Source organism: Anolis sagrei, chromosome 5 (assembly GCF_037176765.1).
Source record: "Anolis sagrei isolate rAnoSag1 chromosome 5, rAnoSag1.mat, whole genome shotgun sequence".
In the NCBI taxonomy this organism is placed as follows: Eukaryota; Metazoa; Chordata; class Lepidosauria; order Squamata; family Dactyloidae; genus Anolis; species Anolis sagrei.
This window is the reverse complement of record NC_090025.1, coordinates 26,485,023-26,625,878: the sequence shown is the minus strand read 5'-3', so window position 1 is coordinate 26,625,878 and position 140,856 is coordinate 26,485,023. Positions and strand designations below refer to the sequence as shown.

At 40.4% G+C, this 140,856-nt stretch overlaps 4 protein-coding genes across 4 annotated transcripts; 3 read left to right on the top strand and 1 right to left on the bottom strand.

Moving 5' to 3' along the window:
• The first annotated feature begins 39,944 nt into the window (after nucleotides 1-39,944).
• On the top strand, nucleotides 39,945-46,607 carry H2AZ1 (H2A.Z variant histone 1). Its single transcript, XM_060779173.2, has 5 exons — nucleotides 39,945-40,089; nucleotides 40,538-40,615; nucleotides 44,620-44,733; nucleotides 45,791-45,920; nucleotides 46,048-46,607. Exons 1-5 carry the CDS (start codon nucleotides 40,087-40,089, stop codon nucleotides 46,107-46,109), a joined length of 387 nt encoding a protein of 128 aa, XP_060635156.1. The 5' UTR covers nucleotides 39,945-40,086; the 3' UTR covers nucleotides 46,110-46,607.
• Nucleotides 46,608-49,795: 3,188 nt separating this feature from the next.
• DNAJB14 (DnaJ heat shock protein family (Hsp40) member B14) lies at nucleotides 49,796-72,305 on the top strand. The gene is made up of 8 exons (XM_060779174.2): nucleotides 49,796-50,206; nucleotides 58,173-58,347; nucleotides 63,138-63,283; nucleotides 66,218-66,400; nucleotides 66,897-66,991; nucleotides 68,805-68,914; nucleotides 70,675-70,847; nucleotides 71,744-72,305. Exons 1-8 carry the CDS (start codon nucleotides 50,074-50,076, stop codon nucleotides 71,866-71,868), a joined length of 1,140 nt encoding a protein of 379 aa, XP_060635157.1. The 5' UTR covers nucleotides 49,796-50,073; the 3' UTR covers nucleotides 71,869-72,305.
• Nucleotides 72,306-77,172: 4,867 nt separating this feature from the next.
• On the top strand, nucleotides 77,173-88,207 carry LAMTOR3 (late endosomal/lysosomal adaptor, MAPK and MTOR activator 3). The gene is made up of 7 exons (XM_060779175.2): nucleotides 77,173-77,286; nucleotides 81,273-81,321; nucleotides 82,419-82,453; nucleotides 84,030-84,088; nucleotides 84,935-85,068; nucleotides 86,253-86,316; nucleotides 87,332-88,207. Exons 2-7 carry the CDS (start codon nucleotides 81,313-81,315, stop codon nucleotides 87,403-87,405), a joined length of 375 nt encoding a protein of 124 aa, XP_060635158.1. The 5' UTR covers nucleotides 77,173-77,286; nucleotides 81,273-81,312; the 3' UTR covers nucleotides 87,406-88,207.
• A 1,117-nt stretch (nucleotides 88,208-89,324) lies between these two features.
• DAPP1 (dual adaptor of phosphotyrosine and 3-phosphoinositides 1) lies at nucleotides 89,325-116,452 on the bottom strand. Its single transcript, XM_060779176.2, has 9 exons — nucleotides 116,087-116,452; nucleotides 104,228-104,350; nucleotides 103,053-103,186; nucleotides 96,458-96,588; nucleotides 94,928-94,975; nucleotides 93,202-93,264; nucleotides 92,742-92,827; nucleotides 91,647-91,734; nucleotides 89,325-90,773 (listed from the first exon to the last, which is right to left on the bottom strand). The coding sequence occupies exons 1-9, from the start codon at nucleotides 116,188-116,190 to the stop codon at nucleotides 90,723-90,725; spliced, it is 828 nt and encodes a 275-aa protein (XP_060635159.2). The 5' UTR covers nucleotides 116,191-116,452; the 3' UTR covers nucleotides 89,325-90,722.
• Between the last annotated feature and the right edge of the window lie 24,404 nt (nucleotides 116,453-140,856).

The following is a 140,856-nucleotide window of genomic DNA, read 5'->3' as shown; positions in this document are numbered from 1 at the left end:
CTGTTTATATATCTTCTTGTGCTCTTTGCAAAGCTTGCATAGTAACAGTGAGTTGGATTACATCATTGGCAGAGTGATTGGCTAGAGGTGAGCTCATCCTAAGGTGAGGTAGCCTGCAGCCCACTATCAGTCCCAGGTCATGATGCCCTCTGCATCTCCTAAGCCAGAAAGGTGTGAAGCGTAAGCGTCAGAGGACTGGAATGAGCTATGTCCATTCGAAGGTATGGCCTGCCAGTCCCCCCTAGTGGTACATAGCCGTTCCTGCACTCTGTGCTGGGGACACAATGGTGTCTCTCTTGCATAAGGGACATAATAATAATAATAATGTCCCTTCACAACCCCATTCATCACTCTGAGCCGTAGCATGCTGAGAGGTGTAAGATTCACTAAGGGGTATATGATAAATTGTCACAGCCTTCCATGTCTTCGCTCCAACCCCCACCCCTTGCAGTGTTCAAGTGAAAGTTGGTATTTAGTTGTGCAACATGGAATAGCTAACCATATCATTAAGCAGCACAGAGCTGCGATTGCTGAAGCAGCTGAACTGTTATGAAACAGCAGCAAATGGTTAATTTTATTTTCTCTCATTGGATTTTTTGTCCCAATTTTTGGCTGAATGGAACCATGTCTTGTTCTATTTCAGAGCTGCACACTATGTGGTATTCTGTGATCCTTTTTCTTTGTGCTTTCCCAAATCCTCAAGAAGGTACTTGTTAGAATTATAGCTGTCAGAACTCCAGAGCCACTGACCAAGCTGGCTGAAGATTTTGGGAATTGTAGTTCAAAAAGTATATTTTTCTCCCAATGCATTGTGTGTCTGTGTGTAGATGTAGGGATTTTTTCCTCCTGTACAAAACAGCTGGTCTGTTGGGATTCAAGCTTCATCAAGCTTTTCTGATTGTGCCATTGTACTGCCAAGGAATAAACAAACCCAGCTGCTTTTGCCCCTCTGGGAAAAACATGATGGGATTCCTGCATACACACAAACACACACATTCACACACACACACAGGGTACAAATAAATACAGTCTTGTCATTTCAAACAGCAGTCTCAGCAGCTGCATTGTATGCCAAAACACCAAAACTCTATAACCATCACAGAGCTTCTTATACAGAAAGTATAACAGCCTATGACAATAGTTGGATTGGTTACCATCAATATAAGAGTATTGGGGTGCATCTACCCTATGGAATTAATGCATTTTGACACCAATTTAACTGGTATGGCTCAAAGCTATAGATACATGGGTTTGTTATCCTATTCTCATGCTATTTTTGATGGCCTCTTCTCAATTAGGTTTAAGAAGTGCAAATTCTCAAATTTTATCTGCTCCTCACTACCTCTGAGGATGCTTGCCATAGATGCAGGCGAAACGTCAGGAGAGAATGCCTCTAGACCATGGCCATATAGCCTGAAAAAACCTACAACAACCCAGTGATTCTGGCCATGAAAGCCTTCGACAATACATTTTATCTGCTTCTCTTTGGGTGTTCTTTGTAGCAGTTTTTTTGCATCTACATTAAGGATCTTCCAATTTTTAAAACCTGGAATGCAGTTTGCTGGGGTAATTCTATAGTTTGAAGAATAAATTTGTCAGAAATATTAAAAACTAACCAGATATTTTTAATTACAAAAATGTGAGCCAAGCACTGAAAGCGTTAAATGGACGCAATGACTCAGCATAAGCTGCATTTCTATATAAGAAGGTGTGCCTGTAGCTTAGTAGCAGTCAATCTGAGGTAAACCTCAGTGGGAGAAAGAGCTCAGTATGTGAGAAGGCCTCACGGTGTGAGGTAGGCCTCAGTCTGTGAGAGAAGCCTCTGTGTGAGGTAGTCCTCGTGTATGAAGGCCCAGTGTGAAGGTTGAACTTTATTTTGTTATAGAAACCTTGTTATTGTAAATAGTGCAACCATATTATTTTACTACAAAGAAAAGTCTCCTATGAAAGATATAACATTGGTTTGTGTGTTTTTGTTCTTTTCATCACTTTGGGCTACTGGTGGTGGGTCACGCTGCTGCTGATAAGTTACTCTGCTGTACATTTATGAGGAGGGTCTTTCGTTAATAAGCACACTCTCCCAACAAAATGTTGTCTTTAAATTCTTTATTAAAAACCACAGTTTTAAAGGGCAGCATGTTCTTTCTCTGATGCTTTGAAGATCTTTTTCAGAAATACTTTTTCATTAAAAGGTGGAGAAGAGAAAGGGTAGATTTTGTTCTGTCTTGGAATTAAAAAGAAATGAACTCGAGGGTGGGAATAAAATGTTGCAACTGCTGCTAGAATTGCTAGAAAATATCTCATGACAACAGACATGTCATTATTTTAAAAAGAACGACAACAACAACAAATGCTACAACTTGCCGATACTTTGGAAGAGCGTTATGTGATTCTGCATTTTGCAGGAGATTGAGCTAGATGGCCTCTGTAGCACATTCCAACTCTATGACCAGTTTTTAAAATAATGTTTCCATAGGTTTTATAGGTTTTTTGGGGGGCTGTATGGCATGTTCTAGAAGCATTCTCTCCTGACGTTTCACCTGCATCTATGGCAGGCATCCTCAGAGGTTGTGAGGTCAGAACCTCTGAGGATGCCTGCCATAGATACAGGTGAAACGTCAGGAGAGAATACTTCTAGAACACAGCCATACAACCTGAAAAACCTACAACAACCCAGTGATTCCAGCCATGAAAGCCCTTCAACAATACAATGTTTCCATGCATTTTTCTCTGTGTGGTGATAGCAGTTTTGTGACCGAAAAAAGGTGAAAAAAAATGGCTGGTGGCAAAACAGAGAGGATATATTTCCGTAACAAGGATTTTGAAAGTCAAGTTGTTTGTGGTTTTTCCCATCACCACTTTTTAGTATTACCTGATTAAACATTCAGAGCAAAGTGCATAACGAGGAAGGATGCTGCTATTAATTGCCCTGAAACTACACACAGACTTTCGACAGTGACATGCAGAAAGTTTTGCAAGTGCCTCTGGTGTTGTACCTTAAGAATAAATCTGTTGTATTATTCACGTGGCATTTCTTGGTAGATCATTAAAAGAATTCCCAGAGTAATTAAAGTGCAAGACGTTGACAGGTTTTGGACACTTAGTCAATGTTTTGTTCATTAGCATCACCAGCCACAGCAGAAGATTTCTGACACCGGCAGCCATTGCTCCACATTAACTTTGCAGAGAAGGAAGTGTTTAGTTTGTTTGGTTACAGGCTTTGTCTGCCAATTGTGCTTTCTCTGGAGTCAGCAAGTTGGCAGGAAAAAAAAGAAATAATCTATATGTACAATAGCTTTGTTACAGCATGATACATCCAATGTACGGCCTAGATCCACTTACCTGAGAGTACGTGAATAGTACCATTTTCTGAGTAGATGTTTACATTTCAGCAGGAGAGATTTTAGCCTGCAGCCAACCCATAGCTTTGAATCATTGTGCTACTTACTACAGCTGTCCAATATATTGTAGCTTTATGAATCATTCATTACTACCATGTTAATATTATTGTTATTATTGCACCTTTCAAAAATAGAGGGAAATGTTACACTGGCTTACTGCGTTGACCCACACAGGTAAGTTATAGTGCAGTGTTTCTCAACTTCGAGATGAGACCACTGGGGGATGGCGAGGAAGTGTCAGAAGCATCACCAAAGACCATCAGAAAACACAGTATTTTCCGTTGGTCATGGGGGTTCTATATAGGAAGTTTGGCACAATTCTATCATTGGTGGGGTTCAGAATGTTCTTTGATTTTAGATGAATTATAAATCCCAGCAACTACAACTCCCAAATATCAAAATCTATTTTCTACAAACTCCAGCAGTGTTTGCATTTGGGCACATGGAGTATTCATGCCAATTCAGAAGACATTCAGTAATAAACGACAGGAGGATATTTAATGATGTTATTTTGAAAAGTAGTGAATTAGAGCCCTAGCCAATACAGGAAAACAGGGATAGCATTCTAACTAATTACTTCAAAATCTAATCAGTTGCCAAAGTAACTTCTTACTCGTGACATGTTGCATTAAACTCTGGAGTAACCATTCTGCTACAACAGTGAGACTTTTAAAAGACTGTCATACTATTTTGCATTTTTATGCATTTTTTCCCTGGAAAAGCAAATGTTAATGTGATTTTTATTGAAATACTGAGCAGTATCCTAGAGCAACCAGCTTCCTAATTTTAATCCCTGCTGAGCTCCCAGAGCTCTAATAGTAACAGTATTTTTATCCCTCTATTTAATTTTTTTTACCGATGGTCTTTCATGTAGTCACAAAACAAGGTAGCCCATATTTGCAAGATTAAACACTAGTTCCCAAACTTGCATCCTTGGACTTCAGCTGCCAGAAAGCCTAACTAGAATGGCCAAAGGTAGAAGATTCTGAAAGTTTAACTTCTAGGCACTCACAGTTTAATCTGAAAGGCACTGCACAGAATGAAAAATGAATGGAGGAGGAGGAGGAGGAGGATGACGACGACGATAAATTTATTTATATCCCACCACCATCTTCCAAAGGGACTCATGGCAACTTACAAAACAACACATATTAGTGCTATAAAACACATAGAATTTAAGTAAAATAAAACACAATATCAAAACATAAACGACACTTATCAAAAGGTAAAACCCAGGTCACATGAGATAAAATCTATATAAATAAAAATGTGATGTTCATTTGAGGGATTAACATAACTCAAAAACCACTGGACAAATTGACAGAAAATTTGGACAGTACACCCCTAACAGACCAACAATTGACCATCACTCATAAACCCCTCCTTAAAAACAGTGGAAAAGACTTATAACCCAAAAAAGCTAAATGACGATACAGCGCATGCATGAAAATGACAGCTCCCAGCATCCCCTAGACCAGGCCCTTTAGGAGAGGAGGATGCTCCAAATGTACTTCTTTCAAGCTGCAAGCTTGCTTCTCCTTTGATTTCTTTGAGAGCATCCCGGTCCATATATATTTCCTATTTCCTATTCCTGGACTGCAATCCCAGCAATCAAATAGATAATATATATAGATTAGATAGAGACAGATAGTAGGTAGACAGATCAATCAGGAGGACTGCTGGGAGTCACAGTCCAAGAATAGGTAGAGAAGGAAGAAAGGAGAGAAAGAAAAAGGGAGGGGAAGAAAGGCGAGAAAGAGGGCAGGAAGATTGGTCACAGCCATGCATGACGGATACAGCTAGTATTCCATAAAATGTGGTAATGGCAATTAAAATGGACAATGAACATGAGGAAGAGCTTCCTAACAGTGAGAGCTGTTCAGCAGTGCAACTTTGCCCCGGAGCATGGTGGAGGCTCCTTCGTTGGAGGCTTTTAAGCAAAGGCTGGATGGCCATCTGCCACGGGTGCTTTGAATGTGATTTTCCTGCTTCTTGGCAGGGGGTTGGACTGAATGGCCCATGAGGTCTCTTCCAACTCTATGATTCTATGATTCCATAATACTAATTTGAATGGACAATACTAATGAGAATGAGGAAAAGAAGAAGAGGAAAGGACACAATACACACCAATTCCACTATTTAAACAGACTGTTAAATTAAATGAGCTCCTGATAGGGCGACTTCAATGGAATGACTGAAGTCACTTTGGGTTCCTGACCTTGGCTTTCAGAATCCCACCACCTACCATAGCTTGGAGGCAGAACTTGGAAAAGTTCCATTTTGAGCAATGGAATTCCCTTTCCTATAGGGTTTCTCCCCACAACTATCAGATATTTTTTCCACTTACCAGAATGCTGAAAACTTTACTGAGATAATATGTGTAAAGTGTTTTGACTGCATACTCTATTGCTTTAAAAGCCGGGCGGATTCAGATAAATAAATGGAAGTTTAAAATAACAACGTTTACAAGGTATTTCCTGTATCAGAAACATGCCTTGCTGTCAGGAAACACAACTTAGAGTGAGCTGTTGTATTCACATCTTGCTTATGGTCTTTGTATAGTTATCTGGATGGCTAACATAATGCTGGACTAGATAGGATTTTGTCTGATCTAGAATGGCTCTTTTTGCATTTTTATGGTGATGACTATTTAGATGGTTTTCAATCAGGTTAGCTACATATTTCCTCCAAGTCCTGAGCTAGCTTGTGGCTTCCCCGTAGGTTGCAAGTTGGCTATGGTGAGAAACACAATGCTGCTATGTTTGAAGAGGAAACCTTTTTATGACTAATAGAGTCTCAGCATTCAGCCCACAGTTCTCCTGCTCTTCTCCATTGGCTGGCTGATATCAGTGCTACAGTTGTCACAGCTGTCATACAACTTGCACATATCAGCTGTTCTGAATCAATAAGAGCTCTGTATGTGTATGCTTGACATATTATTTTAGTGTATATTTGCCCGTGACAATCATTCCATACAGCATCCTCTGAATGCCAGATAATATACTCATGTTAGCCCATAACATTCAGTTGTTTTTCTGCTCTGTTTGCAAACGTAAAGTTGAACTCAGTTCAGATTCATTCTGAAGACAGGTTCTTATTGCTTTAGTCTGGGAGTTTGTTTGTTTGTGTGTTTGTGTGTGTTTTTTACCTTGTGTCATAGCATGAATGGCACACAATGATATCAAGGAAATAGACATCTAGATCATCCCTCCTTTGGACATAATAATCTTAAATATGGAATGTAACGAGTTGAGCCATCCTGTGTACCAGATGCTGTTGGACTGCAAGTCCCAGCAAGCAATAGCGAAGCATGCTAGGAGTTGCAGTTTAGGAGCATTACGAGGCCATATGCTTTCAACACTTGCATCACATCAGGGAAGGTGGGAGCGTAATCATGGGCTGCTTGGACTGCAGCTTCCAAAATACATCTGGAGGGCAAAACGAATGGGAAAGGAGAGATGAATCTAACTCTTTCTGGTGTCACACGAACACCATGGCTAGTACAACCTGCACATAAGTAAATATTCTAGAGCTGTTGTAATTTGCACAATGCTGAGTAAGGAACCTTTGAGATTTTCTGCCTGGGAAAGTAGTTACAATGAGAACCCATTCATCGATGACCAGTTCCTTCAGCTTAAAAGATTAGCAGCGCAATTTGGTCTGGCAGGTTTTCAGCTGGAATGGCACTATTTTCTAATATCATTAAAACGGCTCCATTTGTTCTTTGATTAAATAATTGAGAAATCAGGAAAACTATGAAAGATGGGCAAACATTGCAAAGAAATGGGGAGATATAATATAGCCCTCAGCTGAGCAAATGACAATTACTGAGGGAAGGAATGATAGAGTTTGTGCTCATGGACTTTTGCATTTGGGGAAGACCAATTGTAGTGGTTTGATGCTTCTTTTAACTTCCTTGGCTCCATTCTGTGAAATATTGGGAACTGTAGTTTGGTAAGGCAATAGAATTTCTTGCCAAGAACTATAATGGATCTCAAAATTACAGATCCTAGAATTCCAGAACCTGAAGCCGTTCCAGTTCAAGAGCTTTTGAACCACTTTAACAATGTAGTCTGACAGGGGCCCTTTTAATGGTATGTAGTATAGGAAGGGGAAACCATCTTGTCTTTTGCTTCAGGCAGCAAAATGTCTTTGTCTTGGCCTGATACCTGCTATGACAACTGAGATTGCTTCCACATGTATCCATCTGAACATGTGAAGCAAACAGAATATTTTGGAGAGGCAAGGCATAGTACATTATGCAGGCTGGAGAAGAAAACAGCTCAAGCACAACAGTGGTTCAGTTTACAAGTTTTATTTTTATCATAAATATTTACAGAGGGGAATAATTACTGAATAGCGTATCACCACCCAATTACATTGGCAAACTATCTTCAATGACAATCACAGAGCAGCAGAACACAGAAGTGGGAAGTTACAGATTGTCAGATAAGGAGGGTGCTATAGTATAGGCCAGGGGTCCTCAAACTAAGGCCTGGGGGCCAGATATGGCCCTTCAAGGTCATTTAACTGGCCCTCACTCAGGATCAACCTAACTCTGAAATGACTTGAAAGCACGCAACAACAACAATCCTATCTCATCAGCCAAAAGCAAACCCACACTTCCCATTGAAATACTAATAAGTTTATATTTGTTAAAATTGTTCATCATTTTAATTATTGTATTGTATTTAAGTGTTTGGTTTTTTGTTTTGTTTTGTTTTTTTGCATTACAAATAAGATATGTGCAGTGTGCATAGGAATTCACTCATGTTTTTAATTTTTTCAAATTATAATCTGGCCCTCCAACAGTTTGAGGGACTGTGACCTGGCCCTCTGTTTAAAAAGTTTGTGTACCCCTGGTATAGGCACTAAGGAATAAGGATATGAATTACCAGCTTATCTGAAGGACTGTATCTCTCTATGAACCTGGGAGAAATCTATGATCAACTGGGGAGGGCCTTCTTTCTATCCCACCACTCGCTCAAGTGCACTTGGTAGGAACACAGGTGAGGGCCTTTTCGGTGGCTGCTCCTAAGAGAGGCCAGGATGGCCCTATCTCTGCTGGTCTTCTGCAAGCAGGTCAAGATATTTCTGTGCCAGGAGGCACTTGGGGAAGGATAAGGACACACTGCTGGAGTTGGTGGGATTCTGGGAGGGATTGTGAGTTTTAAATGCTAATTTAATTTTTTTTCATGTCAGGAGTGACTTGAGAAACTGCAAGTCACTTCTGGTGTGAGAGAATTGGCCATCTGCAAGGACATTGCCCAGGGGATGCCCAGGTTTTTTTTATGTTTTACCATCCTTTTGGGAGACTTTCTCATGTCCCCACATGGGGAGCTGGAGCTGACAGAGGGAGCTCAACCCACTCTCCCTGGATTCAAACCACTGGCTTGTCAGTCAGCAGTCCTGCCAGCACAAAGATTTAACCCATTGCCCACCAGGGGGCTTAGCTAATTTAATTGTATTTATTATATTGTACCTGTATTTTAACGTAAACTGTATTTTATTGTAATTGTTTTTATTATTAATATTATTGTATTCATTTTGTTTTAAGTCGTGACCAAATAAAGAAAATAAATACATTTTCACATTCTTTGTCCCCACATGCAAGCTTAAAAGCTTTCACAATATTCTCCCCAATGGAAGAGCAGGTGGATATTTCTGTATACTTCCAGATATTGGTGTTTCATAAAGACTTTTAGGAAATTCTTCTACATAGAAATGCACATGTTTTTTTCAACACTGACAATGGAATGAGGTCTTCACTCAGACTGAGGATTTCCTGCATAGCCCACACAGGAACCTCCTTGAGGAAAGAATTGATAGACAGCAGAAGACCATTGATGCTCCCCAGCATCTGCTACCTATAGTTGCTTCTCAGCGTCCTCTCTGCAGACAGCATTAGTGGAGTTGGAGAACAGCATTTTTCTGCATTCAAAATATTGTTCTTTGAGTCCTGGGAAACACTATTTTAAGGGAAGATATGTGAATCCTGGGGAATCAAGTAACATTGAGTAGAGTTCCTAGAGCTCTGGGCCTGAGTCTACAGTCTTCAGGGCAAGGAGGAAGACTCTCAAAGCAAGTACACTGCCCTGAAAAGTAGGTCTGCATATATCAGAGGCGAGTAAAGTATGACTCAGGAGCTGCTTTCCTCCTCCCAAGCAAATGGTTTGTCCAAAATTGCCCCCCAAAGATTCTTTAGGGGGTATTTTTAATGCCACGTCTCTATAAATTTAGGTCCAGGAAAGTGAACAGAAGTGACTTCAACGTGCTTCTGGTTGTCAGGATCCCCTCCCATAGGTCTAAAGTGGCCTTGGTTGCAAGCTAAACACATGGCAAATCTCTCCATCTCAGGCAAGATTTATGTATTTTTTGCAGAAGTGTTGTAGTTTCCTGGGGGCTTCTTCGAGGTCACCTGAAATTGAATGCTGCTCTCTATCTTCCAAAGTTGTCCGTTCTGGGGATTTATGGTCCTCTCTTGTTAGATTTGGCATTTTTATGAGAATGTCACACTCTGTGCAATTGTAATTGATGCCAGCACCAGGACATCTTAAAAAGTTATTCCTGGGTCTCGGGTTTAAAGTCTGAAATCTGGGGGTCTGACCTAATCCTGATGTGCCAATCCTGATGACAATTATACATGTATTATATGAAATAGTGGGAAGTTCAGTCTTATTCAAAGAGTGATCCTTCCTTTCTGGTTAGAAGAGATAATATGGAGATTTTAGAAAATGAGCATATAAGAGGCATGGTGTAAAGTGGAGAGTGGGTAGCTGAGGTCTTCCCATTGTCTTGGGCAGGAACTCCATCATTCCGCACTATTGTCTATGCTAGTTAGGATGGATGTAGGCAAAAAAATAATAATAAATAAAAACAGCATCTGTAGGCCCATAGTTGCCCATTGGTAAGGATGCTAAGTAGTGAAAAATAAAAGCTATATGTACTGAGGTTTGCTTCCAGACTCACATCTCTTCAGGATTCACATTTGTCTTCACTCTTTACTTAAACTAATGGCATCAGTTGCTGATTGTTATTAGGAATTCAGCCAAAGATCTAGCCTCTGTCCTGTTCCATAATCCTGGATCAATCCACTATGATACACTTTTAATTGATCTCAATAACCCTGGAAGGAGAGGAAAAAGCACTCACAGAGGCCTAGAAGAAGCAAGAGTCTTTTCCTTACAGAATTATTGAACTCATCTTATCTGACCCATGCAGAAAATACTCAGGAGATTAATCTCATTAAAACAGAATTTCTCCAGCCTTGGACTTGATATAGCTGTATGTTTTCCAAGCCAAGATACTGTCACGATGAAACAACTGAGGCTGCAATCCTATACTCAATGACCTGGTAGTAAGCTCTGTTGAATCCAGTCCAATGCTGAGTAGACAGGCATGAGGAATGTGCTCTGAACAGGAGATTGTGCAGCCAGTCGGTGTAGATACCACTATTAAATTATGACAGATTCTCATTCATTATGCTTTTTCATTCAAGTGGGTAGTGGTTTGAGCATTGGAGTATGTCTCTGGAGACCAGGATTCGATTCTGCATTCAGCTATGGAAACCCACTAGGTGACCTTGAGTGAGTTATACACCTTTGCCTCCAGAAAAATCTGTGATAGCTTCACCTTAGGTCTCCATATGTCAGAAATGATGTGAAGGCACACAAGACATAACTTCTACTTTCACCAAAGGCCTTTAGCAGACCTTTAGACAAAGATGTCTTGGGTGGCTGAGAGAGCCCTTCTTGTGTATTTCCTTAGGTACAATTGCAGTGCTAAAAACACATTTTAAGAAAGCAAAAAATACTATGACAAATGAAAAGATTAAGATTGATTATCAGCATTTTAAAAGCTGCGAGTCTCATTAAACACAATGGAATTTGCTTCTGAATAGACATACATGAATAGTTATATTTGTCTGTGCTCATCTTCCTAATAGTTCCTAATTATATGCAAAGAAATGTGGTTTATTTTTATCATTACCCATGTCCTTTGTCTTTTAAGATACCGTTGGCATTTTCCCACACACCCTTTTTTTTATAGAAACACTTCTGCCTCTAATCTAATTTTTGCCTCTGCCCCCTCAATGAAAATGATCTCACTATACCCTCAAGGAAAGTGGTATTGGAGCATGAGCAACAACTCAACAACACAATCCTGCACTCTCGATACACTTTACCATGGGAAGTGGATCCATAGGATCCACTGCATATCAGTTTCCCTTTGCCTTGTGGCTTTGGTTATCATGACTACTAGATTCTGGAACTGCTGAGACCTTACTCCTGGGTAACTCCTTTATGTCTGTACAATACAGATTGCCTTGACATCTATAACTGTTTCTCCCTGCCTATAGCATGCCTCTCCTGGCGCTTGCTGCATATCAGCGAAAACAAAACTTCAGCATTTTGTAATACAGATTTTGTATACAGTACAACTCCCTTTACCTCAATGGTTCTCAACCTCCCCGAAATCTCAGCCAGTTTATCAGTTGTTAAGATTTCTGGGAGTTACAGGCCAAAAACATCTGGGGACCCCAGGTTGAGAACCACTGCTTACCTTGTCCTTCACCTCAGGCAGCAAAATGTCACAGCTCTCAGGCAATATTTAAACTGGTTTCCTTAGGGCTTTTAACAGATTTAAATTAAGAACTACATGACCTGAACCCTTGTGCATCCCCAAAAAATGGGGTCCCTAGTAAGCTATTTTAGAAATCATGCCAACAGCCAGTCTCAGAGAACCAAATAGGTGGAACCCTTGAAAGTCGTCACCATGTCATTTCTACCTTCTTCATCCCATCCCCATTTTTCTGGCAGATTCACTGTCATTGAAATCTATGAGGGCCCCTTCTACACTGTCATATAAAATCCAGATTATCTGATTTGAACTAGATTATATGGCAGTGTAGATTCATATATTCCATTTCAAAGCAGATCATGTGGATTATCTGCTTTGATAGGGAGCCCCCGGTGGTACAAAGAGTGAAACCCTTGTGCCGGCAGGATTGAAGACCAACAGGTTGGAGGTTGGAATCCGGGGAGAGTGTGGATGAGCTCCCTCTGTCAGCTCCAGCTCCCCATGTGAGGACATGAGAGAAGCCTCCCACAAGGATGGTAAAACATCAAAACATCTGGGCATCCCCTGGGCGACATCCTTGCAGACAGCCAATTCTCTCACACCAGAAGTGACTTGCAGTTTCTCAAGTTGCTTCTGACCTGGGGGGGAAAAACTGCTTTGATGATCTGGATTATATGGCAGTGTAGAAGGGCCCATAGTTTTGCTCTGCTGCATGTTCAGAAATCTAAAAGTGGTATTTTGGACAAATAAATGCAATAAACAAATAATAATGCTATAATAAACAAGTAATGAACGAAAAAGCGCACATGCAGGCCACATTACAGATGGAGATTTGTGAATACAAGAATAGCAAGGCATGTGGTACCATTGTGCAGTCGTATGTGGTGGGTATTTGTCTGTTTAAATCATCAACAAGTAATGCTGTTTTTACTTTTTGTTTAAAACAGAGGTGGCATGCAAGAAGGCTACAATGTTTGGCATGTAAACGTTCTCATCTACTGCTAGAATTCTGATCTTCAAAAGAAATGGCAGTATGCTGGAGACTCCTAGTGTTCATTACATGGAATGCCATCTCTTTCAACTCAAAGTAGTTAAGGGAGGGCCTGTATAAAGGAACCAAAGAAAAGGTCACAAAGAACTAAGCCCCCCCCCCCCCCCCCCAAATAGACTATATGTAACTTTGGCATTTGGGAGAATCATTAATCCTGTGTGTGTTGAATTCCAAGAGAAAATGCTAAAATCCATTATTAGCCCAACTTAAAGGTCACTAAATATAAAATATTACACCTCAATTTATTTTCTCAATACTTATATATTCTGACTAGCCAATATATTCTGTACTCTACTAACCTTTTTTTTTACAGCTTTATGTAGAACATATTCATTAGACGGTACAAATAAATTATTATTATTATTATTATTATTATTATTATGTTGTTGTTGTTGTTGTTGTTGCTGCTGCTGCTGCTGCTGTTGCTGTTGCTTCTGATGAAGTAGACGCAGGATGCATCTACAGTGCAGAATGAATGTACTTTGACCAGGCCTTTAGCCTGGTTTACTCATGAATTTTAACTGGTTAACCAAATCCCCATGCTAAGTCTACAGGACGCAAAAAATTAAAAGTCCCTCCAGAACTGCAAGCACTCTCAAGCAAATATTGACAATTTATTCACACTGTCTTTACTTGCAGCAATAGCCAATGTAGCGAAGCAACCAAGTTGGGGGGGGGGGGGTGTTTAATGCTCTCATTAAAGAGGCCAGACTTGGTGGAGGTGGTTGACAGGGGCGGAGCTGCAGGCTATTGAAGGCTGCTCTGCCCCCTGCTATGCTCTTGGCTTCAGTGTGAGCTAGGAGGCAGGTTTCACCCCCCCCCTCCCAAATTTTCACACCCCCCCCCCCCCCGAAATTATTTTCTGGCTACGGCCCTGACTTTGACATGACTTTAATGGCCATGACTCAATGCTGTGAAGTTATAGGAATTGTAGTTTTACACGGTCTTTTGCTTTCTCTGCCAAAGAGTAACTACAAATCAATCATTAGTGGGTTTTCTTCGCAAGATCTGTTCTGGTTGGGGTTTGCCTTTGCCTTTTTCTGAGGCTGAGGTGTGTCTGCCCCAAAAGTCACCCAAGGGTTTCCATGACATAGGGCCCTTCTACACTGCCATATAATCCAGATTATCATCACGGATGATCCAGATTATCTGCTTTGAACTGGATTATATGAGTCTACACTGCGATATAATCCAGTTCAGAGCAGATTATCTGGATTTTATATGGCAATGTAGAAAAGATCTGAGAGAGGATTCAAACTGGTCTCCAGATTCATAGTCCAACACTCAAACCACTACTGGCTATTGGGTCCATTCTATCTGAATCTAATCAGCAGAATTCTAACCATTTTATCTGTCTATGTATTCTGTATTCTATTTCTTCTGCTGATTTTTGTAGCACTTTTCTTGTGTAGTGTTACTGGACTGTTGTTTGGTTGTAGATCTGCTTTCAAAAACATATCTCATTTCTCTGGGTATCTTTAAAGGAGTGTACTATACATCCTCATACAACACAGAGTTAATTTTCAAATTTCTATAATTTTATTTGGAGTGCTTCTGTGAGCTGCCCTGAGTCCCTTTGGGGAGTTGGTGGCAGGGTACAAATAAAGACTATTATTATTATTATTATTCTGTAGAATTCACTGCTACAAAAAGTGAAACTGACCATTGTGTAGAACAGGGATATCAGTGACTACTAGTCATGACAGCTATAGGATATCTACAGGATCAGAACCAGGATGCTTATGAATACTAACTGCCAGCAAAAAACATTGGAAAGACCTCATAACACTTTTCTTCTGTAGTGTTACTGGACAGTCGTTGGGTTGTAGACCTGCTTTCAAAAACATATCTCATTTCTCTGGGTATTCTCTGTCCTTTGCATCCACCAGGAAGCTATTCACATTATATAACGATATCACTATGATTCCACTCTAACTACAGCATCCTATGGAAGCCTGGGATGAGGCAATGGAGCTCTGGTTGAGAAAGCTACATTTCCCTCCCTGACTAGAAATCCTACAATATCACATTTTATCATATTCCTTCATATGGTATGTGTATTTGCAGCCAGAAACACTAAAATAACTCTGTAAGATTTGGGGATGGTTTCAGAAGAGTTATACTTGACTCAAGGAGAACAAACCTCCTCAGGGACCTTAAATCCTAAGGGACAGTAAATAACTTAAGGGACAGTAAAGACTTCAAAACTGCTGCAATCAGGCCCGTAGCCTGATTCGGGGGGGGGGGGGGTTGAGTTTTTTTCAGGGGGGGTTTTGGGGGGCTGAGTTTCAGGGGGGGCGAGTCTGAGTGAAAGAGGGTCTACCCTAGCAAACCTTTTGTATCATTACCCCAATACCCCCATGCATATGGGATATATTGAGTATGGTGATCAGATCATGATATGAATAAACATAACAGTTTAAATAAATAATGCACCAGTAAGGCCTTTTTGCGAACCACCATGAGAATTTGGGGGGGGGGGTGAAGCCCCTCAAGCCCCCCCCCCCCCGGCTTCATGCCTGGCTGCAATTAAATATAGCAGTTTATTGGAATTTTGTGGTTTATTCAAGCTTTCCTAGCTATAATTCTCAAACAGGCAAGCACTTTGATGTTGCTCTTAGGGTTTCCAAAACCATAGTAGAACATGATCACAGACAAGTGAAAGGAAACAACAAAAAGTCCAGAGAGCTGGACTTTTCCAGGTTATGCTGCTTTATAGCTTTAATTTAAAGCCCCCATAAAATGGCATTTATTTGTAAATGGAATGTAGCAAATGCTTTGTGATTCTGTCCATATTCTAAAGCAGTGGTTCTCAACCTTCCTAATGCCATGACCCCTTAATACAGTTACTCATGTTATGGTGACCCCCAACCATAATATTGTTTTCATTGCTACTTGATATCTGTCATTTTACTACTGTTATAAGTTGTAAATATCCGATATGCAGGATGTATTTTCATTGGACCAAATTGAGCACAAATATCCAAAACGCCCAAATGTGAATGCTAGTGGGGCTGGGGAGGGGGGGGGGCATTAACTTTGTAATTTGGGAGTTGTAGTTGCTGGGATTTATAGTTTACTTATAATCAAAGAGCATGAATTTGAACCATACTTGCCACACAGAGCTCCCACGAGCAACAGAAAATCCTGGAAGGGTTTGGTGGGCATTGACCTTGAGATTGGGAGTTGTAGTTCACTTATATCCAGAGGAGCACTGTGGATTTATCCAATGGTGGATCTGGACCAAACTTGGCACGAATACTCAATATGCCCAAATGTGAACACTGGTGGAGTCTGGTGAAAATAGACCTTGACATTTGGGAGTTGTAGTTGCTGGGATTTATAGTTCACTTATAATCAAAGAGCATTCTGAACTCCTCCAGCAATGGATTTGAGCTGAACTTGGCACACAGAGCTCCCATGACCAACAGAAGACACTGGAAGGGTTTGGTGGGCATTGACCTTGAGATTGGGAGTTGTAGTTCACCTATATCCAGAGAAGCACTGTGGATTCATGCAATTATTGATCTAAACCAAACTTGGCACAAATACTCAATATGCCCAAACGTGAACACTGGTGGAGACTGAGAAAAATAGACCTTGACATTTGGGAGTTGTAGTTGCTGGCATTTATAGTTCACCTAAAATCAAAGAGCATTCTGAACTCGACCAACAATAGAATTGGGTCAAATTTCCCACACAGAATTCACATGGCCAACAGAAATACTGTGTTCTCTGATGGTCTTTGGCGACCCCTTTGACACCCCCTCATTACCCCCTCAGGGGTCCTGACCCCCAGGTTGAGAAACACTGTTCTAAGGTATTGCTGTATAGTGTCTCTGCAGCAACAACCATTCAGATCACTCTTGTAAAATATTGTGCAATAAATAACAAATAACTGGGGAAACACAAACCAGTGTGGCTTAGGAAATAAGCATGGGTTGCTCCCAAAATTTACAAATGTATATAGCTGGGAATTGTGCCTTCTGCTCAATATAATTATTCCCTTGGTAGCTTGAACATGAGGGGGAAATGGACACATCTCCTGTTTAACATAATTAATTTCTCCTGAAACTTGCATTGTGAAAGTGTGGTCAATAAACAAACATGAATGCAAAATGAAGATAATTTCGATTACAGATTACACGGTAAATATTGCATGGATTTGTTTACTTCTGTCACAGACAACTGTGGCAATCCATAAATAAATGTAATTTCTCAAACAATATTCTTGAATCTATTGTTAATTCAGGAGTCTGCCTGTAATATTTGGTGTTTAGTACATCATGTTATCACAAATGGATATAATTTATGTTCATCATGCACCATATGGAAAATCATGCCAACAGCACTGATTCCAAAAAGAAATACAGCAGAACAAAATCAAGACACCCTAAATAGTCCCTAAAGAGAGAAAAACAGAATATTAACAACATAAACACACAAAAAATAAGGAGCAAGCACATATAATTCAAAACTTTATCATGGAGGACGTCTGTTTCTGATATTCTCAAGAAGATTCTGAGCCTCTTGGAGTCCATGACCAGCAGCCATGTTCAGGAGTTTTTCCACATCCCTGAAAGATATGTAACTATTAGCAGATAACTCGGGTTGGTGCATTTCGCCATTATGCAGATGACATATTTACAGGTAACTTCTATCACTCTTTACCAGACTTTGCTCTATTCCTTACCCATATCTATTTTTATCCTGCTCTTTTCAGCCTGAAGACAACTCTTACATGGATATACTGTACTACAATAGTCCTGAGGTTACAGTTCCTTTCAAGAAGAAACTATATGATCCCATACCAAAATAATTCCTGACTGAGCAATGTGGGACGTCACTTGGTGTCCGGAGCATTTTGTTTTTTCGTTTGTTGCTTTTACACCTCACTTTTCTCCTGAGATCAAAGGCAGATTATCATCTTATCATTGCTCAGTTGTGGATGGCTTCAGCATATCATTATAATCATTCTTCTTCAAAGTAACTTTTCAAGCCCTGATTTGTGGTGAATCATTTGGCATTCAAAGAATGCAAACATCATCTAGGCAACTATGAAACAGTTTTAGCATTTTCAGAGTTGAGGTTTCATGCCCATATTACATGTTTTAGGCTAAAGTTCCCACCCCACCCCCCCACCCCCCAAAAAAGGAATTAACTTAACATTAACTTAACACAGCTTATTATTTGAGGACACAGAAATGCTGGACCACTCCAACAACCATCATGTCAGACTACACGGAGAAGCCATTGAAATCCACAAGCATGTGGATAATTTCAACAGAAAGGAGGAAACCATGAAAATGAACTAATTCTTTCTACCAGTATTTTTTTTTAAAAAAAAATCTGAAATCAGGACAGTAAATAAAGAACAACACTCAGAAAACAGAGGAATTCCAGACAGGAAACAATCAGGGCCAGCTAACACCTACCAACAAAGGATCCCCCCCCAGACAGGAAGCAGCTAGGCTTTGAAGCTGCAAGGCTATTCAATACTAAGCAAGGTGGCCATTTGCAACATTCACACTTGTCTCAAACAAACAAGAGTTCTTTCTCCCATCCTGGATATTTCACAGTTATATAAGCCTCACTTGCCTAGTTTCCAACAGACTTCACAACCTCTGAAGATGTGGGCAAAATGTCAGGAGAGAATGCTTCTGGAACATGCAACCCAGTGATGCAACCCAGTGATGCTGGCCATAAAAGCCTTCGACAGCACATTTTTTTAATACAGGTGGCCCTCCACATTTTCAGTTTTGAGTTTTGCTTATTGATTATTCATGAATTTGATTAAAATGTTCTCTCTAGAAATCTTTAGGTTCTCTCTGTATCTCTTAAACAATCTGCTAATTGTGACCAAGACAAATAGTGTGTTTAAAGATCATATGTACTTGACTTCTATACTATATTGTTTACACACTCAGATAGCCAAGCCGACTTCTATCTGTCTGCTCTTAATGGATGAAATCACATTTGAACCTCTTGTCCTATTTAAGCAGAACATCCGCTCAGAAGGGAGGCACTGGAGATGCAAATGAGCATTCTGGACAATGTAAATGTTATGTTGACATTACAGGACAATCAAATCAAGTGCTTGCATATGAGAAAACAACACCTTGTACCTGCAGGGAAAGCTGCTCATGTTGTTTTCCCAAAGCAAGCTAGTCTCTACGGCCTCTTTATGCTGTAGCAGGCTCAAATTCTTTCTGGGACAGTGAAAACATGATCACATGCAACGTTTGTAGCTTAGGGAAAAGGCACGTCATGCATTTGATGAAACAGACTCAATCTATGAAACCTTATGCTACAAAAGTCTTTCGTTCTGTCTCAAAGGTGATACAAGATCCCTTTGCATACTGATCCAGTCTAACGCAGCCATGTCTTTGAATTACTCTCAGATAGTCCCTAAAGAATTTCTTCCATAGTAAATCTTAGAGCTCTTGCAGCTTTTGCTTCCCTCCTCTTTATGATTCAGTTCAGTGACTGTGTTCAGATGATCAAGGTGCACTTTAAGAAGCCAAGAAAGAAAGAAAAAATATTCAACTCCCTCCTTCCTCTTTTCTTGTTTGTGCCTCCCAGTCACCTGATGACTTATGGTGACCTTATGAATTCCGTAGGGTTTTCTTAGGCAAGGATTACTCCGAGGTGATTTTACCATTTCCCTCTTCTGATACATATCCCAAAAGAACCTGGTATTCATTGGCAATCTGCTATGCAGGTGCCAATCAGGGATTACCCTGTTTGTTTCCAAAATTAGACAGGATCTTATGCTTTTAAGCCCTTCTTCTATACAAGCCAGGAAACATATCTTGTCTAATAAATTATTATTAATGGCTTCCAGACAAATTTAGTTAACCCTTTATTGATCTTGTTTGGTTAGTGACCATTTGGTTATCTTTTCACCTTGCCTAAAGTTCCTCTATCTGCTAAAGGTCTTAATATTAACAGAAAGTATCAGATAGCCCCCGAGTAAAGTCAGACAATATAGTTTTCTCAAAGGGTTCAGGCGTGCCATCACAGTGGACCTTGGGTTGCTGCATGGACCACATTTTGCCCAGATCGAATACACTGGCATATAGGGATAATACCTGATTATATAAAGATACCTGACTGCCAACTCTGGTATATTTCCTAGATTTATGAATGATAGTTTGCAAATGCATAGATATGTGATCCTCTTTTGTCCATTTACTCAGGAAACTAACTCTGCTTGAACTTTACACCCCATGAATAGAATTGATCATTTGTGACCAGGGGCGGCTCAACCCATTACACAAAGTAAGTATTTGCAGTATAGTTGATTTTGCCCAGGGGCACTCTTGAGGCGCTCTTGGGGGGAAATAGATCTTGACATATGCGAGTTGTAGTTACTGGGATGTATAGTTCACCTACAATCAAAGAGCATTCTGAACTCCACCAATGATGGAATAGAACCAAATATGGCACACAGAACTCCCACGACAAACAGAAAATATATATCAGTGATTGGGGGGGGGGGGGGGTGCCAAAATACTGTTTGCTAACCGTTGAAAATCACCTCTGTTTGTGACATCATTTTCCTTCAGCACTACGCATGGCATGAATAAAGAAACATTGCAACCATGCCTCATGTAGCACATTTGTGTCCCATTCATCTTTGAGCCACCTCAAGACTTGAATAAAACTGGAATCATCTCAGGTTATCCTCAGAATAACCTAATTATTTGGCCTAAATTCAACCAGTGAGCTTAATTTATTAGCAGGAAATTGGAGTCCTGGTGTCCTTCCAGACAGGCCCTATATCCCAGGATCTGTTCTCAGGTTTTCTGCTTTAAACTGGATTATATGAGTCCGCACTGTCAGATAATCTGGAATAAACAGAAAACCTGGGGTCAGATCCTGGGATATAGGGCCTGGAAGAGCCCTTAGTTTAGCTTCACTGTTACACTACTTTGGCTACCTATTTCTGAAATGAGACTTCCCCTTGGAATAGCAATAAGTAAACATACCCTTCATCAAGCATAGTGGTTAAATTCTTCAGCTTCCCCACTGCCAAGTTAAAAGAGGACTGGGGGTGTCCTTTCTCAGCTGCTTGCCTGAAAGAGAGAGGGAGGCAATGAGGAAGAATCCCAGTTTGAGCATTGGAAATGCGCACACATACACACACACACACATTGCTGTCACTGTTGCCCTCCATAAATTGCCAATCTGCTGCCTGGTTTTAGCTTTCCAAGTAAATATGCCTGGTTGTAGAGCAGCGGTTCTCAACCTGTGGGTCCCCAGGTATTTTGTCCTACAAATCCCAGAAATCCCTGCCAGTTTACTAGATGTTAGGATTTTTGGGAGTTGAAGGCCAAAACATCTGGGGACCCATAGGTTGAGAACCACTATTGTACCATTTTGGAAAGGAAAAGGAAAGCAAGCTTCATCAGATGTTTCAAAATTTCACAAATAAACTTCTGGCTTTGAACAGAACATATGCATCACCTCAAGAACTTTAGTCAGATGGATGACACTAAATGATTATTTGTAATAAATATTAAATAGATGAAATAATGATTAAATTAATCATTGCCCACTTCTCACCTGAACCAGTGCATGGCTTTCTCTTCACTCTTTTCCACACCAACTCCTGACAGCAAAACAAAACAACACAGCTCTTTACTGTTGTTTTTAATTTGAATTTGTTGAGCAGTAGAAAATAATCTTGCTGCATCTTCTGCATGACACCCTACCAGGTATGTGAATACAGCTATCATATCACCTCTCAGTAAAGTCTCACCTCTAAGGCCTCTTCTACACCGACATACAAAATCCAGATTATCTGCTTTGAATTGGATTATATGGCAGTGTAGATATTCCAGTTCAAAACAGATAATGTAGATTATCTGCTTTAATAATCTGGATTATATGGCAGTGTAGAAGAGGCCTGGATTAAACATATCCTGTTCCCTAAGCTATTCTTACAGGGCTTGGTTTCCACACCTCTATTTACCTTGGCTGAATTTCTCTCAACACATTCCAGCTTGTCTATAACCTTCTAGAATTGTGGTGCTCAGAAATGCTAAGTGATTCAAAGACCAAAGCAGAATAGACTAACACTATTACATTTCTTGATCTGGACAGTATTCTGCCATTGGTGCTTTCTAGAATCAAATTGTGTCATTTGGCTTTACATAAAATGCACAGACATCCTTTTCACAAGTGCAAAGGCTGAAATCTTAACCAGAGCTGGACTGCCTAAACAGGAAGAACTAGTAACCATTGCATACCTATCGTAATTGCTAGGTTGCATGTCTGCTGACTTCCTGTTTGCTTTCTCTTCCTCTATTTCTCTAATCTGCCATCCTTTTTCTCTTCTCCCTCTCTCTCATTTACAAATGAAGAGCACGTACATCAACTGATCACAGGTAAAGGAGGATATTACCTTTCAGGTATCTCTGTCCCACAATATGCTGAGCACTGGGATACCCTAGATGAGCATACATGTGGGCCACATGGAAATGGAAATTCTCATAACACAGCATGATGTACAGTAGAAGAAAGATGGAGCCAATGATAGCCAGAAACTGTAAAAGAAGAAGAAAAAGAGCCAATAAACCCCTGCCCCACTCACATTAACTAGACACATAAACTGGCATTCTGTTAAGCAGTTACAATGTCCTAAGATAAGCAGAAAACTTCATAACTGTTTGGTAATCACATTTACGCTTGCAATGCCATTGTCATGACTGCAAATGCACCCAAAACTCACCATGAAATCTAGGTGGTCATAATGAGGAATGAGGTTCCATGGTGCTGGCAAGACATCTTCTGGAAGATGACATATCCAATTTCCCTCCGCCAGGAGACTGTATGGCCCTTTCCACACAACTGCATAAAATCCACATTGAACTGGAATATATGGCAGTGTGGACTCAGATAACCCAGTTCAAAGCAGATATTGTGGATTATCAGCCTTGATATTCTGGGTTATATGGCTGTGTTGAAGGGCCTTATGTGTCATCTTTCAGTGCCATATTTGCCAGCACCATAAAACTCAATCCCCTAGTTTGGCTGCCCAAATGTTAATGCGTGTTTTGGAGCCTGGATCAGTAGACATATTTTATAACATAATAGCTGCATGTCCAATGCAGGATCATCTAATTTTTCCCTTTTTCCTCTGTCTTGGGGTCCTTCTACACAACCATACTTACTTAGGCGATCCCTCATTTTCCAAGTAGGACTGTCTTCCAAGATGGGTGTACTGGTGATGGGTAGGTAGGTGACTATGGAGCCCTATTCTTGTTCTGCATCTTCTCCCGCAGTGAGGGCATTGGTTTCCAGGTGAAAGCCGGTCCCAGTCGGGGTTGGCTTGGCACACCTTCCTCTTGGCAAGTTTCTCTCTTTCACCCTCCATTCATGCTTCTTCAAATTCTACAGCACTGCTGGTCACAACTGACCTCCATCTAGAGCGCTCAAGGGCCAGGGCTTCCCAGTTCTCAGTGTCTATGCCAGAGTTTTTAAGGTTGACTTTGAGTCCATCTTTAAATCTCTTTTCCTGCCCACCAACATTCTGTTTTCCATTCCTGAGTTCAGAGTAGAGCAAATGCTTTGGGAGACGGTGGTCGGGCATCCAGACAACGTGGCTGGTCCAGCGGAGTTGATAGCAGAGGACCATCACTTCAATGCTGGTGGTCTTTGCTTCTTCCAGCACGCTGACATTTGTCCACTTGTCTTCCCAAGAGATTTGCAGGATTTTCCGGAGGCAGCGCTGATGGAATCGTTCCAGGAGTTGCATGTGATGTCTCGCAGGTGCGAAGCAGGATTGATACCTTTATAAACAAGCAACTTGGTATCCCTACAGATGTCCTGGTCCTCAAACACTCTCTGCTTCATTTGGAAAAAGGCTGCACTCGCAGAGCTCAGGCGGTGTTGTAGTTCAGTGTAAGTGTTGACTTTTGTGGAGAGGTGGCTGCCAAGGTAGCAGAAATGATCAACATTTGCAATTTGACTATGGAATGGCCTCAGACTTTATCCCTAGATGGCGTGATTACATTGAAATGTATTTTAATCATGTTATTATGTATTAATTTAACTCAAGTTATTTTAAATTACCATTGTATTTTTTAGGGCCTATGAAGGTGCCATTTGTAAGCTGCTTTGAGTTCCCTTTGGGGTAGAGAAAAGTAGGATATAAAAAGGTAAATAAATAAATAAAATTATCTTCTGATATGTTAATAACCTCTGGGTGGGTGGAGCTGCACAGTCCGCATAAAAACAGTAAGAAATCAGTGCAAGAAAGAATTTAGCAGCAGAGGGGTGAAAGTTAAGTGCACTACTGAAAGGCCACATTTGAGAAGGGGGACACAACACAACCTGATCTATTTGCAGAGTTCCTGTCTGGTTATAGATAAAGTTTCATAATAACAAAGAGCAGGGGATCTCAAAGTTCTCAATCAGTATGCCTGGCAAGCAGGTATTCCATACTATAATGTATTCCACATTATGATAAAGTATGCTGTTTTTCTATTTATAGTCATTATTTTCTAAAGGTAAAGCCATCCATATAAGTAGTGTAGGAATATTTTATGCTAATTTCTATTTTGTTTTGTTTTTTAAAGCTAGATTTCTCTCTCTTTTTTGACATTGCTTGCAAGAGAATCCTTCGGAGATGCAACTGAAAAGGGATTTCTCAAAATCTATCATCTATCAAGAGTATTTCTGAACATTTTGGGCAAGTTCATAGAGAACAGAAGGAGTGTTCTCTACTTTCAAGATATTTAGGGTTTTAAAGGATATGCTCTACCCTGAGACAGCCATTGCACATCTGTGTATACATTGGGATCAGCTATGGGCATAAAATCCTCCATCGTGTTAACTGACTATGTCTTTTGATCTTCATTGAGAGCTACTCTATGTTGCATGTGACAAGAGCTGAATTGTGGCCCTAGAATTTGCCACAATTCACAAATTGAAGAGATTATTTCAAATCTCAGGAGGTGAATACGGCTTAGATGACACTACTGGAAATGAGATTAACAGGAAGACATTAGTTATATATTTTTAATTGTTTTTGTATGGATTTTATAATGTTTTAAATGTTTTAATTGTATATTATGGATTGTTCTGGCATCGAATTGCTGCCAATTTGTAAGCCGTCTTGAGTCGCCTTTGGGCTTGAGAAAGGTGGGATAGAAATACCATAAATAAATAAATATGGGATCCCTGAGATATTGCTGGACGCCAGCTCACAGTATCCCTGACAGTCAGTCATGTTGACTAACTGCAATCCATAACCCTATCTAGAAGGGAAATAATGGAATCATAGGATCATAGAATTGAAATAGACCTCATGGACCATCCAGTCCAACCCACTTCCAAGAAGCAGGGAAATTGCATTCAAAGCACCCCCAGAAATGTTCCCTATCTTCCCTTAAATTATTAGGTTGGCTTAAAATATTAATTATTATATATTTGTTTAGTTTTAGTTATGTTTAAAGGTTCTCTAATATGGTAAGACAGATGGAGGAACCAATGAATGGACAATTCTCATGTCAAGGCTGAGTTATTGCAAACTCTTTTCTCTACAAGATAAATGTATGACTTCTTTTGTATGCGCTTGCTTATCAGCATATTTGCAGGCAGTTGTTGACAATTTATACAAAGCAGACAGTATCGCACCTAGGAAATCTTCACCTTCTACAATGGATTCAAGTATTCACCAGACAGTTTTCCTCTAAATAAAGCCTATCTAAGTCATGTAAGCATGACAAATTGCAGTTTTATCGCAGGACACATGGGCATTTCAACAGCAAGAGAAATTGATTATTCTGTGCTAAATAATAGGCACCACCATGAAAAAGGCTTTTGAGGGGAAGGGTGGGGGACAGAACCTTTGGCCTGCTAGGTAAAATAAGTATCGTTCTTCCCTAGATGTTGATTTACGCTCTAGAACTGCTTGACGTCTTCATATAGCCATTCATTCCAGATGTAGCTGAAAGGAAGTTAATATATTCCATCTTTACTGAAAGATTCCAATGATTGAAAAGATATTAATATAAAATTATATTATGAAATATGGGTGGGTCTCAGTTCTGTTGCTTAGTCCTCTTTCAACACTCTCTTACAATTTCTGTAGGTTGAGCAATCATAAGGTGAAATTGCTTAATACAGGCTCAATATCCCATATCTGAAATACTTGGGAAAGAAGTGTTTCTGATATTGGATTTTTAATAGCTATATTTGTATATATACATACATAGGGCTCTTCAAACAGACCTTTGACCATGATTAGAATCTGAATTGTCAAATTCGAGCTGATTCATCTCACTTTGATTGCACTTTATGGGATTGATACTTGAATACAGCCTATTTTATATCCGCAGCCACTGCTGCATTTTACTGAATTTTTAAATAAAGGTTTTTATGATGTTCTATGTAAAATTATTATGCAATTTTACATTGTCTTTGTTTTGTATGTTCATGTACTGTTGTATTTTTTATATGTTGCACTTTCGAGTACTTTTGTGAGCTGCCCTGAGTCCCTTCAGGGAAATGGTGGCAGGATATAAAGATATTATTATTATTTGAAACACAACAAGATGAGTCCACAGCAGACACTCTGCTGGTTGTTGAATTGTTGTTGTTGTTGTTGTTGTTGTTGTTGTTGTTGTTGTTATATTGGAGATGGGACTCAAATCTAAACACAAAAATAATTTATGTTTCATATACATCTTATACATATAGTCTGAACATAATTTTATACACCACATTTTAAAATAGCTGTGCATGAATCGAAGTTTGCATATACTGAGTCATCAGAAAGCAACAATGTCACTATCTCATAACTATAACTATAAACTTTGAAGTTGGGGTTGTTGTAAGTTTTTCAAGTAGTATGGCCATGTTCCAGAAGCATTCTTTCCCGATGTTTCGCCTGCATCTATGGCAGACATCCTCAGAAGTTGTGAGGACCTCACAACCTCTGAGGATGCCTGCCATAGATGCAAATAAAACGTCAGGAGGGAATGCTTCTGGAACATGGCCATACAGCCCGAAAAACTTACAACAACCACAGATTTTGGCCATTAAAGCCTGTGACAAGAAATTTTGAAGTTTTTTTTTAGATTTTGGAATTCCACAAACAACAACAATACTACCGGTATTTCCTTATCTACCTATCCCCATTGAGCTTTAACACAAGTATGGGAATAGTCTGACTTACAGGCCTTATGCATGACCCCATACCTGTTCTTGTGGGTCCTTAAAAAATGGAAGGGAAAAAGCAGAATTGCAACCTTGTAGCTTCCAAGGAGCACTAAAACAATGCACAATCATCTGGGCATATTAGTTAGCCTTTAAAGCACTTTTTACAAAAACAAAAGTGACGTCCTGCTCCTTTCAGTTCTTTCAGAACCTGCAAATATGGCTTATAATGTTTGAGCAAAAGATGGGAAATGGGGGGGGGGGGTAGCTCCCAGATTCTCCATGGCTTCCCATCCCAGCTTAAACAGCAGACAAGACATAACCAGTAGCCCAGTGTTTCAATAGGAGCCCAGTTGGCTCCAGAAGTCACAGGTCAGGGTGGAGGACCGTTGAGTATTCTTGGAGAGAAGTTGGAACTGTAACCCAGGACACTCTTTACACACAAAAGTGATGTCTAACTGCTGCAATAACCATGATGTAATAAAAATAGTAATAACAAACCACAGAGGAGTCGTTTTAAGAAGACTTCATGCAATACCAAACTGAGCCCATCCATAACACCATTGGTAGGATCATACTGTCATTCATCTTAAAAGGAATGTCCTAAACTCTCTAAAATTAATAATAGCGTAACACATGAGGTGCCTTGATGTAATCTATAAAATAACATCCCCACATCCCAGCACTAGTCACTCACCTCCCATTTACTCCAGTCAGAAGAAGATGATTTCTTAGCCCTCTGGGGAAGAGTAGTCTTCAAGGCATCTTCAGTATCTGCCAGGCTCCTTTCTGTTTGTTTTCTCTGTACCAAAAGCGATTTCATGTTCCTCCTTGCTCTTGCATGCTTCTTGTTAGCTAGCTTTTTACTCCAATGAAGCAAAGCTTGCCTCATCTCTGCTCCAACAGCTCCCAATGGCAGTTCCTACCCAGTTCCACTTCTTGTTTTCTGTTGACAGTTCTTGACATGGCTTCTATCTCTGATTGATGGACAATGACGAAAAGGCTGGGCTGCTCAAGGTCGCTCAGAAAAAAAATCAGTTTTATCCTTCTGTATAGGTTCATTATCCTAAATCCTTGGTATGGGATTTATGTTTTGAATTTTGAATAGATAGAAATCAACTGGTGTAGATTACATATGATGTGTGTTTGAGAGGAGGGGGTATAACAACCCTGCTAAGAGGGGTGGGGAGAATCAGCATCATTTGGAACAGTCCACATTTTTCAAAAACCTCAGAAAAACTTGACATGCCAAGTTTTTTACTTTCAGTTCAATTCAATTATTAGAGATGAGCAATTTATTTCAACAGTTTTTTCTCGTCCTTTTTTGCTGACTTTCTAGTACTTAATAGACATGATTTATAATTCTGGGTATCTTATTAGGTATTAATTTATTACTAAACAAAAGAAAAACTATGCTAAACGAATTGCTATGCAAGCCTATGTATTTATGTATGTATGTATGTATGTGTACAGTGTTCTCTCGCTACTTCATGGTTCACTTTTAGCGGACTAACTGTTTCGCGGGTTTTTGAAAATATTAATAAAAATATAAAATCTATATAAATAAAAATGTAATGTTCGTTTGTGGGATTAACATAACACAAAAACCACTGGGCAAATTGACACCAAATTTGGACACAATACACCTATCAGGCCAACAAGTGACCACCACTCATAAAAACACTGAAAAACACAGTGGAAGAGACTTTAAAAAACGAAAATTAAAAAATAAATAATACATTACAATGCACGCGCAAAACCACATATATAGACATATACACACACAAAACACATGCACACAGACTGGGCCACAGCAATGCATGGCAGGGGACAGCTAGCATTAAATATTCACGTCCAGTGGAGGCCAGGGACCCTGGAAGTGCGGCAGCCTGAGGTGGGGCGGGGAAGTCCTCCCTAGCCTGCTGCTGCCTGCGTGGCTCTGGAGGCTCAGCCAGGGTCTGCGGAGGCCAAGGAGGCAGGCAGGCAGCACCCTTGGGATGGGCCAGGAGGCAGGTAAGGAAGTGCGGGTAAGAAAATAATATATAAAATATATAAAATAATGTATAATTATTAAAATTAATATGGTATCCCTACTTCATGGATTCTCACTTATTGCAGGTGGTCCTGAAACGGAGCCCCCACGACGGAGAATGAATGTGATATTTCACCTGTTTAAGATTGTCAAGCAGAGGGCTGAGCTGATGTAGCTCTCAGTTTCCCAAACTGAGAAGGACATCAATCCTAATGGCCTGTAAGGTCCTACTCCAGTCAGCATCTTTAGTAGCCCCCAGTGGCACAATGGGTTAAACCCTTGTGCTGGCAGGACTGCTGACTGATCTGTAAGTGGTTCGAATCTCGGGAGAGCAGGTTGAGCTCCCTCTGTCAGCTCCAGCTCCCCATGCGGGGGACATGAGAGAAGCATCCCACAAGGATGGTAAAACATCAAACATCCGGGCATCACCTGGACAACATCTTTGCAGATAGCCAATTTGCTCACACCAGTAGTGACTTGCAGTATCCCAAGTCACTCCTGACATGAAAAAAAGTTCCACATACTACACTATGTAACACAATTTTTGTTCCTGGGTTATAAATGTCATTTCCTAATTGCATCTATCATAAAAACATGGAAAAAGCTTATTAAGCTGCAAAAAAGTTGTTTTTGCGGGACATCCTGCAGCACATTTTGCTATAGTTTTTCAATGAATAGCTCATATTATTTATTTATTATTATTATTAACTTTATTTATACCCCGCAAAATCTCCCGAAGGACTCAATGCGGCTTACAAAGGCCAAGGCCACCAACAAAACAACAGCATACAAATACAACAGTAAAACTCATAAAGCAAATAATAAAACATCAAGCAAAACAATAAAACACTAAAAACAATAACACCATGATGCATTTAAAACCTAAGGCCGGGCCAAATGTAATAGACAAAATTTAAAAAGTGCTGGATTTGACAGGTGATATGTAGAGGTTTTTGGAGGTAAGTGCAACCAATTCAACCAAGCTTGTGGCAGCCACAAAAACGAAGTTTCAGGTGTATAAAAACTACTTTCAAAATAAGTAGCACACAATTAAACAGGAGTAACATTTTCAAACCAGGAGCAGAACTTTTTCCAAATTATGTTACATAGTGTCAGAGTGCTATGGGTAGAAATCATCCTGCTCCTGCTTTACATAGCTGGACTTCGAAGTTGTGGGTAGTCATGTGCTAAAAATACTAATTCAGCCACAGAAATTGAGAGAAATGTTTTCATCCTACCAATCACGCAGGGTGTTTATATGGATAAAACAGGCCATGGAAAGAAAATCCCTGGTCACTGTGGAAGAAGTAGTAATAAATAAGCTCATCACTGGATAGAGAAAGAGTCACCCTTGCTTTATCCAGTATACAATACAGTTTTCTACTCATTAAAATTGTGGTTAGTTGCATGCCCCTTGTACAATACTAATGAGCAAGTTTGGGCCAAAATCATTTTAAGGGCTACTCTAGATGTGATTTTTTGGGAAAAAGTTTACAAATAGTCATGTTTAAGGATGGAGTTAGGGATCCAAGCCAGCATTGCAATACAAGGAGGTATTGTGCCTTGTGCCCTCTTTAACTTCAACTATTTGGGAAGCATGCAGTAAAGGCATTTGTGGTTATGGATTTTTTGCCATCTCCCCTAAGTGCAAAAACTATATTCATGAACTATATTCAAAGTTGGTTTTAATTTTTAAGATAAGGATGCCACTGTCTCAGTCTGTATTTATGACCTTCATAACTCCTATCATGAAATGAAAGGATAGGGAAGGAGACATGCTTGTCCTTGTGTGTGTTTTAATTAGAAATAAAATGTAAAGGTTTTCCCTGGTGTTAAGTTGAACCGTGTCCGACTTTGGGGGGTGATGGTCATCTCCATTTCTAAGCCGGCATTGTCCATAGACACCTCCAAGGTGATGTGGCCAGCATGACTGCATGGAGTGCCATTACCTGCCTTCAGAAGCGGTACCTATTGATCTGCTGACATTTATATGTTTTTGACCTGCTAGATTGGCAGAAGCTGGGCATAACAGCAGGAGCTCACCCCACTCCCCAGATTTGAACCACTAACCTTTCAATCACCAAGTTCAGCAGCTCAGTGGTTTAAACTGCTGTTCCACCATAATTAGAAGTATTGTGTTGTATTGACAACTCAACAGTTTCTATTAAGGATCTGTCATGAATTAGGAACAAACATTCCATAACAAGCAATATTGAAGATATTTTGTTTTTCATGTCATAAAACAAAATTTCCTCCTTAAACTTCAAAACCAACACTAGACTAGTACACTGATTGGTAAGTGTCCTCGATCTATTTAGTTTCTTTTCAACCAGTTTCTGAGCTAAAATACAGGATAAAACTATTTCCTTATACTCTGCTGCCATCATGTGGCCATATCAATTCTTAATACTAAAATTACCAGATGGTTTGAAGAAAAAATGTATCCTTTTAAACTAGTGTTTCCAGGTGCCAATTTAATAAGCTCACACCACCCAGAACATTCTGTGCTCCAAATCAAACATGATGAGGGGAAGGAAACTGTCATAAATTTATCAGGAACTCTAGGTAAAAATGGGATGTTCATCCTAATGTGAAAGTCATGCAGCATTGCACAGCCCACGACAATAAGCATTCAGATGAATATTTTTATGGATAGTCACATATTCCTATGCAAAGTTAGAATCAAGACTCTGAAACTCAACAATATTGGATTGGATCTTATTGTTAGTCCTAACTAGAGCTTTTGTTGCTTCTGACTGTCATCAAGTTGACTTTGTCCCCTTCTACACTGCTAAATGAAATCCAGATTACTTGCTTTGAACTGGATGATATAGCAAAGTAGACTCATATAATCCAGTTCTAAGCAGATAATCTGGATTATCTACTTTAATAACCTGGATTATATGGCAGTGTAGAAGTGGCCTTCATCTTATGTCTGAGGCTAGAGCCACACCTTGACACATTCCCAGCCATGTTTGAAGACAACGCTTTCTGTATAGTTTCTGGGGGAAAAAACATTTTGGCAATGTGATACCTGAATTAGGATCAGTGTGGAATTGGATGGTGGCACAGGTAGGTGGGTGGCTATACCAGCATCTTCATCCAACAAGTGTGGAGCCACCATCTTATTTTATTTAACATGCAGAATATGTATGTAGATGACTATGTATTTGAATGTCTGAGAGATATTCTGCTCTCTGGAGTGTGTGTGTCATATTTTATCAAATATTGATTACTTTATTAAATAAAGCCATCTCTCCATATTTATGGAGGTTTGGGGCTCTGGACAACCACAAAAATGATAATACCTTGAATAAGATAGGAATTATTTGCCCCTGCCTATGTTGCTGCCATTTTTAATAGGATAATATGATGCCCAGTGGCCAAATCTTTTGTCATTGAAAGAAAATCAGATCAGTGGGATGGCTGTGCCCAGCTCTTTGGGCTTTAATTCGCTCAACAACTGTGGTAGGAGGGAAGAAGTGGATGGACAGGAGGAGCAGGAGGAGGAGGATGGATGGGTCCCTATCATGGGTGTTCAAGGTGGAAGGAGGGAGCAGGATGGAAAGGGGAAAAGGAGAGAGCTGCCATCATAGGAGCAGCAGGTCTCTTCTCTGCTACCCTTGCAACTTTCGCTTCAGTGGTTCTGGGCTTAATAGAAACTTATACAGTCCTGATTACATCTCGAACAATTCCTACCGGCTGTTAGGAATTGTGGAAGTTGAAGTCCAAAACACCTGGAGGGCCCAAGTTTGCCCAAGCCTGGTCTAGGGTCTCCAAGGATACTGTCACAGGAGACTACAGCCCCTTCCCACTGCCCCTTCTCTCCTCTTGTTGCCACCACCCTTCTTGTTCAGCAATTGGTGGTGTCTGATATTACTGTTAGTGGGGATTCTCTGCCTGAGAATGGGAATTCTGGGTTTGAGATTATAAATCCTGAAACTGAGCAGTCTGTGTCAAGGCCAGAGGATGTAGTGGAGCCAATCTCCAGGGAAAGGAGTTCAGAGGCTGAAACTTCATGTGCTGAGAATAATGGTAATAGTAATGGTAATGAGTTTGTTGATAGGAGACCTAGTTTTAGTAGACTTAAGGCTGATCAACAAAGAATACGAATGTCAAGGCGCATATTAGAAAAGAAGCCCATATCTGAATCTCATTTGAAAAAACATGATTTGCCTAGCAGTCTGATCAACTTTTATAATGAAGACAACAGCTCTTGTCAAGCCAAGCCTGCTTAGAGACTTCTAGTTTCTTGCCTTTGTTCAAGTTCTTGTTTTCAAGTACCAGGGATTGTTCCTGTATTTCTGTATTGAATTCTATGTTTTCTTATGTTTTGGAAGCCTTGCTGCCTTGGGACTCTTGAATATTCTTGTTTATTGATTATATATCAATACCCCTTATGGATTATTGATACATTTGGATTTTGAAGTTTTTACTATTTTTGTTGTTTGCTTTTTATATAATTTTCAATAAGCTGATTTGCTGATTTTACCTGGATTGGCATGAGGTGGTTAAGTACAGAGGTGTTTCCTGGCCTGGGGTGCAACAGCAATCTCCTCATCCCTTTCTTTCATTCCGTTTCCTCCATCCTTCTCTGGCTTCTCCCATTCCCCTCCTTCACACTCCACCCACATGAGTGAACGTTACATATTATGACCTAAATTTAATGAGGAAGTGTTTAATTCTCTTGACAGATACACATTTATGGCATGGAGAGCATGTTGTGGGGCTACAGATAGAAAAGGAAACAAGATGGGGGAACCTGGCAAGAGAACCTCATATAGACTATCTAATGGGAACACGGGTGGGTGGTAAGGCTGACAGGAAAATACGGTTGATATGGATATGCACACATGCTGGGAAGGAAAAACAACCCGCGGTTGCTGTGGTAGTGTGACCTAAATAATCTGATACAGTGAACACATAGAGACATGGTAGAAATGATTTTTTTCCCTCTCTGTTCTGTGTTGTTTGTGTTTTGTCCAGTAAGGATTTCTGGATGCAACTGTTGCTTACTTTGCATTCTTTTCCCCTTTTCCCCAGCTCATGCTTTATTCCCTTGTTTAATGTGGATTTGTAGCACAATATCAAAACTATATCTCCCCAGCCTTCCAGTGATGGTACTACTAAAATCCTTTGAATTAGATAGGACAAAAAGTAAGGAGAGGCTGGGTAGCTTTTGTAAAAAGGAGCTTCACTCTCAGAGGCTTGCTAACTAAGGTATGCCTATACAGCGTAACCCTTGTATGTACACGGTCAATATACACAGGTTCATTTATTCATTAAGGTTCTCCTGTACAAACTATCCCCTCTTCTCAGTTTCTCTGTCATTTGCCCCATTGAAAATAATATGCTTCACTATTATCCACAACTTCACGTATGCATGTGAAGTCCAGGAACACATCCCCTGTGGACACAGAGTCGTATTTAGCCCCAAACTGTTAAGATCGCCTCCAAGCGCAGACTCCAAGGAAGAAAGACAAGGCACAAAATGAACACACAAGCCCTTCAGGAGACCTCCAAATGAACCCTTCTCCAAACAGCACTCAAGGACTATCTACCCATAGAACACCCCAAAAATGTTGAGGAACATTGGAACAAACTGAAGACCTCCATCATCACAGCCTGCGAAGAAACTACTGGATACCAAACTAAGAAACATCAAGACTGGTTTGACGAAAATGACAATGAGATCCAACAGCTAATTGACAAGAAAAGGAAAGCCTTCCAAGCATGGCAGAGAGACGTCAACTGTGCTTCTAAGAAAAAGATTTATGCCAGCGCAAAAGCTGAGGTCCAAAGAAGGACAAGAGAACTCAAGAACATCTGGTAGACAAAGAAGGCTGAAGAAATCCAACACCTGGCAGATACTCATGATGCTCAGGGATATTTCAAAGCCACAAAGGTAATCTATGGACCAAGAAACCATAGCATACAGCCTCTACGCTCATCAGAAGGAACCAAACTTCTGAAGGAAAAAAAAACCAATTGCACTACGTTGGAAAGAACACTACCAAAGCCTCCTGAATCGCAGCTCCAATGTGGCCGAAGAGGTTCTCTCACAAGTCCTGCAACAACAAACCAGGGATGAGCTTGCAGCACTGCCTAGTCTGGAAGAAGTCAGCAATGCCATCAGCCAACAAAAAAAAAAATAACAAAGCCAGCGGACCTGATGGGATCTTTGCTGAAATCTTTAAAGAGGGTGGACCTGAGCTGACACAACAACTCCACCAGCTCATTGAAAAAGTGTGGGTGACCAAGAAAATCCCAGCAGATTTCAAGGATGCAACCATCATCACCTTTTCTAAAAAAAAAAAAAAAAAAAAGGGGGGGGGGGGGAGAACAGACTGCGGAAACTATCAAGGTATCTCCCTTCTAACCTCCGCTGGGAAAATCCTTGCAAGAACCGCCTTCTACCCCTCTCAGAAGACACCCTCCCAGAATCCCAGAACGGCTTCCGCCCCTCCAGAGGAACAGTGGACATGATCTTCACTGCACGACAACTCCAAGAAAAATGCAGGGAACAAAATCAACCTCTGTACATGGCATTCATCGACCTTGCAAAGTAATTCGACACAGTGAATCACAGCGCTCTCTGGACCATCCTCCAAAAAATCAGATGCCCTAACAAATTTGTGAACACCTTGCGGCTCCTCCATGATGACATGATGGCAACAGTCTTGGACAGCAATGGCTCCCAAAGTGACCCATTTAAGGTGGAATCAGGTGTCAAACAGGGATGTGTTATTGCCCCAACCCTATTTTCCATCTTCATCGCTATGATACTTCATCTTGTTGATGGAAAGCTTCCCACCGGAGTGGAAATCATATATCAGACAGATGGCAAACTATTTAACCTCAGCAGACTGAAAGCCAAAACCAAGGTTACAACAACATGTTATAGAACTCCAATATGCTGATGACAAAGTTGTCTGTGTGCATTCAGAATAAGACCTACAAGCCACTCTAAACACCTTTGCAGAAGCATATGGGAAGTTCGGCCCGTCATTGAACATCGAGAAAACCAAAGTGCTCTTCCAGCAGTCACTAGGCAATCCCTCTCCAATGCTAGAAACACAGCTTAATGGTGTAACATTAGAAAATGTTGACCATTTCCGCTACCTTGGCAGCCACCTCTCCACAAAAGTCAACATTGACACTGAAATACAACACTGCCTTAGCTCTGCCAGTGCAGCTTTTTTCTGAATGAAGCAGAGAGTGTTTGAGGACTGGGACATCCGTAGGGATTTCAAGGTGCTTATTTATAAAGCTATTGTCCTCCCAACCCTGCTATATGCCTGCAAGTTGTGGACTGTCTACAGACATCACATGCATCTCCTGGAATGATTCCATCAGTGCTGCCTCCAGAAAATCCTGCAAATCTCTTGGGAAGACAAGCGGACAAATATCAGCGTGCTGGAAGAAGCAAAGACCACCAGCATTGAAGTTATGGTCCTCCGCCATCAACTCCGCTGGACTGGCCACGTTGTCTGGATGCCCAACCACTGTGTCCCAAAGCAGTTGCTCTACTCCAAACTCAAGAACAGAAATTGGAATGATGGTGGACAGGAAAAAAGATTTAAAGATGGGTTCAAAGCCAACCTTAAACACTCTGGCATAGACTGAGAACTGGGAAGCCCTGGCCCTTGAGCGCTCCAGCTGGAGGTCAGCTGTGACCAGCAGTGCTGTAGAATTTGAAGAGGCACGAATGGAGGGCGAAAGAGAGAAACGTGTCAAGAGGGAGGCACATCAAGCCAACCCAGAATGGGACCACCTTCCACCTGGAAACCAATGCCCTCACTGTGGGAGAAGATGCAGATAAAGAAGAGGGCTCTATAGTCACCTACAGACCCACCGCCACTTATCTTGGAAGACTATCCTACTCGGACAACGAGGGATTGCCTAAGTAAGTAAAGTACAGAAAGGAGATTTGTGGATGAGGAATTCATAATACCCCACACTGTTACCGGGCAGTTTGGGTTGTTAAAAAAAACAACTTTGTAGGTGAGGTATTTGCTCATCTCTGAAACTGGAACTATCAATATATGTATATGAATGCAAAGGGGTCATATAGCATATTGGAGGCTGAGGGCCCTTCCATACAGACTTTAAAGTCCAGGATCTGATCCCAGCTTTTCTGGGATAAACAGAAAACCAGTTGAATCATGTGAAGTGCCTAAGAATAGAACATATGAGGATGCTGTGGACTCTTCTACACTGCCATATAAAATCCAGGTTATATGCTTTGAACTGGATTATTTGGAATATAGACTCATATAATCCAGTTCAAAGCAGATAGTGAATTATCTGCTTTGACATTGACATCTCCGGACCATTCTCTGTTCTGGTATCAGCCAGCAAGCCAACACTTTAAATCAAGAAGCAGCTTCCTAAGATCTACAGAGATACTTGCAGGAACACCTCAGCAAGCAAGAATCCAAAAGTGGCAGGTTAAAACCTGAAACTGGCTGATACCAGATGAGAAACTCCCTCAGGGCACACAGAAGGCTGCGTGACTTGGAAGGCGCTGAACAGACTGCGCTCTGGCACCACGAGATGCGGAGCTAACCTTAAGGAATGGGGCCATAAAGTGCCGCCCACGACATGCGAGTGCGGACAAGAGCAAACCGCAGACCACTTACTACAATGCAACCTGAGCCCTGCCACATGCACAATGGTGGATCTTCTTACAGCCACACCAGAGGTACTGCAAGTGGCCAGCTTCTGGTTAAAAGAAATGTAGTAGAATGCCAAGCTTTTAACTTTATGGTTTTTATATGAATTATAACTGCATTCTCAATTCACTTCTGGCACAATAAATAAATACCCAAACACCACAGTTCAACAATAAGTAATAAGTTTATTAAGAAAAAGGTATATAATAGAAAAGATAGTTTCAAAAATAATCCAGAAGTAATTCCAAAATTAGCAGACTAAGCAATCACAAAAGTACAATAAAAAAGCAGACTGTAAATACATTTTCAAAGTTATATCCATAAGCTCGATATTCTGGAGCTGTTCTACTCCAGAAACTTCATTTTTGTGGCTGTCACAAACTAGGTTGAATTGGTTGAGACTCTATGACAGGGGTCCTCAAACTAAGGCCCGAGGGCCAAATACGGCCCTCCGAGGTCATTTACCTGGTCCTCGCTCAGGGTCAACCTAAGTCTGAAATGACTTGAAAGCACACAACAACAACAACAACAACAACAACAACAACAACAACAACAATCCTAACCAATCTTGCCAAGAAAACCCTGTGACAACAACGGTTACCATTAGTCGAGAACCACTTGAAGGTACACATGGTAGATGCAATGCACAGCAGTTAGTATTCCTCTATAACAGACATTGGCAAACTTGGGCCCTCCTGGTGTTTTGGACTTCAACTCCCACCATTTCTAACAGCCTCAGGCCCCTTCCTTTCCAGTTCGGCGCGAGGAAGGGGCCTGAGGCTGTTAGAAATGGTGCGAGCTGCAGTCCAAAAGACCTGAAGGGCTGAGGAAGAAATGGAAAGTGCCTGAGGCTGTTAGGAATTGTGGGAGTCGAAGTCCAAAACACCTGGAGGGCTGAAGGAGAAAAGTGCCTGAGGCTGTTAGGAATTGTGGGAGTTGAAGTCCAGAAGACCTGGAGGGCTGAGGGAGAAATTGAAAGGGCCTGGGGATGTTAGGAATTGTGGGAGTTGAAGTCCAGAAGACCTGGAGAGCTGAAGGAGAAAAGGAAAGGGCTTGAGGCTGTTAGGAATTGTGGGAGTTGAAGTCCAAAACACCTGGAGGGCTGAAGGAGAAAAGAAAAGTTCCTGAGTCTGTTAGGAATTGTGAGAGTTAAAGTCCAAAACACCTGGAGAGCTGAAGGAGAAAAGGAAAGGGCCTGGGGCTGTTAGGAATTGTGGGAGTTCAAGTCCAGAAGACCTGGAGGGCTGAAGGAGGAAAGGAAAGTGCCTGAGGCTGTTAGGAATTGTGGGAGTTGAAGTCCAAAACACCTGGAGGGCTGAAGGAGAAAAGGAAAGTGCCTGAGGCTGTTATGAATTGTGGGAGTTGAAGTCCAAAAGACCTGGAGCGCTGAAGGAGAAAAGGGAAGGGCCTGAGACTGTTAGGAATTGTGGGAGTTGAAGTCCAAAACACCTGGAGAGCTGACGGAGAAAAGGAAAGGGCCTGAGGCTGTTAGGAATGGTGGGAGTTGAAGTCCAAAAGAAGTGGTGGGCCCAAGTTTGCTCATGCCTGCTTTATAATTTTCCCTACAATCCAGTTTTAGTGGAACCTACAGCCCTTTTAAGTATTTTGGACTTCAACTCCCAGAATTCCTGAGAGTGGTCCACGCTGGCAGGGGCTTCTGGGAGTTGAAGTCCCCAAGGACTAAAACGCTCAGAAGAGTTTCTCTTCACAGGAAAGTGGGGAAATTTATATATTTTTTAATTGAGAAAAAGGAACCAGCTGCAAAGAGGAGAGTGGGGATGTCTCTTTATTGAGTGGTGATGGGAGAGAGAAACGTTCCAGGCGGGGAAGGAGAGCAGAGAGAGGAAAGAACAGAGAGAAACGCCTCTGGGGGCTCAGGTGGGCGGGGCCTATACGGGACAGTTCGGCGCGAGACGCTCCGAACGCAAGCCCCTCCCCCTCCCTCCTGCTCGGCTTCCTATTGGTCCTCCCGGGGCGCAGGGGGAGCCGCCTCATTGTGCCGATTGGCTGGTTTGACGACGCGAGGCCCCGGATGACGGGACGTTAGAGCCGCCTATAAAGGGCTCGGGGAAGGCGGGAGCGGGCGCAGTTTTGAACTGGCGCCGCCGTCTTCGCATCGTCAGGGAGGTCTGCGCTCAGTTCTGCTTTCGTGTGTCTCATTCCAAGGCCTCATTCGAAATGGTAAGCGAGGGTGAAGCGGATCAGGGCAGATTAGGGGAAAGAAAGGGGAAAAAATTGTGAAGGGAGCGCGTGATGCGCCCTAGTCTCGTGCTGTCGGCTGCCTGGCATAAGGAATACCCGGATGGGGAAAGAAAGAGGGAGAGGCTAGAGGACAGTGAGGGGCGCGGTGGGAGAAGAGTGACGCGCATGCGCCCGGGAGTAAGGCTCGTGGAGGACCTACCGCGCATGCGCCTCGGCTCCGACGCCTTATAGAATGGGGGGGAGGGAATGCTGTGAAGAGGAGACTGCGCACGCGCGGGCCTGCCTACCTCTCGCGCGCCCTCTCCGCCCCAAGCCCTTGCGTCACGTGGGAGCCAGCCCGCGGCGGGGCGGGGGTGGTTGCTAAGGAGGAGGAGGCCACGTGTTGACTTGCCTTGCCTCTTCTGCTTCTTTCTCTGTGCTCTTCTAGGCCGGTGGCAAAGCTGGGAAAGACTCTGGGAAGACCAAAACCAAGACGGTGTCCCGTTCACAGAGAGCTGGCTTGCAGGTGGGCACTTGGGGGGTGTTGCAAAGCGTTCGGCCTTGTCTTGCGTCCTTCTAGGAAGGAAAAAGTTGATAGAATCAAAGAGTTTATTTATTTATTTGGGGTTCTTTTACCCCGCCCTTCTCACCCCGAGGGGGACTCAGGGCGGCTTACAAAGGCAAAGGCACAATTCGATGCCTGCATCATAAAACAATCATACACAAAATTACAACAATTCATGCATTATAACCATAAAATCAATAAAACCAATACAAACCCAGTTTCGCCTCTTACATGGTCAGCGTTCGCTAGCTCATAGATCTAGTTTTACATTCCACTTCATCAATCCTGTTGGACATACTCGCCTGGTTGTCTGATTTAATTGCCAGAGTGCCCAAAGGCCTGGTCCCATAACCACATCTTCACCCTCCTGGAGGCGAGGAGGGATGGTGATGCCCTGATTTCCCCCGGGAGTGAATTCCACAGGTGAGGGGCCACCACTGAGAAAGCCCTGCTCCTCGTCCCCACCAGCCTCACTTGTGACAGTGGTGGGGTCGAGAGCAGGGCCCCCCCCAGATGATCTCAGACTCCGGGTGGGACGTAGAGGGAGATACGTTCGGACAGATACACTGGACCGGAACCGTACAGGTTTTTGTAGGTTAAAACCAGCACCTTGAGTTGTGCTCGGAACTGAGTTGGGAGAGACCACGTCCAGTCCCAACCCCCTTTCCATGCATTAAGATGCAGCCCCAATGGAAAAGGCACGGGCAAACTTCGGTCCTTCCTCCAGGTGTTTTGAACTTCAACTCCCACAATATATTGTATTTTTATTTATTTATTTACTTCATTTATATACTGCTTTTCTCAACTCTTAGGCAACTCAAAACGGTTAACAACAGCAATTTCAATACACACATTACAAAACCATTGGAGCATTTAAAAACAAATAGCATAACAACAAACATCAATATTTATTTATTTATTTACGGCATTTATATGCCGCCCTTCTGACCCCTAAGGGGACTCAGAGCGGCTTACAATATATATTTTAGGTTCTTCTGGTTTTTTTCGGGCTATAGGGCCATGTTCTAGAGGCATTTCTCCTGACGTTTCGCCTGCATCTATGGCAAGCATCCTCAGAGGTGGTGAGGGTGCTTGCCATAAATGCAGGCGAAACGTCAGGAGAAATGCCTCTAGAACATGGCCCTATAGCCCGAAAAAACCCACAAGAACCTAGTGATTCCAGCCATGAAAGCCTTCGACAATACAATATATATTTTCATACAATATATTATATTATTAGCGTAGTACAATATCAGTATAATATTAGTATATTGCACTGTACCATTATATTGTATTACATTATAATATTATAAATATATGTATATATAATATACTATATTATATTATTAGTAAAGACAAGATGGAAATCATTCACGTCTCATCAATAGAATCAGAATCCAATATCATCATCCGTTACTCCGTGTTCCTATAATCAATTACACTGCCTAATCGAATGCCTGTTCGAACAACCGGGTCTTCACTTTCCTCCGAAATGCCAATAAGGAGGGGGCCAATCTGATATCTGTAGGAAGGGCATTCCACAGCTGAGGGGCCACCACTGAAAAGGCCCTGACTCTCGTCCCCGCCATTATAATCAATATAATATTGATTATATTATCAATATTATACACATATAATATTGATAATGTAATACAATATGATTCTAACAATATAGTAATTGTATATTTTATATTACAGTATAGTGGTATAGTACAATATGTAAATAAAAATGTAATGTTCGTTTGTGGGAGTAACATAGCTCAAAAACCACTGGACGAATTGACACCAAATTTGGACACAATACATCTATCAGACCAATGAGTGACCATCACTCATAAAAACACTGAAAAACCCAGCAGAAAAGACTCAAAAAAGCAAAAAAAAAATTACAATTCATGTACATAACCACATATATACACACACAAAACACATACACAAACTGGCCATAGCAACGAGTGGCAGGGGATAGCTAGTAGTAATATGTAATACTAATGTACTGTGCTAATAATATATTATATACATGTATAATATTGATAATATGTAATGCAATATAATACTAGTAATACAATATAATTGTATATTTCATATTACATGTAACATTACTAATAATATTACAGTATATTGGTATAGTATAATACAGTCATATAATAATAATGTGCTGTTCTAATAATATGTATTGTATGTACATATAACTTGTAAGCCTCTTTAAGTCCCCTTCAGGGTAAAAAGGCTGCTTATAAATGTTGTAAATAAATAGAATTCCTAACAGCCGGAAGACTGTTAGGAACTGTGGGAGTTGCCTTCCAAAACACCTGGAGGGAGGGCCAAAGTTTGCCCATGCTTGCAATAGGACAACCTGCCACAAAAGACTTTACCACGCTACATGCAGAAGATTGCTCATGTTACAATCCTGTTTCATGCATTTTGAATCCATTTCTACATACCCTAGTTTCTAAACAGACTTGCCCTCTCAAAAGTTTTTTGGAAAATGGCATTCATAACCTTCTGGGGGGGAAAACCCTTTTGGAGATCATAACTTTTAAGAAAAGCATGACCTTTCAGAGAAGAGCACAAAAACCCATTATAGTAGAATCTTCTCTTGTGGTATACCACCAGATGCAATGCAAGGCAATGGGTTTCAGTTGTTAGACTGAATAACCTTTTGCCTCTGATCTGTTAAGAAAACAGATTTGCCAGGGCATAAAAACAGATCTTTAAACGTGTTTTTCAGTGCATATATATATAAAGGTAAAGGTTTCCCCTTGACATTAAGTCTAGTTGTGTCCAACTTGGGGGGGGGGGGTGCTCCTCTCCATTTCTAAGCCTTAGACACCTCCAAGGTCATGTGGCTAGCATGACTGCATGGAGCGCCATTGCCTTCCTGCAGAAGTGATACCTATTGAACTGCTAGATTGGCAGAAGCTGGGCCTAGCTGCAGGAGCTCATCCTGTTCCCCGGATTTGAACCACCAACCTTTTGGTCAGCAGCTCAGCAGTTTAACCTGCTGTGCTCTCCCATAAAACTTGTTTTATATCATGCATTCAAGAGACAAAAATGAAGTAGACTTGGATTAAAAAAATTATTGGTTTATTAACAACCTTCTTGTGTTCATCATACTCAGATACCAAACTTATCAGTCTAGTTTCAAATATTTGAGATAATTCTCTGTGCCAACCAGCCAGGGCATCTCTTACAGTGAAACAGCAAGAGTGTGATCTGAGGTCTGAAGTAGTCTGTCTGCAGTAGTCTGTAGTGATCATGTGGTCTGCAGCCCTTTTTATAACTTCTCAGGAACCATAGAAAAAAGGAATCTGCATGCCAGAGTATACATACAGGAAACAGTAAGCAACAGGATCATAGATAAACATTACTAGAGAAGGCTTGAAGGAGGTTGTCATTTTAACAAAGTGACATCCTTTCAAATATTTAAATGGAGCTATCATAACCTCCTCTTAGCCTCTTGTCATAAGGCTTAGCTTCCTACATCTTTGGTCATTTTGGTCCCCCTTATATGGAAATGTGTTGGTATCCCAGCAAAAGTACTGGTCTCATACCCAGTGAACTGAGGAAGTATTGAGGACTTAACTCAAGAATGCCTTGAGATGTATAGGTATTTGACAAAAATAGCATTTCCTTAAAAGTGGGGGGGGGATTGTTGTGTTCTAGATCCAGATTGAGTTCTTCTGCAGTCCCTGTCCCAGCCTTTTAGCACTCTCTGGGCTCTTCCACACAGCCATATAACCCAGAACATCAAGGCAGATAATGTGGGGTTTTATTCAGCTGTGTGGAAGGGATCTCAGAAGTGTTGTAGGGGCTTGTCTTTTTCCCAAAAATTGAAATGACTCTTAAAGTTTGGTTGCTTGGAGTAAGAGCTTCAAGCTTAACATAGAAGTAGTCCAGGTTCTGCTCTTGGCCTGGAAAAGGATTCACAGTCTTGATTTGACCCTGGTTGTTTTTCTCTCCAGTTCCCTGTTGGCAGAATTCACCGGCATCTGAAATCCAGGACTACCAGTCACGGCCGTGTTGGGGCTACGGCTGCTGTATATAGTGCTGCCATCTTGGAGTATCTCACAGCTGAGGTAACAGCTTAGTGAAGGAAAGCGGAAACTGTGGTGTTTGCATTCTGACATTTTACCTTCACCAATCCAGTGAGGTACCTAAACTGGGCAATACAGTTTCAAATATGCAAAATCCATAGAAATGATTAATCCTGGGCAATAAAACAATTAAAATGGGACTGCATGCTTCTAGGTAACAGACTCCTATATTTTATAGCCAACTGACAGATCCAGCGCTTTCCTCATTCATGGTCCTAATATCAATCTACAATATCTCCAGATAGGCATGCAAAGGCTTCCTATCTGAAACTCAGCCTTTCGAGACAGGCCCTATAGCCCAAGATCTTATCCCAGGTTTTCTGCTTTAAACTGTATTATACCAGTCTGCACTGCCAGATAATCTGGGATAATCTGACACCTTGAGATCAGATTCTGTGATCTAGGGCCGGTCTGGAAGGGCCCTCAGGAAAAAATTTTCTTTGTAAATAGTGAAGTAAATAGACCAATGGTCTGCTTAGCATGGGGCAGTGCCCTTTCTCATTATATCATTGCCTACCCCAGCATTCCAGGGAGTAACTGTCATTGCAGAATCTAAAATAAGGCTTGTGAGTTAAAAATAGAAGTATTCAAAATCAAGCCCCCTGGGTTTGTATTGTAAACAATAGTTGAAACTAGAGTCTCAATAAAACAAAAGTGAAGGGAGCCATTCTCTTGGTTGATATAGAACAATTTTTGAGGTCCGTTTTTATTTATTTGACCAGTCATATGAACATTTCAAAATACAACAGAGGTCCAATGTGATTTGAAAACACATTTTTCCCCTGTGGAGAAAAATAAAGGGGAGTCGGACAGAAGTAAAACCATTAAGGGTAGGTCTCAAAAATGCCTGCTACTTTCCAGTATCCCATCTCTGTTTCTGCGAAAAGAGAAATCGGCTAAGAAATATTGGTCTGCCTGTGTTCTAAATAGTTCATATAACCTCAAAGAGAGCCTGCCGGGCTAATAAGGAGCTATGTTGCAAAATAATCTGCAACCTGGTTTATTAATCTGGTTTAATGAATTGTAAAAACAATTGCAGGTTCTTGAACTAGCAGGAAATGCATCCAAAGACTTGAAAGTGAAGCGTATCACTCCCCGTCACTTGCAGCTTGCAATAAGAGGTGATGAAGAATTGGATTCCCTCATCAAAGCAACAATTGCTGGCGGAGGTATGTACTTGAGCAATGTAGTCTGTTGAAACTATACCGTATCATTTTGCTTTAGCATAGGCCATATGATGCTATTCAGTTGTTTATCTGAAGACAGAAATAAAATCTCTTTTTTTTCTTTCCTCAGGTGTCATTCCACACATCCATAAATCTCTTATTGGAAAGAAAGGGCAACAGAAAACAGTTTAAAAGATTCCTTGTTAACTTGGGACTTTTAAATGCTCAGTTGTCTGGTGTTGGTGGATTTCCAGTGGACTGCATCTGTGAAACACAATTTTTGCCTTTCTGTAACCTTGAAGATGGAGCCCATCAAGATACATAACGAACCAAAATTATACATTGAAGTCTTAACCTTATTTAAGTGTTACATGGCTTCAGAGAAGCTGTTGTCTGTAGTGGTTCCTGACTGTTTTTAGATTTGTTGGGTTTAATTAAATTCTTGACATTGTTGCTAATGTATAATTTTTTATGCTTCAAATTTCCTTTATTCAATTATACACTATACCATTTAACTACAAAAGTTTCTTGACATTTTTATTTTTAAGTAATTAAAAAGAAAGCTTGAAGTGTGAGACTCACGTCAGTCTCTTGTCTTAAATAAAATTGTTTCAGGAGAAACAGTATTGGGACTTTTTACAGGCCTTGTTTCACATCTGGTGAATTTAATAAATGTTATATCATTATGAATTGTCTGCTCTGGTTGAGTAGTTATTGTGTTGCTTCAGCCACGATGAGCTTGCTGGGCAAGTAATAATTAGATTAGGGTTGTGTTCTAGAGTCATGTGGAGTGAGCAAGATATTATAATTACATTGCGTGTTTTGAGCCAGATCAATTTGATGACCCAATTATTGGCTTAAAACAATGTATATATTTTGGCTTATGTTCCTGTGATGAATAGGTCTACTTTAGATTGGAACAGCCACTGCATTTAGCACTGATCCTTTTTTCTGATTGCTCCTTGTTGTGAAGTAAGGTATAAAAGCTGCTATTAGTGTAAACAAATTAGCTCAGCATCTTGGGACAATATCACTGAAAAAATTCTTGCAATGCTACGAACTGTATCTTAGCTGCCACGAACTGAGCATATGTACTTGTAACAAAGGTATTAAGAATGTTTTATCTAGATACGGGCATCAGAAAGTAACTAAAAGTACAAGTCGACTGCTTCATGCTTTTGTTTACATGTCTCAAAATAATTCATAGAAGACATGACACATTCAAGTTGCTATAAATTATTTTGCTATCTTTTTGAACATACTTTAATAATAAATTTATTTGTACCCCACCACCATCTCTGCGAAGGGACTCAGGGCAGCTAACAACACTCATAAAATAGAATTGCATATCAAAACAATACACAACTTGAATACAAACAATGGACAACATGTTTTTGCAGGTTTTTAAAAATTGTAATGAGGATAAAGGCCCAATGACAAATTTAATTCTAATTCCAATTTAAGGTTTTAGTAAATCATTTAATGGAAACTTGAGGCTTTGCATCTATGGCAAGCATCCTCAGAGGTAGTGAGGTGTGAGGGCTGAAGTGTGCCCAGGCCTGCTTTAATCCCAAAGTCATACTAACACCTCACAACCTGTGAGGATGCTTGCCATAGATGCAGGCGAAACATCAGGAGAGAATGCCTCTAGAACATGGGCATATCGCCCAAAAAAACGTACAACAACCTGGTGATTTGGTATGCCCATACCACTAAGAACTCGCCACAATACAATACAGATGGCTTTTTCTTGGTGAGATATCCTGAGGCCATTCCTTGGAAATCAAGATCAGGAAGAACACACTGCAAGTCCTGGAAAAAATCAAAGCTTAAACTGAGATGTATCCAGGAGAAGGTGGCCAAAATGTTTTTTAAAAAACTGAAAAAAGTCTTGTAAGAAGTGACATTATACCTATGTTTAAATATTTCAAATGATATACTGAGGTCACTTCTACACCGGCAAATAATCCAGATCATCCAAGGAGATACTATAATCTGGATCCTACCGGCTCGGAATTGTGGGAGTTGGAAGTCCAAAACACCTGGTGGGAGGGCCGAAATTTGCCTATGCCTGCTCTTCAAGCACTGTTTCTCAACCTGGGGGTCGGGGCCCCTGGGAGGGTCGTGTGGGGGTGTCCGAGGGGTCACCAAAGACCAGGAAACAGTATTTCCTGGTGGTCATGGGGTTTCTGTGTGGGAAGTTTGGCCCAATTCTATCGGTGGGGTACAGAATGCTCTTTGTAGGTGAACTATAAATCTCAGCAATTACAACTCCCAAATGTCAAGGTCTATTTTCCCCAAACCACCAGTGCTCACATTTGGGCATATTGAGTATTCATGCCAAGTTTGGTCCAAATCCATCATTGAGTCCACAATGCTCTCTGGCTGTAGGTGAACCACAACTCCAAAACTCAAGGTCAATGCCTACCAAACCCTTCCATTTTTTTCTGTTAGTCGTGTTTGCCAAGTTTAGTTCAATTCCGTCGTTGGTGGAGTTCAGAATGCTCTTTGATTTTAGGTGAACTATAAATCCCAGTAACTACAACTCCCAAATGGCAAGGTGTATTTTCCCCAAACTCCACCAGTGTTCAAATTTGGGAGCAGGATTCAAAATGATCTTGACAGATTAGAGAGATGGGCCAAAACTAACAAAATGAAGTTCAGCAGGGACAAATGCAAGATACTCCACTTTGGCAGGAAAAACGAAATGCAAAGATACAGACTGGGGGACAATGCCTGGCTTGAGAGAAGTACGTGTGAAAAAGATCTTGGAGTCCTCGTGGACAACAAGTTAAACATGAGCCAACAATGTGATGTGGCGGCAAAAAAAGCCAATGGGATTTTGGCCTGCATCAATAGGAGCATAGTGTCTAGATCTAGGGAAGTAATGCTACCCCTCTATTCCGCTTTGGTTAGACCACATCTGGAATATTGTGTCCAATTCTGGGCACCACAGTTCAAGAGAGATATTGACACGCTGGAATGTGTCCAAAGGAGGGTGACTAAAATGATCAAGGGTCTGGAGAACAAGCCCTATGAGGAGCGGTTTAAGGAGCTGGGCATGTTTAGCCTGAAGAAGAGAAGGCTGAGAGGAGATATGATAGCCATGTATAAATATGTGAGAGGAAGCCACAGGGAGGAGGGATCAAGCTTGTTTTCTGCTTCCCTGGAGACTAGGACGCAGAACAATGGCTTCAAACTATAAGAGGAGATTCCATCTGAACATGAGGAAGAACTTCCTGACTGTGAGAGCCGTTCAGCAGTGGAACTCTCTGCCCCGGAGTGTGGTGGAGGCTCCTTCTTTGGAAGCTTTTAAACAGAGGCTGGATGGCCATCTGCCAGGGGTGATTTGAATGCAATATTCCTGCTTTTTGGCAGGGGGTTGGACTGGAATCCTCGACATGCGAGTGTGGAGAAGAGCAAACCACTGACCACCTGCTGCAATGCACCCGGAGCCCTGCCACATGCACAATGGAGGACCTTCTTGGAGCAACACCAGTGGCCAGATACTGGTCAAAGGACATTTAACCAACTACCAAACTCACAAGTTTTGTATTTTGCCTGTTTGCTTGCTTTGTTCTGTTAGAAATGTAATATAATCGACTGGTTGCTCTGACACGACAAATAAATAGCTTGTGGCAGAGAAGGCTACAGAACCTTGGAAAAGTTCAGGCTCCCAGGATTCCATAGCGTCCAGCCTTGGTAGTTAAAAGCCGTGTCAGGAAAGGCACCCATTCTTGCAGCGCGCGAGACTCGAACCGGGTCAAGTGAGGAAGGCAGCTGGAAAGTACGGCGTCCGCGAGGAGAGGGAAGGAGGGGGGGGGGGGAAGAGGCTTCCGCGCGGTTTGTGCGCGAGCGCTCGCGCCTGCGCAGAAGGAGCCCCGCGGCCGGTGGCGTCGTCGTCGTAGTCGTTTCCTCTCCTCTTCAAAGGGCCTGGCTTGCTTGCTGGCTTGCTTCCGGGCCGGTGGGCAGACAGGCATGAGGAGCCGGGAGGCGCCATGACGGTGCAGGCCACGGCCGGGAAGTGAGCCTCTCTTGCCTGCCTCTCTTGCCTTCCTCCCTGTTCGCCGCTCTGGCCCCGTCAGGCGCCTTCTCTCTGCGCTGCGGCGGGCGGAGGCGGCGGCGGAAGGAGGAGCCGCGTCAGGAGAAGCCCCCCATGGAAGGGAACCGCGACGAGGCGGAGAAATGCCTGGGGATCGCCCGGGAGGCCCTGGAGGCCGGGAACCGGGAGCGGGCGCAGCGCTTCCTCCACAAGGCCCAGAGGCTCTACCCGACACAGGCCGCCAAGGGTACGATTTCTCCCCTTTCACCTAGGCCTGGGCACACTTCGGCCCTCCCTCCCTCCCTTCCTTCGGGTGTTTTGGACTTCAACTCCCACAATTCCTAACAGCCGGTAGGCTGTTAGGAATTGTGGGAGTTGAAGTCCAAAACACCCGAAGGGAGGGAGGGCCGAAGTGTGCCCAGGCCTTAATGTTTTTATTATTATTATTTGGAATGCCTGCAGGCTTTTTCATAAACAGTTTAGGAAATAATAAATTTGGACGCCAAAGTTTGCAGTCGTGAAGCCCTCAAGCAACAACTGTTGCCACTACAGGCACCCCCAAGTTCCCTACAAGATGGTTATAAACTGTCTCAATCTTCTTTCTTGTGAAGCTTAAGCTGGTCATAAGCTTCTGCTGTCCTTTGGACTGCTGGCATAAGAATACAGCTGAATGCAGGTGCTAAGGATGCCTGTTTTTTGGATTGCTTCAGCCTAGGATTACCAGACAATTCCCTAGTCTCTATTCCAGTGGTTCTCAACCTGTGGGTCCCCAGGTGTTTTGGCCTACAACTCCCAGAAATCCCAGCCAGTTTACCAGCTGTTAGGATTTCTGGGAGCTGAAGGCCAAAACATCTGGGGACCCACAGGTTGAGAACCACTGTACTATGGGGTTGAATTTGTTTGTAAGTCGGAGCAGGTATATTTTTAAGGGTAACTCTAGACCAGGGGTCCTCAAACTTTTTAAACAGAGGGCCAGGTCACAGTCCCTCTAACTGTTGGAGGACCGGATTATAATTTGATAAAAACATGAATGAATTCCTATGCACACTGCACATATCTTATTTGTAGTGCAAAAACACTAACATGAAGAATAATTTTAACAAGTATAAACTTATTAGTATTTCAATGGGAAGTGTGGGGCTGCTTTTGGCTGATGAAATAGCATTGTTGTTGTGTGCTTTCAAGTTGTTTCAGACTTGACCCTGAGTGTGGGCCGGGTAGATGACCTTGGAGGGCCATATCCGGCCCCCGGGCCTTAGTTTCAGGACCGCTGCTCTAGACATATAAACACACACATATATATTTGTACACACATACATGGAGCCTCCAGTGGTGCAGCGGGTTAAACCACAGCTGCTGAACTTGCTGACTGAAAGAAAGGTTGGTGGTTCAAATTCTAAGAGTGGGGTGAGCTCCCGCTGTTAGCCCCAGCTTCTGTTAACCTAGCAGTTCAAAAACATGCAAATGTGAGTAGATCAATGTCTACCGCTTCTGACGGAAGGTAACAGCACTCTGTGCAGTCATGCTGGCTACATAACCTTGGAGGCATCTACATCCACATACACACACATTCACCCACATATGCATGCATACATACATACATACATACATATTAGCTTGGTATAGGGAAGAATTAACAACCTTGTGGTGTGTGTTCTGCTGTCTGTGCCTGTTCAAAAGATTTCACCTTTCTTTCTTTCGCTGAGATAATTAGATTTTGAAAAAAATGGCTTGTTGCGGAAACAAAGATTGGAGATAATGCTTCAGTGGAGACACCTTTTTCCCATGATCACTCTTTCGGGAGTGAATTTCCCTTCCGAGGGGTAGATTTCTCTAACTCCCTGTTTTCTCACCCCCATTTGTAACTATGAGTTGTAAGTCAGATGTTTGTAACTCTGGGACAAGTTGTATCACTATTTGGAGTATTTGGGGTTTATGATAAGGGATATTCAGCCTATAATTAAAGACATTGTGCAAGGGAAAGCCACAGGATATGTGCACTCATGCTTTGAGATTGTGTGCAGGAGGTAGATTTGGACCCCATAGCACTTCTCCATGAGAGAAAGGAACATGTTCCTGTATATCAGTGGTTCTCAACCTGTGGGTCCCCAGGTGTTTTGGCCTACATCTCCCTGAAATCCCAGCCAGTTTACCAGCTGTTAGGATTTCTGGAAGTTGAAGGCCAAAAACATCTGGGGACCCCAGGTTGAGAACCACTGCTGTATATCAATAGTTCTCAACTTGTGGTTCCCCAGATGTTTTGATCTTCTACTCCCAGAACTCCCAACAGCTGGTAAGCTGGCTGGGATTTCTGGGAGTTGTAGAACAAAATACCTGGGGACCCACAGGTTGAGAACCACTGCTGTATATAGTGGCATCTCTGTCTTTGCCATCTTGTCCTCTCCTTTCACATACCTGGTAAACTCAGAGATTCAGAAGGTTGTACGTGTGGGTGGAACAAATACATTTCCCAAGGAACTGGCTCTGCTGTTGTTGTGTGCCTTCAAGTCATTCCTGATTTATGGTAACCCTTAGTTGAAACTATAATGGGCTTTTCTGGAGCTGAGAGTCTGCAGATCACCAGAGATCACTCAATAGGTTTCCATGGATGAGCAGAGAATTGAACCCTAGTCTCCAGAGTCATAGTGCAGAGCTCAAACCATTGCACCATGCTGGCTCTGCAACTTAATACTAATGCACATAGGCCTACATTCTACTGCTCGCTTAAAGTTTTGTGGACCCATTGAATGAATGGGAACATACTGGTGTCTACCTAATGGCTCACCCATTCAATATCTGAGCCAGTGGGTCTTCTTTATTTTGGGCTAACCAACAAGATTCAAACCGAAGTAGTGGTGGTGCTACTACTCTGCACTGCTGTGCTCCCAGTGCTGAGGAATGCTGGGACTTGTTGTTCAGCAAAATATGGAGAGCAGATAGAGAAGACATTGAAGATGTCTCCCCAGATAGAGAAGACATTGTAGATGCATCATATATATTATAATTAGATAAACAATGTCACAGTTTCTCTGATGGTTGTTAGATGCAAAAAATGTTTGCCTTATAGTTCAGCCCTGTGAAATTCAATGGGGGATTACTCCCAGGTGAGTGAGGATAGAATTGCAGTCTTAACACTACCCAGTTGCAATCTGAAATGACTTTTCAAAGAAATAGACTTTTTTAGCCTCCTGTATCATCAAAATGAGAAGGAAGAGGAATCAGAAGAAGTAGATTTATATTCATGAAAGCTGCTGCTGAAATAAAACTAGTCTTTTTCTCTCTCCCTGTACCTTCCTCCTTTTTATACTACCCATTTAGTTTATGATAGTCACATTTGTAAATGTGCAAACCAAAGCGATAGCCATAGTAAACTTAGTGAGTGTGCCTTTAAATTGATTGCTGGTTTATGGCAAACTCATGAACTTCCAAAGGTTCTCCTAATCCAACAATATTCAGAGCTGGTTTTACCAGTTTCTTCCTCAGAAATTTACCCTAGAGCATCTAACATTCATTGGAGGTCTTCAAACCAAGTACTAAACAGGGCTGACCCTACATAGCTTCCAAGATCAGATGGGATCTGGTGACTTTAGGAATGGCAGAGTGAGTGTATAGAGTGTCATGATAATCTGACATCTTTCCCTCTCTGTATGCCTGTTGAACTGATGGAAGAGCCTGTCCAAATAACCATTCAACACCTCTCATCAGTTCTTTTCTTTTTATTTTCAAAGCTCTCCCCCATATAGTGTTGTAGGGAAAACAATTGGTAATGTGTGAGTTGTTTGCTGGCATTCTTAGAAACAGTATCATATATATACAATAAACACGCTGATTATGCAGTTGTATCCAGAACTGTATAAGAAAAGTAAGCGGGACTTACTCTTAAGTTGCCATAGGTAAGGTTTCATATAATAGCACTATGGGAGGTTGCATTCATTTATAGGAGTGATATTATAAGATTTCAAGTCTTTTCAAGAGCCTCTTACAGGGTAGGAAGATGTACAAATCCTCTCTAAGCATCTCACATCAATGTTCTTTACACTCCTTCCTAGCAAAGAAATACATATATATCATCTGCAGCAATTGTGGAAATTCTGCAGCCCTCTGGATGTTATTGAACAACTCCCAGCACTCTTCTCCATTAGATATGCTGAACAGGACTGCTAGGAGTTGCAGTTTAGCACCGCCTGGAGGGTGTTACACAGTTTCCACCAAGACAGAATTTTCAAGAAGGCCTGTTGTAAAGGAGTATGACCTACTTCTGTTAGATGTCTGTAATCTCAGATGTGTGACTCTCAGCTTTCCTGTTCGAGTCTTCTATAAATACCATGGTTAAATTGGTTCTTTTTAATATAAAGTGGTTGCCTTCTGAATTTTTTTTTAAAAAAACATGCTCTATAGAACTATAAAATTGGTTTGTTTGTTTGTTTTTTAAAAAACACCCTACAGTTCTGGATTCTGGATTTTGGGGTATTGTAGTCTTTCTAAGATCTGTTTCCTAGCCTTCTATTATAATTACAAGCCTCCTGGAGAAGGAAAATTTGCCATCAGCAATTGTGTTACTGTATACTGTAACAGATAGCTGGTAGTAGTAAATGCTTGTGTAGAAAGCCTTGCAAATGTTACATAGCTTAAAACAACAATCCTTTGTGAGGCAAAGGCTGCAATGTTTGGGTGCATTACATGACTGCTATACAAGAACCAGCAATTTATTGCCCATTTAATTTTAATCGCTGAAACATTTCCCCTTTAAACTCTTTTGAAATTCATGACTTGATATTTCTTGGCCATATTTTACAGAAGGAACATAAGCATATGCTTCAAATAATGAAACATGCCAAGTTAATTGAGGCTACATTCAGACTGAGCCCATATGCAGATTTTTTAAATTCACAGAATGTTGTTTCAGATCATTAAAAACCTAATAAATGAGGTCACAATTTCATAAACGAAACATTTGAATCCTCCAACTTTTTGAAAGAACAATAAAATATATATAGCTCACGTTGCTGTATATAACACGTCATTTTGTTGTATGTAGTGCTTTAAATTGATCACTTATAAATTGCATCATGTGTTTAAAGGAGCTCACATTAGTTACTACTAGCCTTTGCAACATGCCACAAAACCAATACAGAAAAATAATCCAATCAAATAGGAACAACACTATCCTCCATATTTAATTGAAAATGAATTATATTGAATTAAATAAAGCACCTTTCTCATAGGTTAGAATATACTCCTTTATCAAAAACTAAGCTCCATTGAGAACCAGCACAGTGTAGTGGTTTTATTGCCAGACTAGGGAGAGCAGGTCCTAAATTCCAACTTGGCCATAAAACAAGACTGGATTATACTGTGTGGGCCAGTCATACACTCCCAACCTCAGAGGATAGCAGTAGTAAGCCTCTCTGAACAATCTGACTAAGAAACTCTCATTATAGGTTGTTCCATTATTTCTTGTGCCTTGTAGTTCTTTCCAGCTTACGGTGACCTTAGGCAAACCTAGCACAGATTTTCTTTTTCATTCAAAGGGGGGGGGGGGGGTTGCCTTTGCTTTCCTCTGGGACTCAAGAGAGTGTGATTTTCCCAAGGTCACCCGATAGTTTTCCATGGCTGAGCAGGGATTTGAATCCTGATCTCTAGAATCATAGTCCAGTGTTCAGATTTTTTATTTTATTTTATTTTATTTGAAACATTTATATTCCCTCCTTCTCACCCCGAAGGGGACTCAGGGCGGAGCACAACATATATATGGCAAGCGTTCCATGCCAGGACATAAAATAACTATAAATATACACAACATAACTACTTTAAAATCAACCACCCTAGTTTGCCTTAGGATAGTAATAAATCAGAAATGTCACAGCATTGAACCATAAGACTTAATTGTGTACATAGGATTGTGCAGTAAATTGCATAGAATTTCAAATTGAATGAAACTTCCATTTATTGGTTAACTTCTCAAGACAATGCAGGCATCTTCAAACTGCAGCCCTCCAGCTATTTGGGCTTCCAATTCTCAGAATTCCTGACCATTGAACAAACTGCCTAGGGCTTCTGGAAGTTGGAGGCCCAAACAGCTGGAGGGCCACAGTTTGAGGATGTCTGCTTTAATGTAATCTTTGGTTTAATCTTTGGCTTATCTCTCCAGTTCATTCAAATTTTGATGATAAGATGCAATGGAAACAGTATTTCTTTACCTTGTTTGATATATATATATATATATCAATCAATCAGCAGGAAAAAGATCTTATTTTAGATCATCAAATAATGATTCATATTTAAAAAATATTCACTAAATATGAATTTAAATCATAAGCTGCATGATATAGAGTTGATGAACTTACTGTCATAATCTCTTTCAATCCATCAACTTAATTTAATGAGAGCAGTTCTAGGGCTTTGCCTTAGAATCAAGGGAATAAGTATCACTGCAATATTTTTTTAGTGGGCCAAATAGGAGTATTGCTTTTTTGCTCTTTTTAGTGCATGCCTGATTAGTTATTTCTGTCAGTTCACTATATACCCATGGTTCAAATTTGGAATTCTAGTGCCTAATGCAATTTCACCAGATATTTTTCAAGGATATTTTTTTCTTATCTGCATGATAAAGAATGGATGAACTTGTAGTCAGAATCTCTTTCAATCCATCAACTTAATTTAATGAGAGTGATTCTAGGCCTTTGCCTTAGAATCAAGGGAATAAGTATCACTGTAATATTTTTTTAGTGGGCCAAATAGGAGAATTACTTTTTTGTCCTTTTTAGTGCATGCATGATTGGTTATTTCTGTCAGTTCACTGTGTATACCCATGGTGCAAAATTGGAATTGCCTGATGCAATTTCAGCAAATATTTTTCAAGGATATTTTTTCTTACCTGTTCTTTCATCCCAGTTGTATATAATCTGAAGTTCCATGTGACCCTAGTTTCTCTTTTTATTTCTTAATTTGCTTATCCCAGTAGAAGAGAGGGTTGTTTCTTTCATTGAAACCAGCCATTCCCAATCCCCCAGAAACAGGTTTTAACTGTTCATCAATGTTCTGAAGACCCGATTCATTCCTTATGTTGCTCAATGTAATCCATTTCAAAATAGTAGGTGTACTTGTCTTGTTCTTGACTCCGCATGACTAATGTTCCCTTTCCCCACACTTTTCCCTAGATATTAAACAATATTTCTAAGGCATACTTACCAGCTTTATATATGATATTTCTGATACATTCATAGCATTGCTGTGCAGTATTGGTAAGAGTGAAATTGGTTTAGGTGAGTATTGAGTCCCCTTTGGGTAGATAAAGCAGGATATTAATAATAATAATAATAATAATAATAATAATAATAATGAGTCGCCTTCGGGCTTGAGATACAGCGGTATATAAGCAAAGTAAATAAATAATAATAATAATAATAATAATAATAATGATGTTTGTCAATAATAATGATGTTTCTACCAAAGTCAGGAGTAGAAATGTAGAATGTCAAGTTTTGGCAAGAGAAGGGCACTGTGATCCTAAATATTTTAAATCTCAGATGGGAATCTGAGTTCAGTAGGAATGTTCCCAGATTATTAGTGTATTTAAATATTGCATCTTTAATGTTTTAATCAATTCAAAGAAGTATTTTTGAACTCTAATATAGGCACATTTTGTAGATTTAGAACTGTTGGGTGGCAATTGTGAGGTTGGAACATCAGTCGTTTGGTTTCTTTAATAATGGAAAATACTTCAAATCTGAAAGGTACCTGTATAGCTAGCAGTCTTATCTTATTTGGTTGCATTGTATCATCATGTATATTGTGGCATCAACTGTAGGAATGAAAATATATTCTATTTGTTTTTGCTTTTTTAAGGTTTGTAAGAACTTTGACTGTTACTGGATTCTGGGGTGTAAAAGAACGTAACTTTTCAGTCTCTGTCGAATGATACTATCTTATTCACAGACACCCACATCCCTTTGTCTTTTAGTTTTTATAGTTGATTATCTTGAAAGATAACTCTTAACAATGACTGAGAGGAAGAACTGCTTCATCCAGTCTCTGATTTTCTGGGGGAAAGGACATTCTTCTCTGGTACTTGAAGAACCCCAATCTCTTTTTCCCTTCCTTTAGGCAATATTTTATCTTTAGGATTACTTTATAGTGGCCTATATTTTATATATCTCTTGTGTCACAAACAGCTATCTTTATGATGCTTCTGTTTTTTTTTCTATCTGTAGTGTTACTAGAAGCAATTATGAAGAATGGGAGTGCTGCTGGGACTGGTGCGTACTGTCGAAAACCAGCAAATAGCAGTGATCAAAGTAAACCTAATAATATGAAGGACAGCAGTTCAACTGCTGCAGGTGAAATTGGGAAGACATACACCAAAGATCAAGTGGAAGGAGTACAAAGGTATGTTTCTATAAACTGGTGGCTTCTTTACCCGCACAATTGGGCTTTATGTATCAGTACTATCTAAAGAGTCCCATTCAGATTTCACCACTGTATTTGACTCTATACTTAAGAATATTTAGTTTGTGATGACATGTGTTGAGTAGATCTTGTAAGACAGTACTGTTGCATAGGGTTGGAATGTTCTTACGCAAGTGTGGTTAAACCATGAGTTACATTTTTGGTTTTGCCATCTTGCCACTAGTGGCAGCAAGAGCTAAGTGGCTTCAGCTTTAGGAGGTTCTCATGGACTGAGTGAACAACTACTGTGTTATCAGCCGAAGTCTGATCTGATTTAGAATAGTTTGAAACATAGTAAATGTGATGGCTAAGAAAATTCTGCGTGTAAAGGCACTGGTTGTGTCAAGTTGTTGAATTCTTCTCTGCTTGAAAGATGCTTAACTTAATTAGACTGTGCATGTCCTATAAAGTTAGGGGTAAATATTTTCTGTTTTGCCCTCATGTATGCATTAGAAACTTTTGTCATATCTGCTTATGCAGTAAATATTTCCTTACAATTAGATTATTCCGTCATAACCATGTACAGTGTAGGATAAATAATTATGGACTGACCTGGTACTGTTTGTTCAAACTATTCCTTTGGAATTTTTTAACAATTAAAGTGAGATCATCAAGCATATAGTGGATTATCACCATAGAATGTAAGAGGAATAAGATCCATTATAAATTGCACATGGTGAAATAGGTGGGGAGTCTCAAGGAAAATATTGGCCCTAGGGTAGGCTCTTCGGTGCTTAAAATCACAGCTGAAAGCCATTTCTGTTGAAAAATTCCTAGAATATCATGGGGTGGGGGATTGAGCATGGTTTACTGTTCTTGCAGGCCTTCAGGAAAAAAGTTCACATTTGACCAGCAGTGACATTTGGAGGCTCTGGGCAATGCATATCCCTGAGGGCAACACACAGGTTGAAGACCACTTAATTCCCACCTAAGTGTTTATAAAGTCAAGCATTTAAAAATTGGTATACATGACCTAGCCACACAGTTAGCTAGGGGTATTTTGTTTGAGTGCTGTTTTATCCTGCCCCTCCTCAGAAAGGCTTGATTCATGTGTGGATAAGCTTATTCCTCATTCCTGCCTCCTCTCCACTTACCTTCTGTGGGGTAAAATTGACTGAATTGTTGTAACTGGCACAGGGCAGCTGGTGAGCACCATGAGTCTGTGGTTATTTGAACCCACACTTTCCCATTCAAGCACTCTAATCACTCCAGCACACTGGTTCTCTTGTTATCTTTTTTATTCAAGGAAATAACTTTTTGTAGTCTCAAGCCTTTTCATTTTTACGTCTACGTTTAGTGCTTATGCTTGACAGTAGAGGGTGCAGCCTGAAATTCTAACCATTTTATGTCCTCTTTCAGTACAGAGATGTCAGATCTGATTCCACAGTACTTTGAGTGGCTGTAAATCTTTACTGTGAATACCTCTAGGCAAGAGTGTTGAGAGAACATTGCAGAAGTGATCTCTAAGAGATCTACTGTTATTTTGCTGTTAATGAAAGCTGAATAATGTGTCTTGCTCAACAGAAATATAAACATGCTCTTAAATATGTTATTTCATTCGATATTCTATACTCAGGAGAATGTACAAATCCAGATTGTTGCAGCCCTTCAACACTGTGTTGCTCAGTAACAGTTTTGCTCAACTGAGAACAACAGTGCAAGATGCAATAACCCTTTACGGATTGCATAATTACTGAGTGATCATGCAAATACAGTAGGAGTAGTTGAGCAGAAGGCTGCTCATTTAGTTAAGCAGTATGGTAAGATTTTCTTCTAAAAGGATTTATGAATGTACAGTAGTTTTCTAGTAAAGAACAATGAACAATGGCTACATAGAAAAGAAATGGAGAACCATGTTCCTATAATGCTGCTATCTCAGGAATATGTGCAATTGTATTTAAATTCCTATGGAATCCAGCTAATTCTGTCTGCCAAGAGGAAGTTTCTGTCAGTAAAGTGGGGTGTTATATGATCTTATTCATCCCCTACATTCATCTGGGGTCCCTCCAGCTCTGGGGCAGGGTGTGTGAGTGCGTGCAAGAGGGGCAGCTCAGATGGGGAGATAGGTGAAATTTATGCCTAATCTTATACTCGTAAAATCCTGTTGGTAGAGGGGATAAATTGGATCCTTCACCTTAAGTTAGAGTGGTGCCTTTCTTGTTCATAGCTCTTAAAGTGAGGAAGAGATTCAGTACCATCAAGTTTGACCTAACCAAGTTCAAATTGTTGCTCCAGAAAACTAACTTTGCCAAATTTTGGGTAGGAGTCTACTTTCTTCTATGAAGAGGATCAGCACTATCGATCTTTTAGCTTTTCGAGTGCCATAGGGCTCAACTGCTTATTTGCTTAGCAGATAATTCAGATTTTCTTTCAGAAGTTTCTGGATTGTTTTTAAGTATCTTATAATCTGTGTTGAATGCCATAAATGGAAGAAATGCGGGATATAAATGAATACAATAATGTAATGAAGTTATGGTAATTAGTTAACCTTACAAATTGTCTAACATGTTTTTTAAAAATATGATTAATTTTTTTTAAAAAAATGATTAAAGCACTCCTGGTAGATGACCATTCAGTCTCTCTTTAAAAGATCTGCAAATAATAATAATGATAATTATACTTTATTTATATACTGCCCTATCTCCCCAAAGGGACTTAGAGCGGTTTACAGGCAAAAGAACAAAGTGGCAAACATTATTGCCAAAACGAACAAACATCAAACAACAATAAATCAACTGGTGCCATGGCAGCCTGGTAGAGGCGATGGCTAGGCCCCCCTGAGCCTTTTGGTGCCGCGGCAGCCTCGAGGAGGGCGATGGCGAGGCCCTCCTGGGCCTGTTGATACTGTAGCAGCCTTGAAGAGAGAGATGGCATGGCCCTCCTGGGCCTGCTGGTCTGCAGCATCCTTGAGAAGGGTGAGGGTGAGGGCCTACTGGTGCCGCGGCACCATTGAGAAATCCCTACACAGTTTCATACATAATTCCCAAGATGCAAACACTACCGATCTTTGCCTATTGCCATGCCACAGAGCTTAATATATCCAGTCCCACTGTGAGATGGATGTTTACCCTCATTGGTGTCAGAAAAAAATGAAAGCCAGTTGTTGGATGTCTAGCAAATACTATGTTCAAGTCCAGCTTAGAGGTTACCCACAGATATCTGGTTGCTCAGCAAGATACTTATTTAAGAAGATAGTCCTTCAATCTGATACAACACACCTCTTCTTAATAAGTTCAAAATAAAGAACTGAGCCAAATGTTAGTTACTGTACTTTTTAGTGCCTATTTTATATCCAGTGATATTTGATGAGGGATAAAAGATGAGAGCATCCCTTATGAACAGCTATCACTTCTCTGGTCGATCCAGCTTTGCTGTCTGTTCCAGCACATTTTTCCTGTAGTCTGAAGCCCCTTTTTATTGCTTACGTCACTGGTCTGATACTAATTTGGCCCTTATAAATAGAAAAGCTGCAACAGGCTAAGGTTCTAAATGTTGTGCACTCTCATGTTTCAACCTAATTTTATTTTTGAGCATTTATGATTTATTTGGAGAATTCTTAGGCTATATTTGTGTAAGAAATTAAATGACCATCACTAAGACAGAGTATTATGTATGTGCTTTAAACATTTAGTTACAAGTAAAATAAATAAATAAAGGGAAATAATTTTCTTTTTTGCTCCATTCAAATAAATTCCAGTTTTAAATGCGAATGCAAGCATACTGCAATTAGCAAAATCCTTGTGAAAGATGCTCCTTTTCCCCCAAAGTCTTTTTGTTCTCATTCAGCCCTGCCCCCAAACAGAGACTTTAGTGTTCATTTATAACAGCGTGTCTGCAGTAAACAATGTAATAAAGTTTGAGCTCAGAGAAAATATAATTCTAATATAGTAATTCTACTTCAGACTGTGTGCCTATCTACCATAGACGAGGTAAATAGCAACTGCCCTGAAAATTCTTTAGTAAGCATGTAAAACAGAAAGCAAGCGGCCCGGGGGGGGGGGGGGGAGCCTTCTTCACCAGCTATCCCAAAATCAAAAATTATTCTGTAAGTATGACCATCAAAATGGAAATAATAAGGAGACTGGTGAAAGGGGAAAAAGCATCCATAAATGCATTTTGGAAGAAGCTTTGTAGCAGTCTCCAGAAGGTTTGTAATGTTTAGATCCTGGCATTTAATGTTTGCCATTTTCCTTTGGAAGTTGCCCTGAGTCCCCTAACTATAGTGCCTAACTATAATAATAATTAAGTATTCTTACAGTTAGGCAACACCTACTAGACCTGGACATTAGTTTTGCTCTTTTTTATCGTATGTGAATCTATTCTTTTTTGTATTATTTCTGCCTCTGGTACCAAATTTTCTGTTAAAGAAATAATGCCTAGAAACACACTACTTTGTTAACTGTAATGTGTCTGTTTTGTATAAACTATTAATAAATTGCATTTAGTAGCAAAGGGGTTTTCTAAGAACTCTGCTGAAATAAAAAAAATAGTCTTCATACACATGCATATCAACAGAGAGTGTGTTTCATGAGCAGTTGTATGATGAGTAAAGTAAGCATGAAGACAAGTACACATCATAGTCTTTTATATGGTAGCAGTATTAGGTGAAACTAATTGTATAGTCTTAGAAAACATAAAAAATAACATTTAGTTGTGCTCTGAAGCTTAGTTGTTTTTGGTTTTTCATCTAAGGCTTTGTATTCTAAAAACGACTTCTTGTTCCTCTGCAGTATAAAGAAATGTAAAAATTATTATGAAGTTCTTGGAGTGTCCAAAGATGCCGGCGAAGAAGACTTGAAGAAAGCTTATCGAAAGCTTGCTCTGAAGTTCCACCCAGACAAAAATCATGCACCAGGAGCAACAGAAGCTTTTAAAAGTAACATTTCATTATTCATTTTTTGTAGTTGAGAGAAAATTCAGGGAAGAAGTTGTTCATCTTTTACTGAGGATGATCTGTTAAAACTATATCCTTTTTTAACAGCAGGTTTGATCCAGAGATACCCTTCTGCATTCTAGACTAGGGTAGAGAAATGACAGTCCTTGTTGATGGTAGTTGTAGTCCTACAACACCTGGAGGGCTGCTGTTGACTTTCTAGAGCAGTGGTTCTCAACCAGGTGTTTTGGCCTACAACTCCCAGAAATCCCAGCCAGTTTACCAGCTGTTAGGATTTCTGGGAGTTGAAGGCCAGAAACATCTGGGGACCCCCGGTTGAGAACCACTACTCTAGAGCATTGTGTGAAAAAAATGAAACCAAGTCCAAATATATTCTACCACTTCTACTGACAAAAGCCTGAAACTTTCTTAAAACCCATCTATTCTAGCATTGACTGCACAGCCCTCTTGAGAAGCATACCAATTTTGGTGGCCATTTTGGTTCTGGTTCTGCTTATTTGGTTGCAGCCCAGTGCATTCAGAACCTTTTAATCAAGTTGGCAAAGCAATGGTGAAAAATGTGACGGAAAGAGGCCATATTATTGTTTGTTTGGTGGCAGCAATATTTAGGATGTACAGGCGGTTTCCAAGTTACAAATGACTCATAATTAAGAACATGGGAGAGACAAATGACAGTGAGAGAATTTTCCCCCTCAGGGGGGGAATTCACTCCTGGAAGGGTTATAATGGGGAAAAGGTGTCTCCACTGAAATTTTGTCACCAGACAGAAGATGAAATGAAATCTTCTGAATAGGGGCACAGACAGCAAAACAAACATCACAGGGGTGTTAACCCTCTCTTATGCCGTCCAAAGCTAAACATGTATATCTTTGGCTAGAGTTACCTGTTCCAACTTACAAACAAATTCAACTTGAGAACAAAATTATAGAACCTATCTTGTTCGTAATTTGTGAACAGCCTGTATTGTAGAAACATGGGTTGATTATTATTTATTAAATTGATTCTGTTTTATTGATATTCCACCTTTCTCATAAAGTGCAACCCCAAACAGCAACTGTACAGTTAGTTACGTGGCCAGGAAACATATAATTTATCTTTAGGTTTGGAAGCCAAAAGTTATTTCTGCTAACAGGAATATAGAAGTGTGTTTCCACCAACTGAGTGCAGCATGCTGCCACCCATACTGAAAGTAGAAAGAAAAATGGCAAAGGACTGAAACCATAGCTTATGTTATTCCACATAACCCAGAGTTCACTGCAAGTCTTATTCTTAAATTAAATGTTGACTTGCCTTCTCTGTTGTGTCCTACCTATGCATGGGAAGTATCTATTTACAGAAAACTTTCCCCAAATAAATGAAGTTTGGTGCAAATGTTCTGAGCCATCTTTCCTCCTTTGTACTTTCTGTTGTGAAATGTGGGCTTCAGAGAGAGAACCCAGTGGCAAGTGGGACTGCAGAAGGAAGGAGGGTCTGAAATAACAAGAGAAAAGTAAGAGGCCTGTGTCCATAACTGCCTATTCCATCAGTCAATTTGCAAAACAAAATTTCCTTGTTACTTAAAAAAAAAAACACCTACTTGTAGTTGGAATGAAGAATCACAGGAGGTTCTGAAAGTATTTGGGAAGAATGTATCCCAGAATGAAGGGTGTGGTTTGAAAGATTTTTGAATGGCTTTTACTGGGTTCTAGGAGTAAGAGAGACTGTATATTAAAAACAAATCCCTTTACTTATTGAAAAAAAAGAAATTAGCAACATCTCTGGGTTTCTGTGAGTTTTCCGGGCTGTGTGGCCATGTTCCAGAAGCATTCTTTTCTGGTGTTTCATCCACATCTATGGCAGGCATCCTCAGAGGCAAGTGAGGTTTATATATCTGTGGAATGTCCAGGGTGAGAGAAAGAACTCTTGTCTGCTTGAGGCAAATGTGAATGTTGCAACTGGCCACCTTGGTTAGCATTTAATGGCCTTGTAACTTCAATACATGGCTGACTGCTGCCTGAGGAATTCCTTTGTTGGGAGGTGTTAGCTGGCCCTAATTGATTCTTGTCTGGAATTCCCCTGGTAGCCAGATTTTGTTCTTTTTCACGGTTTCCTCATTTCTGTTTAAATTGTCCACGTGCTTGTGTACATCTCTTTCCCTTGCCCATTAACTTCACTTACAATCTTTCCTGGAAGGGAATAGAAGAGGAAGTGTTTTCGAATACTGTTCAGAAATTGAGAGCACCATACTTTCTTCCAAAAATCTTCTGTTTTTACAGACAACCACATTTAGCTGCTTTTCTCTTTTCCTGAGTAATCTGTTGCCAAAATCTGGCATAGACAGATTTATAGGTTTGTTCAAGATTGCACATGCTTTAAGAGACAATGGACATGTTAATGAGGAACCTTTGCACTGTGTTGCCTGTTGATCTTGTTACTATGGGTATACATCTATCTATGTTCCCAGCTGTTTTCACAGCAAAATAAAATGGAGGACAAAATGTGATTGTTTTAAAACAATGTAGCACATAGTAACTCCCATACATATTACTACGAATGTGCATTGGAGTGCAATCTATCTAGCTGAATGTCTGATCACGACCGAATGCAAGTGCAATTTGCCATTCACTTGCTACTTATATAAATGTTTAAATGATTTTTTTTAAATATAATTTTTATTTAAGACACGTTTTTTCTAAAAATACAGTTGAAATAAAAATCAAAGCTTTGGATAGATATAGATATATAGGCAAAAAAAGAAGGATAGGGACAGGGGGAGAAAAGGGGAGGGCAGAGAAGCAAGAGAGAAACGTTTGTAGGATAGTAAATAAAGAAAAAAATAAAAAGAACTGGAATAAAATAGAGATTTTCTTGGCTTCCTGGTGTGTTTAAATGATTTTTTAAATGTCTTGCCCTGCTCTGTGGTGTTCTGCTTTTCAGAGATTGGAAATGCGTATGGTGTGTTAAGCAATCCAGAAAAAAGAAAGCAGTATGATCTCACAGGTGGTGAAGAACAATGCAGCCATCCTGGCAATGGTAGATTTAACTTCCACAGGGGCTGTGAAGCAGATATCACTCCAGAAGACCTTTTCAATATGTTCTTTGGAGGGGCCTTTCCAACAGGTAATTTACCCATTGAAATGAATTATATTACCTATTGTCAAATTCCTACTGCCATTTAATCTTAAATTTATCCCTTACCAATTATACTGTAGTATTATTTTTACCACCTAGTCTGCTTAACATTCTGTAAACACTGTAGTTATAGTTGCTTGCTAATATTGGATGATACTGGGAAGGTTCCCATAGGATGAGAACATAATTCCCATGAGTTACATAATGTGGAACTTAATTGACCCTTCCCAGATCTGAAGAAGAGGTTTGTGAAAACTTATCTCATCCACCAACCACTAAGCTCCAGTGAAAGATACCTCCCCCCCCCCCCCGACCAAAAGTTCTATATTTTTCTTGAAAGGGCAAAACAATGCTTATCTTGTTTTATATTACACATTACATTATGATGTTACTGCCATATGAGTATGGTGAAATCTTTTTTTTTCATTGTGTGTGTGTATTTCCCCTTTTCAGCATGTGCTTTTGAATATTGCTTCTTTTGTAGGTAGTGTGCATTCCTTTTCCAATGGACGGTCTGGATACAGTCATCATAATCAGCATCGCCATAGTGGACATGAAAGAGAAGAGGAAAGGGGTGATGTACGTTTACCTTCAGTTATGCAATTATTCTTGACTTTTCTAGGATATTCTTCCTTGGGCTAAAATTAAAAAGCAGTGTGCTGGGCAGCTTGATTAAGTCAGTCAATGTCTTAATATTAATCCGATACAAAAAGTTAAAATCTTAATATTATGTGTAGCAATAGTAATGGTAGAATCATATGTAAGATTCACTGTTTTCATGATACCTTATTCCCAGGCAAGTAGAGAGGTGTTTCATATCAGAAATAGGGAACATCCGGTCTGAAGAGGATTCTTGCCATGCTATCCCCCAGATTGGTGCGGGTTAGCAGGGAGTGGAATTGTCCGTCTCTGGTCAGAAATAACAAGTTTCAGCCAGTGCTTCACTAGGGACCAATGGGTACATAATTTGACCTATTGAGGGATAGGAGCCACCTTCCAGCCCCCCCATTGTTGGCTAGGTGAATGAGGAGCTAAGTACACTGCTTTTGTTCAACTCTTAAAGGTAAAGAAGCCTTGTTTTCCTCCATAGAACCATAGAATCAAAGAGTTGGAAGAGACCTCATGGGCCATCCAGTCCAACCCCCTGCCAAGAAGCAGGAATATTGCATTCAAATCACCCCTGACAGATGGCTATCCAGCCTCTGTTTAAAAGCTTCCAAAGAAGGAGCCTCCACCACACTCCGGGGCAGAGAGTTCCACTGCTGAACGGCTCTCACAGTCAGGAAGTTCTTCCTCATGTTCAGATGGAATCTTCTCTCTTGTAGTTTGAAGCCATTGTTTCACGTCCTAGTCTCCAAGGAAGCAGAAAACAAGCTTGTTCCCTCCTCCCTGTGGCTTCCTCTAACATATTTATACATGGCTATCATATCTCCTCTCAGCCTTCTCTTCTTCAGGGTAAACATGCCCAGCTCCTTAAGCCGCTCCTCATTGGGCTTGTTCTCCAGGCCCTTGATCATTTTAGTCGCCCTCCTCTGGACACATTCCATGTGTGATTGGTTCCTAATAGCATTGTAGTGTAAATTAGTCTAGGTGACACCATGATGGAACACTTGCACTTGCTTGCTTTTGAAGTACAACATTTACAGATGTTGCACTTTATAATCTTGAAAAAAAAGTTACCCTAAATTGCATCAAGCAGATTTTCAATGGATAACGGTAATATCAGCCGCCTTTAACATCAGCTTTGTAAACTAGGACATTACTTTTTAAATGAACAGATGGCTACTGATTTACTAATAAGGGACTCCTCCATATTGAAATGTAAGTAATTAGAAATGGCAGTTCTCATTTTGGTTTTATATCCTCGTTGCATAGGAGTATAGACATGTTTGGCCTACCAAAAATCAAAATTAAGATTTATAGAATGCAAGATATTCAAATAGCCTCTATGCAAAAACAGGAGATAGTAATCTACAAAAAAAATCCAAAATAAACAACAAAACAAAGGGGGCCCAGAGTATATTTTTTAAAGTATGTGATATTCAAAATTACGTCAAAACATGCTGTCCATTTTAATTCATAAATCTTTATCTAGTCCATTTGAGATAAAATTTCACAAAATATTTTCTATTTAGCTAAAATGAATGGAATTCAAAGTTCAGAAAATAGAGATATAGATAGGGAACCAGTCTTGCATTGCAAAAAAAAAAAAGATAATTGATACAACATGCTTGGTTAGGTTACATGGCTTCTTTTGGAAGTTTTCAAGTTATGGTTAGATAGGGGTTTGATTTGAAATAGTTGTTGATTAAGGCACAGCAGGATGACAAGAGTTATCTTCCTTTCAACTAAAAAAACCAGTAATATTTTGTCCAACTGTTTCATTTTTCAGGGTGGCTTCTCTATGTTCATTCAGCTAATGCCAATTATTGTGCTGATCCTTGTCTCTTTGCTGAGCCAGCTGATGGTGTCTAATCCTCCTTATTCCTTATATCCAAGATCGTAAGTGATTCTAGTCTGGTGGGAGGTGGGAATCAATCAGCGTTCTATGCTACTTGAGTTATGTGTCTGAACCTTAAAGTAGTCTTGAGTCTCATGATAATTCCCACTTGTTAATGTGTAGTAGTGTGTTGGGTAAATTCTCTGCAAAAAAAAAATGAAATGTGAGTGGCAATAATGGGGAACGAAAATTTTATGTGCAGTTTTTGTTTGATTTGTTTAAAAATTACTTTCTTTTACTTCTAATAATTCTTTCTACTAAAGTCTATTAAGACAGTGGTGCTAATGGCTAGCCAATATCTGGTTTCATGAAACAGTAGTCTTTCAGAACTCATGACAGCATGGAATTTCCAAAGCTGATGAATTAATGTGGTTGTTTCCATTATCAGATAGTTTTCTACCACCAAAGCTTTGTTCAGAAGATGAACTGCAAAGTATTAACCCCTATGGTAGTTTGTACTTATCCCTTATTTTTATGAGTAACAGTGACCTTTGTTTGTCCTTCACAATATTTAATATGGCTCTTGTAATAAACAGTAGCAGTAAAACCTAGGGAAATGTTTACTGCATTATAACAAGTTCCAAAAAGGTTTTGGCAAACTAGACATGAAGGAGAGAAAAAGAGTATATGAAAACCAAACACAAAGACTACAGTGAGGAGGCTATTAACTTTTGAGGTAGCTTAGAAAGTGGTTCCTGTTATATTCTTCGTTTCTGTGATTGTTAACATTGCTGGTGTTTGTTATCCGTCCCTTCTCAATTTTATGAAAGTGGTTTAATAGGTAGCAGTCCCAAAGCCGGTGTGTTCTAGGTGTGTTGGAGTTCAGTTTTTGCCACCTCCTGTATAGCATGGAAGTTGCAGTGTGATACTTATGGAAGGTACCACTTGGAACACCCTCCCCAGTGAAATTAGGCAAACCCCTAATTTGCAATGTTTTCAGAAAAAGCTAAAAACATGGCTTTTTAAGCAGGCTTTTGACAATGCCTAAGACATCAGCTGACCAAACAAACTGACTCTGGCACTTTATGTCACGTGGAATCTAGTATTATCCATTTTGATTGCTATCACTGTATTCTTATTGAATATTTTATCTAAATTAATTTGGGTTTTACTGTTGTAAGTTTTGTTAATGTCTTGATATTGTGTTGTTACTAATGTTGATATATTTTACCTGTATTTACTTGTATTTTATGTATTTTATATCAGTAATATGTGCTGGTTTGTAAGCCACTCCTGAGTCCCACTGGGAAGTGATAGCAGAATATAAATAGTTGTTGTTGTTGTTGTTACCACCAAATTGGAACAGCTTGTAGGTTTGTGCATTCAGCCAGAGTTTACTTGGTGAATATGGACTATTTAAATCAAGCTGTTCCCAGTCCAATCTGTCCCAGGATTGTCAAGAGAATAAAAGTGGGCCTATGTATTTTACACTGCTTTAAGCTCTTTTTAAGGAAAGGTGGAGTAAAGTGTATTCAATGTACAATATATATTTTGAATAAACATTTTTTCACAAAAATACTAGTGCACCAAGAGCAACTGGCTCTGTGAATTAGTAAACAGTATTTATAGGTATTATCAAAGGTATGCGCAAAGAGATCTTGGGGATATTTTCTGAGGGTAACATGTTTGTAAAGAACTATTTACAGTAACTACCCATATTACATTTTAAAATCGTATAATTTTGTTTTCTGACCTTTGTTTATTGATCACTGAGTTTGTAATAATCACACCAGCCAACAGTCAATATGGAATTTATTTACAGAGGTTCAGGGCAGACCATTGAGATGAAGACCGAAAACTTGCGCATTCCCTATTATGTCAACAAAGACTTTAAAAATGAATACAAAGGTCCAAATTTGCAGAAGGTAGAAAAGAGTGTGGAAGAAGACTATGTGTCAAACATCCGAAATAACTGTTGGAAAGAAAGACAGCAAAGTAAGTTGAACTTTCAGCAGACATTTAATATTTTTTTCAAATATAAGCATAATGCTTTACTTTATACAAGAGATGCTGGAAAAGGGAAGATAACTTCTGTCATGTCAAATCTGGGGTTATTCTCACCTCCCCCACTAGTCTCATACTCACATGTTATAATATATTACATATAGCAAGAGCTTGCAGAGCCAGTAGTAGTGTAGCATCCAAGTTGAGGTATGATAACAGGTGGTGGTCTTAGGCAAGCGGTTTTTCTCTTGGTCATCTCCATTTCCCAAAATGGGGATGATAATATTGAGCTCCCTCATAAGGCTGCTGTAAAGGTCACTTGCAGCATTTTGAATCCTTGATCTCCTCCACCCCACCCCACCCCACCCCATAAAGGTGGAAGACATATTAAAATTCTTGATGAGAAACTTGTGAGAAAAAATATCTGCCACCTTAAAACATAATGGTTTTCCTTCTGAAATACTTGCCATGTAACACACACAAATTTATGCAACAAAACAAAAGAAATTGTGATCTGAACATGTATATTATTTTTTTACTTTACTTTGAAACCGATTTTTTAAATATCTGTTTTGAATATTAGCCTTTGGTTTGGATCAAAAACTTTCTTGAAACTTCAAGGTATCCTTTGCAGATAGATAGTCAAGGAGACCTAAGGTTATCCTAGATCTTTCAAAGGCTTTCATTGCCATTAAGTATGCCATACTTCTGGAGAAATGGCATTAATTGGAGGAGGACAGAACTGGTATTTCATGATTCATACCAGGATAGCACTCTTCAGAAGATGGTACATGGATTTTAATTATTTTCATTTAGTGTTGATATAATACAGAAGTATGGGGTAACGGTGCTTAAGTCTTTCTCACATTTCATTCTTATTTTTAAAGAAACAGATTTATTATATGCAGCAAAAGTGTACCGAGATGAACGACTTCGAAGGAAAGCAGAAGCCATTTCTATGGATAATTGCAAAGAACTAGAACGATTGACCAGCCTCTATCGAGGAGGATGAGCTACTGCACTGAAGTACACAATCTTTATGTGTTTAAAGAAAAAAACCTGTAAACCGAGGAAATACTGTTCTGTCATGACAGCTAAAAAAGAGGGATGTAAAACTACTGTGTAGCTGTTTCCAAAAACCTTATCCTGAAGTTCCAATATCATTTACTAGCCTCTTTGCTTAGTCTGAAATATATGACAAGGTTTGTTTACATCATTGAATTGTTCTTTGAATTTTACTCCCAATGCTTCTGTGAATTCTTCTACAAGGAAGAAGCCACTCAGATTGGCTAGCTCCACTTGTAGAAATGTAAACATAATGGTTTTCCTTCTGAAATACTTGCCATGTAAATATGTGTGGGGAAAAACACTAGTGTGTATATAAAACTGTTAAAATCTCTAAGGCATATTTAGAGTCATTAAAGCTTTTAATCTCATGGATGGAATAAATGATATGACTACATCATTCTTTATTTAAGTATCAAGTATGTGGAACCGAAAGGAACAGGCAACTTTTTTGCATACAATTCTATGTTGAAGAAACTTAGTATCTTTTTTTAGTAGGCCATGTTAATTTAAAGTTAAAATGCTTGATTAAACCGGTTTATTGCCAGAATGCCAGCATTTTCCTCTTGCAGCTTGAACACTTCATATCTAAGCAGTGACAGTGGAGAAATCCACACCAGGCTATTTCTTGCTGAGTGAAATATAGTCACCCTAAAACTGAAATATACAAACATTCCATTTAGCATGCTGCTTCTTCTGATACACTAAAAAGAAAACCTGGCATAATAAAGACCACACTGCTGCTGCATCCCCCACCCTTTTAACATTTTGAGTTGCAAATTCTTTCAACATGGAAGGCATGGAATTTCCTATGCTGTAAATCTGCAAGCAGCTTGGTATTTTATAAATAGCTGTTTGGCAGCCTAGCATTTTTGTTAACCTGGATATCAGACTGCTCAAGAAAGTTGTTCCTGGACTTAAGCCTTGTGCCTTTGAACCATTTTGTTGATTCTCAGGTTGTTTTGAAATGCTGCTATTAGTTGTACCTGGAACTTCACATTGGCCCAATCATCCCAGCTAAGAAGTCACAGAACAGGTGTTTCAGTCCGGATGTGTGCAGAATGGAAGTTTATAAAGAGCGTTGAATAGCAAGAATGTAATGAAGGGTTTAGATTTTGAGGACTCGTATAAGAAATATGCATGTAGTCACTTTTGTTAGTGTAAATGCAATGTGCAGTTTTCAAGACACTAAAACATAGCAGACCTGGTGCCTGAAAAATGAGGATTTTAGCAAATGTTTGTAAGCTACTGCACATCAAATTCTGAATTCTTTTTTAATTTTAGTTTTAATTGCTGTCAAGGGTAGCAACTGTGAATTATCTTAGAACATAGAACAAGCCTGCAGAGTTGTTTCAGCTTCTGTCAGAATTTTTAATTTAGGTAAGAATATATTACCTTTTTTCTGTAGTAAATCTCAGTGTTGTCTAATTCATACAGGTAAGTTTTAAAAAATAGATTGAACATTTCTAAAGAGATCAATTTCCCTTGATTCATAGGACTTCTTGGACACAGTTTTTATGTTAAACCAAACTTCTGTGCATACTTAAGGCCTATCTGGAAGCCTACAGCACGATTTCAGTGCCACGATCTAAATTACAACTGTTTTTGTATAAACTTTTTGTAATGTATATCTGAAATGTGTTTCAGAGGGAAAAGAACCACAGAACGGGAAGGCTGTGAGTTGCACAGGTAACCTCAGTTGGGTAAAGAATGTTTAAAATGTTTTTTAAAAGCAGATTCAATAATTGAGCAGATCAATTGTTCTTATTCTCATTCATCACTTCCTCGGCCCAATTATGGCTCCAACCCAAAGCAATACTGAATAATTTGTATATAAGATTCTTTAAACACCTACAATCATCTGCAAAGCAGATTTCCTGTGCTCTACATCACTCAGCAACTATATTCAAATTCCATGATTTTAGTTTATTTTGTGGATTACAGGATTGTGTAATTTGCAAAATTCACTTTAAAATTAATTTAAATTTACATAAAATGTTATATGCAATATCACAAGTAATAGTTACTTAACTTTCTTTTCCAGTAGGCCCAGGGAGCCTTTTGAGCCCCCAGGTTTTATTATTATTATTATTATTATTATTATTATTATTATTTGCACTCACCCCAATACCTCATAAAAAAGATAGAATATACCAGTATTTTCACTCGTGCAAGCATCCAGGAACCAGAGCTTTGCTTGTCCTCCCATCTCCCTGCTCAACTGGAGGTTTTAAAAACTGACGTGGGACTCCTAACCACTTCCAGTTCGGTTTGTGTCTGTTTTCTGGTTCAGTCACTTCACAGTGGATTTAGGGGCTGAAGTGTTACTGCGAGACTTCATACATTGCAGAGAAAGAAGTGTCCAGCAGGGTGAATCACAAGTGGAGATGAAATCCCTTTTGGCTTTCAAGTTCTATAGAACACATGAATTTATGGTAGCTTTCAAAATTGTAGAACTTACATGGATCTGAAATATGTTAATGTGGGCAGCATTAATGATTTAAAGATGACCTTTTTATTAGCTCCAAGTAATCATGTACTGTGTTCAGTGTTTCCCACCAAATACATTTGTCAATAGAGGGTAATTTTGTTTCCCAGGGACCTGCCACAGGTTGCAACCCCTCAAAATGCTTTTGTTTCTATGTGTATGTTATCCTCCAATGATCCAAAAAGGGCTCTACTATTAAAAAGTTTCACAAGAAGTTTACATCTTCAAAGGAGCTTTTGTGCCGAGTTGTGAGTTTTCCGGGCTGTATGGATATGTTCCAGAAGCATTCTGTCCTGACGTTTTGCCTGCATCTATGGCAGGCATCCTCAGAGGTTGTGAGGTCTGTTTGAAACTAGGAAAATGGGGTTTATATATCTGTGAAATGTCCAGAGTGGGAGAAAGAATTCTTGTCTGTTTGAAGTAGGTGTGAATGTTTTAATTCACAACAAAGGATTCCTCCAGGCAGTAAGAAGCCAGACCTTGAAACCGCTAGGCCATTAAATGTTAATTAAGGTAGCCAATTGAAAGTTTCACCTACCTCAAACAGACAAGAGTTCTTTCTCCCACCCTGGACATTCCACGGATATATAAACCCCATTTTCCTAATTTCCAACAGACCTCACAACCTCTGAGGATGCCTGCCATAAATACAGGCGAAACATCAGGAGAGAATGCTTCTGGAACATGGCCATACAGCCCGGAAAACTCACAACAACCCAGTGATTCCGGCCATGAAAATGAAAGCCTTTGACAATTCATTGAGCTTTTACGTTTTGAGGTGGGATTCTTTGAATCTGTAAGAACAAGTTGACTTTGGAAATTAGTTTCCTATGAGACAAGAAAGCCACCTTGTCATTATTTAATAAACATTTTTAAAATCCATTAGTGGCCCACAATTTAAAAACTTTAATGGTCTTTGATGGGGTTTTGTGGAAACATAACAGAGTTTCATCTTACTGAATATAGTTGATGGAGAAGCTGATCCATTAGACTGAAATGATTGGTGCAGTTCTTGATGTTTAGCCTATGTTTTCTCAATAAGATATATTCCAAAACTGTCTGCACTGTGAAGGAAGACTTTCTAGTTTTTACAAGAAAGGAATGTCCATGTGCAATGTGATTCCCAAGTACATTAAAATAAACAGAATCATTCCTGCACTTAATAAATTGTAAAAAAAAAAAATTATCAATGCCCTACAGACAAATGATGTTTTCAGAACAATTGCTGTCAATGGATGACTTTCTGATAGTGACTACTAATTTCTTGGGATTGCATGAAACATGTCAGACTCTACAAGCATAACTTGACATTGGCAATAATAAGAGTTATTTTTAAGCAAGTGCTTAGGAATTGAACTGTCATGTGTGTCTCATGACAGCTCTAGAAACTGGAAAGGGCTTCAGTGTTAGTTTTGGAAGGGCTGATAGGATGAGAGATCTATTTGTGAATCATGCTTTGCCAGTTTATAACAGACACCCTGCAATTGAAATTCTATGAAATTGAGACTGGCATCTTAACAAAAATATATGTTATTTAACTGTAGATGTAATGTTAGATTTTTAAAAATCTAATTTGTAATTTACCTAATGTAATATCAGACTTGTATCAAAATAAAATTATTTTCGGTGTGAATAAAACATTTTTATCTGATTCTCTAGTTCTGTCACAGGTACTTGAATATAAAAAAAGGAGACAATTTACAAAGAGTTTATTTGCATTCCTGTTGTGGTTCATCTTTTTCAACTACAATATGTGTTTGTGAATAGTCACAATTTTAATTACCACTCTTCATGAGTTTGATCTATTCTTTCTGCTCTACTAATCAAAAAGTCTCTTCTACTGCTGCAAGGAATTTGGATCCAGTGGAGCTTCTTGGTAGGCAAGGAACTGCCTGGACTCTCCAGCTTGAGTCCATCTACACCAGGAATGGCCACACTTGGGCCCTCCAGGTGTTTTGGACTTCAACTCCCACAATTCCGAACAGCATGACCCCTACCGGCTGTTTGGATCTGGAGCAAACTTGGCATGAATATTCAATATGCCCAAGTGTGAACATTGGTGGAGTTGGGGGGAAATAGACCTTGACATTTGGGAGTTGTAGATGCTGGGATTTATAGTTCACCTACAATCAAATAGCATTCTGAACTCCACCAACGACGGAATTGACCCAATCTTGGCACATAGAAAAATACTGGAAGGGTCTGGTGGACACTGACCTTGAGTTTGGGAGTTGTAGTTCACCTACATCCAGGGAGCACTGTGGACTCACACAATGATGGATCTGGAGCAAACTTGGCATGCATACTCAATATGCCCAGATGTGAACATTGGTGTAATTTGGGGAAAATAGACCTTGAAATTTGGGAGTTGGAGTTGCTGGGATTTATAGTTCACCTACAATCAAATAGCATTCTGAACTTCACCAAAGAAAGAATTGGGCCAAACTTCCCACACTTCTGATGGTCCTTGGCGACCTTGGCGAGGATTGAGAAACACTGCTCTAGGCGGCCAATCCTTTTATTGGACTTCATTTCCCAGAAGCCTCAGATGCTTTCACCAACGATGGAGAATTCTGGGAGCTGAAGTCCAAACACCTGGAAAGACCCCACGCTTAAGACAATCATGCAACCAACCTCTCTACAGGTGATCATAAGCCTAATTGACGCTTGGGAGACACTGAACTGAACCACGTGGCTCCTCCCTCCCTCCCAAGGCCTGGCCCTCTCTCACCGGAAGTTCCCCTGCTCCAAAGCGGAAGTGAGGGACAGGAAAAGGGAAGAGAAAGTCTCCAGTCACATGACAGCAGAGGCTTGAAGGGGATGCAGCTGCGGATCCAGGCAGGACTTCTCAGGCGGGGCGCCCGGGAAAGAAGGGAGGTTTGTAACCAGAGGAAGGCACCAAGGGGGTGAATGAGAGGGGAAGGTTGCCAAGGGGTTAAAGGCGTCTTGCTTCCATTGCAGCAGGCATACTATGTATCCCACTCTTTCCCTCCTTTCTATAGTGTCTAGATCCAGGGAAGTCATGCCACCCCCTCTATTCTGCCTTGGTTAAACCACACCTGGAATCCTGTGTCCAATTCTGGCCACCACATTGTTGAATCTAAGTTGGAATGTGTCCAGATTAGGGCGACTAAAATGATCAAGGGTCTGGAGAACAAGCCCTAAGAGGAGTGGCTTAAAGAGCTGGGCATGTTTAGCCTGAAGAAGAGAAGGCTGAGAGGAGACATGATAGCCATGTATAAATATGTGAGAGGAAGCCATAGGGAGGAAGAGCTGCCCTGGTGACTAGGATGCAGAACAATGGCTTCAAACTACAAGAAAGAAGATTCCACCTGAACATTAGAAAGAATTTCCTGACAGTGAGAGCTGTTCAGCAGTGGAACTCTCTGCTCCAGAGTGTGGTGGAGGCTCCTTCTTTGAAGGCTTTTAAACAGACGCTGGATGGCTATCTATCAGGGGTGCTTTGAATGTGATTTTCCTGCTTCTTGGCAGGGGGTTGGACTGGATGGCCCACGAGGTCTCTTCCAACTCAATGATTCTATGATTCTGGAGACCATCGGTTCATTAATGCTGTTGGACACCCCTTTAACTGCCATAGCTCAGTGCTATGGAATAATGGGAGTTGTAGTTTTATAAGGTCTGTAGCTTCCTTTGCCAAAGAACACCGGTGCCTCCCCCCAAAACTACATCTCCATGATTCCACAGCTAGCATTGAGCCATGGCCCTTAAAGTGGTGTCATAGAATCATAGAGTTGGAAGAGACCTCATGGGCCATCCAATCCACTCCCTTGCCAAGAAGCAGGAATATTGCATTCAAAGCACCTCTGACAGATGGCCATCTAGCCTCTGTTTAAACACCTCCAAAGAAGGAGCCTCCACCACACTCCGGGGCAGAGAGTTCCACTGCTGAACGGCTCTCACAAGCTTCCTCCCTCCTCCCTGTGACTTCCTCTCACATATTTATACATGGCTATCATATCTCCTCTCAGCCTTCTCTTCTTCAGGCTAAACATGCCCAAAACTAAGACAAGTCAAACCCCCATTTTGGACTTTAGGAGAGCTGATTTCCGAAAAATGAAGGAAACACTGAGCAGAATTCCGTGGACAGATACTAAAAGACAAAGGAGTGTCAAACTGCATTAATTCTATGGTGCAGATGCACCCCATATCTTCAGAGAAGGAGCACCCGAGATCCATGACAATCTGGGAAGTTTGCATTCTTTCACGATTTCTAATTAAAAGGGTTGCTTTTAATTTGGCTGCTTCCATAGGTCTTGATTGAGGGAAGTACAGTAGAGTCTTGCTTATCCAACTTTCGCTCATCCAACGTTCTATATTGTCCAACGCAGTTCGCCTCCTTCCTGGATCCACAGCTGTTTCTATACAGTGCGACGTTTTGGTGCTAAATTCGTAAATACAATAATTACTACATCACATTACCATGTATTGAACTGCTTTTTCTGTCCATTTGTTGTAAAACATGATGATTTGGCGCTTAGTTTGTAAAATCATAATGTAATTAATAAGTTTTTCCTTAATCCCTCCTTATTATCATACATTTCCCCTTATCCAACATTCTGCTGGCCCATTTATGTAGGATAAGCAAGACTGTACTATAATACAGGTTGAACATCAATCATAAAAAGACTAAAAGAGACTCCCAAGGGCCATTCAGTTCAATCCCATTCTGCCATGCAGGAAGATGCAGTCAAAGCACTGACAGATGGCTACTCAGCCTCTTTTTGGGCTCTTCCATGCAGCCATAAAACCCAGAATATCAAGGCAGAAAATCTCACCAAAGGATCCCCCAGGCATCAACCAACCAGATTTTGAAGCTGCAAGGCCATGAAATGCTAATCAAGGTGGCCAGTTGCAACATTCACACTTGCCTCAAACAGACAAGAGTTCTTTCTCCCACCTTAGACATTCACAGATATATAAACCTCACTTGCTTGGCCCCATGCTAGCCGCTCCGAGTCCCCATTGGGGAGATGGTGGCAGGGTATAAATAAAGTTTATTATTATTATTGCCTAGTTTCCAACAAACCTCACAACCTCTGAGGATGCCTGCCATAGATGTGGGCAAAACGTCAGGAGAGAACGCTTCTGGAACATGACCATACAGCTTGGAAAACTCACACCAACCCAGTGAAATCCATGAAATCCATCAAGAACACATTATATCCCACAATGTCTGCTTTGAACTTGATTATCTGAGGGTCCTTCCACACAGCCCTATATCCCAGAATATCAAGACTGCAAATCCTACATTATTTGAGTGTGGATTCAGATAACTCAGTTCAAAGCAGATACTGTGGGATTTTCTGCCTCAATATTCTGGGATATATGGCTGTGTGGAAGGGCACTAAATTCAACTAAAGTAGATCCTTTGAATGGGTTGTTGTAGGTTTTTCCGGGCTATATGGCCATGTTCTGGAGGCAATTTTTCTCCTGACGTTTCGCCTGCATCTATGATGCAAGCGAAACGTCAGGAGAGAAATTGCCTCCAGAACATGGCCATATATCCCGGAAAAACCTACAACAACCCAGTGATTCCGGCCATGAAAGCTTTCGACAATACATAGATCCTTTGAATCTCAGAGATTTACATATGTGTTGATGCATTCATCAGTTATTGATTTAGTGGGCAAAGGTGAGGCTTAGCAGTTAGAATTCAGGCAAACAGTCGCTTCCTTGTTTGTTGTTACAGCAACATATATCCAATCCCTAAATTCCATTCAAACCTTATCCCAAATATTGTGTACAGTGAAATGACATGAAACACCTTTGCAGTAAATAGTTAACCAGCTCTCCAATCCAATAAGCCTTTATTAGCATGTATAATAATACTGTATTTTAATACAGTATAAATTATAGAGTAGCTGTCATGGCAGCCATTATTATTATTATTATTATTATTATTATTATTGGAATATTATAGAGCTGCTACGGTATTAGCCAGTCCAAAATGGAAGCACAAAGTGTGATTGGTTTTGTGTGGGAAAACCAGCATTCTTTTTATGTGTTATTTGGAAACTCAACAGAAGCCAATACAATCTGTATTACAATATTCACATAACTGGTTATGACTTCTGCCATGATTTCCCCCATGTTCTGTGTGTTGCAACAGTGTGATGACAGCGTTGATTGCATAAGTTTACATGGTTATCATTCAAGGATATGACAGTGTGGAATAACATCTCATGATTTCCTGATACAGCTTATCAAATGTTAGCAGCAAAAAAGCAAAAAAGTGTTTGTGATGCTTCTTTTATCCATTGTTTTGTGTGATTATAAAGCAGTACACTGGCCAAGACAGCAATATCCCATAAGCAAGGGGTGGGAAAGTATGTTTTTTTAATAGTTTGTTGTCAAAAGTTTTAATGGCTGGAATCACTGGGTTGGTATGAGTTTTCTGGACTGTATGGCCATGTTCCAGAAGCATTCTCTCCAGGAGAAAATGCTTCTGGAACATGGCCACACAGCCTGGAAAACTCACAGCAACCCAGTTTCTTTATAGTTGTTGGACTGCAGCTTTCAGCATTCCTTATAATTTCCTTGCTGGCTAGGACAAATGGGAATAGCAATCCAACAATATATAAAGGGCGACAGGATCCCCAGCCTGGCACTATTCTGTGATTTGTAAGTTGAGGATTTCCAAATCAGATAGAATAGGAAATGTGTGACTCTCTGGATGTTATTGGATTGCAACTCCCATCAGCCGTATCCAGCATAGCCAGTGGTACAAAATACCAAGTTGGAATTCCCTTTAGTGGGACTGCCATTCAAAACAGATTTTCCTACTTTGCTTTATTATCTTGTCACAAAGTGTGTAATTTGGTTTTTTTTCTTTGTTTCCCTAGTGATTGGTACAGTTTATTGGATTGTAACATTTGGGATAACATGGCTGATGTAAGTATAAATATAACTTGAATGCATTTCTGCACTTACTACTCAAACAATCCCTTGACAGGAATTTGACTTTTCTACTATTGTACTGTTTGTAAAAGATCAAAATCATTCCATTCGCAGTGCAATTTATAGAGTCCTGGGGGGGTTTCAGGATGTATTTATGAGTATGGGTGGAAAGAGCTGCTTATTCTAGGCCATGTTTGGGCAACCTGTGGTTCTTGGCTGATATCAGAAGTTCTCAAGTGATTAAATCAGACCTCCTGCAAGAGCTAAAGCTTTGGAAAGTTTTGGAAAGTTGCTTTTAGGAGATACAACTACCACAATTTCTCAGCCAGCAGGGCCTTGCTGGCTGAGGTAATTTCTAAACCTGTAATTTTGAATTACACATTAATTAATTACATTAAAAATGATATTTTCAAAGAGGGCTGAAAGAGAGAGATCATGAGGGAAATGGTTCAGGTCTTAATTACAATGGCCTTCAATGGGTTATGCAGCCTTTGGCAAAAGAAAATATATTTTCATTCCTGTTCCAATGTTGTATTTTTTTATCATGTCAGGAGCAACCTGAGAAATTGCAAGTCGCTTCCGGTGTGAGAGAATTGGCCATCTGCAAGGATGTTACCCAGGAGAGGCCTGGATGTTTTATCCTATGGAAGGCTTCTCACAGTCCCTACATGAGAAGCTGGAGCTGACAGAGGGAGCTCCCCCGCTCCCCAGATTTGAACCGCTGACCTTTTGGTCAGCAATCCTGATAGCAAAATTTCACCACTTGGGGCTCCTGTTCCAAAGTTAATTTCTATTCCAAAAGAGAGTTAGGAATCTTTTCAAAGAATTAATATTTGTGGAATAAAAATATTAAGAGATTTAAGTGTTGGACTGAGATTCTAGACACCAGTATTTGAATCTCTGCTAGGCCATTAAAACCGACTGGATCATCTTGGGGAAGCCACATTCTCTCAGCCTTATAGGAGGGTGAAGTCAACCCCCTCTGAATAAATCTTGCTAAGAAAATCCTGTGAAAGGAGTGCTATGAAGACAGAAAACAACAAAAGATATATATGTGACATCAAAATATTTTTTCATTTTTCCCCTTCTAGGAACTGAAAAGGTTCCTGTACAAAAAGCTGCCAAGGTGAAGTATTTCCTGAGATCTATTTTCTGGTTCAGTAAATATAAAGTTGAAGTTTCCATTCCAATTCTCAATTTGTTTCCTGGGGGGACGGACTCTGGAGTAGCTGACTTTTCAAATAATACATTCATATTCCTTCCTGCAATGTATTAATTGTCTTTAAAACATTGCCTTAGGACAGTGTTTCTCAACCTTCTTAATGCCACGACCCCTTAATACAGTTCTTCAGGTTGTGATGACCCCCAACCATAAAATTATTTTTGTTGCTACTTCATAACTGTAATTTTGCTACTTTTATGAATTGTAATTTAAATATCTGATATGCAGGATGTATTTTCATTCACTGGACTAAATTTGGCACAAATACCCAATACGCCCAAATTTGAATACTGGTGGAGTTTGGGGGGGGGGGGAATTGATTTTGTCATTTGGGAGTTGAAGTTGCTGGGATTTATAGTTAACCTGCATTCAAAGAGCATTCTGGATTCCACCAATGATTGACTTGAACCAATCTTGGCACACAAAATTCCCACAACCAACAGAAAATACTGGAAGGGTTTGGTGGGCATTGACCTTCAGTTTTGGAGTTGTAGGTCACCTACATCCAGAGAGCACTGTGGACTCAAACAATAATAGATCTAGACCTTTTCACAAATACTCAATGTATCCAAATGTGAACACTGGTAGGAAAATAGAACTTGACATTTGGGAGTTGTAGCTGCTGGGATTTATAGTTCACCTACAATCAAAGAGTATTCTGAATGCCACCAATGATAGAATTGGGCCAAACTTCCCACACAGAACCCCCGTGCCTTGAATGGACTCACTGGTGCGAGCCTCCCTCCAGCCTCACATGCTTTCCCTTGCCCACACGTGTGCACCATGCTGTCATGCCCTGAGCATGCCTACTCTCCCCACCCTGCTTGGAGCCTCAGAAACAGCCCTCCCCTTGCCTGAAGGACTGGCTGAGAAGCTGGCTAATCACAGTGGAGGAGGGCTTTTGGTGGGAGGATTCACCGTCTGTTTCCAAAAATGAAAGAGAAGGACAGGTGAAGAGATCTTCAGCTTTCTCTGGCAAAGGGGATCCTAAGACCATCAGAAAAACATGTTTTCTGAAGGTCTTTGCCAACCCCTCTGAAACCCCCTTGCGACCCCCGCCCCAGGGGTCCTGACCCCTAGGTTGAGAAACACTGTCTTAGGATATAATTATACTTTTTTTTAGTCAGGAGTGACTTGAGAAACTGCAAGGCGTTCTGATGTCAGAATTGGCCAACTGCATAGACATTGCCCAGGGGACGCCCTGATGTTTTACCATCCTGTGGGAGGCTTCTCTCATGTCCCTACATGAGAAGGTGGAGCTGGCAGATGGGAGCTCACCCTGCTCCCCAGATTCGAACCGCCGACTTTTTGTTCAGCAGTCCTGCTGACACAAGTTTTTAGCCCATTTCACCACCGGAGGGTTCCCTAATTATACTGTACTTGGGTAAAAAGCGTTTGCAGTTGCTTGGCTGGATAAAAAGCAAAAGAGTTACATCAGTATCAAGTCGTCCTTTCAGCAAGGTTTCTTTTGCTTTTCCAGTGTTGAAGGCCTTCATGCTATTGTAGTCTCTGACAGAGATGGAGTACCGGTTATAAAAGGTGAGTAATAATTATGATCTTTCTGAGCAAAAAAACATGTCCACCAAAATAGAAATGGAGAAAAATAAGGAATGCTTTTACTTCTCATAGATGTAAGCCTGGAATTTTCCTTAGTGGGTTCTGATGCCTGAAGGTAAAGTTTTCGTATAATTCAAAACATGTGGGTGCCCTCATGAAACTCGATTGCAGTCTTCTATATGTGAGCAAAGGTCATCAGGAAGTGCAAATATGCACTCATCAACTGTGATGCATTTTTCTGACGTGGATGAGAGGAAAAATAGACTCAGTTTGAGGAAGTGATGGGTAAAGTGTTTCCTTTGTGTTTCAATATTAGGCAATGGTATGAGCTGCTTCCCTTCTGTTGCACCAGCAACAACAGAAAGCAACTCATACTGAATGCCAAGCCATATATAAGGCAATAGTTCTCAGGACATGCTAAAAATAGACCTTGGTTTATAAAATTAGAATGTGCCAGAATTGCTGGAAATCAAAATAAAAATCAATCCCCACTAGACGGTTGTAATGTTCAGAACCTGAAAAGGTTTGGTCTTCTACCCAAAGAGAGTTTCTTATAAGATGTCTTAATGTAATCATAGTGATGCTCCTTGCATTTCCTTGTCTTTTCTAATTGTACCATCTTACTGTAAGAGTAGCCTATGGAATACACTGATATCAAATGCCACTGCGCAGCATTGTTATCCTAATTTTAGGGAACTAGGCACATGAATTATGTATATTTATGTTACTACTAGAGGAAAATGTTCTTTCAACTATATTGCTCCATATAAAATGTGTCCATAGTAAACCATTGAGAAGGCAGTTAAAAGGCTGTTGTTGTTGTTCTAGTTGCCAATGATAATGCTCCAGAGCACGCTCTTCGACCTGGCTTCTTATCAACTTTTGCACTTGCAACCGACCAAGGCAGCAAACTGGGGCTTTCAAAAAACAAGAGTATTATCTGTTACTACAACACTTACCAGGTACGAGATTAGCTTAATAATTGGTTAAGGAATCCTTTTTAAATTTATAGAATAAAGATTTATATTGGGAATATTTTTGTTTTGGCAACATATGTTTGTTCCCTGTGTTTGTATCCGAAAACTACATTGCTGATGGACTGTGTTTTTTGTGAAACATGGACGCTTTATTTTCATGGCTATCCATTTTCTCATGGTTATCCTATTCATTACTGTCTGGGTAGCTTCCTAATTGTGTTTTGCACTTACAGTTGCATCATAGAATGAAGCAAGCTGTGAAAAGTTGACATGATGAACTGCAATGGTTAATTCCCAGTTTGTGTATTGAATATAGTAGTAGAAATCCATAGGAGTTGGAGGGTCAGCTTTGAGACTTGCTGCTTATATGTGGGCAAAACCACCAGTAAACTCTGTCCCCCTTGCCAATGAGATCTTCCTTCTCACCCTTCTACCATCATCCCATCCCTATTGATACCCTTCTCTTTTCTTCTTTCTCCTCCTTGAGAAGATGGATTCAAAAGAAAAACTTTGTTTTTGCTGCTGCTGCCACTAGTACCAGCTTTCTAACAGTGTGTCTTCAGATCTCTCAGTAGTCCCTACTGCTTAGGGAAAATGTCCATACTGCAGCTTGAAGACCACAGATAGGAAGTAGGCAGCCTACAGTAAAACACATAATGACAACAGCAACAGCAACAGGAATAAGGACTTTTCTTGCATCTCATTTGCTTTCACTTTCTGAGGAAGGAAGGAGGAAATAGAGATAACTGTAGGGATGGGGCAGATGCAGCATTAGAATGGTGAGCAAGGGCAGAAAATGAGAGATGACCTTTTTGAAGACCAAGTTGTGATGATGCTGCAAGACCATATTATTGGGAGTCCTATAGTTTTGACACACAATATTTGTCTGCGAACTACATCAGAATGTCATATTTAGCTGCTGGGAATACTGAAGGGCCACAGTTTGGGGACTCGGGACTGCAAGCAGCCCATATGCTTCATGATTCCTAGTTGACGTTGAATTGGTATATCAATGCTATTCAAAATAGTTATTTTGAAGGATGGCGCATCTGACCGTACCTAATTGTAGCCGATCTAATTTCAGCCTGAATCTAGTTACCATTCATGTACCATATCCATGAACTCCATATGTCACAATATTTGTTGCATGTTGGATTTCTTTCTTTCAGGTGGTGCAGTTCAATAGGCTACCTCTGGTGGTGAGCTTTATTGCTAGCAGCAGTGCCAATACAGGTATGTTTTACACATCAAGACACATTTGCTGTCCTTAGCATCCAGTTTATGAGATTTCAGCTATGACATATGCAGTCTTCTTTTGAAAATCTATTATAACAATTCTGATAGTTACATATAAAAATAGTTTGTATAAAATTGACAGGCAATTCTTTTTCCACTCTGTCAATACTATGATACAGGTGGATGCATTTAACAAAGTATCAATGCCTGTATCCTGTCTCAAAGTTAGGAGGGCAGGGAAAGACAGTTCAATCACCAACAGTCAGAATCAGAAAACTCATTGTTCCTCCTGGCAAAGCTGCAAGAATAAACTTATTTATGTATAGGGAGCTTTGGATGACATGAGTGGTCCTGAGGTGCAAGATCTTTTCATTCCCCTTCTGAGTTCCTCTTGATCTTGAAAAGGGAAAAGAGATTCTCTTAAAGCTCAGCAGAGGGCAGAAACCACCATTTTGGTACATGGAGCAGATGGCTAGTACTGAATTCTTAGGTATCTCTGTGCTTAATCTAACCCAGTGTTTCCTAACCTCTGGTCTTCCAGGTGTTTTGGACTTCAGATCCCAAAACCCCTGATTATTGGCCAAGGCAGCAAAGGTTTCTGGGAGTAGGAGTCCAGAACACTTGAATACTATGGGAATGCCCTCACTCTTGTATGACTATGAGAATGCCCTCACTCTTGTACTTAACTTCTGTAAGTACAAGAGTGAGACAAGTTGAGATCCATTTTAGATTGTGCAAAGTATTTGCTTCCAATTCTCTTAGTGCAGTAGTTCTCAACTTGTGGGTCCCCAGATGTTTTGGCCTTCAACTCCCAGAAATCCTAACAGCTGTTAAACTGGCTGGGATTTCTGGGCCAAAACACCTGGAGACCCACAGGTTGAGAATCACTGTCTTAGTGGATATGTGAATGTATGAGAGAGATTGCAGTTTGCGTTTACAAATCTGTCTACTACCCAATATAATAATCAGATCTTGCTCTCCCATCTCTCTTCCCACTCTGTTTTGTGTGCAGGATTGATCGTAAGCTTGGAAAAGGAACTGGCTCCATTGTTTGAAGAGCTGTGGCAAGTTGTGGAGGTGTCTTAACTTGCTATCTCATCTCCCACTTCAGAGTTACAGCATCTCTTCCAGACCAAGCAGGAGAGTATTTTCAACAACTCACTGTGTAATGAGTGTTTGGAAGAAAATGCCATGTTCTCCTACTATTCTAAAATTTAAAACTACATAAGGTTAAATCTGCAGTGAAATACCAGTGTGTATATAAAGTAAGACATGGAGAAGGAAGATACGGCTGCAGCTACTTCTGTTAAATGGTGGGGACTATCTAATGACTCCCATGGAGTTAATCTCAGGCACGCAGATCCTATCTGTACAAAATACGTCACCCACACCACCCTGTGAAATAGCGGACTACTTCCGTCTTCTGAGCTACGACTCTATACTGGGAAGAGAAAATGTATTTTCACATTATCCCTGAGGAAAATCTTCCTCGAAAAGTTTTGCTAGTGTTGATACACAATCAGTGGTTCATGCTAATGTCTGGATGATCAAAAGTGGTTTTTGGAATCCCTTATCCACTGGGCATGCTGGCCAAGGCATTCTTGGAGCTGTAATCGAAAAAAAGCAATTTGGCCAAGCTTTTGAGCCTGAGTTTTCTCCCTTAAAAAAAATCACATTAGTTTGGTTTAGTACTACTTCCGCTCTTCTTACAGAGATCAGATCAATCAGTGTGTTTACTCTTCATCCCTGTTTGTAAAATACAAAATTGAGCTTTGCTTCATCTTACTTTACTTTGATATCTGAATATATGTAATTGTGGTGCTTTGCTGGCTCACTTATCTTTGCTTGTCTCTAAACAAATCCAAATAAAAGAGAGTGAATAAGACAAGTAGCCTGATCATTGCCAGAAAGAGATTAATCTTGCAAATGAGTATTAGTCTTGCATACAGGTGTTTTTTAAATTGATTTGGGTATTGTTGACATTTCAATGAAACAAATAAAACATAATTGTGAAAATATGTTAGGCGAAAATAATTGGCCAAAATAGAAGAAAGAAAAGATGGTTTAAATGGCAATATATTTTTTAAATGGGAAGAAATGGTTTAAAATGACAAAAATTTTAAACCATTTTAGCAGTTGACCTCTACTTTCTTCTTATTATTTTTAAGTCATTCACATAGAGCTTTTGTCAGATTTAGAGTATGAGAGATAAGTTTCAATATAAGGACATTTACCCAAGAATAGGCATCTGCCTCTTCCAATGAAATTCATGCTTTTATAAAAGTTGTATAGTTTTTTTTTTCATGTCAGGAGCGACTTATGAAACTGCAAGTCGCTTCTGGTGTGAGAGAATTGGCCATCTGCAAGGACGTTGCCCAGGTGATGCCTGGATGTTTTACCATCCTGTGGGAGGCTCCACTCATGTCCCCACATGGAAAGCTGGAGCTGATGAGTGGGAGCTCACCTCGCTCCCTGGATTCGAACTGCCAACCTTTTGGTCAGCTGCCCTGCTGGCACAAAGTGGCCACAATATGAATTCGACCATATTGTCTTAACTGTATTAGCTTCTGCATCCCTACAAACATGTGTTACATAAAAATCTGCACAAAAATTCTGTCCAGCTGCATGCTGAAATTCTCTTGGTGATGTATGCAGGCATAAACTCAAAATTAACCCTATATACTGTATGTTAATGGTTGGTTTGTTTTATATCATGCTTTCCTTGCCAAATCGGACCTGAAGCAGTTTACATTTTAAGGCTGGTGCAGATAGTGGAAATCAGCTATATGTTATGCACAGAACATGTATGTCTTTATTGTCCTGGGGTGGCCATGCCAAGGGGACAGTTGGAGAAGCTGCCAACCAAACAGCATCATGCTTCAAGACCAGATTGTGGTGACTGTAGCCCTGGAAAAAGATGCTGAGATATTTTTTGCAACCTACTTGAGCTCCCCATTGTAAAGCCTGGAAATGCTTAAGTTGTGCCATCCTCTTAAAGAAAGATATTTTTAATTGTTTTCAATTTATTAGAAAGTTTGCAGTAAAAGTACAAAATGCTTAATACACTTCCATCCCAAAACATATGTGCACATCTTCCTTCATGTGGTCCTGATGTGTACACATTCTAACTGGTCGTATTCACAGTATATTTAAAAATGTTCTACAAACACAGAACAATATTAAATAGAAACTAAACACACAATACTACTATTGCTTCCATAAAGGTTTAAAAATACAAAAGTAACTTCACTACTAGGCTGGAACAACCACTGGTCATCTTATTACGTGAGGCAATAATACTCTGAGTAATTGTACCCATTCATCTATAGGTGCAGGACGTTTCCTCTGTGCACACTACCAACTGTCTTTGCTGTCAGATGCTTCCATAATACTTCAGACCCAAGAACCATGACTTCCTATACCTTAATGCTGCCCTTTAAAGTGTGTAGGAAAGTCAAGCTATTGGCATAATGCATTAAGGTATGTCCCACACATACTCCAATACAAGCCCAGGCTCTACTCATAAGCATCTGACAACTGAAAACAACACAAGGCTAAACTAAATAGCAGTGCTCATCTAAAGATCCAAGGGAATGCCTTATTTTTCTATGTTTATGCTTGTTTACAATTCAAAATCACCTGGGAACATGCTGAGGTTACCACATTTATAACATCTTCACTGTCAATTCAATGACTCATGCTGTGAAACATCCAAACTCCTTATGTTGACTAAAACTGTAAAACTTGGAATGCATTCATTCAATGCAGCAGATGCACTGAAGTGACTTATGCTGTAGGGAGTAGAATATACAAAAACGGTTGTTGCCAGTTATTGCCAACAGTCATTGCCACATGGAAACATACAGATGACCAATGGCTACAGTGAGATGAAAAGAGCATCAAATAAATGCAGAGGGCACATGATTTCTTTGGTGACTATTAACTAAAATTGAATATCCACCTTCGAAGCCGGTCACTTTCTACATAACAGATGAGAAAGAAAAAGCACATCATCTCCATCTTGCTCAGGAGTTTCCTAGGCGGATAGGTGTGGGTACATTGCTGGTTATGTTGAGAAAACAGTGCAGAGTTTCATAAATTTCTCTTCTGAACTGGCACAGGAATTCTGAAGTTGGAGAAGGTAGAGCCTTAGTGATTCCCAGTCTTTGGTCCTCAAGGTGTTTAGGACTTCGCCTCCCAGATAGAGATCTCCAAGCATGAGTATGAAGGAGGAAAGCAAATCTTGTGCTGCAAGACTTTGCCTTCCCCAGTTCTTCTAATATTTGATAGCTTTAGTATACTCAGGAACTGAAGGTTTGTCTCTTTTACAGGTAGTCTATACTTTTTTGTGCATTCTCTTATTTCAATAGGTCTGTATGCAGTCTGATTGCATGTGGAAATAGCTAGAGACTGAACGTAGAATTACGCTGGCATGCTTGTCTCCTTATCTGTGACTAGAGAAAGAATAAAGGGGAGGGGGTAGAAGACACTGTTTACTTAAACACAAAGGTGAAGGAAAAGGCATTCTGTTGGTATAAACATCCTTTTTTGGGTGTTGTTTTGATTTTTCTCTTATTTTTTAGCTGGAGTCGCTGCCATCTGCCAGTAGCGTTACACAGTTTAGTATTATTGAAAGACAAGGATGGTGACTCTCTCACTCTCTATCCACATTGTAAGGTCTCTGTTGCATTTCTAACTTCCACAGCTGATTGATCACAAAAGTGGGGATTGGGGGATTTTCCTATATCCTAGGTATCTTCTAAACTAGGGAATACATAGTGAACATGAAACAGTCTGGGTTACACATTTGTTCTAGCCTTAGTGAATTCTAACCCAAATTACCATGTTTGATTATCTCCTAAGCAGACACTGTTATACAGCACTCTAGAAGCTCTTCAGTTAGGATGCTGCTTGGCTTGAAAATGAGTGGGGGGGGGGGGTTTCTGGAGGAGGGGTAACTCTCTGTCACTAATTACCATAAATGTGAATCCCAAAAGTTATGGAATTCGAAAGTCCGGTTTACAATTTCACAAACCCTAGCCTTAGAAAACCCCATGATAGGTTTCCCTTGGGGTCCCCATGAGTTGCAAATGAATTTAAGCACAAAACAATGACAAAATAGGATATCAGCCTAACACTGAAGGTTTATCTCTGAAGTTCTTTTAAGGTCTGCATGAAAAATTAAAAAGGGAATTCATCCCTGTCCATTGTTAGAATCAAAGAGTTGCAAGAGACCGCAAGGGCCATAACTGTTATCATATAAATACCTAATGAAACCTTCAAAGAGTTAAACATTGTTCATCTAGTCTTGTGGAAAATTGTCTTACCAGCTTCCACTGTAATATCTTGATCCATTCATCTGCCTCCACTCCAGTCTTTGCATAGAGATAGTATGTCCTCAATGGGAATACTAAGCTGGAAGAAATATAAATGTATAAGAGTAGCAACCACAAGCATGATAAACAGAAATACCTCCTGTCCACATTAGTGTTTTACTGTACCAAAGACTATTATTTATTTATTTATTTATTTATTTATTTATTTATTTATTTGACGTATATACCGCTACTCCCAGTTTGGCTCGGAGTGGTTTACAGAAACAAAACAATACAATTAGCTTTAAAAATAACCATAACAATAAGCAGTAAGAACAGGCATAGCCCGGGTTGTTCACCCATCAAACTCAAAGAAAACTATCTGAACTCAAAGAAAAAAACTACCTTCTAAGACACACAAACACAGAAAACTACTAAGAGGAAGACGTATTTGGTAAGCATGCATTCTATTCCATCATTCTGTTTCATAATCCAAGTCACTTATAAATATGCTCAACAATATTGGTGCCCAATTCTCTGACATGGAGACAAACTACTGGATTTCACCTCTCAACCAGTTACTGATCCACTGAACAACAGCACTGTCAAGCTCACAGTTTGGCAGCTGTCCAGTGTATGCTGGCTTTAAAATTCTACATGTGAAAAGTGCAACAAATGCATAACTCAAGGTGTGTGAAATGATCCAAACAGTAGCCTTCCCTTCACTGGAATCCTCTAAATGCGCTGGACTGCAAACCACAGCATCCCCAAATAGCATGCCTTTGCTGTTAGAATTTAAGTTCCACTAGATCTGGAGAGCAACAAGTTTGAGAAGGCTTACCCCAAAGCAAAAAAGAAAGAACAAAGACAAGAAGGAGATGAAGAATTTGCTGGAAGCAGTCTAGTAGGAAAATACATAAAGGTCTCTTTGTGGATTTATGTCACTGGGATGGTCTATGGGCAAAAAAAGGAAAGGTTGGGTTGGAGGTTTACTGGGATACCTTTTGAGGGGAATAGGTTTTTAATATATCGTGGTTTAGGAATACTGTATTCAAACTCTACAGAAAGAGAAGGGAGGAACACACCAAAAGTTTTATTTGAACTTACCAAAAACAATTAATTTTGTCCTGTGAATAGTCAAACTGTACTGCTGAACATTCTGTTAAGTCAAGTGCTCTGATTGGCTCTGTGGACTTGAAAATAAATTTATTTTTAAAACAATTAATCTTATTAAATAAAAAAGAATCCTATATGCGTACTCAAAATACTGATGCAGAGGAATAACAAAGTCTTAGCATGCTACATAGAAAGGTCACGCCTACATCCCCCACTTATTCCCATTATCAATTGAACTGACAAACTATGGTAAGACATTGCTGTTAGTTTCATAAGACTAATGATAGATTTCATAGGAACTGGGAATGTACTGGGAATATACACAGGAATAATACTCCAGCCCAGTGACTTTCTTTTGGACAAATGGGTTCTGGAGGATCTGATAGATGAGGTTAATATGCAACAAAGTCAAGTAATTAAAAGGACACATAAAGTCCTATATATGGCTTACCGTCTGGTCCTTGTAGTATTTTAGCTCATTCCTGTGCAATGTAAACCACCTGGTTTTCCAATTCTGAAAGATAAAAAAGTGTAAAACTAAAGACATTCAAAAATGGAAATGGAGATTTCCATTCTTTTTCTCATTCTTCCTGACATATATATCAAGATGAATAACTTTTGACTATCCAAATTTTGCTGAACTCCTTCTACCATTATGCCTTATAATTGGCCAGACTTTGGGGGGATGGGTTGCAGGAATTGGAATTAAGCACCAACTGGAAAACTATAGTTTTCCCTTTCCCAATGTTGATAGGAGTAAGCATTTCAATAGATTTAGAAACTGTTTAGTATCTCATAACAACAACAACAACAACAACAACAACAACAACAACACAGTTGCAAAGACTCTGGCACAAGTCAGTAAAAGTGGTCCCAGTGGTGATCGGCACACTGGGTGCAGTGCCTAAAGACCTTGGTCTGCACTTAAACACAATTGGCACTGACAAAATTACCACCTGTCAGCTGCAAATGGCCATTCTACTCAGATCTGCACGCATTGTTCACCAATACATCACACAGTTCTAGACACTTGGGAAGTGTCTGACATGTGATCTAATACAACAGCCAGTATAGTGATCCTGTTTGTTGTGTATCAAATAATAATAACACACTTTATATATATTCCACCCTTCTCCCTTCGGGGACTCAGAGTGGATTACAGCATTAACAGTAGACATAGGCAAACAGTCAATGCCTTACAATCAAATACAATGAGACATACAAGCACAGACAAGGCAAAGGCTTGTCATACAGTCCAGCCAAAGTAAAGGAGAACAACAACAAAAAGAGACACACCCCAACATGATAATGAGAAGAAAGAAAACACTAATGATAAGAGGTCCCAACACTCTTCAATGGATGCCTTCCTCAAGAATTCAGCAAAGCAATTTCTCACAAAGAGAATCAAGTTATCTCCCTGAAGCTCTTCCTGCTCAGTAGGATTAATCATCTCCTACTATTTACCTGCTTGTTCACAGCCTCACAAAACTGTGTCACACTGCCTTATGACACTGCTTCTCAATACTTCTTACATGCAAGTGCCTAATTCCTGTTGTTACTACTGCTCAGAGCAAAAAGAATCAATGAAATTTACCTATGTGTTGACTCATTATGGAACTGTTGAGTCAATGGGTCTATTTCAGCTGGGGCTAAACAACAGTTTGTAGCTAAAGTGTACGTCAGTGTTTCAGACCAGTAATTAGCAGTTTTAGATGCATGTAATCATTGTGCAAATTCCCCAGACTACACAGGAGTGAGAATGTTGTTTCTGCTCCAATGAATTAAGCATATGATGGAAGGCACATAGCACCTATGTGCCAGTATATATTAAACATGTATTTTAACAGTATGCCTGTATTATATATATTGTCGAAGGCTTTCATGGCCAGAATCATTGGATTGTTGTAGGTTTTTTGGCCTATATGGCCATATTCCAGAAGCATTCTCTCCTGGCGTTTCACCTGCATCTATGGCAGACATCCTCAGAGGTTGTGTAGTCTGTTGGAAACTAAATTGAATTTTCCTAGTTTCCAACAGACCTCACAACCTCTGAGGAAGCCTGCCATAGTTGCAGGCGAAATATCAAGAGAAAATGCTTCTAGAACATGGCCATATAGCCCGAAATACCTACAACAACCATATGCTTTTATAGTTCAAAAGCCATGAGCATTTCTTACCTTCACTATTCCTCCTTGCTTTGTTAAGTAGCCTTCTTTTGTGCCCAACTGCAATGAAAGAGATCAAAATTAACCATGAGTGTTGAGAATAGATGGGGAGAGTTGACATACAAGAAAATCAAACGTTTGATGATGAATCATTCCACCTCAACATTGCTGACAAAACAAAAGTTTTTCCACTAACTATCAATTCATTTCGTCCTTATAACTAGGTCACTGAATTCCCTGCCAAGACCATAGTCTCTGCCCATACCTGAAATTAACATGCAAAATAGTTCCATTGATTCAGGTATAATGGAAAACGTCTTGCATCATAGATTAATGGGGACGCTTGTTACATTCTATGAATAAATGATGTCTAATGATTTAATGGGTCAAACCGTGCACCACATGACTTCAGACAATGTGTTCTTTGTTCATTATACATGTGCAGCGATGTGGTGCTAACTGCTGAAATAGGCCTTGTTGGTCAACTGCACTAGGCATGGGCACAGACAACTGAAGGAAGAGATTGGCAAATGGGTTTGTTTCAAATGTCTTTTGGAAACCCTTGACCTCCCAAGAAAATAACTAAAGAAAAACAACTGTATTTATGTGTTGTCAAAGGCTTTCATGGCTGGAATTACTGGGTTGCTGTGAGTTTTCCAGGGTATATGGCCATGTTCCAGATGCATTCTCTCTTGATGTTTCGCCCACATCTATGGGAGGCATCCTCACAACCTCTGAGGATGCCTGCCATAGATGTGGGTGAAACAGCAGGAGAGAATGCTTCTGGAACATGGTCATATAGCCCGGAAAACTCACAGCAACCAACCCAATTGTATTATGCTTGTTTGTCTGCTTCCTGCCCATAAAAGACTTCTCTGGTCACCAGGAGGCTTTGATGGAGTAGAAAGGCACCATTTGCTGACTTCTCTACTGCTGTGCTCATTCAAAACTGGATATCCTATACAGTAGAGCATAGCATAAGAGTTTCAAGTTGGAACATTTAATTGAATAATACAATCATACAATTGTAAGGAACCACAAGGTCCTTCCAGCTATATGATTCATCCACTTTCCATGCAAATCTAAAACATTTCTGAGAGACAGACATTAAACCTCTGTTTTAAAACCTCCAAAAAGGAGAGTTCAATATCTTACAAGGTAGTCTATTCCACTGTCAGAGTACTCTGATAAGAAGTTTTCCATAACAGCTTGTATTTTAGTCTTGGGAGATTCATCAATTATCTACATTAGGCTATGGGAATAGTAAGTTGGGATGAGGAGACTTTGGTCATTGCAGAAGGAAAGAAACAGCCTGCCAAATAATGAAAAATACATATGCAAACAGAAGGTAGACTTAACATTTGCATACATCACTAACAGGATAGTGACCATTGTGTGATTCCAGATCTTAGAGTTCATTTATAACCACCATTCTGAAATTTCGGAGAGGCTTTTCCTCTTAAGACTTTATAAAATCTCATTCCCTCAATTAGATAAAAACGTTTCATTAATTTCATCCCAATAAAGGAGATAGTAACTCACCGAGGGTGCATTGGGAACGAGGTCAGTTTCTGTTTTCCCTGTTTGCATTGCTGTGTGAACTCGCACAGATTCATAAATGGAAGGTTCTTCTACTTTCCTAGGATATGGATGCTTCAGTACAGTCAGAGTGCCTAAAGGAAAGCAAACAGTCAGAGATTCATGGAGAAGGGCATGTGCACAAAATGCACAAAAGTATATGGAAAGCAAATGGCTGATGAACTAGACAAATCCAGCAATAGCTCATGTAAGCCATAGGAGCTACCTTCCGGAAAGAATTACCTAATGCAGTCTCTTGTCTTGAAAGGAAATATTTATTGAAGTATCAGCATGTCACACGGAATTTAAAAGTATACTTTTTTTAAAAAAAACCCACATATTTAAAAAAATTAAAAACATTATCAAATCTTAGACTATAAATAGTTTCACCAATAATGCCTCTTTACAACTTCCATAACAAATAGCTGCAATGGTAGCAAACATTCAAATTTATTTTCCAAGCATTAGCTATTTTACTAGGCATGCAGCAAAATGTAATTCCATGTTGAACCAATGCGAAAGTAAGCTCCTCTCCTGTCTCAGGTTCAGACTTAATTCAAAGATGGAACGTGAGTCTCTAAATCTGGAAAATGAAGGAATCCACCATTCACAATCCCAGTATCACCTTCACACAACCTGTGTTTTCAACCTGTGGGTCTCCAGATGTTTTGGCCTTCAACTCCCACAAATCCTAATAGCTGGTAAATTGTCAGGGATTTCTGGGAGTTGTAAGCCAAAACAACTGGGGACCCACAAATTGAGAACCACTGCTGTAGACTAAAGGCTGGGGAATCTATGTTCTCCTAGACCCCTTCCACACTGCCCCCACATCCCAGGATCTGATCCCAGATTATATTCTGGGATCAGATCCTGGGATATAGGGCAGTATGGAAGGGGTCCTAGATAGTGTTGGACTTCAGTTGCCCTCAATTCTACTAGCTTTATCATTGATGAGGAAAGTTCGGACATCAACACCTGGAGGCCAGAGCTTCCTTCCCCAGCCCTGTACTCAAAGGTGTCAAAGGTGAAAATAAGAGACACTCAGGAAAGCAAATATGCCAGAGACTAGGGACACATTTACAGTGTTAATTGGTATCACTATTCCTACTACTATTATTACTCATTGCAGTAGTGCATAAACAGACTGTCTGGTCCAAGAGTCCTCAAAACCTAGACATAGCATTGATCTTGAGCTATCATGCAGATTGTTTGCTTCTTCTTTGGCATCTCTTAAAATATTGCCATTTCAAGTTAGCTGGGTTGGTTGAGAAGTTGGACTGGTCCAGTCAGTGACTTATAAATGTGGTGCAATTTTGAGTCATTCATCTTGGCTACTTTGTGTTAATCATAGCTGCTGGTCCATTGTGTTCTTATTTTAAGCTAAACAAAGGTCGGGAGCAAGCAGGAGTAAGGCCTGCAGGGAATGACCTTCTGCAAGTCAGTCAGAGAGCTTTGTAGATTCTAGAGGGACAAAGGAGGGATTATATTACACCCATTAATCACTTAAGCTTTGTAGTGTTTTGGCCACTTGTGTACAAAATCAGCAATTATTTATCTCCGGTGTCCATTTCCTGTGCATTGCTTCATATAGAAAGGCAACATGGAAGGGCACAAGTTCATAGGTATTGTGAGGTTTAACACCTTTTTTCTCGCCGGCGGCACTGTCCGTTTTAGCACATGAAAGGCGTTTGACAGAGCTAGCAGAATCTGATTTGGGAGTTGGAAAGTCACTGGGTGAATCTATCATTCAACACTACAGATCAGATGCACTGGTGTCATATAGCATCAATCCCCTAACTGTTAAGGGATGTAACAGATGGCAGGGAAGGTGATAGTGGAAGGGAAGGGATGGAACTACAATAGCATGGAAAACTCATCATACAGTATATATTAAAAATAAACCAATAATGTGCTTTGAGGTTCCAATGCTTAAGAGGAAAACCATGGAGCAAGATCTTATTAGAACAAAGGCTTCTTGTGCAAAACCAAGGCCATTTGTGCAAAACGTTGACAGAAGATGGTTCTGGCGAATTATCCCAGTAGGTTGAGGGACCAAGGAATTATTTGGCTTTATCTTCCAATATCATCCATGGAACTCAACTGCAGGATCCATAAGGTGGCCAGCTGTCTTCCCATCTAGATAGTGACCAGCCTGGCTAGTTCTCCTAAGATCTGCTACCTATCACACTAGAGAATGGAGCCTCTGGTAGTGCAATGGGTTTAACCAGTGGTTCTCAACCTTCCTAATGCAGCAACCACCTAATTCAGTTCTTCATGTTGAGGTGACCCCCAACCATAAAATTATTTTCATAATTTTGCTACTCTTATGCATCATAATGTATAATAATGTAAATATTTGATATGCAGGATGTATTTTCATTCACTGGACCAAATTTGGCACAAATACCTGATATGTCCACATTTGAATACTGGTGGAGTTGGGGTGGGGGGAGGGGTTGATTTTGTCATCTGGTAGTTGTAGTTGTTGAGATTTATAGTTCACCTACAATCAAAAAGCATTCTGAACTTCACCAACAATGGAATCGAACCAAACTTGGCACACAGAACTCCCATGAACAAGAAAAAATAATGGAAGGGTTTGATGGGTGTTGACCTTGAGTTTTGGAGTTGTAGTTCACCTATATTCAGAGAGCACTGAGGACTCAGATGATGATGGATCAGGACTAAACTTGGCGCAAATACTCAATCTGGCCAAATGTGAGTTTGGGGAAAATACACATTCACATTTGAGAGTTGTAGTTGCTGGGATTTATAGTTCACCTATAATCAAAGAGCATTCTGAACTCCACCAACGATCGAATTAGGCCAAATTTCCCACACAGAACTCCCATGACCAACAGAAAATACTGTGTTTATTTATGGTCTTTGGTGACCCCTCTGACAACTGACCTCCAGGTTAAGAAATGCTGGGTTAAATCCTTGTGCCGGTAGTACTGGTTGACTGACATGTTGGAGGTTCGAATCTGGGGAGTGGGGTAAGCTCCCGCCTGTCGAGGATGGTAAAACATCAATCATCCAGGTGTCCCCTGGGCAATGTTCTTACAGATGGCCAATTCTCTCACACCAGAAGTAACTTTCAGATTCTCAAGTTGCTTTTGACACACACAAAAAGAAGTAAATGATTCCGGTTTAAACCCAGTTGATTCCTCCTGCAGAATTCTGAGGTTTGTAGTTTAGGGAGGAGGCTTTAACAGCCTCACTAAACTACAAACCCCAGAATCCGGCAGGAGGTAGAAAGCAGATTTAAAGTGGATTCATTCTCTAGTGTGATGAAAATGCTGGTCTTAAATTTCAGCCTTATTAAAGTCATTGTTGTATAATTGCTTGATAATGAATGCATCTTTTTTATTATTGGATTAGTACCAAGTGGTGGTTGTCTATCAAGAAAAAGGTCTGGGGGACCTCTTGTGTGCAATAACAAACCTATTTAGGAAGTGCTTAACAACAGCGCTCAGGTTTCAGAGCAGTGAGTCAGTTGGGGCCAGGCAACGTGGGTTTAACACTCATGTCAGGAAATAGATATGACAGTTCAAAGAGATTAAACCATTTCTGGCCTGGAGAGCAGATGCTCGAAGAAAAAAAAAAGAGAAAGGGAGGGAAAGCCCTCTACTGAAGTCTGTTGCTATTCTTTGTTTGCAGTCGCTTTGTTTTCTTATCCAAAATGAGCTATTTACGTTTACACATTTTTTTCCTCCTTTAAAATTAACAATCGAAAATAGAACTTCTTTATTATAAAAAACTTGGTTTTTTTCATGTCAGGAGTGACTTGAAAAACTGCAAGTCCCTTCTGGTGTGAGAGAATTGGCAGTCTGCATGAACGGCCAATCATCAAACATCCAGGGGATGCCTGGATGTTTGATGTTTTACCATCCTTGTGGGGGGCTTCTCTCATGTCCCCTCATGGGGAGCTGGAGCTGACAGAGGGAGCTCAACCTGCTCTTCCCGGATTCAAATCTCTGACCTGTTGGTCATTAGTCCTGCCGGTACAAGCGTTTAAACCCATTGTGCCACCGGGGGCTCCATAAAGAACTGTTAAATATTGAAACAAAACTGCCTTGAAGGGTGATGGATTCTCTTTCTTGGCAGTCTTTAACCTTTCATCTTTTAGGAGTGCTGTAATTGGGCATTCCTGCATGGAAGGAGGTGGGATTAGATAGCCTTTGTGGACTCTTCCATTTTGACTCGATTATTTTATACTCATGTATCCAAATGCACCATATGTGATATTTATTTATTTATTTGTGACATTTCTACCCCGCCTTTCTAGACTCCGGAGGGGACTCAGGGCAGCTTAACAGCATAGGCAACTGTTCGATGCCATTAAAAACAATGTAAAATTAAAATAAACATTTAAACTAGGATTATAAATACATCAAACCATTTAAAAGCATTTAAACCAATATCACCACTCTTAAATCATGCTGTACAGAATTATAATCAAGGCCGTTCCAGTAGTTCTTACACATAATTCTTTATCTGTCTGTTGCACAAGTTCTCCAAAGGCTTGACCAAAGAGCCACGTTTTCACTTTTTTACGGAAGGTCAGGAGAGAGGGGACTGATCTAATATCCCTAGATAGGGAATTCCACAGCCAAGGGGCCATCACTGAGAAGGTCCTGTCTCTTGTCCCCACCAGTCGCGCCTGGACCGAGAGCAGGGCCTCTCCAGATGATCTTAAACTCCAAGATGGTTCATAGGGGGAGATCCGTTCGGACAGATAAGCTGGGCCAGAACCATGTAGGGCTTTATAGGCTAAAGCCAACACTTTGAATTGTGCTTGGTAGCAGACTGGCAGCCAGTGGAGCTGATACCATTACTAGTCTCATATCATGATATTGCAGTGATATCGATGATAGTCATGATCCTGCAATCACAACTCTGACTTGTTTTTATCTATATAGCCTTGGACCAAAAAATTCTAATGAAAGCACTCCTTTCAACGATTGAATGAACTTACATTTTTATCCTGTATTTCTACCTAAAAGCTCAAGGTGGCATGCACTTATCCTTCTTACTTTGTCCCCACAAAAACTCTGTGACATGTTTTAGACTTAAGAGATAGAGAGAAAATGAATTGCTAAAGGTCATCCAGTGAATTTCAGGGCTTAATGGGGACTTGATTTTGAATCCCCACCAAATCCCAGCCCAACACCTTAACCGCCACATAGTGAGTGCATTAACACAGCATTTGTCCTAAATGGGGTTGGGCTATTAATAGAGCAAACTAATTTTTACATAAGTCATTGATTGGATCTCCCTACTTTTGAGTGTTTGCCTTTATTCGAAAATAGGTATTTATAAATGATCTATTTCCAAATGCATCACAGCTGTTTTTAAATGAGAATGAAAGCAAACTAAGGGGCCCATTAATCAAACACATCAAACGTCACACAGAATTTGCTTCCTAATATAGGGTTCAGTTGCTTTGAGTCTCCCTTGTGAAGAAAAAAAGCAGAATATAAATAAACATAATAATAATAATAATAATAATAATAATAATAATAATAATATGGTTGCTGTGAGTTTTCCGGGCTGTGTGGCCATGTTCCAGAAGCATTATCTCCTGACGTTTCACCCACATCTATGGCAGGCATACTCAGAGGTTGTGAGGATCTCACAACCTCTGAGAATGCCTTCCATAGATGTGGATGAAATGCCAGAAGATAATGCTTCTGGAGCATGGCCATACAGCCCAGAAAACTCACAGCAACCAGTGATTCCAGCCATGAAAGCCTTCGACAACACATAATAATAATAATAATAATAATAATAATAATAATAATGGAGTAAGTATTTTCAAAGAGTGAGATGGGAATGAAACAACAGTGGACCCTTGGTATTTGCCTGAGTTTGGTTCCAGGACCTGCCATGAATATAAACATCAATGGATGCTCAAGTCCTATTATATACAATGCTGTTCCTTGTATAGAAATGGAATAACCATGGTTTACTCTTGAGATTTTTTTTGGGTGGGGGAGATGTGTGTGTGACTGAATCCATGGATATAGAATATGTAGATATAGAAAAACAATGATATTTTAATTTCTTTGTTTTCCTCATCTCTGCATAGTTATTCTGAGATAAATGGTTTAATATTTGATGTGGGAACACTTCTTACTTTGACCTTTTTTGAATGGGAAGTGGGTTGCTCTCAATATTCAAAACTTTTACATATTTAATATATTTCATTTAAATATAACATTTAATATATTGTGCATATTAAATTTTAATTTAATGATATTTTGTTTTCTATTTCCCACCTATTTCCTGAAATCAAAATGTCTAGTCTGATCTAATATTTACTATGCAGCAGACAGTCCCAATGTATATTAATATACCTTGCTAGAAACAGGCACTTAATACAAAACAAAACACAAATATTGTTATAATTAATTATTGGGAGAGAGGGAAAAACAACAAAAATATTATAATAGAAGTATCTGACTTTGTAAAAATATTCAAAGATGCAAATGTAAAAATGGACACAATAAAATAATTGGTTAAGAAGTGAATATAAATAAAAGCAGATGCTAGGTACCTGTCTCACTGCCAATCAAAGGCTGATTTGCAAAATGTTTGATCAATTCATTCAGACTGGGAAATTCATTGAAGCCAAACTTGTATGAAGATCCAGTGTACTCCACGTGAAAATGTTTTACAGAATCTTTTGCTCTGAAACAAAAGAAAGAAAAGCTGTTGGTGCATAAGATAATTGGTGTATTAGATAATACACATTCTAATTAGCATAACAACATTTTGAAATATGTCAATAAGCTTGGTAAACAATCTGAGAATTCGAATGTATTGGCACTCCATAGTTATGGCAGTTTATTAGCATATACCATAGCTCCATCCTATGAAATTTTGAAATACTTTGATGAAGAACTTAGGGCCCTACATCCCAGGATCTGATCCTAGGTTTTCTGCTTTAAACTGAGTTGTATGAGTCCACACTGCCAGATAATCTGGGATAAACAGAAAACCTGGGATCAGATCCTGAGATATAGGGCCTGTCTGGAAGGGTCCTTAGAATTATTTCCTTGAATGATCTACACAATTCCAGGTTCTGTTTAGATTGTTGGTATTATTAAATATTACTAATCAATTAAAATACAATGAAAGTTACAGATATTGCTAATACTAATTACAACTTATAAAATAGAGATATTTAAAATGAGAATTGTCATAGCAATTGGATTGAAGTGGTTCAGTAGTAGATATGTTCTCTATTTTGTATTTCAAAATATGGTAAGCATATCACAGCTGGAAAGCAAACACAGAGATTAAAATGTGTATAAAAGGCTGGGAAGTTATTTTACACAAACACAAAAAAACCCAATCTTAACTGGATTACTTGCTCCAGATTTGCTATAGTTTAATCACTCTTGACAACTAAAGTAGCTGAATTGTAAAAGTCTGGCTTTTCTTCATTTTTGATGCTCTGTTAAGAGTGAATAATAAAATAAGATTATTTTCAAAAAGCATCAAGTCATAGTCTACTCAGTCCATGGTGAACGTAAATTGCCTTGTGAGAAGCAGCCAATGATTGAAACAGGTGGACAACCCATGGACAATATCCTCAAGTCTATGTGCCAGTACTCAAGGGTGTCTCCGAACACGTGACAGTGATGGGATGGAGAGCAAAAAAGTAGATGTTTATCTCAAAGCTCAGAAAGATTAACATAGAAACATATAATGGACAAAATACTGTACCTCACTGAGAGAGAGAATAGGGCAGCTTTGCCATTGCTCTTCCTTAAGAGATAACTTCCATCACTGCCATTGGAGAGAAGAAGGGCCTCAGCTGCATGGCGAGTAAGACCATCATGGTACCACCTAAGAAGACACCAAAAAGCAAGATCCATTGAGTGCTATACTGGTTACAATGAGCTACAGAGCAAAAAGCTATTGAGTATTCATGCCAAATTTGGTCCAGATCCATCATCATTTGAGTCCACGATGCTCTCTGGATTTAGGTGAACTACAACTCCAAAACTTAAAGTCAATGCCCACCAAACCCTTTCAGTATTTTCTGTTGGTCATGGGAGTTCTGTGTGCCAAGTTTGGTTGAATTCCATTGTTGGTGGAGAAAAACTTTTCATAAATTAAGCAATTTGGTAATGTGGTTTCTTTTTTCTCCATATAAATCATATCCAGTTACTGTATGAAGAATTCAATCATTTAGGTGAAAAAGGAATCCTACCCAAATATATGGTATACAACATCCAAGGTAAGTCACTTTGAAGCAAAACAACAACAACAACAGATCATCACTTTCTCTCACACAGTAATCAACTTTATGACCATTTGCTGCACTTTCATGATGCTCATAATTGTCAACTTCTGGTGAGCACCACATTCTGCCTAATGAGAGAGGTAGGCGTATGTGTGCAGTCATGGAGAAACCAATGGTGTCAACTTTACAAGATATTTTCAGATCATCTTGGCAGCTTTCTAAATCTGCATTTCCTGAAGACGTCTCTTCACAAAGCGTTCTTTCTGTACTTCCTCTTTTGGATGTAAACTCTCTGCATTCAAATTCATAAACACATACAAAAATGGAGAAGAAATATTTATTTATTTATTTATTTATTTAGGGTATTTGTATCCTGTCCTTCTCAACACCTGAAGGGGGACTCAGGATGGCTTACAATTGGCAGTCATTGGATGCCAACAAAGAAACAGAACACAACAATTAACATGAACAAATCAACAGCTATAAGAATACATCAAAACGGCAATAAAATACATTAAAATATTGGCCCTTAAATATGAACACAACCAAGTCTGAGTCCGCAAATCTAAATCAGAGTCCACAGTTCCAGTCCAAGGTCTCTTAATTAACAATTCTCATGAGTCATTACTGTTGTTGCTCAGACAGCTACCCGGATGCTTGGTCCCAAGGCCAAGACTTGAGTTTCTTCCTGAAGGAGAAGAGAGAAGAAGTCGCCCTGATTTCACTGGGGAGTGCATTACACAGACGAGGGGCCCTGTCTCTCGTCCCCGCCAATCGTGCTTGCAAGGGTGGTGGGATTGAGAGCAGGACCTTCCCCCGACAATCGTAAACTCCAAGGTGGGTCATAGAGGGAGATACATTTAGACAACTAAACTGGGCCAGAACCGTATAGGGCTTTATAGGTCAAGAACAGCACTTTGAATTGTGCTTGGAACTGGACCAGCAGCCAGTGGAGATGACGAAGCAAGGGGGTGGTATGCTCCCTGTAAGTCGCTCCGGTGAGTAGTCCAACTCCAATTACTCCGGTGAGTAGTTGGAGTCCAACGGTCCAAACCTGTGCTTCACAATCAAACAATGGTCAATGATGTCCATAGTAACAGTGTACCTGCTCTCTTCACCTCTCCAGTGACCAGTTTGGTTAAATTAAGGCCCCTTCCACACAGCTGTATAAAATCCACATTGAACCAGATTATATGATTGTGTGGACTCAGATAATCCAGTTCAAAGCAGATATAGTGGAGTAGCTGCCTTGATAGTCCGGGTTATATGGCTGTGTGGAAGGGTGCTAAGATGTAAATGTTTAGACTCATTGCCTTGCTTATATTTAATTTTAGCTGCTCATATTCCTGACTCAAAACTGTATTGGCAGTAGATTTCAGTATATTCAGGTCTGCTGCCTATAACATACAGGAGGAGGGGTATGTTTTGTCATACTGAATGCACATTATTTTTAGTTATTCCAATCAGTACTAGAATTATGGGGGATCTGAATGAAATGCATTAATTCTTCACCCATATCTATCCATGTCTTAATTTTGATTGCTCGTCTTGCTTTAGTGGTAATCAGCAGAAACTGCATTGGTTGATGCCATCATGTCTAGTTGTACCCTCAGAGACACTTGGCAAAGCTTTATATTTAAAACTTGGTATTGTAGAGGGCCCTATATATCAATTCAGTTCACAAGTCAGGATACAGCTATAGCATCTCATGCAAAAATCCAGAATAGAACTTGCCCAACTAGCTTTAGAGGGAAACTCCAAAAATGCCTGGTTGAGCCTCTGCTTGAAAATTTTTAGCAAGGGAGAACCTTCCATTATTTTAATTTATTGATTCAATAAATTAAGAAACTGGGTTGTTGTAGATTTTTCAGGTGTGATGTATTGGTGAATAATGCATGCAGATGCGTGCAAATCCCAGTAAGGTGGCCTTCTGCAGCTGGCAGATGGTAATTTTGTCAGCGCCAATTGTATTTAAGTGCAGGCCAAGGTCTTTAGGCACTACACCTAGTGTGCTGATCACCACTGGGGCCACCTTTACTGGATTGTGCCAGAGTCTTTGTAGTTCGATCTTTAAATCCTCATATCGTGCCCGCTTTTCCAGTTGTTTCTCTGCAATCCTGCTGTCACCTGGGATTGCAACATTGACTATCCATACTTCGTTTTTTAACACGATCGTAAGGTCAGGAGTATTGTGCTCCAGCACTCTGTCTGTCTGAATTCGGAAGTCCCAGAGGACTTTGACATGTTTATTTTCTTTAACTTTTTCCAGCTTGTGATCCCACCAGTTCTTTGTCTCAGGCAGATGTTATTTGTGGCACAAGTTCCAATGAATCATTTGAGCAACGGTGTTATGCCCTGCTTGTAGTCTGTCTGTTCGATGTTCTTGCAGCAGCTGAGGATGTGATCTATTGTTTCATCTGCTTCCTTGCAGAGTCTACATTTGGGATCTGTCGTCGACTTTTCAATTCTGGCTTTGATGGCATTGGTTCTAATGGCTTGTTCTTGGGCTGCCAGAATCAGGCCCTCCGTCTGTTTTTTCAAAGTTCAAATTTTGAGCCACAGCCATGTTTTTTCTTTGTCAATCTGGCTCTCAATTTTTACAATTATCATCATCATCATCATCATCATCATTATCATCATTGATTGTCCACTCAGAATAGTTGGCTAAAATTAGTTTGGAGGCCCACTTCTACCATTGACTGTGTGGGGATATTGGAACCCATGAGTGAAAGGACTGGAATGTTCTGCTATGTACCATCTGCTACATCATTTACCACCAATAAATCTTATGCTATAGCAGTAAAATGTGTCAGTGTTCAGCACCAAAAGAACTCTTGGAAAGGCCTGGAATGACACCTAGTTCTAGAACAGATGAGCACTTCAAATTTCCTGTTAGTGTCGAGGTATTATTAGTATCACAGGAACATAGCTCCCTCCGCACAACCTATTGTATTTTAGTACCCCTACACACACTCCCCCCCCCCCCCCCCATATGATGTATAATTCTTGTACTCAGTGTACCATTAGGATCAACTAGTTGTTTCATGCTGTGGTAACTTCCTAATTATTCATTGTGTTGCGCTAACTTCCTAACAGTTCATGATGAGTTTATTCTGCAGCAATTGCAAAACCTTCCATCCTTACTTTTGAGCCGCCAGATAGGGACTCATCACAGGGTAAAAGTGACATTTAGATTTGGAACTTATGAGCAAAACCTGTTCCAACTAAAAAAAAGTTCTCTGAAATACAAAATGTGCCTTTCCAAGAAAACTATCAAATATTCTATTGCATATCCTTCATTATTTTTCTATACTGAATTTGGCCTGCCATATTATTTTAGGTGGCCCTCCAAAAGTGGGACTACAAGTCTTGTATTCCTGGACATGTATTATTACACTTCATCACTACAGCTGATGGAAATTGTGTTACAGCAACATCTGAAATGCTGCCGTTTATTCTGTTTAGTCAGGATAGTGGAGTTTTAATTTAAATACAAGTCTGGTGGATATGATGTCTGACATGAAAATGTCCTTTAGGGTGCTTCCAAACAGTGCCAAAACCCAGGACAAAGCAGGTTTAAATAACCCGGTTTAACACAGGTTCTTGTCTCCACTCCACCACCCGAACCCTGGGCTTTCTTGGGGTGGGAGGGATACATTGGAATTGCACAAAGTCACCCTCAAGCCCCAAATTTAGGCCCTAAAACTTGCTTAAATGGTCCCTGACTGCCATAAAGGTTCTCCTTGCAAGAAAATGATGGCACAAGAAAATGATACGCAAAGAGATGGGGCGGACTTGAGGGAAGGGGTGGGTGCCATCCTGCTCCAGGATTTTCAAAGCCTGAAGAAGCAAAATGGCTGTGCAGACTCACCTCTGGAGCTGTGGACACAGTCCTGGTATGAGTCCACACATGCCCAGTGCCCCATTAGACCTGGGCCTTTCAGGAAGGCCCAGATCTAATGGGTTATCTAAATAATTCAGAAAAAAACCAGGGAAACCTTGGTTTGTCCTGAATTGATTAGTTTTTACCTGAGACAATGTTTGGACACCTCCGGTAAAAACCGAGACAGGTCCCACTTTTTGGGCCTGCATGGATGGGCCCTTAGTCTTTCCCCAACCTCGGAGGTACAAGTGGTCTTTAAATGCAATTCCCATTATCTCCAGTCTGCGTGGCAGATAATCAAAAGTGATCGGAATTGTCATTCTATACCTTTTGGGATCCAAATTGTGTTCAAACTAAAGAGCACAGGGTACTACTTAAAAATATATATATAGTTGGCCCTCTGTATCCATGGATTCAACTGCCCTTTGAAGACAACCATAAGGCTGCTTTGGCTCTCAATGCAAATGAGTTTGACATCCCTGCCCAACCCATCATTCTCAAAACTCCTTCTCTGAGCATAGAATAGTGGAGTACAATAGGATCCCTATAACCATGGAGCCCATATCATGATTTTGCTTAATCACACCCAGGGGAAAATTATCTCTCTAGGATTTTTCTAGGTCCTCCAGGGGATTCTATGCTATGCTTCCTCCAGAGACACCTTGGAGAACTTAAGAAATTCCCAGGTAAGATACATCTCTGGGAGTCTGAAGGTCCTCTAACACCGCTCTATGGTATGAGTAAGTAAAGGTAAAGGTTTTTCCCTGACATTAAGTCCAGTCGTGCCTGACTCTGAAGGTTGGTGCTGATCTCCAATTCTAAGCCGAAGAGCTGGCGTTGTCTGTAGACACCTCCAAGGTCATGAGGCTAGCATAAGTACATGGAGCGCCATTATCGTATACTCTATGGCAGTGGTTCTCAACCTGTGGGTCCCCAGGTGTTTTGGCCTACAACTCCCAGAAATCCCAGCCAGTTTACCAGCTGTTAGGATTTCTGGGAGTTGAAGGCCAAAACATCTGGGGACCCACAGGTTGAGAACCACTGCTCTATGGTATACTAGGACTATTATAGTATACTCTATGATATACTAGGACCATAATCAAGTAATTTAATAGTAGTCAGTCACATCTACAGTCTGGCTGGAAACATATTTCTTGCAGATATGGGAGTCTTGCTCTATGTATTTTTACTGCTAGCACCTCCTCTTTGCTCTAAAATGTTCACAGTAGTTGCCTCATCTGATCTTTTCTTTCCTATACATGGTTGACTACTTTGGTAGAAAATGCTGGTGTGCTTGATTATTGTCCAACAGCAACTGGGGATGGTTGAACTGGCTTTTCACAATTCTTGCAAAGAAAGGAAACTCTCTGCTTTCACTTTTGGATACAACTACTGAAAAATTAAAGATGGAGGAAGAAAATAATTTTTAAACTGAGTTACATTCTGAATAACATGGGCCTTTCATTCAACTACACCTTCAAGAAATTAATATCCAGTCTTAGCGTCACTCTATTAGTATAAATCACCACCTTTAGTGTCTTACTGTCTTCCCAGCCCATGAAAGGGAAAGCTGTAGGGCCATTAATTATATAGAAGAGACACTGCAAACTCACTTATCATTCTGTTTGAACACAGAGCACCTATGACTCCTGCTCAGTATTTACTTTTCTTTATATGTGCTGTTGAAACTGAATTGTGAAATGTCTACCTGTGGTTGTTCTTTGTGTGTTTTTGTACTGCATGAATTACCTCCAAGGATTGGTCAACATCCCTTTTCATCCCTGTAACATCAAAACTCACACAATATGTGGGAACATTCCCTTTCCCTCTTTTCCCTACAATTTACTTCAATTGTTTTACCTCTATTTTATGTAAATTTGCCTATTCAAAAATTATTATAAAACTTATTCTTAAAAAACAAAACCCAAAAAAACCCTCACACAATATGTGAGAACATGCTCTATTCGCTGTGTAATAGTTGCGTCTTTTTGAGTGAAGAAAGGAGGTACAATTATTACATGGTGGTGGCTATTATGAAGTTGACAGAGAGCAGGCATGTGTGCCCCCTTGGAGCTATGGGGCTTCACTTGGCACCTAGCAGCCAAGTGACACCCCATAGCTCCAAAGTAGCAAGTGCAGGCAAGTGAACTAAAGGAGTAACTATTATGAGATGAATGCTAAAAATACCAATTTATGCATCCCAAAAATGGAGGTGTAACTATTACACCATGGTGACTATTACACTATGAAATACATTAGCCTATTGATTAGTCTTATCTCATACTAGCCATCCCCTGCCACGCGTTGCTGTGGCCAAGTCTGATGATCTGGAAAATAAAGTAATGAGAAAGTGTTGGTTTCTAATATACGTAATTTCTTTATGCTTGTGGGTAAACAGTATTTCTTGTTTCTTTGTCAGTCTTGATGTGGAGAGTGTCTGGTTTGCCTACTCTGGAACATGCAACATATAGTTGTCCTTCTTTAGGTGTCTCTTTCAAATCTATGATACTATATCTCTCTGTGTGTGAATCATATATATCTATCTATATCTATGGCTGAATGGCTCTTTGTTGGGAGGGCTTTGATTACGTTTTCTTGCCCTCATGAAGGGAATGGGATGGCCTTAAGTATTTCCTGTTGGTCATGGGGGTTCTGTGTGGGAAGTGTGCCCCAATTCTTTCGTTCATGGGGTTCAGCATGATCTGATTGTTGGTGAACTATAAATCCCAGTAACTACAACTCCCTAATGTCAAGGTCTATTTTCCCCAAACTCCATCTGTGTTTATATTGGGGCATATTGCATATTCGTGCCAAGTTTGGTCCACATCCATCATTGTTTGAGTCCACAGTGCTCTCTAGATGTAGGTGAACTACAACTCCAAAACTTAAGGTCATTGCCCACCAAACCCTTCTAGTGTTTTCTGTTGGTCAGGGGAACCCTGTGTGCCAAGTTTGGTTTAATTCCAATGTTGGTGGAATTCAGAATGCTCTTTGATTATAGGTGAACTATAAATCCCAGTGACTACAACTCCCAAATGACAAAATCATAGTTTTTTGAGTGATGGTCACTCCTTGTGTGGTGAGACGTTTTGTTGCCAAATTTGGTGTGATTTCGTTCATTGGTTCTTTTGTTTTTAAGGCACTCATTACGCACAGAGCATTTATATATATATAGATTAATTAATATCTGCCTTGGTTACTTTCACCTTGCAAAGCACAGCAATGTGCCTCTTGTGGTTTGGAAACCCCAGTTTTGCAACTATTGACAGGCCTCCAACACTGCAGTTCTGTATTTTGTAGGCCTGATTTACTCATGATTTTAAGAGACAACTGCTAGATAGGCTTAACAGGAAAGCTGGTCAAAGCATACTGCTGTTTTGCTTTCAAAAGTTGGTTTCACATGATGCAAGATAAGAGCATAATATCCGTTACACAAGTGGATGTGCAGCCTCGATGTGTCAAGACAGAGATGCTGCAAAGGAACTGTAAGAGGCTTTATTTAATAAATCAGGAGATATTGGTAGTTGTGACAGCTACATAAAACCTTCATATACAAAGGCAAGATACCTTTGAATTTCAGTGGCTGGAAGCAAATAAACAATGAAAGCTGTCATCTCTGTATCACTGCTTGACCAGCTTCCAATGGCCAGCCTCAGTAAACTTTGGTATAAGGGAGTAATTTCTTAAATTCCTTTATGGCAACGATTATGACCTTCTAGACTGCCCCCCATGGGTACCAAAAATTGTGGCTGCACAAGACTTATTATATACAACTAACCATCCCATGCCATGTGTTGCTGTGGCCCAGTCTGTGTATATGTGTTTTGTGTGTGTGTATATATATGTGTATATGTGAGTGTATATATTTTTGTATATGTGTGTATATGTGGTTTTGCGCATGTGTTGTAATGTATTTATTTATTTATTGGCTTTTAAAGTCTCTTCTGCTGTGTTTTCCAGAGTTTTTATGAGTGATGGTCACTCATTGGCCTGATAGGTGTATTGTGTCCAAATTTGGTGTCAATTCATCCAGTGGTTTTTGAGTTATGTTAATCCCACAAACGAACATTACATTTTTATTTCTATAAATGGTGTAGTATATGAAATATCTGTAATTATACAGTGGGATTTTAGTATTTGCTGAGGTTTAATTCCAGGACACACACACCTACAAAGATACCAAAGACCATGGATACTCAAGTTCCATTAAATACAATGTTTATACAAAGTAAAACAGGATCACTTATATAAAATGGCAAAACTAAAGCTTGCTTTTTGGAATTTTACTTCCAATATTTTCAAGCTATAGATGACAGAATCATGGATATAGAGGGCAAATAGTACTACTGTGAAAAGTGTTTTGAAAAGACAACATCTTTTTCTTTGGTAATGGCTGTTCTGCCAGTTCAATATTTAGGGCCATTCCATTTGTACACCAATAAAGCTTTGTTCTACTTTTAACTGTCTTGTTAAAGGGAGATGTTGACAAGCTGGAATGTGTCCAGAGGAGGGTGACTAAAATGATCAAGGGTCTGGAGAACAATCCCTACGAGGCTTAAAGAGCTGGGCATGTTTAGCCAGCAGAAGAGAAGATTGAGAGGAGACACGATGAGGGCCATGTGAGGGGGTGTCATAGGGATGAAGGAGCAGGCTTGTTTTCTACTGCCCTGGAGACTAGGATGCAATGGAACAATGGCTTCAAACTACAGGAAAGGAGATTCCACCTGAACATTAGGAAGGAACATCCTAAATGTGAGAGCTGTTTAGCCTTGAACTCTCTGCCCTGGAGTGTGGTGGAGGTTCTTTCTTTGGAGGCTTTTAAACAGAGGTTGGATGGCCATCTGTTGGGGGTGCTTTGAATGTGATTTTCCTGCTTCTTGGCAGGGGGTTGGACTGGATGGCCCATGAGATCTCTTCTAACTCTATGATTCTGCAGCAGTCCAAATTCTCAGCTAGATAGTCATATTGGACTTCAAAGTCCAATATTCCACAGGATGCAATCATGGCAGGCAAAGTGGAATTAAAATGCTATAATTGTGCAGTGTGAAAAGGCTCTTTATGTTTCATTTGAAAACCAGAGACGCACACTCTCAGCCATACTATTGATGGGACATTTTTACTGTTCTGTAGAAAAGTCAGTGGTGTCAAGAACATGATGTCACTAAAGGGTTTAGTCATTTAAGCAACAAAATCATTACTTTCAATTTAGCTGAGTCCCTCAAACCACAACAGATTGGAAATTCATTTCTAAATCACCCCAGTCCTGGGTAAAAATATCCTTAGTAGTCCATCATATTCATCATGTATTGATGAGAAAGAGAACCACTAAAAAGTACTATATTTATGTCATCTAATTTAATTGAATTACAAACATAAGTAAAGGTAAATGTTTCCCCTTGACATTAAGTCTATTCATATCCGACTTTGCAGGTTGGTGCTCATCTCCATTTCTAAGCCGAAGAGCAGGCGTTATCCATAGGCGCCTCCAAGGTCATGTGGCCGGCATGACTGCATGGAGCGCCGTTACCTTCCCGCCGGAGTGGTACCTATTGATCTACTCACATTTGTATGTTTTCGAACTACTACGTTGGCAGGAGCTGGGCCTAACAGTGGGAGCTCACCCTGCTCCCCAGATTCAAACCACTGACCTTTCAGTCAGCAAGTTCAGCAGCTCAGTAGTTTAACCCACTGCACCACCGGTGGCCAACATACACAGGGAGTATAAAAACAGGAATTGGTAATTTTATGATATCAGGTTGTAATAGATATGAAAGCCTTTCAAAACTGTTTAAACAACAAAATACTATTTATTGTCAAAGGCTTTCTGGCCAGAATCACTGGGTTGTTGTAGGTTTTTTCGGGCTATATGGCCATGGTCTAGAGGCATTCTCTCCTGACGTTTCGCCTGCATCTATGGCAAGCATCCTCAGAGGTAGTGAGGTCTCAGAGGTGACCTCACTACCTCTGAGGATGCTTGCCATAGATGCAGGCGAAACGTCAGGAGAGAATGCCTCTAGACCATGGCCATATAGCCCGAAAAAACCTACAACAACCCAAAATACTATTTTTCTCATATCTATACATTGTTACTATATGGAGATCCAGTATCTCAACCTCAAAATATTATCTTCTCAAACAACAAAACAAACAACAAAAACCCAATTGTATTTAGCACCAATTATGTGGAAAACTCTTCTGATCATTACTTCTTTTCATTGTGAACACAGCTAGCCTGATCTAGAAGATACATGCTTCTTTGCATGATGAGCAAAATGACACTTTTTTGTGCTATGGTCCTTTGTAGAAGTAGTTTGATTCAAATAGGATCTTGGCCCAAGGATGCTGTGATAAATGCAGAATTTTAATAGCTTCATCTTTGTTTTGTCCTTATTTTAATCATGTGGCTGTCCCTTACTGACAAGGACTTTTGTTATAGGCAAGGGCAAAGGATCAAATTATTAATTCCGATCTGAATTTCCTAAGTTTTTTCCCCTGAACCAATATGGCTTTCTTGTTTTAAAATGTAACTTTGCAATTTGAGTTGGTACTGAGTTCTATGGCTGTCTGAGCTGCATGCGCAATACCAGATATTATGACGTCACTGGAGATAGCAAGTGATGCATGTCTTTGCCCTCTATCACCTCTGATCTACCACTTTTTAAAAATAGTTTTTGTTTCTCTCTCTTTTACATAGGAACTTCTTTTGAGCCACACAACTGTAGCTTGCAAAACAAGACTCGTGAAGGTTCACAAACTAATAAAGATGAATAGCTGAATGCATATGAAATTGGTCCCCTCCATTGTAGTAATCTCTTGCCATAATGAAATATTTCCCTCTTCTTTCTTGAATGTAATGATGCGGATCCTAATCTCTCAACCTGTTGGTACCCTGGTGTTTTGGCTTACAACTCCCAAAAATCCCAACTAGTTCACCAGCCGTTAGGATTTCTGGAAGTTGGAGGCCAAAATATCAGGATACCCACAGGTTTAGCACCAATCTAACACAAAAAAATGAATTTTCCCTATTTCTTTATAAATGGGTGTATTAGAAAGAGAATACCAAGCGAACTCTCTGCTAAGTTTCAGTACAAGTCTTCTTACAAGTGTACAGCAAGTTATTATCTGCTATTGGATCTCAGCTAAAGCAAAAGCAATAAAAGAAGGGAGAACTATGAGGGTAGGCCCTTCTGATGGTAAGCATACTTCAGCTGGATAAAGGTTGGATTTACGCTGTCCTATATTCCAGGAACTGATCCAGATTATCTGTTTATTCCAGGTTATCTGGCAGTGGAGACTCATATAATCCAGTTTAAATCAGATAATCTGGGATGAGATCCTGGGATATAAGACAGTGTAGAAGAGACCAAAGTCAACCAGGTGTTCATAAATTAATGAAAGCTCTCCTGAGAAAAGAGGGCTCCTCGTCTACTGTAATTGTAGCAATTGTGCTTACGCCAGGCTCTGAAGCTCTTCTTCTGGACTGCCATGCCTCAAACGGTCCTGATTCTCCTGCTGGATGGTCATCCGCCTTTCCTCTTCCATCTTGGCTTTGCCCATTCGCAACACCTGCCAGCCTTCTGCTGCTGCTTCTTTTCAGGGTACCACTGGCCGCAGAGACAACAAGCAAGGAAAAAGCAAGCCAGCTGGCATCCCTTTGCTTCAAATTCTGGCTCTTCTCTGTGAAGAGCAATCCATTTCTCAGCAAGTTGGTGTTGTTTCTGCTGCTGCACAAGGGGAATGAGGAAGTGAAAATGACAGTCCCTCCCTGCCAGCACCAAAAGGACCTTCCCTTGCCTCTCCAGTTCAGGCAGACAGAAGAGGGGAGGACGTCAGGAGAATGCAGTTGGGGCTGTTCCACGCCTCTTCTGCTGTTGTGTGTATGTAAGCCAGGGGCGTTGCCTGAATAAGTTTTTGCCAGTGTGCCCAAAGGTGTACACAGGTGTGTAAGAAAGAACACCAACAACCCAATCCTTTGCACACTTTTCTTTTTACAGTAATTCTTTTGCTGCAGAGAAGCCAACAGAAGATAAAAATACTAGTCTATGTTTGTTTTGATTTTAGGCACCGAAAGAAGGAAGTTTGTTGCTCCATGTTCTGGGTTTCTTGTGTGTTTTGAATCAGATCACAGTGTCAGTTTTTTGTTGTGTGCCTTCAAGTCATTTCTGATCTATGGCTACCCTAAGGTGACCTGATCATAGGGTTTTCTTGGGATGATTTGTTCAGAAGAGGGTTGCCATTGCCTTCATCTGAGGCTGAGAGTGTGAATTGTCCAAAGCCACCCAGTAAGCTTCCATAGCCAAGCCGGGACTTGAACCCTGGTACCCCTATGTCCTTGTCCAGGACTCAAACTGCTACAGTACATCATGTTGTGGCTCAAACCTCAGCCTAGGGCAGCATTTCTCAACCTTGAGGCTGGAACCCCTGGGAGGGTCAAGAGGGGGTTTGAGAGGGGTCACCAAAGACCATAAGAAAACATAGTATTTTCTGTTGGTCATGGGGTTTCTACATGGGAAGTTTGGCCCAATTCTGTTGTTGGTGTGGTTCAGAATGCTTATTGATTGTAGGTGAACTATAAATTCCAGTGACTACAACTCCCAAATGTCAAGGTCTGTTTTCCCTTAAACTCCACCACTGTTCACATTTGGGCATATTGAGTATCTATGCCATGTTTGGTCCAGATCCATCATTGTTTGAGTCCACAGTGCTCTCTGGATGTAGGTGAACAACAACTCCCAAACTCAAGGTCGGTGCCCACCAAACCCTTCCAGTATTTTCTGTTTGTTAAGGGAGTTTTGTGTACCAAGAGTGGTTCAATTCCATCATTGGTGGAGTTCAGATTGCTCTTTGGTTGTAAGTGAACTATAAATCCCAGCAACTACAACTCCCAAATGACAAAATCAATCTCCCCCCACAATCCCACCAGTATTCAAATTTGGGCATATCGGGTATTTGTGCCAAATTTGGTCCATTGAATGAAAATACATCCTGCATATCAGATATTTACATTACGATTCATAACAATAGCAAAATTACAGTTATTAAGTAGCAATGGAATTAAAGTATGTTAAAAATTGGGCTGCTTTACAGCTACTTTGGGGAAGTGACTAAAATGTCATGCTTGGATGCAAACTTGCCTAAATTTAACTTCCCACAAAGCCATGAACAGAGTTTGGAAATGTTACTTCTTTAGACTGCAGCCCCCCAAATCCCCAGGCTGGCATGAATTTTATTGGACAGCTTTGGGCATCTTGCAGTGTTCCTGCACAATCTTCATTGCAGGATTGCAGTAAGGATAAAAAGCCACCCCTCATGTATGTCACCTCGAATAATTTGCAAGAACAAACAGAACAATACGATGAAAACATGTACAACTGAACAAAAAGTATATTTTTGTGAGTAGTGTAACACCAAATGAAAGGTTTCTTCAAGACTGTGAGGCTCCACATGTGTATCATGCTATTTATTTATCGTGTCATCAGCAACCATACCATTGTATTACATTTCTAACAGAGCAAAACGAACACACAAATTAAAAAAAAAACACAGATTTTGCAAACTTGGTAGTTGGTTAAATGTCCTTTGACCATGCTGAACTAAGGCTTGTCAAATTAAACAGAAAGCTAAAGAGGAGAACTAGAAAAGAAAGAATCCAGGAATCGAAAGAGACACAAATTTTCCACCTTAGTTATTTGGTATTATTCTCTCTTGAGGTAGCTTCCACCTTCACTTCTATTTCAGTCCTAGAATTTTCATAAAGTGTATGGTGAAGAGTTTATAAAACCACTTTGGTGAATACAGTTCTCATTAACATACTTTCCTATTAAGAGAAGTTGACCTGGATTTTCCCGTCACTATTTCAACTAGTGTTACATAAGCAGAAGCATTTGGGTGCTTTTCTCTTTCACTTCACCTTCTGCCTTAGCTTTCTTTTCAGGTTTTACACAAGAACAAAACAGACACAAGAAAACCCCAAATCTGCCCAAGTAATCACTGGCTGGACAAGACTTCCCTCTCCACGTAAAAAAGTTTTACAATTTGACACACTAATTCCATCTTGGACTTTGGAACAGATATATTTCGAGTTTCTATTTCTGCTAATTGTATGTGGTTCTGTGTATTGTTGAAGGTCAGGCCCGTAGCCAGGATTTCGATTCGGGGGGGGGGGGGCTGAGTCTGAGTGAAAGAGGGTCTACCCTAGCAAACCTTTCGTATCGTTACCCCAATACCCCATGCATATGGGATATATTGAGCATGGTGATCAGATCATGATATGAATAAACATAACAGTTTAAATAATGCACCAGTAAGGCCTTTTCGCGAAGCATCATGAGAATTTGGGGGGGGGGGCTGAAGTCCCTCAACCCCCCCCCCCCCCCGGCTACATGCCTGTCGAAGGTTTTCATGGCCAGAATCACTGGGTTGTTGTGAGTTTTTCAGGCTGTATGGCTATGTTCCAGAAGCATTCCCTCCTGACCTTTCACCTGCATCTATGGAAAGCATCCTCAGAGGTTGTGAGGTCTGTTGGAAACTAGGAAAACGGTGTTTATATATCCGTGGAATGTCCAGGGTGGGAGAAAGAACTCTTGTCTGTTTGAGGTAGGTGTGGCCACTTTGAATAGCATGTGGTTCTGTTTCTGATTATACTTTCCCGTCTACAAGCTTTTGAAGGGGGAGTTTAAAAAACAAAACAAAATAAAATCTTTGTCAAAGACCATGTTCATCTCAGGTTTGATAGCTTCACTTAATAATAATAATAATAATAATAATAATAATAATAATAATAATTTATTTCTACCCTGCCACCATCTCCCTGGAGGGACTCTAGCCAGTGGTTCTCAACCTGGGGTCCCCAGATGTTTTTGGCCTACAACTTCCAGAAATCCCTGCCAGTTTACCAGCTGTTAGGATTTCTGGGAGTTGAAGGCCAAAAACATCTGGGTACTCCAGGTTGAGAAGCACTGCTCTAGGCAGCTCACAAAAGCACTCAAAATGCAAACACATAAAATATACAATAAGTATTGACCAATATCACAATAACAATAACAATCCACATAAAATTATAAAATCCCACTGGTTAAAACACCAATAAAATGCAACAGTTTCTGCAGATATAAACAAATTGCAATCAGTATCAGTCCATAAAGTGTGAGGTGAAATAAACACCAGTCCTAAAATATAATCAGTAAGGATTCCTAAATAAGGTCAAAAGCCTGTTTGAATAGCCATGTTTTGGTTCAAGAGTCTTGGAGAGTAGGGGCTAATCTAATCTCACTGGGGAGGACATTCCAAAGCCTGGGAGCCACCACCGAGAAAGCCCTCTTGTCCCCACCAACCGCGCTTGAGCAGGACCAAGAGAAGGGCCTCCCCAGCAGATCCCAAAGGAAATAGACTGGACTTGAAGTGTTTAGAGATTTATAGGTAATGACCTGCACTTTGAATTGAGTCTGGAAACATATCAGCAGCCAGTGGAGCTGTTTTAATAGGAGCATCGTATGCTCTCTATAATTGACCCCAGTTAATAATCTGGCAGCTGATCTTCGCACTAATTGCAGTTTCCTGATCGTTTTTAAAGGCAGCCCCACATAGAATGTGTTACAGTAGTCCAATCCAGATGTACCTAAGGCATGGATCACCGTGGCCAAGTCAGGCTTTTTGAGGTATGGTCACAGCTGGTGCACAAGTTTCCTGATTCCAGGAAAGCATATTAAAACAACAGCTGTATCACCAGTTTTTAATAATTTGTATGATTTTAATTATTAATTTTAATTAGAGTGGAAACAAATAGTATGAGGAAAGTATGAGTGGCTGTATGAAAGAAGCTTTTGTCCCTTTAATAGCTGCAAGTAGAAATTTCAATAGGTGAAACCTGTCATGCAGACTTGAACTGCTAACATTTCCTCTTCTAAACAGCTATTAAAGGCACACAAGATTTGTCCTCATTTTTATGTGAATTCACAGACAAAAGAAGTGCAATGTTTATTGAGGTTTGTATTTTATGATTGCCTATAAAAAGCCCAGTGTCTTTCAATTGTTATATAATTGTATATATAGTTGTGTTATGTGGCCACAAAGAAATTTATACATACACATATATACTCATACACACATAGCATAGAGGTAATTTTTTTTTATACAGACAGAGACTCAGATAATCTTATAAGCCACAGACAAATAACAAATACATCAATTCTAACATTCTTTTTGGTTCTTCGTTCTTGATGCTAAAGTTGCTTACCTCAAAAACCTGAAGAACATATCAATCGAGTAAGTACTGAGTAAAGATAAATGGTTCAACAGCTCAGCTTGGGGTCCAATTCATTACGGATGCTCATTCCTCAAATGCTAGCTTCAATACACACATGAAGCTTTCTAGCAGCAGGAGATTTATTGGCCTCCATCCCAAAACCACAGGTTATCTGTGGGATTATATCTTGGATAGAAAAAAATATCCTGAGACTAGCAACTCCATCCATCAAAACAACCGTGTTACTAGAAAGCAAGTAGTTTGTAAAAGTTTAACATTTACAAGAAATAAATTCATTCTTTTTTCAGTGCAATTGTGATTTCAAAATCAGTTTTATAGTTTACAGTGACATCAAAAGTGATGTCACTAAATGGTGGCAGAGGCCCGATTCAAAGCCTGGCTCATGCCATGTTTTGTGTTCTGTTGTGCCAACAACAAAATAGATGAAAAGAGAAGGCATTTTGTATTTGAATGCACCGTGCCCTCATCATCTGCTTCAAATGGAATCAGCTCAGGAATACTGAATGCACCTCCTTTCGTATTGTGTCAGAAGCAACTTGAGAAACGGCAAGGCGCTTCTGGTGTGAGAGGATCGTCTGTCTACAGAGAACTTGCCCAGGGGATGCCCAAATGTGTTACTATCCTGTGGGAGGCTTGTCTCATGTCCCCGCATAGGAAGCTGGAGCTGACAGATGGGAGCTCACCCCGTCTCACAGATTCGAACCACCGACCATCCTGCACAAGGGTTTAACCCATTGCAACATCACTGCTCCCTAATCTACCTCCTGATATACTGGCATAGGTAAATGTGTCCTAAAATTGTGGTTGCCCATTATACATGCTTTGAGAAGTTGGGAAAGATGTAGAAGAGGGGGGAAATGGTATAGTACTCTCCCTCAAGCTGATGCTCTCCATATGTTTTAGACAGCTCCCATCACTTCTAGCCACTGAGATGGTGGTGTACCCTCCCACTGTCCCAATTTGGAAGTGATAGTCCTGACTAATCTACTGTCCCACTTTTTAGGAGTGTTTAAAGTGTCTCCTTTCCCACTTTCCTCCTTAGTCCTCAGCTTACTTCCGTTTACTGCAAGCTGAATTCAAAATGCAAAAGTAGTTAGCATCCTATTTACTCATAAGGGAAGAATGGAGAGGAAGGGTACAATTTTGACCTTCCCAGTAGACTCAGGGCAAAGGAAACTGCTGCATTCTCTTTTAGGGTGCATCTGCACTGTAGAATTCATGCAATGTAACAACACTTTAACCACCAAAGCTTGTTTCTAGAGAAGCATAGGAGTTGTAGTTTTCCAGGGTCTTTCCCCTTCTCTGTCCAAGTTCTGGAATCTCACCAAACTATCACTCCCAAGATCTCATAGCATAGGGCCATTGCAGTTAAAGCGGTGTCAAACTGCATTAATTCTGCAGTGTAAATGCAGCCCTAGCTTATGTGTTCTTCCTCAATAATAACTTTTGCATCTTGTCACACTCTGATGTTGCCTGGCCACGTGCACCCCAGATTTTACCTGTAAAAAGTTGGAGGGCTTGTGGTAACATATTATAGTCCAAATCATATAGACAAAACCAACTTGAAGGAAGATACAATAAAGCATAGACTTATAGCAAGGCTGATGTGTGGGTGGCACATTCTCATCACAATGGTTTGTGGCATTTTTCCTTAGTTATTTTTGCTGAATTCTCCCTTCTGCCTTTTCTTCTGATTAGCAGCTGCATCTTGCAGGGAAATCATGCCCCTTACTCAACGTAACCGGAAAATGGAAGTTACTGCATGAGAAGTTGAGCAAAGAGAAAGCTCTTGGAGGCATTTCCGTCACAGGGAAGAAGCTAAGAAAGAGATAATATCTGTCCCAGCTAGGACCCATATCTACCTTCAACATAATTAAAAGGCCCACGGGCTGAAAATACTTCCCGCGGCGTACATGGCTTAATATTGTAGCTAGAGAATACAATTGCGACATTGTCTTCTTGAGGGTGTAGCCACTTTGCCCTGAGCATTCATGGGCAGCTGTGGGAAATTCCTGAAAATGTCTTAATTGTCCTGTTTCCATGACAAAAATGGAAAGAAGGAAAGGTCAAACAACTGGGTGGCGCTTCATTTAGGAAATCTAGGCAACCATATAATTTCTAAAATCAAGCAAATATTTTGTCCTATATGCTTTTTGCTGTGTTCGTTTGTTTTATGAAGTGTTTGATTATTCATTGAACTTGAATGCAAAGAAGCAGTCAAATATGAAATTTCCCTACCTGAAGACTCAAAGGATACATACAGGCCATCCTGTTATTTCAAAAAACAAACAAACAAACAAAACACCAGGTTCTCTAGAACATGGCTTCATAAAATGTGGGTCCCAACCCCATATGGGGTCCTCTTAGCTCAATGTTGGGGTCCCAAAAATGTGGTAACAGAAAAATTTTTCTGAATGTCACCTTGTTGTTGTTTAAGACCTTTAACTGAATCTATTGTTCAGTGTTTCCAGTGGGCACTGCAGCAGATGCTTTGGCTATCTATCTATATAAAAATGCTCTGTGCATAATGAGTACCTTAAAAACAAAAGAACCAATAAACAAAATCACACCAAATTTGGCAGCAAAAAATCTCACAACACAAGGAGTGACCATCACTCAAAAATTATGATTTTGTCATTTGGGAGTTGTAGTTGCTGGGATTTATAGTTCACCTACAATCAAAGGGCATTCTGAACTCCACTAACGATGGAATTGAACCAAACTTGGCACACAGGACGTCCAAGACCAACAGAAAACACTAGAAGGTTTTGGTGGGCATTGACCTTGAGTTTGAGAGTTGTAGTTCACCTACATCCAGACAGCACTTTGGACTCAAACAATGATGGATCTGGACCCAACTTGGCACGAATATTCCATATGCTCAAATATGAACACGGAGTTTGGGGGAAATAGACCTTGACATTTGCGATTTGTAGTTACTGGGATTTATAGTTCACCTACAAATAAAGAGCATTCTGAACCCCACAAACGACAGGATTGGAGCAAACTTCCCACAGAGAAGACCCGTGACCAACAGAAAATACTTAAGGCCATCCAATCCAACTTCCTTCATCAGAGCAAGAAAATGTAATCAAACTCCTTCTGACAAAGAGCCATCCAGCCATAGATATAGATATATATGATTCACACAGAGAGAGAGATATAGTATCATAGATTTGAAAGGGACTCCTAAAGAAGGACAATTATATGTTGCATGTTCCAGAGTGGACAAACCAGACAATCTCCACATCAACACTGACAAAGAAACAGCAAGAAATACTGTTTACCCACAAGCAGAAAGACATTACATATATTTGAAACTAACACTTTCTCATTACTTTATCTTCCAGATCATCTGACTGGGCCACAGCAACGCCTGGCAGGGTATGGCTAGTATAATTTCTAAAATCAAGGAAATATTTTGTCCTCTATGCTCTTTGCTGTGCTGGTTTGTTTTATGAAATGTTTGCTTATTCATTGAACTTGAATGCAAAGAAGCAGTCAAATATGAAATTTCCCTACCTAAAGACTCAAAGGATGCATACAGTCCATCCTGTTATTTCAAAAAGAACACCAGGTTCTCTAGAACATGGCTTCATAAAATGTGGGTCCCAACCCTATATGGGGTCCTCTTAGCTCAATGTTGGGGTCCCAAAAATGTGGTAACAGTAAACGTTTTCTGAATGTCACCTCGTTGCTGTTTAAGACCTTTAACTGAACCTGTTGTTCAGTGTTTCCAGTGGGCACTGCAGGAGATGCTTTGGTTATACTTCATAAAAAGGAAAATCAGTCTTTTTAACACATGTTGCCTAATGCTGGTTTCTTATCACTAAATGCTCCATTTTTATACTTTTTTTCTTGGAGATAGCAACCTTCTCAAACCTTTTTTATTTAATGTTTTGTCTGTTTATTTCTTGAAGGGTATGTCTTCTTTGGTTTGCAGTTTTCTTAGCTCTATGTACTTGAGGCAGTGGGAGGGGCTGCAGACCATGTGACTGGTTCAATGACTGTTTAGAATGCAGTTTAAAAATCTGATGAATGACAATTGAGGCTTGAGTCAGTTTGAGTACAGTAGTCAGTGTAGGAAGTTAGGAAGTCAGACCTCACAACCTCTGAGGATGCCTGCCATAGATGCAGGTGAAACATCAGGAGAGAATGCTTCTAGAACATGTCCATATGGCCCGAAAAAACTTACAACAACCCAAGTTAGAAACTGTTGAGACTTGAGACCCTTGGAAGTAGACCATTATGAAATAGAACTGTACAGAGCAATACCGTTTTGAAGAGATTAATAAAGGCTATAAGTCAAGCATACAAACTGAAATGTTTTAAAGTTTAATCTGACAAGAAATGCACCTGTATATTTATTTATTTATTTATTTTTTTCACCACATTTGTATACCGCCTTTCTCAGTCCGGAGGTGACTCAAGGCGGTTCATGGTTGGCAACAATTCAAAAATATAAAATACAAGTATAAAAACCATACAAAGCCATAAAAACATTATCATGAGCATTTCCTTACTAAAGTCATTATCTCAATTGCATCGTCAAGTCATTCAGTGATTTCATATTTACCTAATTATGCTGCATTAGTGAAAGCTTGCTCGAAGAGCCAGGTGTTAACCTTTTTTCAGAATGTCAGAAGGGAGGGGGACAATCTTATATCCCTAGGAAGGGTGTTCCACAGCTGAGGAGCCGTTACTGAGAAGGCCCTGTCTCTCGTCCCCACCAAACACATATGCGAAGGAGGCGGGATCAAGAGCAGGGTCTCCCCAGAAGAACTTTGAGTCCTAGATGGCTCATAAAGAGAGATCTATCCAGAGAGGTAAGCTGGGTCGAAACTGTTTAGGGCTTTATAGGCTAAAGCCAGCATTTTGAATTGTGCCCGGTAGCAAACTGGCAGCCAGTGGAGTTGGCACAACAGAGGAGTTGTGTGCTCCCTGAGCACCACTCCCATTAACAATCGGGCTGCCGCCTGTTGAACCTCCAAGGTCATGTGGCCAGCATGACTGCATGGAACACCGTTACCTTCTCACAGAAGTGGTACCTATTGTTCTATTCACATTTGCATGTTTTCGAACTGCTAGATTGGCAGAAGCAGGGCCTAACAGCAGGAGCTCGCCCCACTCCCCGGATTCGAACTGCAAACCTTTCAGTCAGCAAGTTCAGCAGCTCAGCAGTTTAACCCATTAAGCCACCAGGAAATAGCTACCATAAAACATTAAAAGGGTGAGTTTTTGCTTCTTTTTCTCTTTTCCTTTTCTATTATTCCTTTCAGGTTGTAACTGAGAAAAGGATCAAAAAGCAGAGGCAGTATCTGATGGGCCTAAGCCTGTCCCGCACTACCATTCTCTTTTCCTTGTGTGTCATATCTTTATTACTTGTAGATTGTAAGCCTGAGGGCAGGGAACTGTTTCCTTGTTCTTTTACTTGTAAAGTGTCATGTGCTGTGATGGCACTATATAAGTGATTGATTGTTGTGTAATAAGAAGGAAGCACACACAAAGGAAGCAGTAGTGTCTTGAGTGTTGGATGACACTAGGAGAAGAGGAACTGGATCTGGGTCCACATGGGAAATTCTACTGGGTCACCTTAGCTAAGGGTGCACCTACATTGGAGAATTAATGCAAGTTGACACCACTTTAATTGTTATGGCACTATGCTATGTATCAAATCATGGGTCTTTACAAGGTCTTTAGCCTTCTCTGCTAAAGAGTGTTAGATCTTCACCAAATTCTAACCCCCAATATGCAATAGCCTTTGGCCATGGCAGTGAAAGTAGCATCAAGCTGCATTAATTCTACAGTGAACATGAACACACAGTCATACTTCTGGGTCTCAAAGGAAGACGATGGCAAGCCTATTCTGCCAAAAAACAAACCAAAAAAACAACAACCCCAAAACACCTTATGATAGGGTCCCCATCCTTTGCACAAAACAACAACAATGTATATATTTTAAGAGATATGGTTAGCATCACCCTGCAATAATCACTTCTGCCAAACCAGGATATATAACTGTAGACTGTGCAGAAACTCACTTAGGATTTGTAATTGTGTGTCTATGTACAATAATAATAATAATAATAATAATAATAATAATAATAATTCTTATCCACCTTTCCTTGTGGCCTGAGATGGGTTACAACATTGCTAAAAACACAAAATTATCTAAAACCATTCCACAAAATACACGTTATTAAAACTTATTTCTAAAAAATACATATTAAAACACACAGAATAAAGATTTAACATAAGATGCAAGTTTAAAATTTGTGATCAATACTGGCTGCGTAGGCCAGTCAGATGAGATAATTACTACTATTACTACTACTACTAATAAGATAATTACTACTACTTCTTCTTCTACTACTACTACTACTACTGATGATGATGATGATGATGATGCACTTTATTTATATTCCACTTTATCTCCCCGGAGGGACTTAGAGCAGATTACAGTACACATATAATGCAAACATTTAATGCCTTTTTACACAATGAACACAACGGTACACAATACACAGATAAGGTAAAGGCCTTCCCGTTTTCATCTCTGGCATCTGGAGGTGATGCTCAACTCCGGCCATAGGGAGGTGCTCTTACTCCATTTTTCCATGCTGAGGAGTCTGTTGTCTCCAATTGTATTTTTGCCGGCATGTCTACATCAAGGCAGCACCTTTTGATCTACTCGCGATTGCATGCCTTCGAACTGCTAAGTTAGTAGAAGCTAGGGCTGACAGTCAGGAGCTCACCCCAACTTGTGGATTCAAACTGCCAACTCTCCGGTCAGTAGCTTTTCCTGCAGCTAGACGTGGATGTTCTTACAATATTGTCTGGATTGGCATGGATTTTAAAATAAAAAGTTAGAATCTACTTTTAAAATTATGCATGTCATCTACTGGGACCATTTTTAAAGTACCAAACAGATGATCAACATGGTGTGGATGTTTCTATGGGGTCATGTTAGTTAGTTTTTTGTTCTATTCTAACTGCTGGACATGATTTTTGTTGGGTTTTTTGTGCTTTTTCCTCATTTTTCTTTTCTTTTCTTGCAAAGCATTGCAAATCATCGATATTTTCCAATGCCAGTAGACTACCTCCCATTGCTATGTATACCATCTCAATTTGGGGAAGAAAATCGCATGTACACATGCTTACTTTTTTCTGGTATTGAACGTGCTTTTAGCTACTCCTGATTTCAATAAAAGTACAGCTGGACCATCTTTTATATGTGTAACCAGAAACCAAGAAGGTAACAAATGGGAAACTGGAGATACCCGTGGCATTTCCAAGCCATTGACAGCTTGGTTTCTTGCCAGGTGCTTATTTAAAGTCCCAAATGCCATCCCTGCTTGATGCACAGAAGACTTCTAAGAAGAAAGGAGTCCTCATTCCACAAAGGCATTTAAAAGAGTTGAGAGACTTTCAAGTCCTGTTGAGCGGCGTCCAACCCATCAAACACTTGTCTATTCTGACTCTCCCACTCTCTCTTTCCCCTTTCTCCAGTGGCTGACATGAATAATGAGTCTAAGCTCAGCTGTCTTCCATTTTGGGTTGAGGCATGCAAGCCTTGGTAAAAACCAATACTTTGCCACATTAACACCTCGCCCCAACCGCCTATCAGAAAGCCAGTTATAAAAAGAGATCCTCTCAAGAGGCATAGTCTTCCCCGGGACATCTATCTGTATTAAACGCTATGATCCATGCCTGTCTATTACTTGGCATTTCTTGTGGGTTTTCTTTGTCCCCTGAGGATGAGGCAGAGGAGAAAAGGGATAAGGAGGCAAGAGTAGTTCTTTCAGTACAGTGTACAGTATAGGGAATTTTTACAAGGCTGTATATTTCATGGTTCCAAATGGAACAAATTGTAGGTTTCTTCTTTTGATATTTACTTATTTATGCAGATATTTGTATTTATCCTTTGTCCTTGGGCCCTTCCATAAAGTCCTATATCCAGAATATCAAGGCAGAAAATCCCACATTATCTGGGTGTGGACTCAGATAACACAGGACCCTTCCACACAGTCCTTTATCCCAGAATATCAAGGCAGAAAATCCCACAATATCTGCTTTGAACTGGGTTATCTGAGTTCATACTCAGATATTGTGGGATTTCCTGCCTTGATATTTTGGGATATAGGGCTGTGTGGAAGGGCCTTCAGCTCAAAGCAGATATTGTGGGATTTTCTGCCTTGATATTTTGGGAAATAAAGCTGCGTGGAAGGGTCCCAAGCAGGCATGTAGCCGGGGGGGGGGGGGGGGGGGCTTAAGGGGCTTCAGCCCCCCCCCCCCCCCAAATTCTCAGGGTGGTCCGTGAGAAGGCCTTACTGGTACATTATTTAAACTGTTATGTTTATTAATATCATGGTCTGATCGCCATGCTCAATATATCCCATATGCATGGGGGTATTGAGATAATGATACAAACGGTTTGCTAAGGTAGATCCTCACCCCCCCCCCCCCACCGAATCAAACTCAGCCCCCCACACACTATGAATATTCATAGTGTGTGGGAATTGAGTGGCTTTCTAAAGGTCCTTCCAGACAGGTCCTATATCCCAGGATCTGATCCCAGGTTTTCTGCTTTAAAATGGATTATATGAGTCTACACTGCTAGATAATCTGAGAAAAACAGAAAACCTGGGATCAGATCCTGGGATACTAGGTCTGTCTGGAAGGGCCCTAGGTTGTCAGACTACAACTCCCAGAATCAGGGATGGGTTATGCAGGGAGCTGCAGTCACAGGCTTCATCTACATTGCCATACAAAATCCAGATTATCTTCTTTGAACTGCGTTATATGGCAGTATAGACTCATATAATCCAGTTCAAAACAGATAATGTGGTTGTTCCGATGTGCCTTTCCAGAATAGGAGAACTCCAACAACCTGTCCCAGTAGCACTTTATTAGACTTTAAGATTGCTTGCACACTGCACTTATTTTAAAATCTGACATACTACCTGTCACATCAGCACTTTTAATCTGTACCCATTACATTTGGCCCGGCCCCAGTTTTATTGTGTTTTGATGTATTGTTTTATTGCTCTGTTGTTTTTGATATTGCTTTAATTGTTTTGATTTGCTTTGGGTTGTGTATTTGTTATGCTATGTTTTGAGGCTTTGGCCTTTGTAAGCCGCATCGAGTCCTTCGTGAGATGCTAGCAGGGTACAAATAAAGATAATAATAATAATAATAATAATAATAATTATTATTATTATTATTATTATTATTATTATTATATGGCAGTGTAGAAGAGGCCTTAAAACATGTGGACATCTACCCTTAGTGCTCCTGGGGTTAAAGGACCTATTGAGATTGAAGTCTAGCAGACAGAGATTCCAATTCAGCACTATTTTTCTTCCATGTGCACTAATTTTTCAAATCATTCTGTATAAAGTCATTACACATTTTGTTGTTGTTGTGTGCATTCAAGTCATTTCTTAAAACAACCCCAGGATGAACCAGTCATTAGCTTTTCTGAAGCTGAGACTGCACCAAAAAAGCCTTGTCTGGAAGGAATATTTATGAATGATTTCTGTCTAATTGTCAATCAGCAGCTACATCAAAAGTGTATGTACATTCAAAATCTAGCAGGAATGAGAAGAATGTATTGCCTTTCTTGTGCCTGTCTACCGATAGCCATTGCTTTATATTGGTTATTTTGCTGGGAGGTCAAGCAGCATTGCCACACAGAGATTTGTCACAAGCTTACTAGATGTTGAGGTTCTTGAAAAAACTATGAGCAGAACAGTGTGCAAGCTGATGCAACTTTGTGACATCCAATGTTTCTATAGATCAGTGGTTCTCAACCTTCCTAATGCCGTGGCCCCTTAATACAGTTCCTCATGTTGTGGTGACCCCCAACCATAAAATTATTTTCATTGCTACTTCATGACTGTAATGTTGATACTGTTATGAATCATAATGTAAACATCTGATAAGCAAGATGTATTTTCATTAACTGGACTAAATTTTGCACAAATACCCGATGGCATCCTTGAAGTGGACTGACCTTGAAGGAGCTGGGGGTGATGACGGCTGACAGGGAGCTCTGGCGTGGGCTGGTCCATGAGGTCACGAAGAGTCGGAGACGACTGAACGAATGAACAACAACAAATACCCGATATGTCCAAATTTGAATATTGGTGGGGTTGGGTTGGAGGATTGATTTTGTCATTTGGGAGCTGTGTTGCCAAATTACTGTAGTTAACCTACAATCAAAGAGCATTCTGAACTCCACCAACAATAGAATTGAGCCAAACTTGGCACACAGAACTCCCATGACCAACAGAAAATACTGGAAGGGGTTGGTGGGCAGTGACCTTGAGTTTTGGAGTTGTAGTTCACCTACATCCAGAGAGCACTGTGGACTCAAACAATGATAGATCTGGAGTTGTAGTTGCTGGGAATAACAGTAAACCTGCAATCCATGAGCATTCTGAACCCCACCAAGGATAGAATTGGACCAAAGCTCCCACAGAAAAACCCCATGACCAACAGAAAATACTGCGTTTTCTGATGGTCTTTGGAGATCCCTCTGATACCTCCTTGCGACCCCCCCCCCCCCTCACGGGTCTTGACCTCCAGTTTGAGAAACCCTGCTATAGGTTATCATCAACTTTGGCTCAATGTGTTTGAGTTGTGAGAATATAATGTAATTGGGGGGGGGGGGTATGTATTTCATTTCAGTTCCTTGGGAGATGGAGTAACATATATATAAACAAAAACAATGATGTTCTTGTGTGCTTCAAGTTGCTTCTCTTTACCTATAGTGCACCCAAGTTAATCCTATCACAAGGTTTTTTCATCAGGATTTATTCAGGGGAGATTTCCTATTGCCTTCCTGTAAGGATGAGAGGGTGTGACTTGCCTAAGATCACCTAATGGCTGAGCAGGGATTTGAACACTGGTTTCCCAGAATCCTAGCCTGACACTAGCTCTTCAATGAAACAACACCATATGATTTAAATGAAAGGTGTCCTTTTTTAAAATGAAGGAACACTTGTCTAGGGGAGTTGGATATTCAACCATACTCTTTTCCCTTGCTCTTGGCCTCCACCCCTAATCCAGTGGGATCCAGTCCTTTCCCTCTGGTTATTTATTATCATACAGGCGATAACAGCTGCTCAAGGTCCCCACGTGGCCAACTCTGTTCGCTTTCTGCCAACAGGTCAGCTTGTCCATCAAACTTTCCTTTTTTTTAAAAAAGAAATATATTTAATAGTATCTATTCATAGCAGATCTTTCGACCCACTTCAGAAGAGTTATAATTAGACCACATTAAGCCCCATTCAGATAAACAAAACACAGATGGTGCATTAAGCGACCAAGTCTCAGACTAACTTGTATGGGCAAATAAGGCAGACTCTGATCTCCTTGGGGGACGGATGGATGGAGTAAGGCTTTGTAGGTCCCCTCTAAGTCCTGGTTATATATTATTGGGGGGTGGGGAGAGAGAGAAGAATTTTTACAGAAAGGCACACATACACACAATGCAATCAAGCTCCATTTGGTCACTTCATCAGGGGAAGTGTTTGCTTTCATTATATTTGCAGCCCTGCATGTGGCTATGGCAACACACAACAGATTGGGTTTCAGTTCCTTGTCAAGCTGCCTGTTTAAATCATGCTTGTCCCATTCCTTGTTCCTGCTGGAGAGTTTACAATTGAAGCCATCGCTGGGTAGCCATTCCTGCCAATTTCATTTATTTGTATTTTTTAAGATAGTGGACAGAAACCTGTAATAATGTCATTACTGTTTTCTTCTACGTTGCTCACCTTGGTTTTACTTTAAAGAAAAAAAGAGCGAGGAATTTAGTACAGAGTGAATATCCGTTAGCCAAAATGCTTGGGACCAGGAATGTTTTGGATTTTGGAATACCCGTATTTGCATCTATACACATAATGAGTGTAAATTGGTGGCATAGCAGGTTAAACTGCTGAACTGCTGAACTTACTGACCAAAAGGTCGGTGGTTCGAATCTGAGGAACAGGGTGAGTTCCCGTTGGTAGCCCCAGCTTCTGCCCACCTAGCAGTTTGAAAACATGCAAATATGAGTAGATCAATAGAAGATATTGATCTTCTATCAAGATATTGATCTTCGGGAAGATAATGGGCGCCATGCAGTCATGCTGGCCACATGACCTTGGAGGTGTCTATGGACAATACTGGCTCTTTGGCTTGGAAATGGAGATGAGCACCAACCCCCAGAGTCGGACACGATTAGACTTAATATCAGGGAAAACCTTTATCTTTACCTTTATATAATAAGATATCATAGAGATGGGATCCAAAGCTTCATATATACCTTATACACATGCCCTGAAGATACTTTTATACAATATTTTGTGATCCTTGAAAATGTTTGTGTACCTTGAAACATCAGAAAGCAAAGCATACAGCCATCTCAGCCATCCATTTGGACAACTTTCAATTCTGGAATATTTTGGTTTCTGGATAAGGAATGCTCAATCTGTACTACAACTTTCTATTGGAAAATAAAGTAACTAACAAAAAACAAAATTAAATTTAAAAAATGCATGCCACACACACACAGGAGCAAATAATTAGGAGGGTCATATTACAGTCATACTCCCAAGAACTTACTGAGTTGATTCATAAATTACATCTGAAATGTTCTTGAAGCTAGTAACAAATAGACAACCAATGCAACTGATATACCTTGAAAATAATATATGCCATCTGTCTCGTTACTTATTGGGAAAGCTGGCTAGGGAATTCTGGTAGATGTAGTAACTCTTCCAAATTATGGCAGGAATTCAGTATGAGTATTTAATTAAGTAACTTCTCCTGACCTAATCCCTCCAAACCTGATGGAAACATAATTCAACTGTGCTCTGATGGTTAGGAGAATGGATCTCATTTTTGTTGTGAAGCTAATTCTTGGTAAAGTAGGTTAGGAGAGGGATGAGATATAATAATAGCAATAGTGCCAAAATTGTAACAAAGTAATGATAATGAATACAAATGCACAATCACTACTTATTCACAATTTTGACACTATTGCCATGACAGTAACTTGCTCCCAAATCTGTTTTATCGGGTATCCATTGAAAAGAGTCCTTCTACCAATAATTAGAAAATGCCTGAATTATGTTTCCATCAAGTTTGGAGCATCAGGCCAGAAGGAATTCCTTAATTAAGTACATTGTTAAGTATAAGCTGATGTGGGATTCCAGAATCTGTTTATGGACAGTGGTGTTTTGAATGAATGGATGTATATGAATGTTTCAAATGCAGACTAATGTGAAAAGCATTACAATAGAACCTACACTTTACATGACTCTGCATTTAAGGAGATATTATTATTCTGAATACTATTAAGGCACGATCGCCCGGGTCCTAAACGACTGTGGCCAAATGCACATTGCCTTTATGCCAGGCCTGCACAACCTGTGACCCTCCACATGTTTTGTCCTCCAGCTCCCAGAAGCCCATGCCAACTTGTCCAATGACCAGGAATTCTGGGAGTTGTAGGCCAAGACAACTGGAGAGCCTCAAGTTGGGCAGGCCCACTCTATGCATTTTCTTTCTGCAGGACACATTGATTTTGTGTTGAAGTGATGTAGAGTTTTGGCCTTTGCCCTCTGTTATTTAAACATTTGTTGTTGCCTGTTTAGTGCCAGGGAAAGGAACTTTATAGATTTTCTATCTCAGGTACTTCAATACATTGGTATGTATCAATAACTGATTCTCTCAGAGTATGTGTATATGTGTGTGTGTGTGTGTGTAATGCTGTCATTTGCTGATCTGCTGGAACAAATACAGGAGCCCTTGTCCAGATAACACAATAAACTTTTCATTTCTGGTTATTCCAACTGCTCAGGGTGTGAACAGGAGCAGGCAATTGTGATCTTCCAGTACGGTTGTACCTACAATTCCCATCAGCCCAAGCTTTTATATTAGGCATGGGCAAACTTTCTTACTTGGGGGCCACATGGCGGGCTGGAGGAGGGGTGAGTGGGCCAGGAGGGAGGGGGTTCTCCCAAGCCCCCTCTTTGCCCTTTCCTCCCCTTCTTCTGCTCTTTTGGAGGCAAAAAAAATGAAGGAAAGACAGGAAGCGTTTGGATCCCAAAAGGGTTAACCTTAATCAGGAGGAGAATGTGAACAGGAGAGAAAAAGTGTACCCATCTTTCCTACTCCTGATACAGAATCATAGAATCATAGAATCAAAGAGTTGGAAGAGACCTCATGGGCCATCCAGTCCAACCCCCTGCCAAGAAGCAGGAATATTGCATTCAGATCACCCCTGACAAATGGCCATCCAGCCTCTGCTTAAAAGCTTCCAAAGAAGGAGCCTCCACCACACTCCGGGGCAGAGAGTTCCACTGCTGAACGGCTCTCACAGTCAGGAAGTTCTTCCTAATGTTCAGATGGAATCTCCTCTCTTGTAGTTTGAAGCCATTGTTCCGCGTCCTAGTCTCCAAGGAAGCAGAAAACAAGCTTGCTCCCTCCTCCCTGTGGCTTCCTCTCACATATTTATACATGGCTATCATATCTCCTCTCAGCCTTCTCTTCTTCAGGCTAAACATGCCCAGTTCCCTAAGCCGCTCCTCATAGGGCTTGTTCTCCAGACCCGTGATCATTTTAGTCGCCCTCCTCTGGAGACATTCCAGCTTGTCAATATCTCTCTTCAATTGTGGTGCCCAGAATTGGACACAATATTCCAGATGTGGTCTAACCAAAGCAGAATAGAGGGGTAGCATTACTTCCTTAGATCTAGACACTATGCTCCTATTGATGCAGGCCAAAATCCCATTGGCTTTTTTTGCCGCCACATCACATTGTTTGCTCATGTTTAACTTGTTGTCCACGAGGACTCCAAGATCTTTTTCACACGTACTGCTCTCGAGCCAGGCGTCACCCATTCTGTATCTTTGCACTTCATTTTTTCTGCCAAAGTGGAGTATCTTGCATTTGTCACTGTTGAACTTCATTTTGTTAGTTTTGGCCCATCTCTCTAATCTGTCAAGATCATTTTGAATTCTGCTCCTGTCCTCTGGACTATTGGCTATCCCTCCCAATTTGGTGTCGTCTGCAAACTTGATGATCATGCCTTCTAGCCCTTCATCTAAGTCATTAATAAAGATGTTGAACAGGACCGGGCCCAGGACGGAACCCTGCGGCACTCCACTTGTCACTTCTTTCCAAGATGAAGAGAAAGCATTAGTTAGCACTCTCTGTGTTCGTCCACTTAACCAATTACAGATCCACCTCACCGTAGTTTTGCCTAGCCCACATTGGACTAGTTTCCTTGCCAGAAGGTCATGGGGGACCTTGTCGAAGGCCTTACTGAAATCCAGGTACGCTACATCCACGGCATTCCCCGCATCTACCCAGCTTGTAGCTCTATCGAAGAAAGAGATCAGATTAGTCTGGCATGACTTGTTTTTGATAAATCCATGTTGACTATTAGCGATGACTGCATTTGTTTCTAAGTGTTTGCAGACCACTTCCTTAACAATCTTTTCCAGAATCTTGCCCGGTATCGACGTGAGGCTGACCGGACGGTAGTTGTTTGGGTCATCCTTTTTTCCCTTCTTGAAGATTGGGACCACATTGGCCCTCCTCCAATCTGCTGGAACTTCTCCTGTTCTCCAAGAACTCTCAAAGATGGTTGCCAATGGTTCCGAAATGACTTCCGCTAGTTCCTTCAATACTCTTGGGTGTAGTTGATCTGGCCCTGGGGACTTGAACTCGTTAAGAGCGGCCAGGTATTCCTGGACGACTTCTTTCCCAATTTGGGGTTGGATGTCCTCCAATCCCTCATCCACTCCATCTTGCTGAGGTTGAAGACTCTCTTTTTGTGAGAAGACCGAGGCAAAGAAGGCATTAAGTAGTTCTGCCTTTTCCCTATCCCCTGTCAGCATTGCCCCATCTTCTCCTTGAAGAGGTCCTATCGCCTCCTTGTTTTTCCTTTTTCTACTGACATAAGAATAGAAGCCCTTTTTATTGTTTTTAATGTCCCTGGCAAGTCTGAGCTCGTTTTTTGCTTTAGGCTTGCGGACCTTTTCCCTACAATCCTAGAATCCTAGAGCTGGAAGAGACCCCAAGGGCTATCCAGACCCACAAGACTATCCAGGCCAACCCCCTGCCATGCAAGGAGGCACAATCAAAGCACTCCTCTGTGGAAAAGCCTCCAAAGAAGGAGACTCCACCACACTCCCAGGCAGCCTATGCCACTCTCCAACAGCTCTTACTCTCAGGAAGTTCTTCCTAATATTTTCAGTTAAATCTCTTTCCCTGCCATTTGAAACCACTGCTCCCTTATTCCCTGGTAGCTAGGCCACAGAAAGTCAGTTTTCCCCCTCCCCTCTTCCTCAATGGGAAACCCTTTTACATCTTTAAACACGGTTCTCATGTTCCCTCTCAACTGTCTCTTCTTCCAGCTAATCATCCCCCAGGAGGAAAGGAGGAAGGAAAAAGTGAGGAAAGAAGGAAAAAGGGAGGAAGGAAGCATGGAAGGGAATGGAGAAAGGGAGGGAGGAAAGAGAGAAGGAAGGAAAGACAAAAGGGAGAAAGAGAGAGGGAAGGAGGGAGGAAAGAGGGAAGGAAGGACAAAAGAATGGAAGAAAGAGAGGGAGAAAGAGGGAGGTAAGAAAGGGAGGGAGGGAAGGAGGATGGAAAGAGAGAAGGAAGGAAGGAGGGATAGGATGAGGAGAGAGAGGAGGGCCTGAGAAAAGAGCCCAAGAGGCCACATCCGGCCCCCAGGCCTGGGTTTCCCCATACCTGGCTTATAGCCTATAGTGAAGAATTACAGGAGCTCCATGCCACCCGAAGTACCACATATGTTGATCCCTTTTCTCTAGAAACCTTGGAGTATTAACTTATATTTGTCTGAACACATCAGTTCTCATCCATGCAACTTGAGACTCTTGAGTTTCCTGACCCAAATTTGGAGCATACTTAGTCTAAGAAGAACAGTGTGCCATCTGGTCAGATAAAAGGAGGGGATACATTGACAACCAAGTGCAACTTGTGTAACTGAGTTTCTGGCAAGCTTTCAGGCAAAGACTTTACAGTAATCCAATCTGGATGTATGAAAGAGAGTATGATCTCCTCAGAAGCTTCATGCTAGCATTTAATCTGTCTCATATTTTGTAGGTGATAAATTTGTTTTATTAGTTGTTTTTTCCAACCCATTGATCAAGACTAAGTTTCAAATGCAAAAGAGCTGGGAGAGACATGAGGTGTAAAAATAAAGATAGCAGTCAACAGTGGATGCGTGAATTTGGAGGTATGCTTTATTTGGTGTCAAGAATGAAAATGTTATACTAGCTTGGACCCCTGGGGTGGAAATACACCTAAAGAGAAACCAATAGGGCCAAGCTTAAGCCCTTGGGTGGAAAACAGAAAATGCTGTATTAGTTCATGGGCTAAGTATGCATGGAGATTTCTATCTTTCTCCATAACGTGAAGCCAAGGAAAAGAGAAGGGAAGGAGATGATGCCTCCTCTTCACTGTCATGTCAACCTCAATCTATGGTAGCCCTGTGAATGAGAGACCTCCCTGGTGATCAAATTATGTCTTCCAAAACCAGGGTTGTGGATTCATTGATTTAATTAATTCATTTGTAGTACAGTCTCCCTCTTTTCCTACTGCCTTTCTCTTTACCAAGCGTTATCTTTTCCAGTGAATTACATCATCTCATGACATGTCCTGGGTATGAAAGCTGGCATAAAGCAGAAAGTGTTTGAGAATCAGGACATCTGTAGAGACACCAAGGTGCTTGTTTATAAAGCTATTGTCCTCCCAACCCTGCTACACACCTGCAAAACATGCACTGTCTACAGACGTCAGACTCAACTCCTGGAAAAATTCCATCAGCATTGCCTCCTAAAAATCCTGCAAATCTCTTGGGAAGGCAGGAGGACAAATGTCAGCATGCTGAAAGAAGCAAAGCTCACCAGCACTGAAGCAATGGTCCTACACCATCAACTCCGCTGGACTGGCCAAATGCCTGATCACCATCTCCCAAAGCAGTAACTATACTCTCAACTCAAGAACGGGAATACTCTCAACTCAAGAACAGGAAATGCAATATTGATGGACATAAAGAGAGATTTAAAGGTGAGCTTAAAGCCAACCTTAAAAACTGTGGCATAGACACCATGAACTGGGAACCGTGACTCTTGAGTGCTCTAACTGAAGGTCAACTGTGACCAGCAGTGCTGCAGAAATTGAAGCGGCACCAATGGAAGGTGAAAGGGAGAAATGTGCCAAGAGGAAGGCTCTTCAAGCCAACCCTGACTGGAACCGCCTTACACCCGGAAACCGATATCCTCACTGTGGAAGAACATATGGATCAAGAATAGGTCTCCACAGCTACCTACTCATCCACCAACAAGACACTACTCTTGGAGGACCATCATCATCAGGCTACGAGGGATCACCTAAGTAAAGTATGTAAGCAAGTATGAAAGCTTGCATTTGGCCATCTTTGCTTCATGTACTGAACAAGGGTATATCTCCCTTTGTATCTGTTTATCTTAACTACCTCTTTATTTTTTTCTCCAAGGAGGTCATTTTCCCACTTTTATTTAAGAGCCTTATGAGATATCTGAGCCAGAGACATAGTCACTGATTCAGAGTACAGCAATGAACTCCAAAGCTAATTGGAAACTTAATTCTTTCTCAAGGAAGTTCATCATGAGAAAGTTTCTCATAAGGGTTCTGTGGATATCATTGCATGTCAAAAAGGCAAACCAATGGGTCTTGGAGCAAATCAAATCTGAGATGTTCCTAGCTGCCAAATGATTCCTGATCTGTGGCCATCATCTTTTAGTCATAACATGACTTGTTAGAAAATATTGTAATGCTTGGGAAGATGGAAGGTAATAGGAAAATAAGAAGACTGCATTAGAGGCAAATAAGCTCATTCAGGGAACCCAGAGCACTGATTTTGCAAGCACTGAGTAGGACTATTAATAACAGGGTGCCTTGGGAGTATCTCATTCATAGCATAAATCGAAGTTGATTTGATAGTAGTTAACATCAGTGTCTAATTTTTGGACAGATCTTTCATGAGCCTCCAACACAAGCAAGATCCTGACAAAAAGACATGGTTTGGTTTTCATTCATCAATAGCAAAAAAATTTCTTCATTTTCACATATATGTTGCATAGTTAGAATTGTTTCTCATTCACTGAGTCTCCATTTGTCAAAGCTGACTTGATAGCATTTTACAACAAACAAAATGATGCAGCAGTGTGTTTACTTATGACTTCATCACAAAGGGCTATAATCAGTGGCATGCACCAATTTTAACCCAGGTCACCCATGGAGCCACCCAGCTCCCATCACATGATGACATTGTGGCTCTGTGGGTAAAGGAGGGTGGAGCCGCTACCAGGGCAACATGGAAGGACTCCCAAGTTGACATAGAATTCATGGGAGGAAGCCACATGCACCATGCGTGCTCATCTGATTGCCCTCACCTTGATCCAGGTGATGCTGGGTGTAGGGCACCAGATTTCCCACACTCCTCTACAAAGCGGAGCAATGCCAGTGGCCATGTGACAAGGTCATTAGAAAAGTACTGTCATGGTGGACATGTTAGGCTCCTGATTTTCTACAGTACAGGTGGTCTCCATGTTATGAACAAAATAGGTTATATATGTTTGTTCTTAAGCTGAATTTGTATGTAAGTCAGAACATCTAAATTTTTAAATGTAACTCCAGCCTATCTATTTATCTATAGGATAGCATAGGGAAGGGTTAACCCCTCCCCCATGGTGTTTCCTTTGTTATATGTGCCCCTGTTGAGAAAATTCAGCTCCCTTTTGTCCCTTTGAAAATAGGATTTTGAAAAGAATTGGCTTGTTGTGGAAACAAGGATTGATGAGAAAGCCTCAGTGCAGACACCTTTTCCGCATGATAACTCTTTCAGGAGTGAATTCCCCTTCCTAGGGGTGGAAGTCTCTCACTTCCTGTT

Excerpts from the sequence above, each read along its gene's own strand:
- DNAJB14 (XM_060779174.2), top strand. The coding sequence starts at position 50,074 with ATGGAAGGGAACCGCGACGAGGCGGAGAAATGCCTGGGGATCGCCCGG. Across the intron at positions 66,992-68,804 it reads GAGAAGAGGAAAGGGGTGAT|GGTGGCTTCTCTATGTTCAT; the intron begins GTACGTTTACCT and ends TTCATTTTTCAG. Across the intron at positions 70,848-71,743 it reads TTGGAAAGAAAGACAGCAAA|AAACAGATTTATTATATGCA; the intron begins GTAAGTTGAACT and ends TTATTTTTAAAG.
- DAPP1 (XM_060779176.2), bottom strand. The coding sequence starts at position 116,190 with ATGGGCAAAGCCAAGATGGAAGAGGAAAGGCGGATGACCATCCAGCAG. Across the intron at positions 104,351-116,086 it reads GAAGAGCTTCAGAGCCTGGC|GTGGTACCATGATGGTCTTA; the intron begins GTAAGCACAATT and ends GTGTCTTCTTAG. Across the intron at positions 94,976-96,457 it reads TCGTTCCCAATGCACCCTCG|TTGGGCACAAAAGAAGGCTA; the intron begins GTGAGTTACTAT and ends CTTTCATTGCAG.
- LAMTOR3 (XM_060779175.2), top strand. Across the intron at positions 85,069-86,252 it reads GTTACTACAACACTTACCAG|GTGGTGCAGTTCAATAGGCT; the intron begins GTACGAGATTAG and ends TCTTTCTTTCAG. Across the intron at positions 86,317-87,331 it reads TAGCAGCAGTGCCAATACAG|GATTGATCGTAAGCTTGGAA; the intron begins GTATGTTTTACA and ends TTTTGTGTGCAG.
- H2AZ1 (XM_060779173.2), top strand. Across the intron at positions 40,616-44,619 it reads CACAGAGAGCTGGCTTGCAG|TTCCCTGTTGGCAGAATTCA; the intron begins GTGGGCACTTGG and ends TTTTCTCTCCAG. Across the intron at positions 45,921-46,047 it reads AGCAACAATTGCTGGCGGAG|GTGTCATTCCACACATCCAT; the intron begins GTATGTACTTGA and ends TTCTTTCCTCAG.